The 140,931-nt window shown below is 45.2% G+C and overlaps 6 protein-coding genes across 25 annotated transcripts in view; 3 read left to right on the forward strand and 3 right to left on the reverse strand.

Annotated features, from left to right (window-relative positions):
• The first annotated feature begins 4,101 nt into the window (after window positions 1-4,101).
• Window positions 4,102-33,067, forward strand: NANOS3 (nanos C2HC-type zinc finger 3). Of its 4 annotated transcripts, XM_027851341.1 has the most exons (6): window positions 4,115-4,143; window positions 15,557-15,616; window positions 15,825-16,043; window positions 28,067-28,842; window positions 29,859-30,401; window positions 32,344-33,067. In XM_027851341.1, the coding sequence occupies exons 5-6, from the start codon at window positions 29,894-29,896 to the stop codon at window positions 32,385-32,387; spliced, it is 552 nt and encodes a 183-aa protein (XP_027707142.1). In that variant the 5' UTR covers window positions 4,115-4,143; window positions 15,557-15,616; window positions 15,825-16,043; window positions 28,067-28,842; window positions 29,859-29,893; the 3' UTR covers window positions 32,388-33,067. The 4 variants fall into 4 exon arrangements, with proteins under 4 accessions (XP_027707144.1, XP_027707142.1, XP_027707145.1 ...); XM_027851343.1 differs by lacking the exon at window positions 15,557-15,616 and having other exon boundaries at window positions 4,102-4,143; XM_027851344.1 differs by lacking the exon at window positions 28,067-28,842.
• Window positions 33,068-46,274: 13,207 nt separating this feature from the next.
• On the reverse strand, window positions 46,275-88,242 carry CUNH19orf57 (chromosome unknown C19orf57 homolog). Its single transcript, XM_027850789.1, is given in 11 exon segments — window positions 46,275-46,652; window positions 48,228-48,317; window positions 51,930-52,060; window positions 66,142-67,713; window positions 73,243-73,347; window positions 76,189-76,270; window positions 78,464-78,626; window positions 85,172-85,223; window positions 87,909-88,058; window positions 88,061-88,149; window positions 88,152-88,242. Coding segments are annotated over 11 exon segments (2,685 nt in total). The 3' UTR covers window positions 46,275-46,492.
• On the forward strand, window positions 88,216-100,758 carry CC2D1A (coiled-coil and C2 domain containing 1A). 3 transcript variants are annotated; one of them, XM_027850786.1, is made up of 29 exons: window positions 88,216-88,296; window positions 90,183-90,312; window positions 90,708-90,820; window positions 91,238-91,306; window positions 91,914-92,066; window positions 92,155-92,404; window positions 92,915-93,039; window positions 93,179-93,251; window positions 93,436-93,522; window positions 93,690-93,820; window positions 94,587-94,659; window positions 95,057-95,175; window positions 95,532-95,640; window positions 95,739-95,911; window positions 95,998-96,120; window positions 96,219-96,277; window positions 96,905-97,021; window positions 97,175-97,248; window positions 97,359-97,417; window positions 97,647-97,698; window positions 97,803-97,902; window positions 97,982-98,072; window positions 98,160-98,285; window positions 98,467-98,528; window positions 98,617-98,683; window positions 98,859-98,985; window positions 99,297-99,373; window positions 99,489-99,536; window positions 99,735-100,758. In XM_027850786.1, the coding sequence occupies exons 1-29, from the start codon at window positions 88,237-88,239 to the stop codon at window positions 99,753-99,755; spliced, it is 2,868 nt and encodes a 955-aa protein (XP_027706587.1). In that variant the 5' UTR covers window positions 88,216-88,236; the 3' UTR covers window positions 99,756-100,758. The 3 variants fall into 3 exon arrangements, with proteins under 3 accessions (XP_027706587.1, XP_027706588.1, XP_027706589.1); XM_027850787.1 differs by having other exon boundaries at window positions 98,620-98,683; XM_027850788.1 differs by lacking the exon at window positions 88,216-88,296 and adding an exon at window positions 88,913-89,135.
• Window positions 100,750-109,361, reverse strand: PODNL1 (podocan like 1). Of its 8 annotated transcripts, none has more exons than XM_027850792.1 (10): window positions 109,224-109,361; window positions 108,304-108,706; window positions 107,638-107,731; window positions 106,846-106,910; window positions 104,460-104,569; window positions 104,117-104,273; window positions 103,899-104,014; window positions 102,337-102,994; window positions 102,109-102,257; window positions 100,750-101,504 (listed from the first exon to the last, which is right to left on the reverse strand). In XM_027850792.1, exons 2-10 carry the CDS (start codon window positions 108,670-108,672, stop codon window positions 101,363-101,365), a joined length of 1,860 nt encoding a protein of 619 aa, XP_027706593.1. In that variant the 5' UTR covers window positions 108,673-108,706; window positions 109,224-109,361; the 3' UTR covers window positions 100,750-101,362. The 8 variants fall into 8 exon arrangements, with proteins under 8 accessions (XP_027706593.1, XP_027706591.1, XP_027706592.1 ...); XM_027850790.1 differs by having other exon boundaries at window positions 102,337-103,024; XM_027850791.1 differs by having other exon boundaries at window positions 102,337-103,024; window positions 108,304-108,751.
• A 17,741-nt stretch (window positions 109,362-127,102) lies between these two features.
• Window positions 127,103-135,974, forward strand: DCAF15 (DDB1 and CUL4 associated factor 15). Of its 2 annotated transcripts, XM_027851315.1 has the most exons (13): window positions 127,118-127,249; window positions 129,807-129,904; window positions 130,127-130,262; window positions 130,538-130,644; window positions 130,753-130,892; window positions 131,341-131,511; window positions 132,264-132,689; window positions 132,795-132,886; window positions 132,983-133,111; window positions 133,629-133,714; window positions 134,127-134,231; window positions 134,308-134,423; window positions 135,347-135,974. In XM_027851315.1, the coding sequence occupies exons 1-13, from the start codon at window positions 127,118-127,120 to the stop codon at window positions 135,400-135,402; spliced, it is 1,794 nt and encodes a 597-aa protein (XP_027707116.1). In that variant the 3' UTR covers window positions 135,403-135,974. The 2 variants fall into 2 exon arrangements, with proteins under 2 accessions (XP_027707115.1, XP_027707116.1); XM_027851314.1 differs by having other exon boundaries at window positions 127,103-127,249; window positions 134,308-135,974.
• A 206-nt stretch (window positions 135,975-136,180) lies between these two features.
• RFX1 (regulatory factor X1) overlaps window positions 136,181-140,931 on the reverse strand; it is a 38,375-nt gene continuing 33,624 nt past the window's right edge. For 6 of the 7 annotated variants that reach the window (XM_027851069.1, XM_027851064.1, XM_027851065.1 and 3 more), the window contains 7 exons: window positions 140,640-140,791; window positions 140,459-140,556; window positions 139,292-139,441; window positions 138,898-139,106; window positions 138,664-138,817; window positions 138,515-138,560; window positions 136,181-138,310 (listed from right to left, as the gene is read on the reverse strand). In XM_027851069.1, coding sequence (XP_027706870.1) covers window positions 138,144-138,310; window positions 138,515-138,560; window positions 138,664-138,817; window positions 138,898-139,106; window positions 139,292-139,441; window positions 140,459-140,556; window positions 140,640-140,791 — 976 coding nt within the window. In that variant the 3' untranslated portion in view covers window positions 136,181-138,143. Of the gene's footprint in view, window positions 138,311-138,514; window positions 138,561-138,663; window positions 138,818-138,897; window positions 139,107-139,291; window positions 139,442-140,458; window positions 140,557-140,639; window positions 140,792-140,931 lie in introns of those variants that run through there. The other variant, XR_003568190.1, reaches the window with a different exon arrangement.

The raw sequence follows: 140,931 nt of genomic DNA on the forward strand, positions 1-140,931 counted from the left end.
GACTGTGGGCAAGTCATTTAACCCTGTTTGCTTCAGTTTCCTCATCTGTAAAAAGATCTCTAGAAGGAAATGGCAAATTATTCCAGTATCTTTGCCAAGAAAACCCTAAATGGGGTCATGAAGAGTCAAACTCAACTGAAATGACTGAACAACAACCATAAGGAAACTAGGGAGGTCAGTAGGTAGAATGGAAGACGGAGGGTGTTCCAGGAATAGGGGACAGCCAGAGAAAATGCCCCAAGCAGAGAGATGGAGTGTCTTGTTCCCGGAATAGCAAGAAGTCCGTTGTCACTGGATTGAAGAGTACTTGGTTGGGAGTAAGGTGTAAGAAGACTGGAAAGGCAGGACAGGGTTTGGTTCTGAAGCGCTTTGAATACTAAACAAAACATTTTGTATTTGATGGAGTGACAGGGAGTCGCTGGAGCTTATTGAGTAGTGGGGTGACATGATCCAACATGCACTTTAGGAAAATCACTCTGGTAGATGCATGGAGGATGGACTGGAGTGGGGAAAGACCTGAGGCAGGTCATTTCTTGACCTTGTCCCACCTACCTCTTTAACTTCATTTCCCTTCTTTATTTTTATTTACTTGGCAGTTGGGGTTAAGTGACTTGCCCAGGGTCACACAGCTAGTAAGTGTCAAGTGATTAGTCTGATATTTGAACTCAGGTCCTCCTGACTTCAGGGGCGGTGCTCTATCTACTGCGCCTCCTAGCTGCCCCATTTCCCTTCTTTAGAATGTTAAGTTCTTTGAGGGCAGGGACTGTCTTTCTGTTTATTTTTGTGTTCCCAGTGTTTATCATAGTTCCTGGTATATAATAAGCATTTAATAAATGCTCTATCTATATTTATCCACCTCTCTGTCTCTGTCTGTCTCATTCTGTCTCTGTCTGTCTCTCTTTCTCTCTCTGTCTCTCTATCCCCCTAGTTTCTGCCAGACACTGTATAATACCCCATGTCTAGTGGTACTAAGACTAAAGTGAAGCAATTCCTGCTTTCAATGTGCCTATGTTCCAATGGAGTCTCCATTCAACCTGATAGTTCTTAAAATGTTTGAAGAAAGTCATCATGTTCTTAGATTCCTCTATTTTAATCTGCAAGAGAACCTTAGAAGCTCTCTAGTCATTTTGCAGTTGAGAAAGCCCAAGCCCAGAGAAGGTGAGTGGCTTGTCCAAGGTCACACAGGTAGTAAGGAGCAGAGCAGGCCTTCAAATGCAACTCTCCTGCTTCTGAGGCCTTTTCCCACCATGCCACTCTGACTTGAAGTCTTCTGCAAGGTAAATATCCTCTGATACTTCAGCTACTTCTCATGCTGCATGAACTTCAGCCCTTCTCCATCTTGGTCACCTTCCTCTGGACACTTTCCAGCTTACCAAGAGCTTTCCTAAAATGCAATGCACTTGACTACACATGTATAACCTGTATCGAGTTGCTTGCCATCTCAATGAGGGTGGGTGGGGAGGAAGGGAGAGAATTTGGAACTCAAAGCTTTAAAAACAAATGTTAAAAATTGTTTTCACCCGCAAATGGAGAATAAGATATACAGGCAATGGAGTATAGAAATCTATCCTGCCCTACAGGGAAATAGAAGGGGAATTGGATAAGAGAAGGGGGTGGTGATACTAGTAAGGACAGATTAGGGCATGCAGTCTTGGAGTGGGGGGAGGGGCAAGATGGGGAGAAAATCTGGAACTCAAAATCTTGTGGAAATGAATGTTGAAGATTAAAAATAAAGAAATTAATTAATTTTAAAAATAAAGTAAAATATATAAATATATACTTTTTAAAAAATTAATAAAATGCAATGCACCAAACAGAAGACACTATTCTAACTGTGGTAAGACCAAGGCAGAATACAGTGGGATTATTACCTCCTTATTGGTGGACAGGATGAGTCCCTTAATGCAGTTTTCAATTGTCTCCATTTTATCACTGAGGAATCTGAGGTGAGAAGGAAAGTGAGATGGAGTGCTTTTGCCAAGATTACACAGCTAGGCCATATTCAAACTGGGATTTGATGGGGTGGCCAAGAGCAGGGCACAACTGAAACAGCTGAACAACAATGACAAAAACCTCCCAATTGTAGATCCAGGGGTCTACTACACCCAGCTGCCTCTTAAAGGGCTGGAAGGGCTCTGGGGTTCTGTCTGCTCTGAGAATCTCTCCAGCTCTGGATTCCTCCCACCATCCACCTCCCCTTTTTAGGGAAGCTTTAAGGGTGTGGGCTACGGGTGAAGCAGTTCAAAGTGGTTGATGTCACAGCTGGGGAAAACTAATTAGTATTTATTCTAAGCCTCCTCCCCTTCCTCTCCATTCCCCCTCCCCAAAGCTGGTCATTAGGCAGGAAATAATTAGACACTTGGAAGAATTATGGACAGGTTCCCCTGGGCATGGAAGGGCAGGGCCTCATGGATCTTAGGAATTCTAACTCAAAGCTGGTCTCTCTGTCACACTGACTGGGAAGAGAGACTTGGGGTATGTCTTTGGGGGGGGGTATGATGATTCATTCAGGATTGTAGGGGAAAGTAAGGGTTGTAGAGAAGAAATCAGATGGGAAAGGAGGGAATGGAGACCCCTACACTTAATCCCCATAGTTTCATATCCCTTGTTCTGAAGAAAAAAATTGAGGCTGTCATTAAAAGCATCCTACCCAAAATGGGAACCCCCACCTCTGTTTTTTTTCCTTAATTGTAGCTTCGGCAGGAAGATTTGAGCATAGGGTGTATTTGGGGAGGGGAGAGGAGGGGAGGGGAGGGGAGGGGAGGGGAGGGAAAATGGAAGGAGATCAGATCAGAGTAGGGACAAATATGCATGTTGTTGAGGCTTGAGCCTCAACAGATTATCTCCGGTCTGCCCTCAGACATGCTGAGGAAGTGAGATAGATCATTTATAGATGAGTGGATAAGTAGATAGGTAGATAGGTAGGTAGGTAGATAGATAGATAGAACAAACCACAGAACAAGTAAAGGAAAACAATGAAACATCACATCTCTCGCTCCCAGTCTAGGACCAATGGGAAGAGCCCTCATCTTCTACCCAGCCAATCTGGCACCACTGTCCATCTTGGGATGACTACCCTTCCCCCAAACACTTTCCCCAACCCACAAACGGGAAGTATGCCGCTGTGTGTATCCCTGGGTGTGCTTATGTGAGTGTGTTTGGATGTCTGTGTTATTTCTTGGTGCCGCCTTAGCGGCAGTATGTCTGTTTCTACCAGTGTCAGTAAGCGTGGGGATGTCTGTGAGTTTGTCTGGGTGTCTGAGTGAGTTTGTATGAGTGCGTCAGTGAGTTTTTGTATGTTACTGTGCACACTGGTTACTGAATATGTCTTTGTGAATAGACATTCACGGACGTGTCTATAGGAGCAGCCTGTCATCATGCAAAGAGGTCTGGACCTGGAATCAGACAGACCTGAGTTCCTATCCTGCTACTGACATTAATTTTGGGACCCATTGGCAATTCACTTAACCTTGAAAAGCTTCACTATTCTCATGGGGAAAATGGGGATAACGCCTGCGGTGCCTCGCTCTCAGGGTGATTATGAGGAACAAGTGAGATGGTATTTGTAAAGTGCTTTAGAATCTTAAATCGCTGCATAAATGTCAGCTGTTACGCGTGCGTGCGTGCGTGTGTGTGTGTGTGTGTGTGTGTGTGTGAGCGCAGACAGACTGGGGATGGAGGATCCCCGGAGGGAAGGGGAGGGGAAGAAGAAGAGGGAGGGGGAGCGGGGGAGGGAGGGAGGAAAGGAGGGAGGAGGGGAGGGAGAGGGAACGTCACCGAGACAGACCCGGAGAGGGATCGGAGCGGCCGAAGGAGGCGGGAGGCGGGAGGCGGGATGGGGGGGGAGGCAGGGAGGAGGGAGGGAGGAGGGAAGCAGGGAGGGGGAGGGCGCTCCGTGGCCCCACATAACCTTCGCTGAAGCCCCACGGTCCCGCAGAGCCGCCGCCAGGGCCGGCCTCCGGCGCCGCCGCCGCCGCAGCAGCCTCGGAAATGCAATTGTCCGCCGAGGTGCCGAGAGTCGGGGCCCTGCGGGAGGTTTGGTGAAAGCAGCCGCTCGGGAGCCAGCGGCGCGGGGCCCGGGAGGGGCGCGGGGCCCGAAGAGGCAGCAGCTGGGCGGCCTGGAAGGGCACGCAGCGGGGAGAGGTGAGTGTCCGGGGCCGGTGGGCGGGCGGCCGAGTGAGCCCCCAGCCCCGGCCTGCCCCGGAGCCGGCGGGGTCGGGCCGGGCCGGGCCTCGGGGCTGCGGCCCCCTGTGCCTAGGGCGGGGCTGGCGAACGGGGGGGGGGGGCCCCGGCGGGGGGGGGGCGGCTGCCGCTGCCCCGGCACAAAGGGCGAGGGCCCGAGGTAGGGGGGCGGGGTGGGGGGCCCGGGATATCCGAAGCCTGGGGGAGCTGGGCTGGGGCAGGAGGAGGAGAGGACAGAGCGGCCGACGGGGCAGGGGAGCCCGGGGATGAGGAGCTGGGGCCGGAGCTCCGGCAGCACCAACACCCCAAAACCCCACACCTGCTTTCAGAGAGACCAGAAACTGGGGCCCCCCCGCAATCTCTCTTGGCCCTACTTGAGATTGTTGCTCTTGGGGAGAGAAGAGGCAAGGGAAAGGAGGGGGAGAAGGAGAAGGGGGGATGGGGGAGAAAGGAGAGAGAAAGGGGAGACAGAAAGATGGAGAGGAAATAGAGGGCTAAAGACGGGAGTGGGGGGAAAGAGGGAAGGGGGAGGGGACATAGATGGAGGGAAGGCAAGAGAGGGGCTTAGAGGGGAAAAGAGGGGAGGGAGAACAAGAGAGGGAAGGAAAGAGTTCCAAGCTAATCCTAAGCGTCTTGCCAGTTCAGTTTTCCCAACCTCTTTCCCCACTCCAGACCAGTATAAAGAGGTTTTCGAAGGCTCTTGGGAAGAGGATGGAGGCTAACTCCCAGAGTTAGCCCTAGGCCAGGTAGAGTAGACACCCTTCCCCCATACACACCTAATCAAAGTCTGGGCCAAAGGGAGAGGGGGGTGGAAGAACAGGTATCTGGAGGGTGCTGGAAGGGGGAATGAAGGAGGGTTGTACTCTGTCTTGCCTCCTGCAGGACTGCCCTTGGGGAGAAGGGGACCGGGAGGAAGATGGCACAATCTCATAGGGTGGAGCCTTTGAGATGAAACTGAACTGTGGGCACCAGCAGATATGTTGTGGGTGCTCCATGAGATCAGGTCACTTAGGCTAGGGTGAACGCATCAGATAGGGCTAGAGCAGAGATGGCTCAAGGCATAGGGATAGTGGGGAGTAGGCTAGGAATGAGGAGAAGGAAGGGGCCTGCATTTCCTCAGCTTCACCCCCATACTCTATTTTGGGACATTCCCTCCCCCAATAGGCACATGGGAACTATTTGAAGTCAGGTTTTGCTTTCTTTAAATTGGGTAGGGGATGTTGAGGATAGGAGGAGTTTTGAAATCTCCAGGAAAAAAAATTTTTGTTCCCTTCCTGCACCCAAACTAGGTTTCTTCTGAAATTTTCCTTTGATCATGATGAACTTGAATCAAAGTCACCCAAGCACTTGAAACCAGGGAAGCTGGGAACCGTAATATTTTGGTTCCCCTGTAAAGAAGCAGCTGGGCCCAAAGGGCTGTGTTTCCAGCCCAATACAGAAGTGGCTTCTTGGGTAATCTTCCTCAAAGAGGATGGGGGGAGGAGGTGTCAGGAAGCTCTAGGATGGGTAGTCCTTCAGGCAGGTCTCTAGCTGGCTGCTCTAAGAACCCACACCTGCTGGGGATCACAGAGTGCTAAGGACCATGGTGGGCAGCCGTTGCGGAGACAGGATCTAGGGAAATGGGGGCTGGTTGGGAAGGAGGATGAATTAGAAGAGAAGAAAGTTGGGTGGGGGAGGACTAGGGCTGGGGTGGCTGAAGTAGCTGGGCCCTCCTCTCTCCCCTGTCATTATGGCTCCTCTGCAGTGTATTTATAGTGCCCTGAGGTTTACTTAAAGGAACACGCCCTCCAAAATCGCTATAAAAAGGAAAAATGGCCCCTTATTCCAAAGCTCACGTAGCACTTTTAAAGAGACAGGGCCCTTTTTATAATCTACTCTGGTCAGGAAAAATCTTAAAGGGGGGGGGGAGGGCCAACTGTCTTATGGAGAAAGAAGGTTTTTATGTTGGGGGGGGGGGGGGGGGCCAGGAAATCTGTTCTGTCTCATTTCCCAAGTCCCACTCCTACTCCTTAGTTTTTCTGTCACAATTTTCTTAGCTTCCTCATTCTCCTAGCTCTGCTGTGACACACAGACACACTGATATATAGGTGCACAAAGTCCCACTGACATAGCTGGATGAACATGTACCCGACCTAGAGACATATACCAACATGGACACCCAGAATCACAGTGAGACACATGTAAGGACTAAGTTAGTTACTACAGCAACATAAGAATTGCACAGACTTAATATTCACATCTGCTCAACAAGCATTTATTAAGTATTTGTGCTGGACAGTGCCCTGGGTGCTAGGGAATGCAAAGATAAAATGAAAAAAGACTTCCTGCCCTCAAGGAGCTTCCATTCAATTTTGTGTGTACGGAAAAGGAAAGAAAGTAATTGAAGGAGAGAGGTCATTGGCCAAGGAGAGCAGTACCTCAGAGCTGAGACTTAAGGGGCATTTGGGAAGAGAGAATTCATTCTGGACTCTGAATGGAGGACAGATTTTGGGGAAGAGCTAGTAGGCTTGTTTGGCTGGAAGGTACAGTGGGTGGAGGTTCATAATATAGGATGAGGCTGGAAAGGTAAACTGAATCACATGATGAAATGTAAACATGTGAGTAACATGTATGTCATTTGTGGCAGTCACGTAGACATGGACACTCATACAGACACATCTGAATATAGTCACACAAAGTCATAAGAACGTACAGTCACCAGCATTCACATAAAGACACGGAGACATTGTCATTTAGTGATATACACACAGACCTCCACAATGACATGCAGACAGAGTCGTAAACACTTAAATGCTGACACATAGTTGTAAATAATGACATAGACAAACTGATGTACAGGCGCCCACCCAGAGTTCTATCTGTGAATGTTCCACCATGTGCAGACTGGACACACTGACTACTGACCATGCAAGGTTCTTGACTTAAATCCTCCTTACACTATTTGATGCCTTATCCTGCCTCAGCCTCTTCAAATCTGACCCTGGGGGTGGAGGATTGGGAGACCCCAGAGGCAGGCAGGGAAAGAGGAGTCAGCTATCTCCCCTCCCGGCTCCACAACTCCTTCCCCCATGCCTCAAGTAATATTTAAGGATACAGAAGAGGGACACCCCCCCCAACTGAACTTCCCTCAGGAGGAAAAGAAAAAAAGGAAGAAGAAATGGGGGGAGTTGAAAAAAAAAAAAGTACCTGGTGGGCTTTCTTCCTTTACCCCTCTAAACCCATGGCCTTCCCACTAGGGGAGTCCCAGTAACTTTAGCTAGCCTCAATTTCCCTCCTGTGTCGAGGAAAAATTCCCCCATCTCTCCAAGGCACTTTCCTCATTTCCATCTTAGGACATTTCCAAGAAAGATGAACCAAAGTCTGGTCTCTACTTTGGGATTGAATATGAGATCTTCCCTTCCCTTCCATACCCACTCCACCCCTCCTTTCTGAAATTCAGAGAGATGAAAGGCTGGAGGGGGAAGGCAGATAGTGGGAGTGGGGCTGGGGCCTGGCAGGGGCTGCTGGTAACCTGAGAGCCCAACGCAGGAGCAGGTGTCAAGGAAATGAGAAGCCGCCAGCTCTGTCTAGACAGCCACGGACCATTAACAGCTCTTCCCCACCATACCTCCCCCCGGAGCACACACATGGGGGCAACCCTGGAACTGGCTCTCCTCTGTCACTCCCCCCACAATGGGCTCTTTGTCTTCTTCCAGACTCTCTCACACACACTTAGGCTCACAGACATGCACAGGTACACACACACAGACACACACACACACACACACACACACACACACACACGATATACAAACATATAGACACAGGCACAAATACAATTCTTCACAGACACACACAGAATACTTCTGCTCTGTCTCACAGCAAGATGCCAGACCCCATCTATTGCCTGAATCTCTCAGTATGCCTCTGACCTCTGCCCTTTCTCCCAGGCCCTTCCCCCACCTTGCTCTTCAACTTGGTGGCTGAGCTGCCATCAGCCCTGTTCCATCTGTGGCCTCAGGCACAACCATGTTTCTTACTCTCACCTCTGACCCCTGAATCCCAAGCCCTTACCAGCTGCCCCCTTAGGCCTAAGAGCTCCTATGGCCCCCTCCCATTCCTCACACCAGGACCTAAAATTGGTCTTTGACTCCTTTAACTGGACTCCCTGGCCCTTGGAACCCTGAAATGAGAACACACATGGGCACTCCCCCTTCCTGCCCCAGGCCCATGATTGGGGGCCTTCTTTAACTAGGTCTCAGGATAGACAGATTTCAGAGCAGGCTGTGGTGGTGGTCGGGGGATGTTCCCAAGTAATTTCTGTAACCCACACTGGCCTCTACTCCCTTTCTCCTTCTCCTGTAATTGTCCCAGTCTGAGACCAAAGGGATTTTTTTGCTTGGGGGTGGAAGGGAGAACAGAGCCTCAGGAAGCTGGAGTAGGTAGGGGGGAGTAGTGGGGAGGGAGGAAAATTGCTGGGAAAGAGATTCAATTTTGGGCTTCAAAGCTGAACAGACAGAGACTGATGGACAGCCCCACACAGACATATACACATAGTCAGAGGCAAGCAGAAAACCAGGCAGCTGTAGGGGACAGATGGACCTATAACTTTTTTGCCATGTGGCACAGGAACAGACTTGGGAAAGGTAGGCCTTCCCCCACCCCCCCTGCCCCTCATTCCTCCTGCAGTGTAAATGGCATTCAGCCACCCACTCCAGCCTGCCCACACAGTGGTCCTCTCTGAGAATCCAAGACCACACAGTCTGGCCATAGGACTGTCAGAGTGGAGTAAGAGGAGGGAGTGGGACAGTTCCCCAGCCCAGTGGCCCCTTCCTCCCATATTGGGGATAGAATTCCCTCTATCTGCCTTCCTAGGAACCCCATGGCAGGTTCCTGAGTGGGGAACCTCAGACTCCAAACCTCTCAGAGTTGAAAAGAAGGAAAGAGGGAGATCTGAAAAGGCCCCTCATTCTCTAGCTCCTCAGTCCCCTTCTATTTTCTGTTTCTCCTTCCTCTTGGACTGCCACCCTCTCAGTCTTACCCAGCCTTCCTCTTCTCTCAGCCCCATCCCCCAGAGGGTCAAGGCAGTCTGGAGTTGAGTGGCAGAGCCAGGGTGTAGGGAGCCTGCACCTTGCTCAGGGCCTGCCTTGTTCATTCCAGCCCTTATCTTTCTTCTTCCCTGTTTCCCCATTCCTCCCCCAACCTTCCTTTATCTCTTTGCCATATCTTTATGGGACTCCCCCAGCTGTTCCCCTTGGCTCAGAGTGTCTGGAAGTTGGCCTTCTCCACCCAAGTCCGGATAAAGACATCTCTCCTTCGCTTTCAGCCCAAGAGATCCTGTCTGTGCCAGTATTAAGGACCACTCCTCCCTACCCTTAGCACTCTTGAGAAAGAATGCAGAATATGCCAAAGGCCAGTTTCCATGAATGTAGAGAGATCACAGGATCAGGGAAACCCTTCATTTTACAGATGACCAGTCCTTTAACTCCAGATCCAGAGTTCTTTCCACTACCTTCTGCTGGGTCCTTCAGGGAAGGGACGATTGCCATGGGATCCAAAAATCCTAAATTGGTGTGTTCTCTTAAGACCAGACAACAAAGGAGAAAAGAGGGAATGGGAAGGAGCCACGAAAGGGCCAGAACCATGAAGTGAACTGGAACTGGGTCCCACCCTGACTGGGAGACAGAATGGGGACCCATGCCATAAAAAGGGGCCCAGACAGTGCCAGCCTGGACACCCGAGTTCTTGTGCTCTGTGGAGGGAGCGGGTCCCTGTGCCATCTAGTATTCTAAACCAGAGTCTGCGATTGAGCTTGAAAGGCCTTGGGAGTAATGCACATGGACCCTCTGAGGAAAGAAGGAGGTGATTTGGGAAAAGAAATCAGACAGCAGGTCTCAAATCTGCCTGTCTGGCAGCCAAGGTTCAGTGTTTTCCTGAGCTCACCCTCTGGAGGAAAGCTGGGAGAAAATGGCTTCCAACTGGGATTGCATTTGTAGATTACAGGGTCAGTCCCTTTGGAACAACATTTGATTTCCCCTCTGAAATACATAACCTACATCACTGGGTTGTTGTGAGGTTCAAATGAGGACACAGTTGGGGAAGAAAGGGAAGACCTGTTAAAACCAGTGTCTTTCCTTCCTTGTGCACTTAGTACTTGCCCCAGACTGGTTCCAAGGTTTTTTAGAATACAAAGTGACTTTTCCATTCTCTGCCCCCAACCCACTCCCCACCCCCACTCTGTGCCTGAGGTCTGACCAGTCCCCTAAGGGGCTCATTAGAGGGCTGGTGTCCTGGGAGTATTCTTGGAGCTGTTTGGATAATACCCATGTCCAACTACTTCTCCCCACCCATACATGGGAGACAGTCTGTAGGCAGCACAGAATGGCAGCAGTGGATCTCACACCTACATGGTCTTCCCTTCTGACTGCCAGCTCTGCCCTTGCTCCCACTCACCAAGTCAGGCCACAGAAACACCCAGATGCCCCAACCACTTTGGATAATGTTTCTTACCACTTCTGTGAATTTACTTCATTTCTCTAGACCTTTTGTTTCCCACTATGTAAAATGAAAGGAGTAAACTAAAATACTTTATTCACATATTAAGTAGAGGCATGGTGCTGCCAGTATGAACTCCTATAGGATAGGGTGGTAAAAAGACAAGTGCAAAGAACACCAGGCTCAGATGATCCCCACCATCTACACACACCACACTCCTGGAGAGACACAGGTATAAATACAAATAAAGCCACACAAAACCCCCTGCCCCCTGCACATAAAAAGATACCCACCACGTAAACATAGAACACAACAGCTGTGCCGGCAGGAAACTGTAGTTCCAGAGAAAGTGGGCAGAATTCAGGGTTTGGCAGTGAGCAGGGGAAGCAAAGACTACCCAGGGAAAGATCCCATCAGGGCCAGAGGCGGTGAGAGATTAGGAGGGGGAGAGCTGCTGGAACAGGACCCAATTCCTTATTCTCTGAGGAAATGGAGAAGGGAAGGCATGGGAATGATCCTAAACCCAGTCCAGTACTAGGACTGTCCCAAGGATTTTCCCACCTATTATCTTATTCCATCTTCACAGAAAGGTCTGTGCTGCTAAATAGGGCAATTCTTTGAGCTAAACTTTTATCATTTAAAAAAAAATCCTCATCTGAGTGACTGTGTTTCCAGATTTAATACTGGAAAGTGGATTAGAAAGCCCACTGTGCAGTCAGGATGGTTTGGGCTTGAGGCCTGCCTCAGACCTATTAGCTGTGTGAAGATGGTTTGGAAAGTTATCCATCCTTTCAGGGCCCTAAGCAGCTAGCTCTAGACCAGAAGTTACTTCTCTGGAGAGAGCCTCCACGCTGGGAGTTTTACACACGGATGAAATGATTGGACCAAAAAAAAAAAAAAAAGCTTATTGTGATTGTTTCAAAAAAATGCTTTTGAAATGAATTATTGCTGCTCCAAGGATTCAGCTGAGCTGTCGTTGTTCTAATTTTACAGATCTGCACAAACTTTTACCTAGAGAGATCAAGTATTGGATGGAGGGGACACAATAAGTTATAACAGGTTAGACATTACCCTTTGTATTCTGTTATTCTACCCTAGGCCAGGCCAGTGATCATAACTGATTTTAGGGGGACCTTGAAGATTTTCATTGCTTTAAGGTCCATTAGAATGTAAGCTCCTTCAGGGCAGGAGCTCTTTCACTTTTGTTGTTGCTTCTTAGGTGCTTAGCACTTAGTAGTTAGATAATAAATGCTTGCTGGTTGATTGCTAAGTCTGCATTACTTCTTTTGAACCTCACCACGCTGTGAGGTAGGTATTACCCACATATTATTATCCCTATTTTGCAATAAGAAAACCAAGGCTAGAAATTACGGGACTTTCCCCTAGTCACACAGTCAGATTTAAACCCAAGGTCTCCCATACTTTCAAGTTCAGTTCCCTTCCCAGTACACAATCCTGCCTCCTGAAGGGGTGGGGCAGGTTCCCATAAGTCAGAGTTCTGGGGAACCTCCCAAAAGCTGGGAATCAGTGGGGAATGATTCCTTACTCTAAAGACACAGGAGTCCCTGATTACTCCAATCTGAAACTCTTTTCTCTAGACCCCAGGATAGGCCCTCCTTGACACCCTGAATCAGCAAGTATTTACTGTGTTTGCTAAGTGCCCCTAACTACGCCCTGTGGGGGAAGCTAAGAAAAATGTAAGTCGTGGTTTCTAATTTCGACCTTAGTCTAATTGGGAAGAAAAGTACAGAAAATGGCAGCCAATAAGACTACATGTAAGTTACAGAGGGGAAGGGGGAGGTGCTATAAGAGCTCACAGAAGGAGGGACAGCCTGGTACTGTAGGAAGAGCAGTGATTTGGATATCAAAGGAACAGGTAACATCATTTAAGATCCTTGAGCCTCAGTTTCCTCATCTGCAAAAGTAGAACTTTGGACCAGATGACCACTGAGGACCCTCAGGGCTCTGAATCTACAATCATGTGAACCAGGAGTGATCAGGGATGGTCAGACTCTTTCATGAAGGAGACTGAGGTTGGGTTAAGAAAGGAAGGAATTTGGAGAGAAGGAGGGAAGTCCCAAGTGGGTGAAAAGGGAGTATAGTGAGGATGAGTATAGAGAGGTGGGGCCACATTGTTCAGGGCCTTCTAAGTAATTTGTTGTCGTGGAACTATGAGAATTGCAAGGGACGGCAAGAGATAATTTTGTCCAACTCATTCATTTTAGAGATGAGAAAATGATCTACTGAGAGGTAAAATGACTGACAGAAGCAGGACCTTGCCCAAAGTTAATTGAAATAAGGTGGCCCCTTAAAGTGGGTCCTGGAATTTGTCTGTAGCAAGAGATGACTTGTCTCCTGGCCTGTGGCTGCAGAGAAGTAACCCAGCACCTGGCACAATGGGAACTAGTCATTCTCTTTTCCCCTCCAGTGCTGCCCAGGTTCCTGGGAATTGTAGTCCAGCAGCTAAACAAAGACTTCAGAAGATCAAATCTTGCTAGGCGTCAGCTGCCCCCTTATGGCAAGGGGTGATATATAGCCAACCTAGCTAGAGTTGAGACTTCAATTCAGTTTTACCGGTATTTATGAAGCATCTACTGAGTGCCCAGCACTTGGCTAGATGCTGAAGGGAATTCAGAGATCTATGTAACACGATCCTCAACCTCCAAGTTTGGGCAAACCTACAGTTTGGGCAGCTCACTCTTCAAGGTAGTATATGAATGTGTGCCAAAATGTGAGTGGTAGAATCAGTAAGTCCTGTAAAGAAATGGGGAAATTGGTGAGGTCTGATCAGGTAAAGCTTCTTAGAAGAGGTGTGTGCTGTGCACACTTTTTCTGCAACTTCCCACTTATTTCCCTCCTCTGGGGACAAATATAACAAATCTGACCCCTTTTTCACGTGGTAGACCTTCAGATACTGAAGAGAGCTATGATGTCTCCTCCAAATCTTCTCATTTCCTAGCTAAGCATCCTCAGCTGGCCTGCATGTGGCATAGTTCCTCTTACCATTTTGGTCCCTCTCTCCTGACCTCCCTCCTTTTTGATGCTGTCTTTTCTAAAGTATCATACCCAGACCTGATAAAGTACCCCAGATAGGGTCTGATCAAGGCTGTTGGGGCAGCTAGGTGGCACAGTAGATAGAGTGCTGGGCCTGAAGTCAAGAAGACCCATCTTCCTGAGTTCAAATCTGGCCTCAGACACTAGCTGTGTGACCCTGGGTAGGTCCCTTAACCCTGATTGCCTCAATTTCCTCATCTGTAAAATGAGCTGGAGAAAGAAATGGCAAACCATTCCAATATCTCTGCCAAGAAAACCTTAAATTGGGTCACAAAGAATCAGACATGACCTAAACAACTCAACAACAAAAAAGGCCAAGTACAAAAGGATTTCCTCCTCTATCATTTTGGACACATCGCTTCTGTTAATGCAGCACCAAATTTTATTATGTACTTACAAGATAGATAATAGATGAGCTGGTAGGGATTTGATTAGATTTTATGCAGTGCAAACCCTCGCCCCATTTTACAGATGAGGAAACTGAATTGTGGAGAAGTCACAGGTAGTGACAGAGGCATGATTTGATTTCGCTTCCTTTGACTCCAAAGCTTGCCACCTTTCCACAGCACCAGATTTCTTTGGCTTCCCTGGATTCCGAATTGGAAGGCCTGGATTCAGTTCTAAATTCTGTAGCTGACTCCACTTGACCATGGACAAAGCTCTTCCCCCATGAGGCTCAATGTCTTCATTTATAAAATAAGAAAAGTGAACTAAGTCAGGGATTTTTTTTTTTTTGGGTGAGGCAACCAGGGTAAGTGACACAGCTAGTGTCAAGTGTCTGAGGTCGGATTTGAACTCAGGTCCTCTTGACTCCAAGGCCAGAGCTCTATACCCTTCACCACCTAGCTGCCTCTAAGTCAGGGATTTTTAACCTGAACTCTGAACTTTTAAAAAATATTTTGATAATTCGTTCAATATCATTGGTTTCCTTTGTAATTCTGTGTTTTATTCATTTAAGTCCCTCTAGGTTTCATCGGCCTGACCGCCAAAGGGGCCTATGACACAAAAAATGATTAAGGACCCTTGGACCAAAGGATCTCTGGAGTCCCACACAACTCTCGAATTGATTTTGTGTGTGTGTGTGTGTGTGTGTGTGTGTGTGTGTGTGTGTGTGTGTATATCAGTAATCCTCCATTATGGCCATTATCTCAATTTTCATTCAGTTCTATGTCTTTACATTTTATCCACAAGGCTATCTTGACAAACTATAAAATGTTTTGTTGAAATTTAGTTATTCTATTTCTATGGCTCTCCTGATCTCCTTATTTGTGCAGTTAGATTGCACAAATGGATCTATGATCTCATCAGTTTGAGTGTCCCTCCAAAGCTGAAAATCACAGTGCAGTGCTTGCCTGCCTCTGTTAGTCCTCTCCAGGGCTTCCACCCAACCTGTTCCAGGCCTTTCTGTCTTCTAACATAGGAAGGATACCAGTTCCACACTTGAGCTCTCCATCTAGCATCCTTTGCCTTACCTATAGTGCTAGCCCATTTTTTTTCTTTTTCTTCCCCTATTTTTTTTTCAGTCATGGAGTTCCATCATGACATTTTTTACTCCTCTTCTTCAAAACTCTTCATTTGTTATCTATAACAGCTTGCTCAAACCCACAGGGTGTGGCCTCCATCGTCCTTTGTGATCATCATTTTCAATTTTTTTTTCCTTTTTGGTGAGGCGATCAGGGTTAAGTGACTTTCCCAGGTACACACGGCTAGTAAGTGTCAAGTGTCTGAGATCATATTTGAACTCAGGTCCTCCTGACTCCAAGGCTGGAGCTCTAGTCACTGTACCACTTAGCTGCCCCCAGTCATTTTCAATTTTTCAGAAACTGTTGTGTTCAATCTCTCATAGCCACAGAACAACACCACTGGAATACTGGGGTCATTAAAGGAACCTTGCAATTTCCTGAAGGTAATGCAGCCTACTCTCCCTCAGCTGTTTAATTCTAGGCCCGACTCCAGGGTCCATTTATGTTTTCTGTCCTGCATGAGTGTATGAACAGTGTGTACATATATGCATATATACTACATATAATAGCAACAAAATATGGATATGCATATATAGATATACACATGGTGGTGAGATATATACATACAATGATTATATATATGTTATATAGGTAAATTCACACACATTGTGATGAAAAGCTCCATCTAAACTGCACATTATAATCTGAGCAATAGACAATCTTTAATCACTTGATATTCCTGTGTGGATGGGGATGGTCAAGCCAGACTCTTCGGAGATCTCTACCAGGAGGCGCTGCAACATTCAAGGACATCAGTGCACAAAGTATCCACCAAACTACAGGGAATCTTCTTCAACCTGGACATCTTTGGTGAGCTACATTTTTCTGTTTTATTCTTCATGTAATGTTGATAATCAGGTCATTTAGTCATTACACATGACTATCTCTGTTGTTATATCTTTCAAGGAATCTTAATTGAATTTGATGTGTTAATGGGATTAGCCCCTTAGGTCCCTTAAGGTGGCATTTTACTCTACTTAAATCAGTGTTTTTATGGTCCACAAACAATTAATTACAATGGATGTTTTTATTATCTATATTTTTCAGTCAATTGTCTAATCAGGCTACTTTTCCCATCTTTGTTCTCTTTAGTGTTATTTCTCCCTCCTGTAGAAACAAATCTAGGACTGTGATGTTGGAATCCAAATAAGGTGGCTCCATTGGCCTTGATGGTGTTCGTTACAAAATGTTGTTATAGAAACCTTTGTGGGTCTTTTCCATTTTTCTTCTGTTTATTGCCCTTTCCATTTTAATCCTTAAACACTCTTGTGTTTAGTTGGATTAACTGGCTCTCTCACCAAGCTTTCTTTAAACTAGTGTTCCCCTCCACTGCTTTTCTCTGATTTATGGGGTGATAATGCTCATAACCATTCATCAAGTTTTGCAAACAAGTTTATATTGTAAACTGGTGTTGGCTTTGTTGTGGCCATCTCTCTCTCTCTCTCTCTCACTCCTTGGCGAATAAGCCAGGCATTTGCTCATTTAGGTACTTTTTAGAGTGTTCTGGCCTCATTATAGCAATTGATTTACAAGCAGCTAAACTTCTGTATAAAATCATTATATTGGTGTCTGATGACAAATTTATTGTTCATTGCTCATTTTTCATTACCAGCAGTTTTTAAAAATAGGTCAGGATTTTTAGATCTTTCAATTACATGCCATATCTTTTTCTCATTTTTCTTTCTTATAGTTTTCTACTAATTCTGATCATTGCTTTGAAAAGTTGGTAGTCTGACTTCAGATAACTGATTCAGGAAAGATTTCACATCAATACCAAGTCCTTTATTATCTGTTAAAATTTAATTAATTTCATTTTTTTTTAACTATGGGGTAGCTAGGTGGTACTGTGGATAGAACATTGGGCCCTGGAATCAGGAGGATCTGAGTTCAAATCCCACCTCAGATACTTACTAGCTATGTGACCCTGGGCAAGTCACTTAACCCCAATTGCCCCAAAAATAAATAAATGATGTTACTTGGTGCTCTCCATATGTAGTGCCTACCTACACTTTTTGTTGTGAAGTGTTCATGAAATAAAGGCGTGAGACTTCTATGTAGTCTACATGTGTCTTGGACTTCTCTCATTCCTTACTCTTGAACCATGTTTTCTAATATAAATCTCTCCATTCTCACCTATTCCTGTCATTGCATTGAAATCACCAAGTATTTTACTGATTTTAATTTGGAGGGTCTTGTTGAGTTATTATAAGATTTTTCTACTTTTTCATTCTCTGCAACCAAAGTTTACTGATAAGCTGAAGTTATCTTTGTACAAGAGTCTTTTTGCTGGTGCTTAACTGAAGGACTGAAATACAGGATGATTAAATATCCTGGAAAATGTTCAATTCAGTTGCCTTTGGGCATATGGTAAAACCAGCTCCCACAACTTCCTTTGTGTCCTCTCCAAGGGCTACCTATGAGCTATCCTTCCACTGAACTCAACTTCTTTTTTCTAGTTTTATTTCTAGCAAGAATGTCAAGATTGACATGATTTAGCTCTCCCAGCAGTCTGTCCACTCGCTGGGACAAGAATCTTATAGTTAGAATACCAGCCGCCAAGGTAAAGTTGATGGTCGGTCTAAAAAAGCTAGAGTCTTAGGACCCCCTCCTCTTCGGCCACTCTGCCACCATCACTTCGGAAGTAGAAGTGAGGGTAATTTTGTATTTTGTCCTTCAGTTCTCACTGGCACTGGCAGGTTGGCTCTCCAGAACTTGACTGATACCTCAGGGTCTAGGGGGGATGCCCTGCAGGTACCTGCTTTGAACACTGGAGCTAACAATCCCCATTGTTGTGTTTCCCCTTAACAGTTAGCCTGTAGACAAAATTAGCTCTTCAATCATCAGTCATTTATTTGTTCTCCCTCCCACCCCTCACCCTAGTGGAAAAAAACAAACAAACCAAAACCCTTGTAACAAATTCCCATATTGGCCACATGCTAAAATATGTATCTCATTCTGCCTATTATTCTATCACTTCTGTCATCAGGTGAGCAGCATTATTAATCAACAGTTCTCTATAATCATGATTGATCATTGCATTGATGAGAATTCTTAAGTTTTTCAAAATTGTTTGTCTTTACAATGTTGATGTTATAATATAAATTTTTTTTCCTGGTTCTACTCACTTCATTCTGCATCGATCTATATAAGTCTCCCCAGGTTTCCCTGAAACTCTCTTAATTAATTTCTTACAATCCAAGAGTATTCCTTTACATTCATATACCATAATTTGTTCAGCCATTTTCTCATCAATAGGTACCCCCTTAGTTTTTAGTTTTTGCCACCACAAAAAGAGCAGCTATAAATATTTTTGTGCTTACAGTATCTTTTCTTCTTTCTTTGATCTCTTTGGGATATATAGGTTTAGTAGTGTTTTTCAGAGGTCAAATGGTATGCATAGTTTGGTAACTTTGGGGGCTTTCCAGAATAGCCGGACCAATTCACAGTTTCCACACAACAGTGCATTAAAGCACCTGTTTGCCTTCCAACATTGACACACTTAACTCTTTAACAAAAGCTTTTACTAAGATGTCATAGTAAGGACAGGAACTAAAAAACATTCTTGCTCAAAAGCTGGGGTGCATCCCCCCTACTAATATACAGTGTGTCTATGGGGATGGGCACACCCTTCTAGTACAATGAAAGTGAGGTATGCCTGTAGGGAGCGTGTGTCCGAGACTCCCCCTCTCTACCTCTCAACCTGGGGTTTTCAGGGTTAGCTCACTCTTGAGTCTGTTCAGCTTTCCCCTCTGATGACTCCCTCCTAGAAGCCTCTTCTGAGTTCAAGTGACTGCCTCCAAAATTGAAGAGGGGCATGTGTGTCTCGGTTTTCTTATCTATAAAATAGGGACAATAATAGCACCTCCTTCACAAAGGTGAGAATCTAATGTGATAGTATATGTAAGGCATTTCACAAACCTTAAAACACTTGATAAATATTAACTATTATTATTATGATGATGATGGCACAAACAGTCAGAACTTGTAATTTACTGCATAGCCCTTGAAAATCCAGGGTCCCCTTCACATCAAAGTGAGGCACCACTATGGGATTTTGTGGAGCGACTAAAATCTAGGATAAATGAGGAGATGGTAGAATGAGTCGCCAGCTATTCTCAAGTCACCACCACTGGATGTCTTCTCCTGGTGTCTTCTCCTGACCCACTAGCTCTGCTGCTAGATGGGGAAAAGGGAGCAGAGAAAATCCTCCAGGTCAGCTCCATGCCAGGAGTGCCGGAGCAGGACTTTGTAAAGGACTACTCCATCCTGGCATGGCTTGCTCTTGGTGAATCTGTGATAGCTTACGATGATCAAGTGCTCACAAACCACCTTCTAACAAAACTTCTTTTTGAATTTTTTCAAGAATCAAAGCCGCCCTCTTCTTTTTGAAAACAGCTCTACCTTTGACCGTTTCCAGGCCTGGGACATCTCTTCCACTTTCTATGATTTTTTAAAGATCACTGAAAATGGCTCAGCAATTGTAATTGCCAGCTCTCTCAGCACCCAGTCACTCAGGCACTCTCAGTGACATCCAGTGGTGGTGACTTGAATACACTGAGAGCATCTGGGGACTCATTCTGCCGTCTCTTCGTTTATCCTAGATTTTAGTTGCTCCACAAACTGGTACCTCACTTTGATGTGAAAGGGACTCTGGATTTTCTTTCTTTCTTTTTTTTTTTCCTTAGGCAATTGGGGTTAAGTGACTTGCCCAGGGTCACACAGCTAGTTAAGTATCAAGTGTTTGGTCTGAGACCAGATTTGAACTCAGGTCCTCCTGACTTCAGGGCCAGTGCTCTATCCACTGCACCACCTAGCTGCCCCGGGACTCTGGATTTTCAAAGGCTATGCAGCAAACTGCAAGTTCTGTTTATGCCATAATAATAATAATAATAACCAATATTTATCTAGTGTTTTGAAGTTTATGAAATGTCTTACATATACTATCCATTAGATTCTCATCTTTGTGAAGGAGGTGCTATTATTTTCCCTACTTTACAGATAAGAAAACTGAGATTAAAAGGGTAAATGACTTGCCCAAAGTCATACAGTCAGTAAGTATTTGAGGCAAGATTCAAGTTCAGGTCTCCTTTACTCCCAACTTCAGCACTCTATTTACTGTATACCAGGCTGTCCACCATGTTGGAAAGCCTTCTAGTAGAGTCCCATTAATATACTATTTCTGCTTTGGGGGATCAGTCTAACTAAAGACGGATAGAAAGACTCATCACCAGCTCCTTTGGTTGAATCTTTGGCAATGCATGAAGCAAAGAGAAAGACAGAATGGCCAGAGTCCTGTGGGGGCACCCATCTCCTTCTGCAGTAATGGCATCAGAGTGGCAGCAAAGGGGGCAAGAAGTGTTAAGAATCACCGTCTTTAGATAGTCTGTAAACATGACCTTATAGATGGTATTGAAGCCTCATACCTATATATCAGGAATACTTTTGCTTTTTCTATTATTTTTAAATAAGTTTTATTAATTTTTTTTGCTTTTTTTACATCTCAGTCAATCCTGGATATTACTGTCCCCACCCCCAGTCAGCCTTCCTTTCTAATAAAGAAAATAGTTGAGCAAAATCAAAATATTCTCATAATACTATATGCAAAATTCTGTACTCATCCCTCATCCGTGTATTGTCAGGAGTACTTTATTCAAGAAAAGAGGGAGAGATTCCAGACATTGTTGTTTAGTCATTTCTGTCATGTCTGACTCTTCGTGACCCCATTTGGAGTTTTCTTGGCAGAGGTACTAGAATGGTTTGCCATTTCCTTCTCCAGCTCATTTGACAGATGAGGAAACTGAGGCAAACAGGGTTAAATGACTTGCCCAAAGTCATACGGCGAGTAAGTGTCTGAGGCCAGATTTGAATTCGGGTCTGACTTCAGGCCCAGCACCCTATCCACTGTGCCACCTAGCTGCCCATTTCTGGAAAGGGGAGCACCAAAGTCTATCACCAAAAATTTTGATTAAATCCTAACCCATATAATCTGTTACTGATGTGGGAGCCATTTCTGAATCAACTGATTATAGTGAGACCATCAGGCTCTTCGAGCAAATAATAAAATGATAAATTAGGTAAGCAAAAATGAGAAGACATGGCATATAATTGAAACAACTCTAACCTGACCTATTTTTTAAAAAACTGTTGAGGCTGATAAATTTGAAATAGACAAAAGAATAGACATCAACAGAGACTGTGACCATTTCCTTTGTTACTGATATGGATCAATCATCACAACAAAGTGACCACAAGAACTGGGACTGCCTCAGCTAACAATGCCTGTATCTCCATGCCAAACAGAAATGGCAGCCAAGGACAAACCCGTTGTAGAATTTTAAACTTGTTCATAATATATTACAAGGGAGAATGGTAGAAAATGATGAGTAGTATTATCTCTTAATGGTGAGAAGCAATGGAAGAGAAGATAGCTTTATAGAAACATAGCTAAGAGATCCAATTAAGCTACATCAGCTCCAAACTGGAAGAGCAGTCAATTGAGAGAGCTTTGGAGTCATAGGAACTGAGTTCAGATTTCACATCTGACTCTACCTACATGACCTTAGTCAAATCTCTTAGCCTCTCTGGTCCTGAGTTTCCTAATCTGTTGAGTTGTCTCCAGTTGTGTCCAATTCTTCATGACCCCCAACTCTTCATGACCCCTTTTGGGATTTTCTGGGCAAAGTTACTAGAGTAGTTTGCCATTTCCTTCTCTAGCTCATTTTATAGATGGAACTAAGGTAAACAGGGTTAAGTGACTTGCCCAGGGTCATAGGGCTAATAAGTACCTGAGGCCAGATTTGAACTCAGGAAGATGAGTCTTCCTGACTCCCAGCCCAGTGCTCTGTGCACTATGGCACCACCTAGCTGCACTCATTCTTCATTAGCAGTTTTTGATTCCATCTTCTGTATGTCTGTCTTCTTAAAATCTGAATTGTGGGTTCTTTTCGCAGCTGCATCAGTCCTTTTCCTCATTAGAATCCTTTGTGCTGTACAAGAAGCACAATTCCCCCTCCCTCCTTTTTTCCCCCAATTTCTCCCCTTACAAACTTTTTACAATTAAAGAATCCATTTTTTTCATCTTCCCTCATCCCCATTGCAGAAGAGGAAAAAAAAAAACAAAACAAAACTGTTGTCCCACTTCCCCTCTAGAGTCTTAGGTCACGGAATCTGTTCTAGCAGAATTTCCCAGAAGGCTACCACTGCATCATCAGCATTCAGAATATTTGTTGAATCAGCAAGCATTTATTAAGCTCTTGTTCCCTGCAAGGCACTAAGCCAGGTGCTGGTAAAACAAAGGCAAAGAACCCCAAAAGAGCCTGAGCCCTCAAGGAGCTTACATTCTGTACACACATAATTGGAGATTTGCTGGAACTGATTGTTAAATTTTCAATGTGAGCATTGACATCTCAGAAATGGGCAAATGCTAATAAACTAGGGCTCGATTTATCATTCTGTGATTATCTAGACTTAAGAGACTGATGGAGAAAATGTTAATAATGCAAAATTTTTAAGTGTGTCATTTTTTTTTTCAGAAAAGCCTGCTGTTAAACATTTACCTGCACATTCTGCATGTAATATATACTGAATGTACATGTAAAGTAATTTGGGGGGGGGCGCTATCAACTGGGAGCATCAGGAAAGGCTTCAAGTAAGAGGTGGTGTCTTGGAAGGAAACTAGAGATGCTAAGCAGCTGAGACGAGGCAGGAGTGAATTCCAGGCATGGGGGACATCCTGAGCCAAGCTTAGGAGATGGAACAGCATGTGTGGGGAGTGGCAGGAAGGCCAGAATGCATGCATGAATGCACCTGAGCTGAGCTTCACAAGATATGTAAAGGTGAAGAAGAGAAGAGGGGAAGGCCATTCCAGGAAGAAGGAACAGCAGAAACAGCATGGGGCAATTACCTCAATTCCACCTGGGTTCCCGTGCAGCCTGGTGTCCTGTCCTAGATGCTGCTTTCAACTCAGAGGAGTGATGGGGAAAGGGAGCAGAGTAGGGAGGGTGTTTGGGATTTCCACCCCTAGGCCCATCTTCCTACCTTCAAGGAGTCTGCCTCCCATGAGATGCCAAAGGTTTGGGGGAACATTCAACGCTGTCGGTGAGTTTGAGCAGCTGAAGGCAAACCATCGACCGTTGAGTGGACCCTGCAACCTTAAATTACCACCTGATGCCTGCCAGGGAGCCCAGGCCTGATGACTAGAGGGTCTAGAGTCACTGACAAGGTGCAGGGCTCTCCTCTTATACCACGAGCCATAGACTGCCTGGAATTTTCTGGGTCCCTTGTCTCTATTTTGACCTTCAGGCCATTTTTTTCCACTCCTCAAATGTCATCTGCCTATGGCAGTCTACAGTACTGTGTTAACTGGATGAATTCAGGCTAAATATCCAGCCTTTGAGCCATGCCTCTCAATCCTAGGTCGTTTTGTCCATCTAAACCAAAGGTCACAATCAACATTCATTGCTGTCGGTGGGTTGTGAGATGTGAGGAAAAACTCACCGATGGATGAATGTCACTGTGGCTGGGCCAGACTTGGACCTGGAGAGACAAGGGTTGGACAGCACAGGAAGAAGAAGGGGCTGCACCGATAGAGCTCCATGGGGTCAAGGAGACCACAAGGCAATCGGGAAGGTCCTGGGCCGGGAGTGAGTCGGACAGACTCCCAGCCTGGGGCCCACTCTTACCCTACAGTATTGTGACCTTGGACAGACAACTTCCCAATATTCCTCAACTCTTAAACGTAGAGAGAAATCCCCCCTTGTTCCACTTCTCTGGGTGGTTGTCAGTATTCTATGAGCCAATAGACATGTGCAGACTTTGAATGGTATAATGAAGGGATTGTACCCACAGAATGAAAGTGGAGGCAGCACCAGGTATGGAGAGAAGCCCGGGTTTATGGTCAAGAACCTGGATTCAGAGCATTCTATTGCTTTCTAGTCTGTTAGTCAGTCAACAAGCATTTATTAAGGGCACAGGGCTAAGCTAGGGCTGTGGAGGAAGGCAAAAATATGGTCTTACCCCTCTAGGAATGCAAATTGTAATGGGGGACATGCATCTATATAATGTAAATAGTGGGGAATTTCATGGGGATGGGGAGAGAGGGAGCTGAAAAGGTTCTTGTGGAAAGTGGGATTTGAAGAGTCATGAAGGAAGGCCAGACATGAGGATGGGGAGAATTCCAGGCATGGGGAATAAAGGCCCTGGAGAGGTAGATGGAGTCGTGTGGGAGGAACCTCATAGAGGACAGAGTCGAGTGTAAGAAGCCTGGAAAGGCAGGGAGGGGCCAGGATGTGAATGTTCTCCTCCACCTGGATCCTCTTCTGTCTAATGAGGGTTCCCCTCAGCTAGAAATCTCAAGGTTGTCATAATCAAACTACTAGGGAATCCCATCCGACTTCCAGCCCGTTTTGTGCCGTGAGGCACCAGGGCATCCGGTCCTCCCTCTCCAAAGTCCCTGGGCCTGGCATTTAGTTAATTCCTGCTGGGCAGAATTGTCTTCTACCTCTTTTTGCCTCCAGCTGTGTTTGCTGGTTTATTTGACACCCCTAAGAGGAGACACTTATCTTCAAACAAAGGGTAGTTCTGACAGCTTTGTTTTTCATTAACTGCTAATCTTTCAGATGAGGAAATTGGAAGTGCCTTACCCAAGTTCCCACGGTAAGGATGGAAGCTGTGATTAGAACCCAGGTCTTCTGCCTCCTAAGTTTAGAAGAAGGCAAGAAGAGGAGGAATGCACTGGGAAAGGCCTGAACCAGGACTTAGCTCCCCAGAGACACCTGGAGAAGGGCACAGGCAGGGACTTGTTAATTTGGGTCTTGCTTCCTGGCATTGGGCAATGCTGGGAAGGTCATGGGTGACCACCAGTACGCACAGCCCTGTTCCCTTAATGAGGTACCTAGCGAAGGGGAGAGATTTTCCTAGCCTGTGGGGGGGGCTTCCTTTCTTCCTCTGAGGCCTGTGCCCCGGAGGGGAGGAAGGGGAGAGGGTAGTTCCAATGCCTTCTCCTTCCCAGATCCGTAAAAGTGCTGCCCCAACAGCCCCTGCGGGCATGGGGTGGGAAGGAAGGGAGGCCTCTCTCTCCTCCTTCAATTAGGATTTAGTTCACTAAGGGGACCGGTGAATAGTCCAACCTCTCCGCAAAGCTAAGGACTTAGATTCAACTCCAGGAAGGAGGTGGGAGCTCATGTCAGATACAGTGTAGCCAAGCCAGGAGGTGGAAAGGTACTACCCACCCTCCTGCTATGGATAGGGGGGAGTGGGAGCGGAAACAGCTGGGAAATGGAGAGGGGAGGAGCCCGAGTGGGATGATTGCTTCAGTTCTCAGCAGGTCCCAGGAGTTTAGTTTTCTAGTTTCCTCCGCAGACCCCGAAAGCCCTAAACAGCGTCGGGTGGAAAGTGGGATGGGACGGAATGGTTTGGGCAGCAGCAACCACTAGGCTGAGGAAGAAGAGGGGCTGGTCGCCCTAGAGGACAAAACCATTGGAGGCCAATCGAGCTTAAGCCATTTCTCCCAAAGAAACAACTCTGAGGAGGAAATAGTGTTGGGGGTTCACTAAAAGGATTGCTATTGATGCACAGGGAACTCATGGGTTAATTTAGATTTTTAAAGGAGGGCAGGGTACTAGGCCTTAAGTCAGGGAAACCCGAGATTATTTTCAAATCCAGCCTCTGACACTGGCTGTATGACCCTGGGCAAGTCACTTAACCTGTTTGCCTCAGTGTCCTCATGTGTAAAATGGGGATAATAGCACTTACCTCCCAAAGTTGTTGTGAGAATCATCTGAGATGATATATGTAAAACGCCTAACACTGTGCCTGACACAGAGTAAGCACTATATTTTCTAAACACTAACATTTGTTAGCTATTATTACTGACAGTGGAGGATAATCATAAATGAACTGTAGGTCTTGTAAAAAGGGTCCAGAGCAAAGTATCACAGAGTGAATTCAGGAAAGCTAAGGAAGGATGGAAAAGGATTTTGTTATTTTTATTATTTATTATTATTATGCTGTGCTGGAAGAAGCGCACACAGTACCTGCACCTTCCCTCCCTCCCCCTCCCCAAACAAATTATTTTATATTGGCTTTGTTGGTATTTACTATTTGCTTATCTGTATACCTGTCTTCCTCCAGTCCACAGGCCAGGCCCATCCCCTCAGAAGGTTAGCTCCTGGAGGTGTGGGACTGTTACATTTCTGTTTTGGGCTTATGTGAGGGGCTGATTAAACTGCTTGTTTACAATATTGATTGATAAACTGGAAGAAAGATGGCAGCTTGGGGAGGATTGGATAACAATGTTGGAGAGAAGATGGTGCTGTGTTATTTTAATATACCCTTTTCCCCCTCCTCCAAGGACAATAATCTTTGTTCTGAAAAGAACTTGACAAAAATGTCCATTAGGGAGTGGAAACCCAAGATAAGTAGGTATATCCTAATACCTGGCTTCCCTTAGTAGCTTCAGGTCCAGAGGGGCTACACTCCAGGGGAGCTCCAGATTGGCTGATGGGATTACTGAGTCATCTTTGGAAGATCTTGTAGGATGGGAGAATTACTCCCGGACTGCAAAAGGGCTGTAAAAAAGTGAAGTGAAAATTAGGCCTGTGAGCTTGCTCTCTGTGTCTAGAAAGTTTTTTAGAATTATTTTTAAAGGAATGGTGAGTGACCATTTAAATTAGATGAAATATTTTACATTGACATAGTACTTTGAGGTTTGCAAAGCCCTCAATGGGCACTGAAATCATTTGAATCACCCAACAACCCTGGGAGGGTTATACAGGTAATACCTGTACTGTATAGGTATTATTGCCCCCATTTTATAGATGAGGAAACTGAGGCCCAGAGAAGTAGTCTTTGGCAGCCCTCTAGCTCCTAAGTGTCAGAGAGGTCAGATCATGCACTTTATTCACCAGCACCATTGTCAATCTAGAAAAGAAATCCTTGTTCCCAAAGAGCCAGCAAAGGTTTTATCAAAAACGTGTGCCTGAACACTCTGACTTCCTTTTCCTTTTTTTTTTTTTTCGTCAGGGTTACTAGGCTGGGAGGGTCATTTGGCAAAGTCTCTCCAGCTGTTCTTGAGGACAAACTGGAGAGATATGGACTGAGATGAGGAAACTGAGGTCCAGAGCTGGGAAGGGACATCCCCCAACGACACAGTGGCTAGAACCCAAGGGCTTAAGGTTGTCTTATTCTCACCTACAAATAGGACTCTCTAGAACACCCTGGTTGCATTGGTGCCAGCAAAACTGGCGAATGAGGCAGAGCCAGATTAAAATATAATTGGGAAATATTTAACAAAATAAAATTATGACAGGATAATGTCTGAGTCAGTATGCAGCCCTATTTCTGTTTGAGTTTGATCCCACTACCTTTTTAAAATTTATTTATTTTTAGTTTTCAACATTCACTTCCACAAGATTTTGAGTTCCACATTTTCACCCCATCTCGCCCCTCCCCCCACCCCAAGATGGCATGCATTCTGAATACCCCTTCCCCTAATCTGCCCTCCCTTCTATCACCATCTCCCTTCTCATATCCCCTTTTCCTTCTATTTTCCTGTAGGGCAGGATAGATTTCTGTACACCATTTCCTGTATTTCTTATTTCCCAGTTGCATGAAAAAACATTTTTTAAAACATGTGTTTTTAAAACTTTGGGTTCCAAATTTTCTCCCTTCCTCCCCTCCCTACCTACCGTCATTGATAAGGCAAGCAATTAAATATAGGTTATATATGTGCAGTTATGCAAAACACTTCCATAGTAGACATGCTGTGAAAAACTAAATATATTTCCCTTAATCCTATTCCGCCCCCCGTTTATTCTTTTCTTTCTTTTGACCAGGTCCCTCCTCAGAAGTGTTTGCTTCTGATTTTGATCCCACTGCCTTACAAGACTAGCCCAGTCCTGAGTGACTCACCTCTCTTTTCTTGGAGCTGTAGGAGCCCTTATTAAACTAAGTGGACTACTCATTGAGCCCTGGTCATATTCGTCAGTAAACAAGCATTTGCTTTTCCAGTGAGCCCCACAGGCATTGTGCAAGGCTGGAGATACAAAGACACCTGTGCCCTGTAGGGGAGACAATATGTATACATGTTGGAAAACACAAATTAGATACAAAATAATACAGGGGATTCTAACGGGGGAGGGCACTAGCAGTGCAGCGATCAGCCAAGGCTTTGCAGGGCTCTCAAGCTGAGTGTTGAAGGAGCTGAGAAATTCCAAGAAACAGGTGAAGAGAGGGAGTGCATTCCAACCATGGCAGACAGCCAGTGCAAAGGAGGTAGGAGAGAACCACTGGGAAGGGAAGTAATGTAGAATAAGGCTAGAGAAATAGGCCAGGGGTCCGAAGGGCTCCAAGTGCCAAACAGGAGCCTAGAGGTGATCCTGGAGGTCATAGAGAGCCTCTGGAGTTTGAGAATTCCCTGGTCCAGAAATCACTCAGAGAACTGTGTCAAAGACCAACTGGAGTGGGGGCAGGGAAAGCCGATAGACAGGCTATTGCAGTAGTCTACACCAAAGGAGAGCAAGCCAAGTGGTATTTCTACGTAGAAAGATCTTCCTTCGGCCTCTCCACTCCCAGGCCAGGGCTCATATGCTAGGCCCTCCAAACACATTTGGTAAGTGACGGTGAATTATTTACTAAATAAATTACTGGACTGCCTAGCAAGCAAAGGGCTGCCACTGAAGCCCTGCCTATTCCAGCCTTAGCCCGAGGCCCCAGAGAGAAGGGTTTAGATTAGATTCATCTAGTTGAGCCTTCAGCGTTTTACAGAAGAAGAGACAGAGGAAGTCACTTTGCAAGGAAGGCAAGTGACTTGCCCAAATTGTCTGACTCCTTGGTGACCCCATTTGGGGTTTTCTCAGCAAAGATGCTAGAGTGGTTTGCCATTTTCTTCACCATTGTGTCCCCATTCTACACATGATGAACTGAGACAAACAGGGCTAAATGACTTGCCCAGGGTCACACTGCTAGTAAGTGTCTGAGGCCCAATTTGAACTCAGGTCTTCTTGACTCCAGCCTGGTACGCTAACCACTGCACCACCTGGCTGCCCTTGCCCAAAGTCTGGAATACAAACCCAGGCCCTCATACCCCAGAGCCAGAGCCCCTCTGCTTGACCATCCTGGTTTTCAGAGCCTGGCAACCTGAGGCTGTGGCATGCCAATCCTGAGGGGTTGGGGGAGAAACTGGCCCACCAGAGTGTTGCAACCTAAGGCTAGGAAAGTCACACCCAGACCAGGAGGCACTGAGGCACAGAGTGTTCCTCTAACCCAGGGGAGAACTACACAGTAGCAGAGTGTGGGGGTGGGGTGGGGGTAGGGTGGGGGCCGGGTGGGTGGTTCCTTCCCTCCTTCCCTCCATTAAAATGCAAGTTGAAGATTTCTTAGTTCTCTAGCCCTGAGCTCTACCAGAGGCTATTTGAATGTGGAGCTAAAAGGAAGAGACCCCTCCCCCAAGTCCCTCTGGAGCGGAGGTAACCTGTAGACTTCTAGTCTGCAAGTGAGGTGGGAGCTGGGGGTGGGGGGCGGCTAGCGAGGGTTCTTTTGCTCCTTTCAGTTGTAATTGGCTGCTTGAGGATACTTAAGGCCCTAGCTTCCCTGCCTAGCCCTAATCCCATCATCTTTCCCCACCAGGGCTGGTGGCCTGCACTACAGGGTCCTCGATTTAGATGGAGGACTTCAATCTGTGGAGGGATTATCTGGGACTCGCCAGTGTGGTGGGGGCTCTCAGGGAAGAAAAGCTGGAGCCCCAGGGGGTAGGGACAGAGCCTGGCCCAGGCCCTGGCCCCAGCCTAAGGCAGGACCTCCTGCCCCCCAAGGATCCCCTTTGCACCTTTTGCAAGCACAATGGGGAGTCTCGAAACATCTACTTGTCCCACACACTGAAGGACGAGGAAGGCCGGGTGGTGTGCCCCATCCTGAGAAAATATGTGTGCCCACAGTGCAGAGCCACCCAAGACAATGCCCACACCAAGCGCTTCTGCCCGCTCACCAGCAAGGGCTACATGTCTGTGTACAGCTACACGGCCCGTAATTCGGCTGGCAAACGGGCTACGCTTCAGTGGCCATCAGAGGAAGCGAACCTGGCCAAGGCCAGGGCCAAGAGGCTTCCGGCAGTGCCAGAAGGAAAAACTTCCACCCAGCCTCAGGATGAAAGCAGCGCAGGCCGTGGCACAGGTAAGAGAAGGGTATGGGAGGGAGAGACTGGCAGGACTCCTGGGTTCTGAGGGACTCCAGCAAGCAAAATCAGGCATCTTGCAAGAGACTATTTCTACTAGATAGAAGGGAAAAAACTTCCTAACAGTCACAGCCATATAGTATGGAAGGGGACTGACTGCCTCCTTCCAGAGGAATGGTTCCCTTGGCCCTTACTGAGTCACTCCCTGTTCACTGTAACCCAGGATTTCCCAGCCTACTGCCCCGAACCAAAACTGCCTGCCACCTCTCCCCTCCCCTCTAGGGGAGTCACCGTATTCACTCATTCATTCAATAAACTTATTCCTGGAGGCTGGTGGTTGTAGATTGGATTCCAGCTCCTGGTACGGCCGAGATTAAAAATAGCTCAGATCTCTGTGGGAATTTAGGGTTTCCAGATAATTTGCCTTAGCACAACCAGTAGTGCTATCTCTATTTTATAGGTGAGCAAACTAAGTAAGGTTAACTAAGAAGTTAGATGATTTCCCAGGGTTATAGAACTAGTAAATTATCATTATCAGGTCACCAGTGACTGACTCCCAATTCTAAAGCCCTTTCCCCCACTGCAGGATGTTTCTGGATAGATAGGGTTGGCCTCTGACATAACCATGAGTGGTAGAGCCTGGGGACTAGTGCTGCGGCTGGAGGGAGGACCAGGAGAGTTGGGGTTGGGCACTCAGCCCCTGCTCTGGGAAATCTCCGACTGAATGGAAAATGTTAATAACCCAGTCTGGGTGGCTTACCCTGATTCTGAGGTGCACAGGATCTGAATTACTGAAATGTCAGAATGAGGACCTTATATTTTAAAGTCAAGAGCAAAAAAAAAAAAAAAAAAAAAAAAGGCCCGGGAGTCAGAGAACTCCTGGGTTCCAAGCCTGTTCCTGCTATTTTCTTGTTTGTGTGACCCTGGTCAAGTCCTGCTCTGGGACTCTTGTTTTTCTCACATGTAAAATGAGGGGGTTGTATAAGAGCCCTACAGTTCTTAACATGGTGAGATTCTGGGACCCTGGACCAGTCATTTAATTTCTTGGTATTAGGTTTCCTGATTGTTGTTGAAAAAAACCTGTGGGCTATAGACACTAAAAGGATTATTAAGTCTTTTGTTTGTGGTGGTGGTTTTTAAAAAAGGATTGTTTTTTATTATTTATATAGCAACACATTGTTAGCCAGGATTTCCATACAAATAATCCACTTCACAAAACAATATGCCAGCTACACCCTCTCCTTTTATTGTATGCATTCATTCAGTAAGCAAATTTGTTACCTGACTGTGTTTTGGCTATAATTACAAAGTGTAAATGCTCTTGGAAACCAGTCTAAATTTTATATAAACATATATGTAGGAATAGGTGTTCTCCTGCAGTCCTTGCTGTATACCCTGCAAAACTCGAGCCTTTCCAAAAATAGGCTATGTATGTAGCATGCTTTGCTTACTGCTTATGAATCAGCACGACTTCCTTGTCTATAAATCTAGGATAAAATAAGACTCAGGACAAACAATGAGGCTTTCCTCCCAAATTTGCGTCTAGCAGGAATTGCCTCTAGGAAAGGGATGGAAATCCAGGACAAATCCTGGTGAGAACCCTACTTTGTAAGTTATTGCTTGGTGCCACAAATGTAGCCGACAGGAGGGGCAGCGGAGGAGCAGCCCAGGATTGAGGTCTTCTGTTTCTGGATTCTGGAGTGATCCAGTGAGCAATGGGTTTTTTTTTTTTGTTTGTTTGTTTTTGTTTTTTTACATAAGCACCAGTCTTTGTTGGGAGTTTGTAGGGATCCCAGCTGCTCTGGAAGGACCTGTCTTCGTGGGAGGAGGATGAAAAGGAAGCTGGGAATTTGAACCTACTGCACTGTTCTAGACCCAAAGGAGTGGCTGAATTAAAATGTTTTTCTCTGTTGCCTTTTTCTTCCCCTTTTGAATCTCTAGGGTCAAAAGCCTCCAGGACTGCTTTTGTCACTCTGAAACCATGAATTTCAGCTTCTGCCTAAGAGGACTTTGGGGACCCAGAAACCTGCTTTGCCTAAGCCAAGTCGACTACTGACAGAAAGGATTAGTGTGAGAGAGGGGAAGGAAGAGCAACATTCCAGGACGCCTTGGGGTCTCTCTCTCCAGCACCCAGCCCAGCTACATCTTCCTGGACTCTGAGCAGCTCCTCACTGCCCCGTTCCTTCCTACCAGGTCTGGCTGCCATAAAATCGCCTGACCCACGGCCTGGCCTGTGTTGGGCCTCTTGACTCTCCTGGTCCCTGGCCTCATCCCCTAAAATGACTTGCCTTAGGACTCGCAGATCTTCATGGTACAGGGAGACAGAGCTAAGCCTGGGGAAGGAGAGGCGACAGGCTTGTGAGATGAAAGTCCTGCCTGGGAAGTGACCTCAACTAACTGGACTGGGGATTCTGTCATTTCCCTTTTCTAGTACCTAATGACTGGTATGCAGGTTTGGCTCGCTTGATTATACAGCTGACAAAACACAAGGAGACTTGTATGTTATCATGCTATAAAGGCGTACTGGGAAGCCTGCAGAATGGCTCTTCCATACACAATTCTTGGGTTTCTTTTCCACACCTTTGTCAGGGTTCAAGTCCTCCCACACTGTTACTGGTGAATTGCTTTCTAAATAAAGAAAAAAGCCATATTCCACCAGTTTGTCCCTATGAGGCCTTTTTCTTTATCTGGCCATTCATTATTTCCTATCATTCTTTCTTTCTTCCCCTCTGCCTGTAGGACCCTCGGTTTTCACTTGTTCTTTGCCCTCCCCGTGACCTGTAATCCCTTCACTTCTCAGTTTTTTCCCAGGCTCTTTCCCCCACACTGGCTATACTGTCCTCCCTTCCCTACCTTGACCCTGTGGTGAACTAGTCCGACCCCATCCTATTTTCTTCACTTGAGGCTCTTGTCCTGTCACTGACAATGCCCTGTCAAACCCTATCCTTGGATAACTCCCACCATCCACCACTATCACTTCTGTTCAGAGGGTGAGAAAAATTCAGAACCATCCTAACTGGGTCCACTACAAATTTGTTACATAAGCTCAGCAGGAACCCAACTGCAACACGGCAGTCCTTGCACACTGCCCTAATTCATCCAACTCGCCACCGCTGCTATTTTCATCTCTCCTCAAGCCTCCTATGGTATTCCTCCCCACACTGTCAGCTGAGGACTTTGCCTGAAACAAACAGAGCCCGTTCACTGAGAGCTCTCCTCTCCTTTCCTTATTTCAAGTTATTTGGGTGTCTTCCCACGCCATTAAGTGACCCTTCTTGCCAAGGCAAACCCCTCTAAGTATGCCATCTATCCTATGCCATCCTGGCCTCTCCAGTAGGCTGCCCCTTCTGCTGTCCCCACTCTCCCACTGATCTTAAACCTTCTGATCTATTGGCTGCTTTCTACTACCTACAACACATCCACGTCTCCTCCATGCTTAAAAAAGTCCTTACTCAAAAAAATTAAAAAAAAAGTAGTAAGCAAATTTCTAAAAAAGTCCTCACTCATCTGACCATTCCCACTTAGCTACCTTAAACTCTTCAAAAAAAGTCTAGGTGCCTCCAAAGTTACCAAGGGTCTTCTTCATTGCCAGATCTCGTGGTTTTTTCTTAATCTGCATCCTTGACCTCTCTACAACCTTTTAAACTGTTCATCACCCTCTTCTCCTCTCTAGTCTCCTCTCTAGGGTTTCCCTTCTGCTTCCTGCGTATTCTTCCTGACTGTTTCTCCTCAGTCCTATTTGCATGACCATTTATGGTGGGTGCTTCCAAGAGTCTATTCTGGGCCCTCTTTTCCCTCTATACCAGGGGTTCTTAACCGAGGGTCTGTGAACTTGTTTTTTGAAAATGATAACTATTTTAACATAATTGTTTTCTTTTGTAATCCTATGTTTTCTGTTTTATTTTATACATTTTAAGAATATTCTAAGAAGGGGTCCAGTCTGCCAAATAGGGCCATAACCCCACTGTCGTCGGTTCGATTGTCTCTACAAAGATGATTCTCTGATCTGCACACCTAGCCTAGCTCTCCTGAGCTCCAGGCCTGTGTAACCCAAAGCCTCTTAGACATCTTGAAATGGATGTCTTGCAGACATCTTTAATTTAATATGTCCAAAAGAAAACTCACTATCTTTTCCTCTTAATAGGGCAGCTAGGTGGCACAGTGGATAGAGTGCTGGGCCTGGACACAGGAAGACCTGAGTTAAAATTCGGCTTTAGGCACTTACTAGCTGTGTGACCTTGGCCAAGTCACTTAACCCTGTTTGCCTCAGTTTCCACATTTGTAAAATGAGCTGGAGAAAGAAATGGCTAATCACTCCTGTATCTTTGCAAAGAAAATCCCAAATGAGGTCACAAAGAGTCGGATACAACTGAGCAACAACAATCTTTTCCTCTAACCCTTCCCCTCTCAGACTTTCCTGCTTCTGTGTAGGACACCGTCATCCGATACACAGGCTGGCAACTTTGGCATCATTCTCTATTTGCTCACACTAACCCCACGTATAATCTGTTGTCAAATACTGTCTTTTCTGCTGTCAGAACATCTCTCATCATAGGTCCCCTTCTCTCCAATTGTACAGCCACCATCCTGATGCAGAGCCTCACTACCTCACACCTGGACTGTGCAGTAGCCTGCTCATTGGGCTTCTTATCCCTAGGCTATCCACACTCCAGTCCATCTTCTACTCAGCTGCTTCCTAAAGCATAGGTCTGACCATATCACCCCCTCCCACTCAACCTGTGGTGGCTCCTCCTTCCCCAGGACAACACATAAAATCCTCTGTTTAGTATTCAAAGCCCTTCCCTATCTGGCCCCTGCCTCCTTTTCCAGTGTTAAACTGCACACCCTCTGAGTTCTCTGTGATCCAGCTACACGGGCATGCTGGCCTCCTTGCTATTGCTTGCACACATGTGGATATCACCTGTGCCTAGAATACTGTTCTTCTTCAGCCTCTTAGAATCTTCCTTTCTTTGAGGCTTAGCTCAAGTGCCACCTGCAAGAGGCCTTTCCTGGCCCACCCAGCTGCTAGTGCTGCCTTTCCCTCTGAGATTGCCAGCCATCTACTTTGTGTCTTATATGTTCTTATTTATTTACAGGTCTCTCCCAGTAATATGTAAGCCCTTGGAGGGCAAGGACTGTTTTTGCTTTTATTTGTGCCCCCAGCACTTTTAGCACAGTGCCTATCATATAGCAAGGGCTTTTAAAAATGGTTATTGATTGAACATGGGGCTAATGGTCCATTTGGGAAAGTAAGACTGAGACCCATGGAACTGTCAGAACTTTATTATAACAGCATATTTATGTTAAAGAGGTGAGGTGGTATAGTTAGAGCTGGGCTGGAGACTTGGCTTCAGATTCTGAATGGCACTAGCTGCACAAGTCCCAACCTCTGTTCAGTTCAACATGCTAAATGCCTACCATGTGCTAGGTTCGGGGGTTAGGAAGAGAAATACTTTTTGCCCTCCAAGGGAAAAGGAACAATATGTACACATAAAAAGTAATGTGGTTGGGGCAAGTTCTTATGGGAGGTGGAATTGAGCTGAGCCCTAAGGGTAGCCACTGGTAGCAACACAGGGGTGAAGGGGAGGTGCCCACCCTGCTTTCAAAAAACAGGAAAATGGAAGGGGAACGCAGGATTAAGAAGAGTCATAAGAATATTTGGGAGAAGATACGTGATTTTGGACAAATATTTTTCCTGTTTGGGCCTCACTTTTCTGTCAAATGAGATTGGGCTGGCTGCTGTCTAAGGTCTTTTCTAGCTGTCAGACCCAGGCTTCCAAATGGGTTGGTGTTCAGAAGTGGTACAAAATAAGGGTAGTTTGTGATCAGATAATAGTGAATCTTGACAGATATTATTTTGGGAGCTAGATAGTTGGGATTTTTTTTTTCCTGCTGGGTCTGCCAAGGACCTGAGCAGAGAATACCTGAGGAAAGGCATGTGAATAGGAGGAAAATGTACATATGTATATATATGCATGCATCCATATACACAGCAAATACATAGCTAGGGAACAGGAGGAAGTGACCTGGGCAATTGGGGAATCTTCTGATGCTGCAGAACCACTGGTGTCCTGGTGATGTCATATGTAGTGCTGTTTCCTGCTACTCTCAAGCTGGGCAGCTTAGATGACACTGGCATTTATTGGTTGTCAGTTGGAGTGGGACTTCTCCAAGGATGAAGCAGTCTGGCAGTTCTCCAGCCACAGAAGCCTTTGGGTATTTTTAAAGTGTCTTTTTTTTTTTTTAAAAGGCAATTGGGGTTAAGTGACCTGCCCAAGGTCACACAGCTAGTAAGTGTCAAGTGTTTGGTTTGAGGCCAGATTTGAACTCAGGTCCTCCTGATTCCAAGGCCGGAGCTCTATTCACCACACCGCTTAGCTGCCCCTTAAAGTCTTGTCTTCTGATTAACTTCCACTTGGGGTATCTGGGTCTAAACTCTGACCTGAGTTAGGATCCGAGAGGAGTAGATTTGGAGGAAAGGGGTGGGCGGTGGGAATTGAGATCCTTGCTCTTCTTCCTATCAGTAACCAACATCATTCTACTCTCTATCTAGATCTGGTCACATTAGTCCTACTCAAAAACCCGGTGGCCCCTATTGTTTCCCAAGTCTAGTTCAAATCCAGCGTCACCTCCAAGGCTTTCCATGATATGACCCTGCCCCACCTTTCCTGCTGTGTTTCAATACTGCATTCCAGGCACCAGACTGCTCCCTGTCCCTTGAACATGCCATGCAATTTGCATCTGTTCCTCTGCCTGCAACATGTCCCCTTTCTTCACCTATTGAATTCCTACCCATTCTTAGAAGAAAAAATGGAAGAAACAACTTTTAAATAAATCCTGATACCTTAAAGAACTATGACAGTTTACATGTATATAATGCTTTCTATATTATAAAGGACTGTTACATTCCATTATCTCATTTGATCCTCACAACTCCATGAGGCTGGTCTCACAAATACTATTATAATCATTTTAAGAATGAGAAAACTGAGGCTTAAAGAAGTTAAAATGATTTGTTCAAGGGCACACAATTAGTAAGGCAGAAACTAGGACTCCAAAACAGAATTCCTTTCAACACTAGCACAGTTACTCCCCTAGGAAAATCAACAGTTTTGGATAAATTTATCCCCGGATTTAAAATTTCCTGATAAATTTTATAGGACACATTGAAAAGAAAGTTCTTGCCACTGAAGTACTTGGCATTATCAAGTGGTTTAGCACCAGACATTGATATGATTTTATTAGTAGGAATAACATGAAAGAGGCATGACCATATGCTTTGCAGCTGCACCCCAAGGACCATGCTAAAACCTGTATGTGTTATCTCCCCAGTGAGACTGTGAGCTCCTTGAACTCCTGATTTCCTTAGAATAGTCTTACTTTTCTATTTGATTCTTCAGTACTTAGAACAATAGTAAGTGCTCCATACATGCATTTTCGTTTTTCTTTGGAGGCAATCTAGGTTAAGGGACTTAGCCAAGGTCACACAGCTAGTGTTGAAGGTCATACTTGAACTCGGGTCTTCCTGACTCCAAGGCTGGAGCTCTATCCACTGTGCCACCTAGCTGCCCCACCCTGATTTTATCTTGCTAGCTATGCATCTTCCTCTCTTCAAGCGTCAGATTCGTTTTGGGTGGCCTGTCTCACCTGTTCTTGACTACCAGCACCGCACTCTTCCAAGAATGAGTTCATACCCTGGCAGGTCCCCTCTCCCCTCTCATTTCTTTTCCTTTGCTCTTCTCTTAAGTGAGATCAGAGCCCATTGCAAGGAAAAAAGCTGGTGAACAAGGAATCTGTTTGCCGCCTCTTCTCAGGCCAGAGGACTCTTAAAGGAATCAGTCAATAACACTCAAGTGTTAAGTGGGCAGCGCTGACACAAGAACAATGGAGGATGTGGAAGGAGATCCTCACTCTTGCCAGTCTTTGGGGCAAAGGCATAAAATACCCATACCCAGGGAAGGCCTAATTTAGAATACTTTAAAGAAACACACAAGTGAATGTGAATTCATATTAGTGTCAATAGAGGTAGATTTGAAGACCTTCAGAGAAAGAAGCTGTAGATGTCATCTAATCCAACCCCTCATTATACAGTAGGAAAACTGGGAATTCCAGAGATTAAGCGAACTGCCAAGAAAGGAAGAGGGGGCCTTATGGACACCTTACCATGACGTTTCTTATTCCTTCCCAAAGCAAAATCTGAGGCAATTGCAAGAGGTGAGGATAAGTCAGGGACTACTTCCAAGTGATGTTCTGTATGATACACAGAGTAACCTAGGGTAAGGGGTCCCCTTTTCCCTCTTCCAGGGCCTCTGAGGTTTGTGGGGCCACTGGGAAAAAGACCAATCTGCCTTGGTCCTACTAATGGGAGGCATCAGCATCGGGTAGCTGGGTGAATCTCAAATCTGAAAGAAACCAAATATTCTCTTCGCAGCCTTGGGGATGGTGACTTGTTTCATCCCGTTTTCATATGGTGTGTCTGAGTGAATAGAGCTAGCTTTGAGTGGGATGTCAAGACGCCAACTTTCTGTTTATTCAGGCAGTATGGGAGATGAGACACTCTACTAAATGTGAAATAACCCCTAGCCTTAACGTAGTTACTGTCTATGGAAGAGATGAATATGAATTCTTAATTTTACTTTTGTTTTCTCTGTCACCCTCTGTCTGAGAGTGGCTAAGAGGGATTTGATAACCCAAGATCAATAAGGGGATGGTAAGAGAGCACTGACTCGGCCTTAATAAATTCAAGTCACCTGGCTCAAATGAACAATATACTTAGGGATCGAAAAAACTAGCAGGTGTAAGTTCTGAACCACTGTCAAGCATATTCAAAATATCTGGGTGAATGGGTGAGGTACTTCAGGCCTTGAAAAGATCAAATGTTCTGATTTTTTTTTTTAAGAGGAAGAATGAAATCTAAAAAGTTTAAGTCAGTGATCTCGACTTCAATTCTTGGGAAAATTTGAAAACGCCACCATTAAAGAGATGATTAGTGAGTCAAAACAAGAAAGCAGTGATTGAAGAGAGCCAGCATGGCTTCATCAAGAACAGATCTTGCCAGACCTTTCTTGACTCTATGAAAATGTTTTTCATAGAGTTACAGTTACCTAGATTTTAGCAATGAATTTGACAAAATCTCCAAGCTCTTCTTGTGGAGAAGATGGAGAAATACGGGCTAGGTACTAGTGCAGTGAGGTGGATTTGGAATGACCAAACACAAAGGGCAGTCATTCTATTTGACTTAGAAAGTTTCTAATGAAGCATGCCAGGGATCTGTGCTTGGCCCTAAGCTATTGAACGTTTTTATTAATGACTTGGGTAAAGGTACGGATGGCATCTTTATCCAATTTGTAGATGACTTAAAGCTAGGAGAAATAGTTAACAACTTGAATGATAGACAAGATTTTAAAAGTTTTGATAAATTCAATCCAATCTTCTAGCCTAATAGAATAAAATTTGATAGGGATGAATGTGGGTGGTACAGTGGATAGAGCACTGGGCCTAGAGTCAGGAAGAACTGAGTTCCAATCCAGCCTCAGACACCCAGGGCAATTCATTTAACTTGTTTGCCTCATTTTTATCATCTACAAAATGAGATATTTGTAAAGCACTTAGCACAATGCCTGGCACATAGTAAGTGCTATGTAAATGTTAGCTGTTATTATTATTACTAGTACTATTATTATGTAAAGTCTTATACTTGGGTTCAAGAAATCAGCCACACAAGTGTAAGATGGTGAAGTCACGGTTAGAAAGCATGTAAAAGATCTGCAGCTTAGTGACTGCTTGCTCAATATAAGTCAACAGGGTAAATAGAGCAGCCAAAAAAGTTTACTGGTCTTGAGCTGTATGTTGACATACCTCCCAGGAATGAGTGGGTGAAAGGCATGCTCTACTTGGCCCCGATCAGACACTATTTAGAGTACTGTGTTCACTCCTGGGCAGCACATTTTATTAAGAGTGGTGATAAATAGGAGAGAATCTGAAGAGGGCCACCAGGCCAAATAAGAATAGGTTAAAGGAGCTGGGGATGGGAAAGTTCAGTGGGGACACTTCTATCTACAAGTCCTTGAAGGGCTGTCATGTCAAGAAGGGATCAGATTTGTTCTGTTTGGCACCAAGGAGAGGACTAGAAGCAATGGGCAGAAGCTGGAAAGAGGAGCAGCTCTCTTTGGGTCTGCTGGGCTCGATTCCAGGAACCACTGGTTCACAATCAGAGCAGAGCAGAGCAGGGTGGGCGGCCGCCTCAGAGCCAGCGGATTGCCCCGCACTCAAGGTCTCCCAGTAAAGAGTGGGCAGCCAGGGAGGGCTTGTACGCTAGGGCTGCTGAGGGGCCTTTCAGCTCTCCAAACCCTGGGTTCCTACTGGCTCCTTTCCTCAGCCCACTGGTTTTCTTGGCTTCCTACCTCCTTCTACAAGAAGCCTTTCCTTGACCCCTTAGGGCTAGTGCCTTCCTTCTATTGATTGTCAGCTTATCATGTGCATATCTTATTGGTACACAGCTGTTTGCATACTGTCTCCCCCTTTAGACTGTGAGCTCCTTGAGAGCAGGGACTGGCTTTTGTATCCCCAGCACTTAGCACTTGCCTGGCACAGCCTGAGAGCCTACCCTATAAACCTATTCTATCCCTAAAAGGACAAAAAAACCCTCCAACTCCAAAACTTGACCATGTCCCTTTGACCTCACCACTCCTTTAGCCTATCTGCCTAGTCCTCTTCTTTCCCTTTACTGCCAAATTTTTATACTTGCTGCCTCTACTTCCCCATCATTCACTGGCACCTTGCAATCTGGCTTCTATCCCTACTCTTAATAATATTTCCAGGGTCACTAATTATCTTTTTATCAGTATAACACCTCCCTTCTGGGCTACTTCCCCAGGGGCTAGCAGCTAGTTTTACACTTCTCAAACTACAGCTCAGGAGCTGCTCCCCCCCTGATGTGTCTCCTATTAACAACGAGCAATAAACAGAATTGGCTCAAATCTAGGCATTGTAAGAATAGAAACTACAAAATATTCTTCAAATAAGTCTGGCCAGCACTCTCCCACAAATACACACAGTGTCCATGGGAAACGTGGACACAATGGTACAAGGGGAGCAGGGAACACATGTGGGACACATGTGGCTAAGGCAACTTATGCCTCTGGAACTGTATGGATGGTGTTGGCACGCAGTGGTCTAAGGGTCACAAAGAGTAGGACAGGACTAAACAACAAGCCCTCTTCTCTTGTCTCTCTATGCATCCTCTTCCTTGGTTCTCTCATCTACTTCCATAGTTTTAATATCACCTGTATGCAAACAATTTCCAAATCTAGATCTCAACCTTTAACCTCATCCCAGAGCTTCAGGCCTCTATTTTCCAACTGCCCACTGGATTTCTCAACTTGAATCACAAAATTACAGAATCTCAGACTTGGAAAGGATTTCAGACTCATACCTGAACAAGTAGCCTCCTTAAAACATACTTGACCAATAATCATACAATCTTTGTTTAACACCTCTAGTGAAGGGGAACCCACGACCTCCCAAGGTAGCCGTTAGATTTTTAGACAGCTATCATTTGGCAAAAGTTTCTCCTTACGTTCTGCCTCTTTCTACTCACTGCTCCTAATTCTGTCCTTTTGGGCCGAGAACAAGCCTTATCCATTTTCCGGATTCTCCACTTAGCATCTCTTGCTCTGCCTGGTTTCAGTTCCACAGAATAAGAAGCCCGGTTGCTGTGCAGCTGATCCAGGTCTTGACCCACACTGCCTCCCTTCACCTCTTCTCTGACTGGAGGGCTGGAGGGAGAGTGCCAGACTCAACTGGACTCTCAGCTCCCTCCACTTGGCACCTGCTGCTCTACCTGGTTTCCACTCCATGAAACAAGATGTCCCTGAGTACTGTCCCCTTTCTCCCCTTCTTTTCTTGTACCCTTCTGTGTGGTGTTTCCCACCATTAGATTGTAAGCTCCTTCAAGGTAGGCACTGTCTTTTTATTAATTGTATCCATGGTGCTTAGCATATAATAGGTTCTTAATAAATGTTTACTGGATTTATTGGATTGGATTTTCTATATGATAGTCCTTAAAATACCTGAAGACATCTGTCAAGTCCACCCAAAGCCATATCTTCTCCAGGCTAATCATCCCCAGCACAGTGTCTTCAGCCTATCATGATATCTCTCATATGGCATGGGAAGCCCTTCCCCACCCTGATCACTTTCTAATTTATCAATTCAGTTCAACAAACATTTATTAAGGACTTACTAAGTAATGGCAGAAAAATGCAGAGAAAAAAGTACTAAATTTGAAGTCAGAGGATTTAGTCCCAGTTTGACTACTTATTAATCAATCAATAAACATTACGCACCTACTATGTGCAAGGCACTGTGCTAAGCATTAGAGAGCAAAAGACAGTCCCTATCCTCAAGGGGCTTACAATCCAATGGGGGAGACAACATGCAAACAAACATATCCAAAACAAGCTACATACAAGATAAATGAGAAATAATGGAGGAAAAGCACTGGATTAAGAGGGGTTGGGAAAGGCTTCCTGTAGAAGGTGGGATTTTAGTTGGAACTTAAAGGAAGCCAGGGAAGCCAGTAGTCAGAGTAGAAGAGGGAGAGGGTTTCAGGCATGGGGGACAGCCAGAGAAAATGCCCAGAGCTGAGAGATGGGAGTGTGTTGTTCATGGAACAATAGCTAGAAGGCCAGTATCACTGGATCAAAGGGTACCTCTTGGGGAGTAAGGTGTAAGAAGACTGGAAAGGGAGGAGGGGCTAGGTTATGAAGGGCTTTGAATGCCAAATAGGACATTTTGTATTTTATCCTGGAGGCAACAGGGACACACTGAAGTTTACTGAGTGGGGAGGGGGTGGTGGTGACATGACTGGACCTGTGATTTAGGAAAATCACTTTAGGGGCTGAATGGAGGATGGATTGGAGTGGGAAGACATTTGGGGCAGGCCCCACCAGCAGCTATTACAATAATCCATGTGAGGTGAAGAGGACCTGCACTTGAGTGGTAGCAGTGTCAGAGGACAGAAGGGGGCATATTCAAGAGATGTTGCAAAGGTGAAATTGACAGACTGAATATGGGGAGGGGGATGAGAGATAGTGAGGAATCCAGGCTGACTCTTAGGTTGTGAACCTGAGGGATTGGGAGGATAGTGTTGGCCTCTACAATAACAGGGAAAGTAAGGGGGCGGGGGTTAGGGCAAGAGTGGTGAATCTACAGCCCTGAGGCCACACGTGGCTTTCTAGGTCCTCAAGTGGCACCCTTTGACTGAACCCAAAATTCACAGAACAAATCCCCTTAATAAAAGGATCTGCTCTCTAAAAGTCGGACTCAGTCAAAAGGCTGCACCTAAGGACCCAGAAGGCCACATGTGGCCTCGAGGCCAGAGGATCCTCATCCCTGGTTTAGGGGAAAGCTAATGAGTTTCATTCTTGACATCCAATTCAAGATGTCTGAAAGGCAGTTGAAGATGCAAGATTGGAGGTCAGCAGAGTTTGGGGCAAGATTGATAGATTTGAGAGTCATCAGCATAGAAATGGTAGTTAAACCAATGGGAGATGAGGAGATCACCAAGAAAACTAGTAAAGAGGAAGAAGAGGAGAGGGCCTAGAACAGAACCCTGAGGAATACCTATGGTTAGAGAGTATGATCTGGAGAGGGATCCAGCAAAGGAGATGGAAAAGTGGTCAGAAAGATAGGAGGAGAAGCAAGAGTGGTGTCCTTAAAAACCTAGAGAGGACAGAGTATCAAGGAGGAGAGAATGATCAACACTGTCAAAGGCTGTAGAGAGGTGGAGGAGAATGAGGATTGAGAAATTATTGCTTGTACAATTTTGGGCAAGTCATTTAATTTCTCTTGGTCTCTGTTGTCTCATTTATAAAATGAGGGGGTTTGTCTAGATGACCTCAAACGTCTCTGCCAGCTCTAAATCTGTGGTCTTACAAGGTACTGTGCTAGGTTCAAGAGATTCAAAGATGAAAATGATCTCAAGGAACTTAAATTCTACTGTTCTTCCTAAAACATGGAGCCCAGAACAGAAAACAGTGCTCAGGAAATGGCATCATCAGGGCATGATACAGTTAAACACTTACATTCCTAGACCTGAACACTCGGATGTTGCTCTTTAATGCAGTCTAATCACATCACACTGTTGACTCACATTGAGCCTGCAGTCAGATTTCTTTTCAGATGAGGTACTGCCCAGTCATGCCTTCCCCATCCTGTACTTGTGAAGTTAATTTTCTGAATCCAAATCTAAGGCTTTACATTTATCCCTATTAAAATTTACATTTATTAGATTTAGTCAAATGTGCAAGCCTGTCCAAATTTTCTTGGATCCCGACTTTGTCATCCATCATGTTAGCTATCCTTCTTAGCTTTGTGTCAACTGCAAATTTAATAAGCATGTTATCTCTCCAAGTTTTTGACCAAAATGTTACAGCACAGGGCCAAGGACAGATCCCTTACAAATCATCCAAGCTGACATGGCACCATTAATGACTACTCTTAGGGTCTGGCCATTCAACAGATTCTACATTAATCTAACAAATTCCATATTAACCTAACTGTACTGTTGTCTAGCATATAGCACTCCATGTTGCCCCCCCAAAATCCATGAAGGACTTTGTTAAATGTTTTACTAAAATATAGGTAGACCATATTCCATAGCATTCCCCTGATTCTACAAATCTAATAACCCTGTCAGAAAAGGAGATGAGATTAGTCTACCATGACTTGTTCTGGATGAAGCTGAATACTGGCTCTTTGTGATATACATATATATACGTGTGTGTATATATATGTATATGTATATATGTGTGTGTATACATACATACACATATATACATATATATCTCTGTGAGATATATCTCTTTGTGATATATATGTATACATATGTACACACATCCACATACATACATACATACATACATACATACCTAGGATATTTCTTTGTATACTCAGTAGCTGAGCACAGTGCTTTGCTCACAGTACACATTTAATAAATGCTTGCATATAGTAGACATTTAATAAATGTCTGCTGAATTGAAGTGACTTGCTGGATGATGTATGGAATTCCCCATCCTCCTTTGTGCTCTGTGAGTTTTCCATTCTTTTCTTCATTTCCTGGGGATTTTGTGTGTAGTTCATACAAGAAATGAATTAATGTGCAGCCCAACAGGGTGAGAAAAACAGAGGTTATTACAGATAACATCATTTAGGTGAGATAATCCATCATTAGCAAACAGAAATATTTGCATTATAAGCCAAAGCTTACTTAAAGATTCTCATTTATCAATGTTGTTTTAAGGAAGAACTATCTGGAAATCAAGGGCTAGGCAAAGATGTAACAAACAAAGAGTGTCTTTTCCCCTTCCAGGAAAGACACAAATGCTGAACCTCCAATAACCTTAACCAAATGACCTGAAATTTGCAAATCAAGATAAACATCTTGTATTCCCACTGGCCCCTTGGGTTTATTCCCAGGACCACTGGGACTCCCTCCATCTGCAGAAAAGTAGAACAAGCCTTCCTATTAAGAGACATCAGTTGGACTTGAATGGCCTGGGCTTTCACTCCAGAAACTAACTAACAGTGTTTTTGGTTCAAGCCACAAATTACAACCAAAACTTCCTTTCTAAAGAAGAAAAGCTACAGAGAAGGACTCCTGGACGAGGCCAAGAATCTCTCATCTCTTTAAAATTTTAGTTTGTTTTCATCTTGTATGGCAATGATCACTTTTAGTTTCTCAAGAAAGCATGAAGGCCCCAGTGTTAGTTACTGAAGAGACCGATGCAGAGATATTCTTATGCCCCTACGGCCAGTTCTATAACCTAGATCTTGGAGAGGAAAATAATAATTGGGAATGGTCCCAGAAAACTATACTCAGGCTTTATTGTTTTTTACCAAAGGCTGTTAAGAGACCTTTTAAACATCTGTTTCAGAGAGAGAGAAAACAGTTGCTTCAGATGGTCAGAGTTAAACACTTCACTTTGAAGGACCTTCTAATACCTGGAAGGAAAGAAAAACACATAAACCTTGAAGAGGCTCTGAGGTCTGAGCCACCTGAACTGTTTTTTTCAAGTGTCCTGCAGCTTTACTTCTCTTTCCATTTTTTCACAGGATGGGAGCAATGTGTCACTCCCTTTGCGGGATAGGGAAACTGGTAAGGGGGCTGCTTCCCAGCTGCTTTTCCCTTTCGGTGCTTTAGGCGTCTGAAGGATTCCAGGTCCCTGTGGGTACTCATGATCAGTCGGCTAAAAAAGAATGGGGGAAACTGGATGTGAGTTATTATCATCTATATTGTCATCTTCATGGGCAGTTAGATGCTGCAGTGGATTGAATGCTGGACTTGGAATTAGGAAGAACTGAGTTCAAATCCTACCTGGGATACTTCCTAAGCTATGTGATCCTGGGCAAGTCACCTAGCCTCTCAGTATCAGTTTCCTCATCTGTAAAATGGGGACAATAATATCCCCTACCTCTTCCAGGTTTGATGTGAGGATCAAAATACTCCATAAATCTGAAAATATTAACATTAATGCTAGCTATTTTTTAAATAAGTTAGAACAATATAAACCTATTCGAGTAAAAAAAAAAACCTAACAAAACTCCTCTCTACAGCCCCAAAATTGTGACTTCTCTATCTTTCTAAGAACATGATGACCTGAAAAGGAATACAATACAAAATGGGAGATGAGTGATGAGGTCAAGGCAATCTCCCCCCAAACTGGACCTGACTGGGTAATCAAGAGGAAGCCATCAGACCACACAACAGAAGAACAGATAGCCATGATCCCCCTAGTCTCTAATCAAAATATTTCCGTCATAGTGGTTCAGTGGTAAGTAGCACTGGACCAAAAGTAGGAGAACTGTGCTCAAATCCCTGCTCTGAAACCTAAAGGAATTGTTATTTATTGTTCAGTTGTGTCCAACTCTTCATGATTTTCTTGGCAGAGATGCTGGAATGGTTTGCCATTTCTTTCTCCAGCTCATTTGATAAATGAGGAAACTGAGGCAAACAGAATTAAGTGACTTGCTCACAGATATATGGCTAGTATGTGGTAAGTGCCTGAGGCCAGATTTGAACTCAGGAAGATGAGTCTTCCTGATTTCAGGACCAACACTATATCCACTGTGCCACAGCTTAGTTGAATAATCCTGGGCAGATTGCTTAACCTTTCCTAGACTTAGTTTCGTCATCTGTAAAATTGACATAATTATGTTTGCCGCACTACCCACCTCCTAGGGTGGATGGGAGGAAATCAGGCTATAAAATTAAAGTGCCACAGAAATATGAGTTGCCATTATTATGGTAATCAAAAGAGCCTTGATCTTGGTTCCAAGAAGAGTTGGTTTCAAGTCTTGGCCCAAATGCTTGATGGCAATGTGCCTTGGCTAGTCTCATTACTTCTCTGAGTACTGGCTGTCTCGTCTGTTAAATGGAGATACAAAGAACTGCTCTCCCTCTCTCCGAGGGCTGCTGTGAGCAATGGTTAGCATTCTATGAATATGAGTCACTGTTATCATCATCATCATCATCATCATCGTTATGTTCATAGGAAACTTCAGGAGTTTACCAGAGCTATAACCTGCATGCCTGGACAGGTAGGACATAGGTTTGGTTGTCTGCAGGTGGATTTACCTTGGGATTTGTTTTCTTTGCCTTATTATTGTTAATTCACATCTTGCTGTAGTCCCTGACAGAAGTGTTTCTTTAATCCTGAACTCAGCCCTCTCTGTTCTTCCTTCCCTCAGCCTCTTGACCTCTCACATTCCCATATTTACAGAGTGCTACTGTCCCCTTCCCTGATGCAGAAGCAAGTCCTTACTTGAGGTTAGACAGCTCAACAGTCAGGCCACAGACAATAGCTGTGGCGTCTTCTCTTGGGGGGTCACAGATGCTTTCTGCCATCTCATCCCTTACAGCAAAAAAGAAAGAAAAGGGTTAGGAGAGACTCAGTTGTGTGGATTTACTCCAACTCATTCCTTGGTAAAACAGATTTGAAGGTCTTCAGGCAAACCAGACATTGGTTTCTATTATCCCCCAAGCCACCCATTAAGTACTGTTAAAATAGCTGTGATTTCAAAATGGAATCCCCTTAAAGATAGGAGTCACAAGGAAGGCAGAAGGGGTGGCTGCTAATGAGGGACTATCAAGTGGTCAGCTGATCCCTGCAGCAGGGACAGAGGGACTGCTGGAAGCACATACACCACCATGATGACACAGTGTGTGGATCAGAGCAAGAAGTAGGAACTGACAGAGACTGACAGCACAGGAGAAGAGGAGAGATGCTAAGCTGAGGAGCACAGGAGTTGGGGCTACTTAGTGCAGTGCAACTTGCCCTCAAGAATTCCTTAGGGAGCGCATGAAAGTATTATAAGACAATAAAATAAATGATGGTCACAATGGGGACCCAGAGGAATCAAGAAAAGTTTGGAATACTCATATATTTTAGAATCACAGTATTTTAGACTCTGAAGAAGGAACCTAAGAAGCCATCTGGTTCAACTCTTTCCTGAGTAGTATTCCTCACTAGAACCTCTGCATAGAAACCACCAGTGATGAGGAACTCATCATGTTCTGAGGAAGTTCATTCCACTTTTGGAGAGCTCCAATTGTTAAATTTTTTTCAAGCCAAAATTTTTCTCTCTGCAATTTTCTCCTATTGCCCCTACTTCTGGCCTCTGGGGTCAAATAAAATAAGTATAATTCCTCTCTGAGAGGTAGCATGGTTTAGTGCAGGGGTGGGGAACCTGTGGCCTTTAGGCCACATGTGGCCTTCTAGGTCCTTGGGTGTAGCCTTTGACTGAGTCCAAGTTTTAGAGAACAAATCCTTTTATTGAGGTGATTTGTTCTGTGAAGTTTGGATTCAGTCAAAGGGCCACACTTGAGGACCTAGAGGGCCACACATGGCCTTGAGGCTGCTGGTTCCCCACCCCTGGTTTAGTAGATAAAGTGTTGGATTTGATGTCAGGAAGATCTGAGTTCAAATTCTGCCCATAACACTTAGTAGCTGTGTGACCTTGGACAAGTCACATTACTTTCCTGCACCTCAGTTTCTTCATCTGTAAATGGCAATAATAATACCTGTAGTTTCTAATTCACAGGATTGTTATGAGGCTCAAATTAGTGAGTGGACCTAATTAATGTACTTTGTTAACCTTAAAGCATTATGTCAATGTTAGCCACTGGGTTCTTTTCTTTCATATAAAATAAATATATTTTTGGTTAAAAAAAAAGATATCTCTATACATTGAATACCTGTTACTAATCTGACAGCACTGCTTCCAAGGAATAGGTCCAGTTAGATGGAGGAGATGCATGAAGGTGATGGGAGGAGTGTGGTCACACTCAGTGTGACCCTCAGTTACAGAGAAGATGCTGACCTGTACTGGTATAGAGAGTTCCCTTGGTCTGGAGTTCTACATACAAGTGAAGTCACAGTCCAGGGCCTGTGCCATTTAGGACCCAAGTTACATACGTATAACAGCCCTTCAGATGCCTGGAGACAGAAACCATATCCCCCTCATGCATCTCTTCTCCAGGCTAAAGTATCCCCATTGCCTTCAATCCCTTCCTGTACAGTACAGCTTCCAAGCCTCTCAGCACCTTGATCACCTCCTCTGGAGATGCTCGAGCTGTTAATGTCCTTCCTAGCAGGTGGCACCAAGAACACAGTCCAGAAGTATGCTGACTAAAACAGACTAAAAGGCAAATGATTGCCTTTGTTCTGGACGTCATGTTTCTATTGATGAAGCATAGGATCACTTCAGCTCTTCTGACTGCCAAGTCACACCGCTGGCTTGTGCTGAACTTGCCCTGAGCCCTCACCATTTCTTTTTTATATGAACTTCTTTCTAGCTGGAATTTGCAATCCTGAATTTACAGAGCTGATTTTGTGAACCTAAGTGAAGGATTTTACATAATTTATTAATGTAGGGAGATACATGATACATTTTATAAAGATTTACATGCAAATAGTTTAAATAAAATTTATTTTTGATGCTTAAAGGGATAAATTTCAGTTATCTGAAAAATTTAGTCATTTACAACACCCAAAAAAGAGTTGATAAATGAGGGTGTCGTATTCACCTAAGCAGGCCAGGCTCACCATCACATGAACATGTCATACTATTCCAGCCTCCCTGCCTCTGTTCATGTTATTCTTTCTTCTCTCTACTCTGAACACTCTTCTCCCTACTTCTACAAATCCCATCGAGCATCCAGGGAGCGGCCCAAGTCCCACTGCTTCCAGGATGCTATCTATTAATCTCGTGGCTTACAGTTGAATTAAGGAGAGAATCTCACTTTTGCTACTTTATCACCTCCTTCACTTCCCCTCTGCAGGCCTGTGTAAAACAAGGTGCCTTGTTCTAAAATCCTATAATCTTATGACCACAACACACTCAAAGACAGAACAGCAAAACAAAGCAGTTGATAATCAAGTGACAAATGAATGGTACAGACCACAGTAAATATGAAAGGAATTCAGAAGAAGGTTGACCACTTCCTGTCTGGGAAGGCTTCACTTACTTAATAAGATAACAGATTTAGGGCTTGAAGGAATTATGTTGTTCTTCAGTCCTGTCTGACTTTTCATGATCCCATTTAGGGTTTTCTTGGCAAAGATACTGGAGTACTTTGCCATTTCCTTCTTCAGCTCATTTGATAGATGCAGAAACTGAGGCAAACAGGGTTAAGTGACTTATCCAGGGTCACATAGCTAGTCAGTGCCTGAGGCTGGATTTGAACTCATGAAAATGAGTGTTCCTCATTCCAAGTCCAGTGCTCTATCCACTGCACCACCTAGGTTCGCAAAAAGGGCTTTAGGAAACATCTAATCCAATTACCTCCTGGTTAGTTAGTTTGTTGTTTGTCCTTTCTTGAAGAGGACCACGACATTAGGAGAGAGATTATTTGAAAGTGAATTGGATTTGAGTGAAGGAGGGCTATGCAAAGTCAACAGCCTCACTGTCTCCTTGGGAGCCATCTGGGTTCAGTGGCAAGACATAATAGATCTAGACAACTGGAGATGGCCCCAGATGCAGTGGGAGACCTTGGCCTTTTTAAGTTAAGGTCTTTCCCAGGTCTCAGTTTGTGTGGGGCAACACCCATTCAGTGATTAAGGCTAGGTAAGAAATGAGGCAAAGAATGCCTCTTTTACCTAGTCAAAAGAAAGAAAGAAAGAAAAACAAAAAAAGCTGAGGAAATCAAGAAGAGGGAAGTGAAGTGACTTTTCTGAATCATCAAAGGTTAAAGGAGGGGCCTGAATTTGAGCCAATATCCTCTGACTCCAATAAAGTGCTCCCTCTACTATACCACACTGCCACTGTCCTCTAGAAGCAAAATGGGGATACTCATGATTGTGTAAGTAGAAAAGAAAGTCCAGAAAGTCTGTTTCCTATGTTAACAATCATTTATCTCCTACACAACAGCCCCTTTACGGAAGCAATCTCCTAGCCTGGACTGGCGGTCTCAAAGGGAAAGGGAGGCTGGAAGGACCAGGATGGCTTTTCATTCTACCACCTACCTACGCTGTAGCTTGCTGTGGGAAGAAGTGCTTTTCAGGGCCATTGGAGACTTTGAGGGAACTTGCTCTTCATCAGGATGAGGATTTTTTCCAGGCAAGGAGGGAACCAACCTGTTCTCCACAGGAGATGCCTGGAAAAGAGGACACATAAAAAGATCGCATGTGTGAACAGCAGCTCAAAGCCAAACACTGCAGGGGGTACTTGGAGAATAGTCATTCAAACAAGCCTTCAAGTAGCAGCAGCCAGGTGCCCATAGCCTCAACTCTTACCCAACCAAAAATTAGGCTTGGGTCAAATAGTAGTGACTATAAAAGAGCAGTGGGGGAAGGGAGGAGGACCAAAAGGAAAAGAGGCAACCTGGTGTAGTAGTTAGGGCACCAAACTGGAAGCAAAAGGACATGGATTTGAATCTCAGATTTGTTACTTACAACCTGGATAACCTTGGACAAGTTACTTGAAGTCTCTGGATCTCAGTTTCCTCATCTATAAAATGGATTTTCCCTACCCACATCACAGGACCACATAAAGGCAGTATGGGAGGCAGAGATAAGATGGCAGAGTAGCAGGAAGAAGTACAGTGAGCACTTCTCTCTCCCCTGCCAACTCCTCTAAATGGATCTAGAAAATGCACCAGAAAAAATCTTGATTAGAAAAAAAAAATCCTTCTAGTCCAGGTGGGCATAAGGAGACAGAGGGGCCTGTGTACCCTGGGATCATGGTCTGGTTCAGAACATACAATCAATTAAAGCAAATAGATCCTAGATCCAGCAGAGAGGGACCCACATTTGTGTAGGGAGCAGAAACAAGAGCCACCTAGCACTTCTGTCACTCATTACTGAGTTTCAGGTCATAGATCCAGTATAAACTATGAAGGGGACCCATGCTTAGAGGTAGCATTCCAGGATAAGAAGCTGTCTCAGGCTTTAGACCACGTACCAAACAAGGGGCAAATTCAGAAGCAAGTAACAGGCGTGGCTTGGACAGAAGAGCTGAGTAGGGTCTCAATTCTAGCCTCTAGATGTCTGAAACGTATAGGGCAACAACCAGGACAGGAATGCCAGACCAAGGGGAAACCTATTGTTCCATCACACTGAACTAGCAGAGCTTTGTAGATGGCTTAGAAGGCCTGGGTACAACAGCACACCATTGAAACTCCAAATGAGACTGTTGCTCAGATCCAAATCTAGGTTCAAAAGTCACAGAGCTCAGACCAGAGTGCAATAATCAGACTTTGCCCGATCACATCACATCACTTTGGGAACACTGAATACTTGTAGGTCCCCAGCCTGAGATACTCCTCTCAGAACGGCACAGAGTCAGACCCAAAGTCAAGAAATAGACTGGAAAAATGAATGAGCAAAATAAGAATCCCGCATAAAGAGTTATTATAGTGACAGGGATGCTCAAGATAAAAGGCCCAAAAGAAAAGAATGACTCTAAAACATCTACAAGCAGAACCTCAAAGAAAAACAGCTTGGGCTGGTCCTGCTGCTGCTTTCTTGGGGTATTGAGTGTTGCTTTATTTCAGGATCTTAGGGATAGCTCAAGCTGGGAACCCTACATATTCAGCTAGAATTTCCTGATGAGATGAAGTAAAAGTTTTTAAAAAAAAGTTTAAAAAGTTTTTATCAATAAAATGAGAGTTAAGAGGGGAAAATGGAAAAGAAATTAGAACTACGGAAGAAAGAATTGGAAAAGCAATTAACAGGTGGCACAAGAGGTACAAAACTTTGCCATGCAACAAACTTCCTGACAATTAGAATGGAGATAGAAGCTAATGACTCTACAAGAAAAGAGATATTAAAACACAAAAGATAAAAAAATAGAAGAAAATATAAGCTATCTCATAGCAAAAACAACTGACCTAGAAAAGTTAGAGGAGAGATAATTTAGGAATCATTGGGCTGAAAATCATCACCAAAAAAAGAGCTTAATCATCATATTTCAAGAAATCTTAAAAGAAAATTGCCCAGATCTCTTAGAACCAGAGGGTAAAGTAGAAATTGAAAGATTCTCCCAGTTCCCTCCTGAAAGAAACTCCCAAATGAAAACTCCTGGAAACATTATAGCCAAAATCCAGAGCTTCCAGGTCAGAGAAAAACACTGCCAGCTGCCAGAAAGAAAGTGCAACACAGTAGCTGCCAGGCCCTCTATTTTGGTGGGGCAGGAAGGAGGGGGGGCTCAGATCTCCACTCCTCCTTCAGGGGTTTGGGGGCCTAACTCTCTGCCATAGGCTCTAGCCCACACATGATGGTATTCCCCAAGTGTAATGAGGGTGGTCCCCAACACCCTAGTTCCATTTGGCCACTAACAATCAGGTCAGCTTTTACGCTTCAGAAGGTATGATCACAAATAAACAAACTTGATCCCCCATCTCAGGAAGGCTAATCCTGCTGCCCCTTATACCACCTCAGTCTCTGGGGAGAAAAGGCAGGGATCAGGTTAATAGTTTAGCTCAGCTCCCATAAAGCTCAGTCCTGGGTCCAAGTCTGGGACTTGAGTCCCAGGATTGCTGGCTTCTCCCAGCTTCCATGCCACCTGAAATCCTGGCTTCAAGGTTGTCATGGCTCCATTTCCTAGTCTGTAAGGATCACTTCTAGCACCTGAAACTGAGGCGGAGGAAAACAGAACAGAGACAAACAACCCCAGGCCCATAAGGAGCAGGGGAGAAAGCAAGTATGCTCAAAAGGTGTCTTCATGTTAGAACTGAGCATGCCCAGAGAAGCCTGGGTTACAAAAGAATTCAGGTACTGAGTAGTCACATTCAGAATCACACATGATTTAGCAGCTCCCATAAAGGAGAGCTCGGAATACCATATTCCAGAAAGCAATGGATAAAGACTTAGAATCAAGAACAACTTATCCATCGAAATTGAGTATAATCCAACAGAGAGAAAAGTGGATCTTGAATAAAATAGAGGACTTTCAAATAGTGCCAATAAAAGACCAAAGCTGCAGTAGATACTTTGCAAACACGTGAATTAAGAGAAACACAAAAAGGTAAACATGACTGAATAATTATAAAGGACTAAACAAGGAAAAACTGCTTTAAAAGTATGGGGGGAAAGGAGAGGAAGGTTAGGGAAAATTACCTTTCATAACCGAGGTGTGCAAGTAGATGCTATAAAAATGAGCAAGAGGTTGGGGAGCAGTTGACAGTTGAACCCCATTCTCATCTGAATTGGTCCAAAGAGGGAATACACATACACATACACACACAGACACACAGAGGTTTGTCCAACAAGAAAATATGAGAGAAAGGGGAGAAGTGAGAAAAGAGAATAAGAGAGAAGGTAAGTTAAGGGAGGGATTAGTCCTAAGCAAAACAAACTTTAAGTTTGCACAAAAATATTAATAACTATTTTTGCTGTGCCAAAGAGTTAGAAACCAAGGGGGTGCCCATGGACCGGGGAGTGGCTGAACAAGCTATGGTATCTAAACATGATGAAGTCCAATTGTTCTGTAAGAAGGAGGGAATGGGAAGGACTCATGATGAAAAATGCTATCTATCTCCAGAGAAAGAACTGATGGAATCTGAATGCAGATCAAAGCATACCTTTTTTTAACTTACTTTATTTTTCTTGTTTTTTTTTCTGTGTTTTCTTTCACAACATGACTAGTATGGAAATATACTTTGCACGAATGCACATGTAAAAAAAAGAAATAAGGAACAGATAGGCCAGTTTCAAAGAAACCTGGGAAGATTTTTATGAACTGATACCAAGTCAATTAAGCAGAACAAGAAGAACAATTTATATGATGACAACAATATTGTAAAGACAATCGACTCTGAAAAACTTAGGAACTCTGATCAACACAATGACCAGTCACAATTCCAGAGGACTTATGATGAAACATGCTACTTCCCGATAGTGAAGTGAAGGACTCAGAGGGTAGAATGAGACATGTTTTTGTTTTTGTTTTTTTGGACACTGCCAATGCATAAGTTTGTTTTCCTTGACTACATATATTTATAACAGGGGTTTTGGTTTTCTTTTTTTCTCAGTTGGGGTGGGGGGTGGAGGGAGAGAAGTTGGATTTCTGGTAATTAAAATACATATAAAAAAAACCTTTTAAAAAGGCAGTGTGGTATGGTGAAAAGAACACTAGATTCATGTACTATCTCCAACACTTATTGTGTGGCCATAGTTAAGTCATTAATACTCTCTGAGCCTCAGTTTTCTCATCTATAAAGTGGGAATAACAATACTTCTGTTACTTATCCAATAACCTCACAAGTTATTGTGATGAAAGCACTTAGTAAACCTTTAAGCACTACAGAATTTGAGTTATTATTGCTATTAATTAATATATACCCCTGTGTGCTCCACCAGACTAAAAATATTAGCCATGGCTGGTTCCCCAAAAGACAAGCTAAACTAAACACTTAGAAAACTACTAATCAAAGGGCAAATGTTGAATCTGATTTCAGATCCAGGAGCCTATGATAACTCCTAATTTACTTCAAGCCCTCTCAGTTTCTGAGTTACTGGACACAGAGGTGGCAGAGAGAGTATATTATTGTTATTTTATCTTTTTTATATCCTTCCAAAGAACCTAATATGACCCTTTGGTTTAGCTAGGCTTTAACTGTGTTCTTTAAACATGCAGGGAAATAGCTGTCATTTCTGTTAAAATCCAGTCAAGGAGAGGAACAGGTAGGTGGCGCAGTGGATAGAGCACCGGCCCTGGATTCAGGAGGATCTGAGTTCAAATCCAGCCTCAGATACTTAGTAGCTGTGTGACCCTGGGCAAGTCACTTAACCCCATTGCCCAGCCAAAAGAAAAATTAAATAAATAAATAAATAAATAAATAAATAAATAAACAATCCGGTCAAGGTGGTTGGAATGACTCAGAATGCAACATCTGTATCAACCATCTGATGATGACTACTGAGCTGTGTGCTCTCTGCCTGAACAACCCGGACTCTCCAACTTTCCACAAGCTGCATTGCACCCTCTGACCACTAGAGGGTAGTCAAGGCCTGAGTTTTCCTCCCCGCTCCCCTTTCCTGAAATGGCTGCCCGCCACTTCCAGCCTTTCCTGAAAAGTGCTTTCCCCCCCCACTCCACCTCTCTGCTGCTTCCTATGTTCACACCTGGGGGATAAAAATATTAAAATAGTAACTGCTACAATTATCATGGCTCTGTCCCTACCCCTCGAAAGAATTCACTGTCTCAGTTCTCTCTTTACTCTCTTCTGGATACTTTCTAAACTCCTGGTTTTGACACTGCACTCTCCTGGTTCTACTTGAACAACATTCCTTCTCCTTTCCTGTGGGCGTCCCCCAAGGCTCTCTCCTGGGCCCTCCTCTCTCTATACATTATCTCACTTGATGCTTGGTGATCTCATCCCATGGATTCAATTATCATCTACCTCTATGCAGATGATTCTTAGATCTATAATGTATCCAGCCCAGTCCTAACCTCTCCTAATTTTTAGTTTTGCATCTCCTATTAGACATTTTGAACTGGATGTCCTGTAGACATCTTAAACTCCACAGGTCCAAAACAGAATTCATTATTTTTTCTTCTTAACTTTCCCTCTTCCAGACTTTCCTATTTCTGTGGCAGGTACCACCATCCACTCAGTCAGCCAGGTTCACAGCTTTGGGATCTTCTTGACTCCACACTCTCATATACAATTTCCAATTGTCAAGTACTGTCATTTCTTCCTTCTTAACCTCTCTCCTATATGTCCTCTTCTCTCCACTCACACAGCCTCACATTTGTTAGTGCAGGCTTTCACTACCTCATACCTGCACTATTAAATAAACGCCGGTTGGTCTCCCTTTCTCAAGTTTCTCCAGTTCAGTCTATCCTCACTCAGCTGCCAAAATGATCTTCCTAAAACACAGGTCTTGTCATGTCACCCCACCCCCAACCTCTACCCACTCAATAGACTCCTTCTTACCTCCAAGTCAAATGTAAAAGCTTCTGGTTGGCTCTTAAAAACCCTTCACAGTCTGGCCTCCTAGTATCTTTTCAGTCTTCTTATAATTTCCTCTCCTCTGCTACTTGGTGACCCAGTGACACTGGCCTTCTAACTGTTCCTAGCACACTGCACTCCATAGCCCTACTCTGATATTCTCCTTTCTCATCTTGGCCTCCTGGATTACATGGTCTCCTTTTAAGACACTCAAATTCCACCTTCTCAAATAGTCCTTTCCCAATCCCTCTTCCCTAGTTTCTTGCCTCACAAATTCCCTTTCATTTCCCTGTATATATCTTATATGTACACAGTTTGCATACTGCCTCCTCATTAGATTGGGAGCTCCTTGAGGGTAAGAACTATGTTTTTACCTTTCTTTGTATCCCTAGTGCTTACTAGAGTGCCTAGCACGTTGGAAGTACTTAATATTAATGCCTGTTGACTGACTGACTCTCTTCTGCACACACTGGTTCAAACATACATCATATAGGTCATTAAAGTTTTAATATTTGTTAAATTGAAATTTAAGTAAAACTGAGACTCTCTCTCCCGTCACTCTTAGATGTCATGATTTCTTTCTTTTCTTTCCTATTCCTAACCCCCTCTTCTGTGCTTGGAAATACTCCACGTACAAACTCCTGTAGCTTATGGAGTAAGAACACTTGCTCACAGCATTTCTCAGTAATAAAACAAGGTGAGGCAGCAAAGATTCTCATTGGTTCATGATTGTTAAGTAGGATTCATCAGGATGCCCTGGGCAAAAGCTGATTATGGTGTTTTCTCCCACTCCTCTAATCCTCTAATAGGTACCTCTTCCCCTGACATGTTGGTGGTATCTTGACTCCCCTTAAAAGTTCCAAAAAAGGACAGTTAAATACAGCCATTCTTCTTTTATAGGTCCTCTGTCATAGGAGATTATTACTATTCCCAAGATAGTCCCTTTATAGTGAAAAAAGATTCTAGATCCTACAATCTATTCTACCTTCATCCCACTCAGAAGTTCAGAGGACAAGACCTGAGAGCTGAAGAGAAGGAAGAAACCTAGGATGGGAGGAATAAGACAGAGTAGTCAGTTTTTTAAATGTACAGGCCTTATAAAGCAAACACCTTTGATCATAAAGGTTTTCTGGGAACTAGTTCATGTACATACTAGTTGGAAAACACTGTTAGGTGACTCATACTTATCAAGTTACTGCTGGAATTGACAATAAAACCCAGGAATCCTAAATTCCCGATGATGTTACCATCATCAACTACTCAAACTGCACCCTCTTTCCTTATCATTCACCTTTACCAAAGCATGATGATTTAAAAAAAAAAAATGTACCATTTAACCATTCCAGGATGAAGTTAGGATTTAGGATACTACCAGGACAACCTTATCAAACTGAGTCAGGACTGTTTCACAGGCAACCCTCCTACCCGCCCACTCCCACTAGAGGGGGTGGGGAGGAAGGGTTTCTGTTTCCCTTTTCCAACTGAGTCTGCTCCCTTGTCGAATAAAACAAAGGAATACCCTGATTCACAATAGTAGAGGCAGTCAAATTAAACCCAGATCATTCATCCTCAATGAGGTGTGAATTCATATAGAGCAGCCCAGGAAATATGCTTTGCCTTTTCAATGAGATATTAATGGGAAGAGCCTTACCCTCTATAGGGCAAAGTTAGCCAAGTTCCCCAAAATGCTCACTGCCAATTAATTATCTTATAGAACTTCTCTGCCCTCTGAAGCCTCAGAAAGGTGAAGAGTAAGCCCACCATATTAAATACTCCCTTTTTAATAGGCTAAATGACACATGGAAAAATGTGCTTATTTTTTCAAGGTTGGACTCTGCTGTACTCTAGCCCTTCAGTAAGAAATATAAGCAGAAGATCCACTTACTCTCTACCTGAGCTAGCCCTGTTCCTTCCCTTTCGGCACTGAGCTGAGAGATTAGGCTGCCCTGACTTGTTCAAATACACACACACATAAATGTATCATTTTAAAACAATCACACCCAACCAACAGACTTTGTATTGGGTCAACAGACTTGCTATCCCCATGAAATGAGGGCCAGCTACTGTCTTATTCAGTTTGCTTAGGTTCATGGTCTAAAGCAGGCCTGCACAACCTGCAGCCCACCAAAAGATTTCGGACGGCCTGAGGGTTGAAGGTTGTGGAGGTCTGGTCTAAAGCAATAATCTCCTAAACTTTCTGATTGTGCAGCCATCATTGAAAAATTTTTGAGCACATCCTCCACTATAGATGCATGTTTACTTATTTATAAATTATATGTATGTACTGCTACACAAATAATTATATACATTGTAAAATTTATACAAAAATACAAAATTTAAAAGTATGAAAGATGAAATAATATTTGGTCCTAAAGTTAAGTTATTGAACAGGGAAGTGACTTGGTCAGAACTATACTTCAGAAAAATCTCTTTGGTATTTGTGAGGAATGGTTTGGGGGTAAAGACTTGAGGCAAGTAGGTTAATTAGGAGACTGTTACAAAAGTCTCAGTGGTGATGAGGGTCTGAACTAAAGTGGCTGCCTCCTGAGCAGAGAGGAGAGAGATGCTAGAAATATTGTGGAGGACGTGACAAGATGTGACAAGTGACTGGATATTTAGGATGAGGGAAAATAAAGAGTCAAAGATAACACTAAGGTCACAAACCTGAGTGCCCATAATGATGGTGGTACTTTCAATAAGGTAAAAATAGGCAAGTTCAGAAGAGAGGCATATTTGGGGAGAAAATAATATAACAGGGACACAGTGACACTGGCCTGCTTATTATTCCCTGTACACAACTCCATCTCCCAACTTAGTACATTTTCACTGGCTTTCCCTGCTGCCTGGAACTCTCTCCCTCTTCATCTCTCCGTCCCAAAGTTCCACCTTCTGCAAGAAGCTTTTCCTTGTCCTCCTCAATCCTTAGTGCCTTCCCTCTTATATTATCTAAAATTTATCCCGTATATATTTTGTTTGTACACAGTTGTTTGCACGTTGTCTCCTCCATAAGGCTGTGAGCTCAGTGAGAACAGGAAATGTTTTTTGCCTTTCTCTGTAACTTTAGTGTTTAGCACATTTCCCGGCATATAGTAGGCACTTAACAAATGCTTTTGATTTGACTTGACTGAGATGAAGACTGCAGCTCACCCATGCCTGTTCATTCTGTGGGACTCACCCTGTTCCACACAAAACAAAAAAGGGGGGGGGGGTGGTTATCTTACTCATTGGTTATAGTGCCTTCATATAGCCACTAGGGGCAGGAGGTGGGTGGACTGGGGAGAGGTCAGCAGGAATTTTCCCAATAACACCTGTACTGCTGCTACTAACCCAGGTGTGAGTAGATTATGACTACCTATGCTGAGAGGCCAACGCTGGACTCAGAAGTAAAGAGGGGGTTAGGATCTTACATAGCCGAGGGAAGGGTTGGAATAGGGAAGTACTGAGGAACAATGGTAGGTGCAGTTGCGCTAGAGATCAGCTATCATAGAGAGGTGGGATGCAACTTATCTTCCCACCCTCAAGACTGTTTAATCACACACCCCTTGGGATCATGCCATGGCCCTCATTTTAGAAACCAATGGTGTAGGGGATTGGTGCCTAAAGAGGAGAAGGGTGTCATCAAACATTGGGGTCTTTCAGAAGAGAAGACACTATTCATTTGTTCAGCAACTATCAAGACAAAGGGCTGGACCAGATCAAATAAAAGGTTCTTTTAGCCCCAATATTCTCTGAAAGTCTTTCAGTGTTCAGCAAGCTATGCTCTTAAGTAACTCTTGATTTATAATAAATAACAAGTACAGAAGTAGCTAAGGCAGGTAGAAGGCAGATTATACCTAAAGTTTTCTCTTATCCTTTTGTCCACTCCCAACTCTCTAACCTTTTAAAGGTACCTTCCAACTCTCTCCTCCAATCAGAATTCTTATGAATGCTTAAGAATGCTCTCTTATCCTGTGTTCCCACAACGCTGCAAGTAACTGTTAACAAAGTAAAGTGTTTACTACATCTTGGGTGTCTTTTCCTTTTTTTTTTTTTAACAGGATTCAAATTAAGATAAAACTAAAGAGATTTTAATATCAGAACTTTAGGTCTCAGTCAAACCGCTGAAATTACAAATAATATTACTAATAATGAGAGTTTGTCAGGGCAACCTGATCAACTTCATAGAAATTACAGGAAAGTGAACTTTGTGGGGGACATGGATTACATCTCCCTTTGGAAAGTATACACATGCTCCTTGATTGAGAAGCTCCTCATTAAGAAGCTTGAGGATATCTCTTGATTTCTTTCTAGTCCCAGATAAAATCCTGTCTTCCAGAGGTAGCCTTTGACAACCCCACTTCATTTTAGTGCCTTCCTTCTGGTGATTCTTTCCTATTTATCCTGTATAGAGATTTTTTGTACATAGTTCTTGGCATACTTTCTCTTCCATTAGATTGTAAGCTCCCTGAGGGCAGGGGGACTATCTTTTCCCTCTTTTTGTATCTCTAGTGCTTAGCACAGTGCCTGGCACATAGTAGGCCTTAAATAAATGTTTACTGACTACCTGACTAGATACCCATTCATGCTTCACTGATGATGAAGACGTAATGTCACGGAGGACCAAAAACCTAGACTCTACTCTTCGCTACTACTCTGAAGTATTTGGAAGGTGCAGGTCCAATGGGAAAGACGGTTATCTCTCTGGCAACTCTAAATTCATTTTCCATCAAAGAGGAGTCTTAGGGTCATACTACTAAGTCCCTAGGTTAAACATAAGACTTCCTAGACTGACAAGAGATTGCCCCTTTAGAGACTTAAGTTTGTTTTCCTTCCAGAAAAGGGAAGAGAATGGTATTAGCTATTTGTGACTGACCATGAGTCCTTTGTGATGTTGTGCATTTTCTGTGGGATGAAATGAAGGCTGCAATTTACCTGATGTTCATTGTTACCTTCAGTGCTTACATGGGAACTGGGGACCTTTTTACACCTATCTACAAAGACCTAGAGAAGAGTAATATTCTGAGCAAACACTGAGTGATAGAAAAACAAACCACAGAAAAATAATTTGGCAACAGCCAGTCCTAGGAATGAACCCAGTCCATGTAAGCCCAAAACTTTGGGTGGTGGACCACGGGTTACAGTAATGATACCACATTGTAGGAAGCCAGCAAAGTCAGACGAAAGAGATGAAGAGGGAGAACATTCCAGGTACAGGGGAAAGTCAGTGAAAATGCCTGGGGTCAGGAAATGGGAGTGACTTTTTTGAGGAATAGAAAGGAGGCTGTGTAGGGGAGTAAGGTATAAGAAGACTAGAAAGGTAGGAGGCGGACAGGTTAGAAAGGGCTTTAAACATAGAAGATTTTTATATTTGATCCTGGAAGTAACAGGGAACCACTGGTGTTTACTGAGTAAGGGTTGAACCTGCACTTTAGGAAAATCACTTTGGTGGCTAAAGGGAGAATAGATTAGAGTGAGGAGAGACTTGAGGCTGGTGAAACACACCAGCAGACTATTGTCCAGGCATGAGGTGACGAGAGCACCAGTGTGGTGGCAACGTGAGAGGAAAGATGAAGACATATAGGAAAGATGGTTAAGAAGGCAGAAATCACAAGTCTTGATTAGATATGGGGTAGGGGGAGAAAGACTGAGTAGTCAAGGATGACACCAAAATTGCAATCCTGTGTGACCAGGATAGTTGTACTCTCCATAGAAATAGGACAATTAGAAAGAAGAGATAGCTTGGCAGTAAAGATAATAAGTTCTGTTTTGGACCTTGTTGCAGTTTCCTGGTGTGTTGTGGGTGGATCATCTCAAAGAATTCAGAGTCAGACCACCTCTAATCCAAGTATAGGCATTTATTGAGGATTGACACCCCTCAAAGTGGGCTAGGTTCTAAGAGGAACCAGCAACTTAGTAAGACAAGACAGGCAATTTTATAGTGTAATGATGCTGATTATACAACAGAAATTATGAATATTAAAAATGCAGGAGGGGTTTGTTAAGGGATTAGGTAATGGGGAGGGGTCCCTTCTATGGTTCAGTGGTCAAACATCCTGGTCATACTGCTTTCTGATTGGCTAGCCATTGTGATCCTGTCTGGTCAAGATGGATAGTTAGGTATTGTGGTCCTGTCTTGGACTAGATGGATGATGTGATTGTGGTTGAGTACAACGACACACCTGTTCAAATATGTGAATTGGATCTGGGGGCAGGGGCTAGCTAGGGGCAGTGACTGTATTGAGTCTGGGGGCAGCTTTATTAGGATTTCATCAGACCTGATGAGTTTAAGATGTCTACAAGACATTCAGTATGAGATGTCTGGTAGGCAGCTGGAGATGCAAGAGTGGAGGTTAGGAGAAAGTCAGGGCTTGATAAGTAGATCAGAGAATCATCTGCATAGAAATGATAATTGAATCCACGGACACTGGTGAAATCACCAAATGAAATAGCACAGAAGGAGACGAGAAGAAGGCCTAACACAGAACCTTGGGGGACATTAACTATTAGTGGATGTGACCTGGATTTAGATCCAGCAAAGAAAGCTGAGAAGCAATGGTTGGACAGAAGAACCAGGAGAGAGTAATGGCTAGAAAACCTAGAGAGAAGAGAGTGTCAAGGAAAAGGGGAGGTTTGACAGTGTCAAAGTCTCCAGACAGCTTAAGAAGGATGAGGATTAAGAAGAGGCCATTAGATTTGACATTTAAAAGAGCACTGGTAACTTTGAGGGGGGCACAGCTTCAGTTGAATGATGAGATTAGAATCCAAGTTACAAAGAATTAAGAAGAAAGCAAGAGGGAAGGAAGTAGAGGCACTGGCTACATATGACCTTCTCAAGAAGTTTAGCCATTAAAAGGAGAGATATTGGATAACAGTTAGCTGGGATGAGTGGATCAAGTGAGAATTTTTTGAGGATGGGGCAGAGGTGGGCATGTTTTTACACCATTGGAAAGAAGTCAATAGACAGGGAGAAACTGAAGGTTAATAAGAGGAGGGATGATAGAGTAGACAATATTTAGAAGATGATGGCATGGAATGGGATCACTTGTGCATGTAGAGGGGTTCACACTGGTCAACCTGGTAAGATAAGCCTTGTTGCCACTATACAGACGAGGAAACTGAGGCTCAGATACATAAAGTACTTTGCCTATCACTGCAAAGTAAAGTAAATTACAGTGGCAGTATGTATAGCAGTTTATGACTGGTGAGTGGACATGAGGGAAAAGTGGGCCCTGAATGCAGTTCTAGTCCTAGCGTAGGTCACTATGCTGCCTTGGTCAGGTCTTGTTTTACTAATTCATACAGAGATGAATCAAGGAGATCCAGACAAGCATTTGTTGACTGCAAGACCCTGGAAACAGAAAAGATGAATTGTACTCCAGCACATCTTGATTTATCAAGTGACCAGGGATCCTTCACTCGTCCTACATGAGATTTACCAAACATAATGCTTCCACTTGTCCAGGCAAGTAAGCACAGATGACTGGCACTGAGTCAACAGCAATAAAAGCCAACATTTGTTTAGCTTTGTTCCTGTTCTGTCAGTGGCTGTTAGATCCTTAAAGGAAGTGAAGTCCCGAAAGAATCCCAACAGGACTCAAAAAACTACATGTTTTCCACATGTAACTATCATGCTGATGTCTCAGAGCAGTCAATCAAAAAGCAAAGGTCTAAGAAATTCTTCATTCTAGATTTAGCAGAAGCCCTGCTAGAATATGGTAGTAATGAAGGGTTCAGACCCAATTCTAGACACACAGTGAATGAGACAGTATTTAGTATGCCTTCTGATATGCTCCAGGGATGGCAAAAGAAATTATTTTTTGCTGCCCATGGGTTCTTCAAAGCCCTATGATTGATTAAGCATAGAAACAAGGAACATATATACACAATATGTCCCACTGGTGATATATACACATACATAGACATATACATACATACATACATATATATTTATATACGTATATGTATATGTGTGTGTGTATAAAACTAATGAGACACTCAAGCCTTGCAGAATGCCTACAGCTTGTACAAAATTATTTTTCACTTCACTCATTACCACAGAAGTTCACCATGTTCTGGATGATATCCAGAATTAACAAATTAGATACTAAACACTTAGACTTTTTTGCTATACAAATGACAAACATTAAGTTGTTATAAGAAAGGTTTAAAAATCTAGAGCCAGGTTAGAAGTAAATACCATATTGCAACTGCCTTAGAGAAAGGAAATCACAAACATTCAAATTTAATTGAATCAGTGTCACTGACACAATGACCGTGTGGATATAATATAGAGAATGCCTTACTTGCTCGGATGGAAATCCAAAGTTAGGGTCATCAAGAGCATCACGTATCTGGCTGTCTGGCAAAAAATCTAGTTCCAGAGCTAAGGATTCTCCCCAGTCAGTGTGATCTTCAGAATTACATCCGCTCTCAGACAAACCTATCTTTTCTGAAGGAACTTTTCCACTGTTGAGGTCGGACTCAGTTTCTTCGGCAGGATCAGCTGTCATCTTTTCCCCTATGAACAAACAAGCAGTGCTAACTGATAGATTGCTTTCTTTAGGGAGACCAAGATTTTGCTCGCTTCTCCCACCGATGATACCTAACCCCAGTTCATTTTCATCTACCAAATCCATCAGCCATGGAGATGTGACTCTTGTCTTTGGAAGGTGACTTACTTCCTTTTGGTCAGTGCTGGTAGTTACCTGTTTCTGTTCCATACCTGGATACAGATTCTCTTTTTCCAGGGCTAGAACTATGGTATCTTTGCGTTCAGTTTTGGGTATAAGATCCTCAGTTGCTGATACAATAGAAGCCAAATGGTCAGAGACCGCCCTGATGCCTTCAGATGGCTCACCTTCATGTCTTGCCTCTTTATCTTTCCTACCCTTTTCAGTATCAGGGGTTCCTTCCAGAAGGACCTCGACAGAGGAGTTTCTATTGGAAAATGAAGGCACTCCAGTGCTTCCATTGATAGACTGGCTAATCTTAGAAACCTGTACTCTCCCTTTGGATTCAGAAATATCTGTGATTACTTTCAAGTCAGTATCTGCGGGACATGAGTAGCTAAGACTTTCCTGCCTCAACATTCTGGACCCTTGGCTGTCATGGCTGAGTTTTGCTTTTTGGTTCATCTTGTTGGATTGTGGCATATTATCAGTGTACCCCTGTTCTGAAGCATTGTCCCAAGGGTTCTCTTTGCCAATACTTTGTTCTCTAGCAGTTGTTAAGCTAGAATCTGATGGACTCATGGGTGAGCTACTTTCTTCCCTCTTTCCTTGTCCCTCAGGAAAGGCATTACTACATAAACTTCCTATAAGCCCATATGTGGTTGAAGTTCCTACTTTCTCTTCAGCAATGTCACCTTCGTGGGTGGCTCTTATGTCTGGCAGAGGTCTGTTCTGTTGTGGTATTAAAGTATTACTGCATAACTGAGCTGCTTCTTTTTGGCTATGGCTGCCTACAGCCAAATTCTCATACACTGGTGTACTGTTCATTTCCATTTCAACAAGGGAGCCAGATTCCAAATTCTTGCTTTCTGGATTTTTGCCATTCAAAGTATTTGTCATTCCCCCTGAAAGATGCTCTTTGTTAGTTCTTTCTTGCATAGGGCTTATACTTCCCATCTCTTGAGGAGTATTGTTGAATGTACCAGCAGCACTATAATAGCTTCCATCTGTGGGCTTCAAGAGGCTTTGGCTGTCCTGCTCCTGAAAAAGTAGAACTTTCCCACCACCAACACTGTCCATTTCAGTAATCAAAAATCCCTTTTGCTTCTGATCTTCCAACTCCCTGTCTTTCCAGATAGTTGCCACCAATGGCTCATCAAACTGAATATTTTCTGCCTTCTGATGATTAGACTCTGGAAACATTATCTATGGAGAAAAAATTAGAAATTTTAGAGTCTTAAGTAGTTACTTGGCCTATTTTCTTTTTTAAAATATATTTTAAATTTATTTTGTTAAACACTTCCCAATAACAATTTAAAACATTTTAACATTCATTTAAAAATTTTTTTGAGTTTCAAATTCTCTTCCTCTTCCCCTACCCCTTGAGGAGGCAAGCAATATGATATTGATTATTTATGTGAAGTCATTGAAATATCCTTATCTAGAGGTATTCTACAGCTGAAATCAGGGGTGGGATTAGGAATGGGACAGATATAAGCAGAAGCTAACCAGAATGACCAAATATGTCAATCAACAATAATTTATTGAGTACCTACTATGTGCAAGACACTATGCTGGTATAGATAATATGACATAGTCCTGCCCTTAAAGAGCTTACAATCCAGCTGGGGGGGGGGGGTGGCGTATAAGAATCATACATATAAATAGTTGGTTAATTTTTTTAAAAAAAGATACCATATGATAAGTGAAAGGCAGTGTGGTTTGGCGGATAGAGGGCTGATTTTCACATCAATAATACCTAAATTAAGTCTTGCCTCTGTCAAATACTATTTTAGAGCTCATAGCCAAGCAAATGGACGCAGCATACCAGGAAACTCTTTATGTCATTAAGTTACAGAGGAGTTACCAATCTGCATTAGTAAAGGGAATTTCTACACAGGAGTTCCCTGTACAGAGGAAATCAATGTGGGAACCAAAGATAATGTTAAGCATCAAATGAGTGGTGCTAACCATAAAAGCCATCAGAGAACCAAGATGGCAGAGTATAGGCCAGGACCTGGCTGAACTCTCCCAATATACCCCCTCCAAACAACTTTACAATAATACCTCAAATCAAATTTTGGAGCAGCAGAGCCAACAAAAGGTCAAAGGGAGACATTTTTTCAGTCTAAGACAACTTAGAAGGTTTGAAGGAGAGGTCTATAAAATCAGGGTGGGTATAGGCTGGGGCACAGCAAGAACACCAGTGGTGAGTCTTGGAGGTAGCCACAATGGCGGCAGCAGCTTCTAGAGCCCTCAGCCCAGAGACAGTAAATGGTTCAGGCAAGTGATCAAAAAGAGATTACAGGGGATCTTTTGCTGGCACTGGGTGCAGCTGGCATTGATTTTTGGCATTGATTTAGTGTGATTTCCCACTCTATTACCCATACACAGTTCTGGATCACAGTTCCAGGGCAAAGAGGACCACTAGTGCTTGTGTCTGCAGTGGGGACAAGGGCCCTTCCTAGGTAAAAACCAGAGTACAAACCAGAAGGGCAGTGACCACACCTCTCCCAGGATAGCACTACCTTGGAGGCACTGAAAGCTTGCACACTCCCAGAACTAACTCTGAAAACAGCAGCACAAAAAAGTCTGAAGCTTGGCACAGTGCCTCCCTACCCCCAGGTGAGCAAAGCCCAACTTTAACATAAAGTTCACAGTAAAGAAACAGGCTGGGAAAATGAAAAGAAATGAGAGGGATGGCAGAAAATTATGAAAAGAGAATTAACAGCTTGGTAAAAGAGAAATACTGAAAATGAAGAAAATATTACCTTAAAAAGAGAATTGGCCTAATGGTAAAAGAGGCACAAAAATTCACTGAAGGAAAGAACTCCTTAAAAATTAGAACCAGACAAGTGGAAGCTAATGACTCCACGAGACTTCAAAAAACAATAAAACAAAGTCAAAAGAATGAAAAAAAATAGAAGAAAATGTGAAATATCTCATTGGAAAAACAATTGACCTAGAAAACAGATTGAAGAGAGATAATTTAAGAATTATTGTACTTACTGAAAGCCATGTTTGAAAAAAGAGCCTAGATATCATATATCAAGAAATTATCAAGGAAAACTGCCCTGATATCTTAGATCTTAGATACCTTAGAAGGTAATAATAGAAATGGAAAGAATCTACCAATTACCTCCTGAAAAAGATCCCAAAATGAAAACTCCTAGGAATATTAAAGCCAAATTTCTGAGCTCCTAGGTCAAGGAGAAAATATCACAAGCAAGAATATGCAAGCAAGAAACAATTCAGATATTATGGAGACACAGTCAGGATCACGTAAGATTTAGCAACTTCTACATTAAGGGAGCAGAGGGCTTGGAATATGATTCCAGAGGGCAAAGGAGCTAGGTAGGAATAACCTACCCTGCAAAACTGAGTATAATCCTTCAGGAGGGAAAAAAATGGGTATTTAATGAAATAGAGTATTTCTAAGCATTCCTGATGAAAAGACCAGACTGAATAGGAAATCTGACATTCAAACAGAAGACTCAAGAGAAATATAAAAAGGTACACATGAAAGAGTAATCATAAAATGCTCAATGGAGCTAAACTGTTTACATTCCTTTAGGGGGAAATGACACAAATAACTCCTAAGAATCTTATCATTATTTGAGCAGTTAGAAGGAGCCTGCATAGACAGAGGGAAGGAGTGTGAACTGATTATATTGGGATAAACTCCAAAAAAAGAATGTAGGGGTGAGAAAGGGAAAAGGAGAGGTAGAATCAGGCAAATTTTCTCACATAAAGGAGGTGCACAAGGAAAAGCTTTTATAATGTAGGGGGAAATGGTGGGGTGGGGTGGGCAGGCAATGATTGAACCTCACTCTCACTGGAATTGATTCAAGGAGGGAAGAGAATAGATGTACACACATACACCCACTCAATTGGGTATAGAAATCTATCTTATCCAATAGGGAGATATGAGGGGAAGGAGATAAGAGAAATGGAGTGGGGGGAGATTTTAAGGGAGAGGATAGATTGGGGGAGGCAATGGTCAGAAGCAAGACAGACTTTGGAGAAGGGACAGGATAAGAAGAAAAAGAAAAGGATAAACAGAGGAAAATGGGATGGAGGGGAATGCATAGTGAGTGATCACAACTATGAATGTGAATAGGATAAGCTAACCCAAAGAACAGAAGGGATAGCAGAATGGATTGGAAACTAGAATTCAACAACATGTTGTGTACAAGAGACACACTTGGGACAGAAAGTCACACAGAGTTAAAATGAAGGGCTGGAGCAGAGTCTGTCATGCTTCAGCTGAAGTGAAGAGAGCAAGAGTGGCAATCATGATCTCAGACAAAGCAAAAGCAAAAACAGATGTAATTGAAAGAGACAGGAAACTTATTGTTCAGTCATTCAGTTGTGTCTGATTCGTCGTGACTACATGGACTATATTATCCATGGGGTTTTCTTGGCAAAGATACTAGAGTGGTTTCTTCAGTGGATCCACTTCTCTAGTGGATTAAGGCGAACAGAGGTTAAGCAACTTGCCCAGGGTCATACAGCTAGTGTCTGAGGCCATATTTGAACTCGGGTCTTCCTGACTCCAGGCCCAGTGCTCTATGCACTGAGCCACCTAGCTTCCTCCAAATCAGGGAAACTATATTTTGCTAAATATGAAGTAACATCAAATGAATGTAATGAAGTAATGAAGTAGTAGACAATGAAGTAATATCAAAAAATTTTACAGCAAGTTTCTCTGATAAAGACTTCATTTCTCAAATATATAAGTAACTGAGTCAAATTTATAAAAAATAGTAGCTATTTCCCAATTGATAAATGATCAAAAGATATGAATAAGCAGTTTTCAGAAAAAGAAATCAAAGCTATCAATAGTCATATGAAAAAATGCTCTAAATCACTACTGATCCAAGAAAGGCAAATTAAAACAACTCTGAGGTACCACCTCACATCTACCAGAAATGACAAATGCTGAAGGGGATGAGGGAAAATAGGTACATTAATGGACTGTTGGCGGAACAGTGAACTAGTCTAACCATTCTGAAGAGCAATCTGGAAATAAGCCCAAATGGCTATAAAACTGTGCATACCCTTTGATCCAACAATACCACTATTAGGGCTATACCCCAAAGAGATCAAAGAAAAAGGAAAAGGACCTATATGTACAAAATATTTATAACAGTTCTTTTTATGGTAGCAAAGAATTAGAAATTGAAGGAATGCTCATCAATTAAGGAATGGCTGAACAAGTTGTCCATGATTGTGATGGAGTACTACTATACTATAAGAAATGATGAGGGGAGTGGCTTCAGAAAAAAACATGGTAAAATCAATATGAACTGATGCAAAATGAAGTGAGTAGAATCAGGAGATCATTGTGCACAGTAACAGCAATGTTGTAATGATGATCAACTGTGAAAGACATGACTACTCTGATCAATATAGTGATCCAAGACAATTCTAAAGGGCTCGTGATAAAAAAAAAATTGATATGCACCTCTAGAAAGAGAACTGATGAACTTAGTGCAAACTAAAGTATAACTTTCTTGCTTTTTTTGGAATATGATTAATATGGAAATATATTTTGCATTATTTTACATGTATAATTGATATATTGTTTGCCTTCTCAGTGGGTAAGGGAGGGGTGGGAGGCAGGGAGAGAATCTGGAACTCAAAATTTTAAAAGAATGTTAAAATAAATAATATTTTTAAAAAATTAAACAAAAATAAAGGTTATGGGAATTCAAATGAGGAAGAGATCACTGCAGGCTGGACTACTAAGGGAAGGTGTCACTGAAGAGGCAGGATACATATAATGTCTCTAAAGATGGCTAAGGTATAAACAGGCAGAGAGAAGGAAAAGAGGACATGTTTTCTACAGCTGTTTAAAGCAGCAGAAGTAAGAATTAAGCCAAGAATATCTGGATGACAACGAGTAGAACCACCTGGCTTAAGCAGAGGGGTCAGAATGTGAAGTTACGTCACAAAATGTACTTACCTGGAATGTGAAGACTGTACCTTGTGGGCATACTACAGAAAGAGCTAGCTGCCCTTTCTTCGTCTTCCACATAGTATTATTACTATCTCCAGGATCTAGATACTCACTTCTCCATCAGCTCTTTATAGCCACCAAAGTCCATAACACATTGATGACCCTGGTGATGCTCTGGGACATAACTGACCAACTACAGGGCAAGCAAAACATTTTAATCCAATATCATCAAAGTCACCAGGAACTACCTTTCTCAATTACTCTGTTCTGACAAAAGAGAGCCTCCCCTCCTTCTTTTTTTGTTGGGGTTACTAAATTCACATATTGAAAGTTGTGATGCAACATTCTATTCAGCTATATTTGCAGCTAGAGACATTAATACCATCTGCAACTATACTTCAAAGCACTAAAGGCAGGAATGGAGAGCATCATGTTCACGTGTGAGACCTTAGGTGTCCCACAAGCCCCAGAAAAACTTGAAAATAAAAGGTTGATTACAGGGATTCAAATTAGGCTGTCGTCATGGGTTTGAATACCTATTAAAAAAGTATATAACTCTAGTTTTGTCTTTTATAATTTCCATAGAGCCATCCTAAACTCCTTTATTAAAAAAGGCTTACATATTATACATTTGAAAATATACTTGCTTTCAGTGCCAAAGACTGACCCATGTAAAAACTCACATGATTCACATAAGGCAAAAAGGTTATTTTGCCAGTAAGTGTTAACCAAATACTAGGATGATTTCAACATAGCATATTTCACAGCTGTACCTGCTTAGTGTTGCTACTCCTAGCAGTTTTTTCCTTTCTCTCAGTTTTTTGTGTCAAAGATTTCTTGGATTGCGCAAACATTGGAACAAACTTCATTTCTGAGTTCTATAAACAATAATAAAAGAGCAAAGTCAAAGTAGAAAATTAAAAAGTCATTTAAAGCTTTCCCTTTTAAACTAAAAGATTAACCATATCAAATGTGTTCCCAGGTAAAAGCTTTCGATGCTACTGAAAAAGATACACAGAAGTAAATTTTTATAGTTGTCTAGAAAAATGTGGCTTTACAATCTACTTCACAGTTAGGCAGTGAGAAGTTATACTTTTGAATTGTTTTTAGCTTTTCATAGATTTTTTTTGTATCACTTTCATCTCTTAATATATCCCTCCACCAATCCCCTATCCAGAGAACTATTCCTTGTAATACAGAATAAAAAAAAAACCAAGAAGAAAAAAAGGCAATTCAACAAAACTAACACGTTAAACACATCACATCCCCCCACATCTGCAAAGAAGGGAGGGAATTGCACAATCTTTTTTCTCCTTGGGGACAAGTTTAGTCATCACAGTTACAGTGTTCAGTTTTGATTTCTTTTTTTTGTTGTTGTTGTTCTTTCTATTTTTATTGTTGTTGTACATGATCATACACACTCTTTTTCTAATTCTACTTATTTTTACTTTGCATTAATTCATAAGTCTGACCCATACTTCTCTGTATTCTTTGTATTTGTTTCTTATGATGCAATAATATTCCATGACATTTACATACCACAATTTTTTTGTCCATTTCCCAGTCAATAGGCATCTATTTTGTGTACAGTTCTTTGATACTACTTAAAAAATGCTTTTATAATTATTTTGGGCAAATAGGACATTTCTTTTCTATCTCTACTAGTAGGATCTCTGGGTCAAAGGATATGGACATTTAAATCATATTTTTAGCATAATTCTAAACTCCTTTCCATAAAGGACATTCCAAATCATAACTCTAGCAGTAGTGCACTGGTATATTTGTTTTTCTAACCCTTTAACAAAGACTACTAGCATCTTTTGTCATTTTTGAAAGTTTTCTGGTTTTGAGGTAAAATCTCAAAATTGTTTTGATTTGCATTTCTCCTAATACTAGAAAACTGCAGTAAACTTTCATATAGTTGTTAGCTTTCAATTCTCTTGAAAACTGCCTGTTCATATTCTTTCACCATTTATCCACTGGGGAATGGTTCTTGGTCTTACATATTTGTGATTGTTCTTTATATATCCTAGATATCACAGCCTTATCTTATTTCTGCATGTTTGATACAAAGGTTTTTTTCCCCAATCAATCACTTCCCTTCCTATCCTTGCTCCTTTCTTATCATTTATTTTGCAAAACTTTTCATATCATACAATCTATATAATCCATTTCATTTTTTGCGATCTCCTTTATCCCTCGTTTGGTTAAGAATCTGGTTAAGTCATAGCCATAAAAGTCATAGCCAACATTCTCTTCTAATTTTTTTTTTATGGTGTGACCTTTAAGGTCACATATTCATTTTGAACTTATTATGGTATATAGTGTAAGCTGTTGGTCTAAACCCAGTTTCTGCCAAACTGACCTCCACTTTTTCTAGTAGTTCTTATCAAAAAGAGAATTCTACCCTAACTAAATTAATTTATGTTCTTGAATTATGTTCTTGAACACAGAGTTACTGAGTTCACTGGTTTCTGATTCTTCCTCATAGCAGTTTCCACTGATCCATTGATTTCTGTTTTTAGCCAATCCCAAATACTTTATTACTTTATATAAAATTTGATGTCTAGAAGTACTACAGATCCTTCATTCCTCCTTTTTAAAATTATTTCCCTTGAGATTCTGAAACTTTTATTCTTCCAAATGAATTCTGTTATTGATTTGACTAGCTCTATAAAGTATCTCTTTGATAGTTAGATTGGCATAGCACTAACTCTGTCAATTAATTTAGGTAGTTTCACCTCATTTGTATTTTACTGGTGCTACCCAACCATTATCAATGACTCTTTAATTCAATAAACATTTAATAAGCACCTACTCTGTGTCAGGCACCATGCTAAGTGCTAGGGACACAAAAAGAGACAAAAGACAGTATCTGCCCTCAAGGAGCTTAAGGTCTAATATCCTTCCAATTATGTGTCATTTTTTTTTCTTCAAAGAGTGTTTTATAATTGTATCTATACAGTTTTTGGTGTGCCTTAGTAGGTTAACTAACATATATTACATGCAATTTGTATTTATTTTGAATGGGACTTCCCTGTTTTTTTCTCATCAATTTTGTTACTGCTGGACAGTAATGCTGTTGATTTTTGTGGGTTTATTTTGTATCCCACTACTTTACTGAAGCTATTGTTTCAACTAGTTTCTTTGCTGATTCTCTAGGATTTTCTAAGCAAATCATTGCGTCATCAGCAAAGAGGAATAGTTTTATCTCATCTTTGCCTATTTATGTCCTTAATTTCTTTCTTTTTTTATTATTATTATCACTAGCATTCCTAACACTACCCAAGAACAAAAGGGAAAGGGGTATCCTCTCTTTATTCCTGTATTTACTGGGAAAGCTTATAATGTCTTTCCACTAAATAGAGTGATAGTTTTGGGTTTTAGATGTATAGTTTTTCATATTAAAATGGTTCTAGCCTATGATTTGTAGGGTTTTTAGCATAAATGAAAGTTTTATGTTGCTAAGGGATTTTTCTGCATTGATCGATATATGCATGTGGGGTTTTTGTTTTTGTTTCTTTGGTGTGAGGGGGAAAGGAGTGTTACCTTTTTAACATGATTAATAATAACTGTTTTCCTAATGTGGAATCATATTTACATCCCTAGAGTTGGATTTATAATCCAACTTGATCTTGGTAAATAAGCAGGTTGAACTTTTGGGGACTAATGAGGTCTTATTAGCTGCAAAGTGCTGGAGGCTTTGAAAATAAGCTCACCTGGGAAAAAGAAAAGGGAACTGGGTCCTTTCTTGTTTGCCTCCATTCATTAGTAGGATCATCTGTTCTTTCATCGACTGTCCTGGTTGGAGAAAGAGATTAAATTAAAAAGCAACTATAACTCAACTGGAATGCCAATTGAAATATAAAAGAAACATAAAGAACTGTCCAACAAACAGTATTGACAATCCCTAAAAAGAAAAGCAAGAGCATTCGACACACCCACTCCCAAAATTAAACTGAGTGAAGTCTAGCTTCTTTCTGATAGACATATAGAACAAAGACTGGTTGGCATAGGCCCTCCAGATAAAATAATTTATGTCAGTAAAAAATTGAATAATAAAGTTAGATAATTATCCCCCTGTGATGGTTTAGATATAATCTTATTGGATGCCCCTGTAACTACTGACTGCCTCCTAAAAGTACTAGAAAGAACACTAGATTTGGAATGAAAAGACCTGGGCTTGAATATCTACTGCCACTTACTAGTTATATGACCTTTTACAAGTGCATTAATCTCTACCAGTCTAGGCTTCCTCATTTATAACACAGGGGGAGTTTTACTCTTTTGTCCTCATCAAGTGATCCTAGTTCAAGAAAAAAGAGGCAGACAGAATACAAAATAAGATTGCACTGGGAATTAGTATATATGCCTTCAGAGGGTCGAAAGAAAGATTTGGAACCATAGGAATCTTCAGAGATCATCCAGTCCAACTCCCTTATTTCACAGATGAGAGATCAGAGGTCCAGAGATATTAAGTGATCTGTTCAATATCACAAGATTTGAACCCAAAGCCCACCAAATAACCTTAAGCAACTCAATTTCTCACTTTTTGTAATTAAGGGCCATCAATGGATGGGAAAACTGTGAGAAGTAATGAGCATCTTCAGGTGCTTTGAGATCTATGAAGAGTGACGGTCAACAAAACTTTGCTGTAAAGCATTCCATACTATCTGGTCTCTGTAGTTCTATGCTCCTCTTCATAATGTATATAAGGAAATATCTATATTCAGTATTTTTAAAACTGAAAATATTACCCTAGTAAATGAAATTGCATTACTTGCTAGAAACATATAAAAGAAAAGCTATAACTCCTTAAAGCAAAAGCTTCAGCATTCTCCTCCAAAGAGCAAGTCTCAAGGCTATTCCTCTTGACAATGGAAAAACTAGTCAGAAAGAAAACAAAAATCCTTAGGATACTTTGTCTTCTGCCAGTCCACGCAATGTATTACAATTGCATTATTTTGCCTGATACTTCTAAATGGTTGGGAAGATTTCTCCCTGTTTCTAAAATTGTGATAATATTCATCTCCGCCCAAGTGATTTTTTGTAGCATCCTAGTTCCTTAGATAACAAATTTCTGCATCCTAAGTGGTGATAAGAAAGACAAGCTTTTTCAATCCTATGCTCATCATCCCATTCAGCCAGCCACTGCCCGAGAACCCCTGGGAAGTAAAAAATTTAAACATCCCTAATGTGCATCAGAAATATGAACATTTTTAATATAAAAAGAAAACTTGTGAGCCATCTTTGGGGTAAGCTACTACCTCTCTCCCCCAACTAGTTATCAATAGTGCCAACTCAAAGGTTACCTTCCCTATACTGACACCCCACCAACTATACTAGCTGATCTGAGACCACAAGCCTTTTCACTACCCAAATGGCTAACAGAAAACTACCTTTAGTGCTGCAACCCTCCTAAAAACCCAGAGAGTTGCCACCTAATTCCCACTGACCATTTAGGAAGTTGCCACTTTTCCCTCTTCCTCACTAGCTGATCTGAGACCACAGACTTTTATTCTATTCAGATAACTAACTGGAGGAGACCTAACTCAAAGCACAGACATGAGGAGCATCCCATCTCATTCCTGGCTTTGCCAAAACTTCTACTGTTTACAAGGTATATCCTTCAGTAAATTTTATTAGGATTCATAAGCTCTAGGCATGTGGTGTGCTTTTTTTTCTCTAAGCACAGTGCCTAGTTTGCCACAAAATCACTCAGTTAAAGGGTACTAAGTAATACGAACAGAAAAATCTGATCAATTCCCCTTTTCAATTATTTTTTGCAAACATCAAAAATAACCCTAGCTCATTCGGGAAAAGGAGCAGAGTACTAAAACAGAAGGGCACTACTAATGTGTATTATTATGGTTGATCTTGTTCTTTCAAAAGAATCCTCACTTCCTTATATTTATGCCCTGTCTACTGCTTACATGCTGCTGTTTTGATTTCTGTTGCTGAGAAAAGCTTGTATGACATTTTACTTTAGGTTACCTGATATCTGCTTGGCTACTCTCTTCTCCATCTTGTTTAGTGACTGTTGCTATTTCTGAATCTTCCAAATTAAAGTATCCTCCCATTCCAGAGTTCTCAGGCTTCATGTCAGTGTCTCCTATCCTTGGGATCTTTTTGGATTTAAGAACATGGCTTGCATCTCCTGATTTGGAGACAGAGGAGGAAAGATAAACAGGTATGTTATGCCTCACCTTGGACACAGTAGGTGGCACTATCATTCCAAATAATTCAAAAAGTTAGTTCACTGCTTGATTAGGAAATGAGAGGGTGCGGTTTATTTAATGAGTATGTGGCAAAATAAGTTGGTCCTGGAAGGTTATTGAATTGTAGAAATTCTTCTCAGCTATCAGCTAAATGGGAGTTTGGATTTAACTATTGTCCTACAAGTGTTACAACATTTAGGGACTGAGGACTTACGTATGCCTGATAGTCCTAATGACTTTTCTGTGCACTTAAGACATCACGAATTTTAAAGTACAAAGTATGCCTATGTCAGTTTAGTTGGAATGGAGAGCTAGGGAGGAAAGACAAGAGCAGAAAATCTTAATAACAATTCCCTTCAACCCCAATCCAAGCCAAGCTGATAACTCTAACCAATAAATCTTATGTCTCTTTTATTATTTCGCCTAGTCTGTTTTTAAGGTATTATTTTCTTCAGCATTTTTTTTTCCTCTTTACCAAGTTGTTGACTCTTTTCATGATTTTCTTGTATACTCTCATTTCTTTTCCCAATTTTTATTCTCTCATTTAATTTTAAAAATCCTTTTGGAGCTCTTCCAGGAACTCTTTTTGGGCCTATGACCAATTTATATTTTTCTTTGAGGCATATAATCTATTTTGGCTTTGTTGTCTTCTTCTGAATTTGTGTTTTCACCTTCATTGTCACCACAGTAACTTTCCATAGTCATATTCTGTTTTCGTTGTTTACTCATTTTTCCAGACTATTTCTTGACTTTTAACTTTATGTTAAAGTTGGGCTCTGCTCCTAGGGTGTATGGGGGCACTGTCCCAAGCTTCAGGCTTTTCATGCTGCTGTTTTCAGAGCTAGTTCTGGGGATCTGTAAGTTTTCAGTTCTTCTAAGGTGGTATGATCGGAGGAGAGATGTGGTCACTGCTCTTCTGGCCCATTGCTGTTCTGTGAGCCACTATAAACATTCTTTTCCACCCTGGAACTGTGACCAGGGTCCCTGCTTCCCTGCAGCCACACGGGCTAGTGTGCTAGTGTTCTTCCTTGCCCTGGAACTGTGATCCTGAATTATGTATGGGCAACGCAACATCCTGTGCCAGCAAAGACTTCCTGGTAATCTTCTGACTCCCATCTGTGGGCTGAGAACTCCAGAAGCCTCCACTGCTGATTCAATCACCCCCACTCATGGCCTACACTACCACACTCTCCACTCTCAGCCCAGGGAGACAGACCTTTCCTGCTGACCTTTTAAGTTATCTTGGGCTGGAAAATTGTTTCAACCTATCCTTTTATTGGTTTTGCTGGTCCAGAATTCATTTTAAGGCATTATTTTAAACTTGTTTGGAGAGGAATTTGGGAGAGCTCAGGCAAGTCCCTGCCTTTACTCTGCCATCTTGGCTCTGTTCCCCTCCCCACCCCATTCCATTCCAATAAGTCTTTGTTCAGGTTGCATCCCACACTTGGAGTGACCTCCCCTTTTGTCTGATATCCTGATCTTGCCCATTTCTTCAAGGACCAGCTCAAGTCCCACCTCCTCCAAAAATTAAATCTTACAGGTATTTATGTAACGATATTTGCAACGGATTTCATATCTGTGAAAGTTGAGGAGCTCAACAGTTGCTCATGGGGCTTAAGGGGAAACTGAGCCCTGAGCATGAACTCTGGACAAGAATGAAGCTATGTGAGAGGTAATTTAATGGGAGAGATTTTGCATATATACATACATCTCAGTCCTTCCCCCTTTTGCTGTTTCATGGGTTTTGTCTGGGAGAAAGACTGCCAGTCCACTATTCCATCGAGGTCTTCCCATATAGCTTATCTACCATTCTTTCCCATTCAGATGCCAGTTTGGGTGCCAGAAGGCTAAGAGAAGAGACAATGAACTGCCTGCAAGTTGGCCATGATGACCATAGCAAGCAGGTGGCCAGAGTAGCACTCAAGACCAATATTTTCAGGGGCAGCTAGGTGGTGCAGTAGATAGAGCACCAGCCCTGAAGTCAGGAGGACCTGAGTTCAAATCCAGCCTCAGACCAAACACTTGACACTTACTAGCTATGTGACCCCGGGCAAGTCACTTAACTCCACCTGCCTAAGCAAAAAAAAAAGACCAATATTTTCAGCATGCTATCACTAAAGCAGCTGCTAGAGTCCCTAACTTCTGTGATCAGGACCAGTCAGAACTAAGATACAGACCGGGAACAGAGATGCAAGCTATCTTCCTGGCCTATGCATGTCAGCACTAGTGTGGTAAGTTAGGTCTAGACAAGAGACAGAGTAGCAGACATCTGGCCTAGTAGCCTTTAAACATTTTTCTAATTATATGTATATATAATACACACACACACAACACACACACACATATATCTTTTGTTTTTGTTTTTACATCTTCTCCACTTCTTAGTATAACCCAAATGGACATGTCCAGACTAACCCTGGTGATACACTAGTATATCCCTCTTTTTCCTCTACTCATCAAGCCATTCCTTGTTATAATGACTAAAAGAGGATGAGGAATAAAAAACAGTTCAGCAATCTAACCAACAAATTAACTGTGTATATATTATGCCATAATCCCCACCTACAGTTCCTCAATTCTGCAAATAAGAGGACAGTAAGTTTTTCTGGGCCAACCCTGGTTATTACAATTACAGTGTTCATTTTCATTTTATTGTTTTTTCCACTTACATTGATAGAGTTATTATGTATGCTTTCTCCCTATTCCTATTTATTTCACTCAATAACATCTCCTAAGTCTTTCTAGGCTGCTCTAAATTCTTCATATACATTGTTTCTTTCTTATTACACAGTTCCATTCCGTTTATGTATCACAATTTAACTATTTCCCAAATTGATGGGCATCCACTTTTTTTAAAGGTCTTTGTTATGACAAAATGTGCTGCTATGAATATTTTGTGACCTTTCCTTCTCTCTTTACTATCCTTGAGGTATGTGCTTAGTAAGGGGATCTCTGGATCAAAGCAAAGGGATTTGCTAAATATTTTAGTCACTTTTCCACCATCATTCCAATTGCTTTAGAGAATGGTTGGTATTGGTGCTATTTTCCTATAACCCCTCCAATTTGATTGTTTTTATCTTTTACCATTTTTGTCAATTTTCTGCAGGTGAGGTAAAACCTCAAAATTATTTCAGTTTTTTAAATTGTTAATTATTAGGAGCAATGTTTACATGATTGCCAATAGGACACAAATTTTTCTTTTAAGAACTACTTATTACTTTGAAAATTTATCCTTGGAGAATGTCCCTGGCCTTATATATTTGTGTTAATTTCCAATATATCTTAGCTATAAGAACATTATATGAGATATTTGATGCAAAGATTTCCCCCCAATTTATTTCCCTTGTTATCATAGCTACATTTACTACTTATTCAAGATAGTTTTGATTTCATATAATTGAAATTATCTATTTTGTCTTTGGTGACTACTTCTATTCTTTATTTGGTTAAGAATTTTCCCCTGAACCAAGGCTGTGAAAGGTACCTGATAATTTTCTCCCAGGGTAGCTTTTTAAATTTAAGTTATGTTCATTTTGAGTGTATTATGGTATATGAATGAAAGAAAAAGCATTTATTAAATACCTGACATATGCCAGGCACTGACTGTGGTCTGAGACAATGGCCTAAACTCTGCCAAACTGTTTTTCACTTTTTATAGTAATTCTTGTCAAAAAGAGAATTCTTTCCAGAGTAATTTATATTCTAACACTTATTGAACTCTGGGTTATTAAATTCACTGACTTTAGTCTTCTTTTTCTAGCTTGTTCCATTGTAACTAATCTCTTTGCTAAATCCCTGGGATTTCCTAAGTGCCTAGTAGCTTTTTTGAGAGCTAAATCAGCCATTAAGTTGGAAAGAGGACAAACTCCTCCCTTACAACTTTTCCTTGCCCTCAGTTGATATAAGCTCCTGACCTCTGAAAGGGGGACTCAGACACAATTCCTTCCCCTAATCCTTCTGCCCAAAAGGTCAGCCATAGTAAGGGTGGTTGGAAGCATCAACATGGGTGAAAGGGCTAAGGTCTCTATAGACTATCTCTTAACATGTAGCTTAGTAATTTTATTTGTATAATGAAATGTGTATGGCTATAGTGTGTATCATCTGTGCTACATACAGAGAGAGTGTCAGATTAAAGAAAATCTCCTAGAGAATGGGATGGGAAGGATACAGCCAAATGAAGATTTCTATTATTTTAGAAATTTAGAGTGATAGTTCATATTTCATTTCCCCTAGATTAAAATTTTAATCTGGTTCTTGAGGAAGGCTATACCTGCCCAACTGTGCCTGGGGTAGGAACAAGAGTGATCTAAAAGCTGAAAGCAAGCACCCTCCATTGAGTACTGAGGATTCTGAAGGTTTAGGTTAACTTCCTAGTTAGTCAACACATCCCACACTGGACACAGGGGTGGTAGCCTCAGGGTGGTACTACCTGGTGGTTACACACTAAACTTCCTTGCTGAGAAATTAAATTCTTTTCTTTAGACTTTCATTAAGTGTCACCTAAGACATTCTGCCCCCCCGCCCGAGACACCCATGAAGTACAAAGGTAGCCCACAACACTATTTCATTTATTCAGTGGCTAACTATGTGTAAGGCACCATGCAAGTTTCTGTGGGAGATGAAGATGGGAATTGCTCTCAAGGAATTTATATAATTTATTTACATAAGGCATATCAACAGACATAATTCACATTAAAATAAAGTATATGAGAGATAAAAAATGGCATGAGGGATACTGGAATCAGCCCATAGTGATCTTCCCCTCCTTTGAATTCTGTACATCATTATTTCTATAAACATTTGGCTTGGTGGTGTAAAGGCAGAACAGTGTGGTAGAAAGAAAGAACCTGAAAAGAGGAGACCTGGGTTGGAATCCTGTTATACTAGATATGATAAAGTCAAATCAATTAAACTCTAAATCTATTTCCTATTTTGTAAAATGGGGGTTAATAATATTTGTTTTATTACCTCACAGGTGTGTTTGAAAGTGTTTTGTAAGACTTACAGTACTATGCAAATGTGAACTATTACATTTTCTAAGATAATGTTGGAAGGGACCATGGAGATCTAGTCTAACCACTTATTTTATAAAGGGGGAAGCTAAGGGGTTTTATGACTTGTCCAGGGTTACACAGGCAATAAGGAGCAGAGTCAAGATTATACAGGTAATAACTAACATAGCCAGAGAGGTAGTGAGGCAGAGTGGATAGTGAGCTGGTTCAAGTCCTAATCCTGAAACAGCCTGGCTGTGAGACTCTGGGCAAGTAACTTAACTACCTGGTGTTCCAGGCAATTCTGTGTCCAGGGAGACTACAAATTTCAGAGAAGGCACCCACATGCATTGGTAGGGGGAGTGTCCTAATCCATGAGTTCCCTATACTAACGAAATCACAGGTCTAGACTCTATCCTAGTTCTTAAGCAGCAAAGCCAGGATTTGAAGCCAGTCTTCTGATTTTCACATCCAGTATTCTGTGGTACTTGTTTTGCTGTTCAGATCATAGATCTATAGAGAGAGCTGGAAGGGCCAGATGAGAAATCAAAATTTCTGACACTTGGCCAAGGTCACATAGGCAATAATCATCAGAGGTAGGATTTGAACCCATGTCCTCTGACCTAAGCCAGTGTGCTTTCCACTGTCCTATGCTGACTTGAACTAAACTGTTGAATAAATACATGCAAGTAAAGCAAAGTGTCAGTTTTATTTATTTGGGGGTTTTCAGATTTAAACACACTGGCCCTTGATTAGTCCTTTAAAGACCTGTACCAAACAAAGCACAGCACAAACATGAAAATAGACTCTACCCTTCCTGTAATTCCCATAGGGTCATTTCAAGAAAAATCACATTTTAAAGAACTTTGTATTCAGTTCCGAAGGTCAACCAACTCCTTCCTGAAACAGGAAGGAAAGTCTATTTCTTCACATGCCATACTCTCCCCTCCCCCCTCCTCAAACAGGTACAGTTTAGGAACAAGCACAGTTAACTCAGGTATGCTGGGTCAGCTCAGCTCCCCTTCAGGTCAGCGTTCTGTTTCCCAGTGATGTGCAGTGATGTGCGCATCAGGGCATGCTTTTTTGTCCAGTCAGGTCTAACTTTTTGTGACCCCATGAACCATAGCATGCCAGGCCCTTCTATCCTCCACTAACTTTTGAAGTCTGTCCAAATTCACATTTGTTGTTTCCATGACACTATCTATCCATCTCATCCTGTCCCCTTTTCCTTTTGCCTTCAAACTTTCCCTTTCACGGTCTTTTCCAGTGAATCCCGCCTTCTCATTATGGGGACACGCTAGTCCTTACAATATCAAACTTAAAATGTGTGTATATGCACATATAATATATATATACATACAAATGTATATATATGTATACATTTTTTATTAGTAGGCATTTATTCTCAAATTTGTTCTAACACGAGTTTTTGTCATCCAGCAAAAGTATTTCTCTTAGTTACTTAAAAATGATTTGTTTGGAAACGAAAGTACCTGAAATCTGTGGCTTCCTCCTCTTGGGCATGTTGATCCTCCCTCTAGAAATCTGCAAACAAAAACTTCCATCACTAGTTATCACCATCAAAGACTGAAAGCCTGAGGCCCAGTATTCAGACTTCAGTTCATAACAGCATCTCTAGTGGAGAATTGGGACAGCTAGGTGGCACAATACTTAGTGGACAGACTCATCTTCCTGAGTTCAAATCTGGCCTCAGACACATAGCTAAGAGAGAACTCTTCCCAGAGTAATTTATATTCTAGGACTTATTGAACTCTGGGTTATTAAATTCACTAACTTTAGTTTTCTTTTTCTACCTTGTTCCATTGTAATTAATGTCTTCACTAACAGTTATGTGACCCCAGGCAAGTCACTTAACCCTGTTTGCCTTTGTCAAATGAATTGGAGAAGGAAATGGGAAATCACTCCAGTATCTTTGTCAAGAAAACCCCAAATGGAGTCAGTAAGAGTCAGATACCACTGAACAACAGAGATAACTGCCCCTCGGTTCTAGGAACTAGTGCCCAGATTTGAGTTGTGAAGCTGGTTGTCCTTCTAAGCCATGTATATTTTTCTCCTTAGGGTTCTGGTTACACAGGATCTTATGGGATGCCAAGTATGACCTTGGCCTCATCTAGTACCAGTATGAGTCGTTCTACACAAACCATCTGCAACCCTTTAGCAAAACTAAATTGATTTATAGTGTGATAGATTTGTTTTCTCGGGGCTTGGGAATGTACAAATTGAAACTGCCCCAAAGGAATCTGTCCAAACTTCTGTCCTAATAATAAGAACCATCCCTTAAATTTGTGTGTATTTTATACTTTCTGGGATATTATACAACACCCAGCAGTCTCCTGACTACAAGTACAATGTTGCCTTTAATGAACTAACTGAATTTTGGTCTTCTACATGGGGATACGGGCAGAAACTACGTTATGGCCACTTTAGGTTTAAGTGAACCCAGAGCCCCAGTAGAACTGTTCCCTGTCCTATTTAATCTGAACTTCTCCCCTGAGATTAGTTCTAATTTAGCCTATCTTCCCCATTATACTGTGGGCTTGAGAATAGGTTCTGTTTTTTGCCCTCCTTTATATTGGTATAGTTAGCATAGCACCTGGCATATAGATTGTCCTTATGGACTGGGTTGTGACCAAGTGTGAAGAACCCGCAGCCTCAAGGCCACCCGTGGCCCTCTGGGAGTCCACGTTTTACAAAACAAATCCTTTTCTTAAGGGGATTTGTTCTGTGAAGTTTGGATTCAGTCAGAGGGCCACACTTGAGGACCTGGATGCTGAAGGTTTCCCCACCCCTGGGTTGTGACCCTCTATTTGGCCCCAGTGAGCTACCTTACACTATAGACAGACAGTACCCAGATATCTGTGTTTTCGTTGAAATAATGTATTGCAGATTTATAAAGTGTTGTTGGAAAGCTATATGCTCCCAGTACCTGATAAAATGTACCAGGGCACTGTCTGCCTAGGGTGAAGGGGCAGCCCAATGGAGGGCTATACCCCCATCCACTGAGCCCGTGACTATAGCCCTGACTGAAAGACTGGGGTCCTCAGTCACCAAATCCAAAGATAAGGAAGCAATTTACAGCAGTTTTAATCCATTTTCCCCAAATTCAAAAGCAGCTAAATGGCAGTGGATGGAAAAATGGATTTGGAGACAGGAAAAATCTAAATTTAAATCCTGCCTCAGGCACTTACTGGCAGGGTAGCCATGGACAAGGCAGAACTTGTCTGCTTCAGTTTCCTTATCTGTAAAATGGGAATAACAATAGCACCCCCCCCCTCACATGGTAGTTGAGGATCAAATGTGATATCATGTCAAGCAAAACATTTATCAAACCTTAAAGTGCTATTAATTTGTTGCTGTTGTTCAGTTGTGTCCACCTCTTCCTAACCCCATTTGGGGTTTTCTTGGCAAAGATACTGGAGAGGTTTCCCATTTCCTTCTCTTCCCCATTTTACAGATGAGGAAATGGAAGCAAAGAAGATCTAGTGACTTGCTCAGGGTCACACACCTAGTAAATGTCTGAGGCCAGATTTGAACTGAGGAAGCCTCTAGGACCAGCACAACACCTGTCTATTAATTAGCCAACGAAGGTAGCTAAGTCGGGCAGTAAACACAGTTTAGGTCCTGAAGTCAGGAAGATGCTAGTTTAAACCTGACCTCAGGCACTTCCTAACTGTGTGACTAGTCCCGTCACTTACTCCTGTTTGCCTCAGTTTCCCCATGTGTATAATGAGCTGGAGAAGGAAATGGTAAACCACTCCAGTGGCTTTGCCAAGAAAGCCCCAAATAGAGTCAGGACTGAAATGACTGAACAATATCACTGAATTCTGTTAGGGCATTAAAAAGATTTCTGGGTTTGGAATCAATAGACCTGACTGGGTTTCCACACTTTCTGCTAGTCCTCAGAAAAGGCACCTCATTGGGCTTGTTTCCTAAGCTGGAAAAGGGCCCCACCGATGTGAAGTCCCCACCCCGGGCCTCATGACTGGGAGCAGGGCACGGGTTTGGGCTTTGGCTCGGCCTCAGGCTGAATTGGGCTGGGAGAAGAGGGCCGGGGCCCATTCGGGCCTGACCAGGCTCAAGCAGGGCCTTAGCAGGCGCCTTGCAGCCCGACCCCCGGCAGTCAATACTTGGGCCAGGGCCAGCTCGACCTGGTGGGGAGGGGTCACAAAGGCGTTCCCGGGATCTCAGGCGCCAACTCCCCTTCCTCACCTGGAAGGAAAACCGCCTCTGCCTTCGCGCGGGCCTAGCTTTCCCGCCCAATCTCAATAACACCCTGGTCCAACTCTGGCAAGCCGGGCCAGGCGCGCATGCGTGAATGTGCACACAGTTGGGGAGTTCCCGCGGGAGGAAGGCAGGACAGAGTGCTCGTCGGGAATTGTAGTCCCTCCTCGTTCTCTCGCGCCGGCGCGTCTAGTGCCCGCTGGCACGGCGAGGGGCGGGACGTGCATCTGGGACAAGGCCTAGCCGGAAGTGAACCGACGAGGGAGGGCGGTCCTCGGGTCCCCGCCCCCCTACCCTCTCTAGCCCCGACGGAAACATGCATAAGAAGAAGGCGCCCTCGGGACCCCCGGGACGCGGCGTGGCCGCAGCCAGACAGGTGAGGGCTTCCCTCCCCCAAGGGAAGCCTGGCCCCCTCTCTCTCTATCACTCTTGGCCCTCCCTTGCCTCCTCCCTCTGGCCCCCTCCCTCCGTCTTCTGCCCTCTCTGGCCCTACTTTCCTCTTCCTCGCCGGCCCCGCCCCCTTTGCCCCCGGCTAGTCCTGACCCCTTTGGCCCCGCCCCCTCCTGCGCTCTCCCCTCTGGGAGGCTTGGCCCTCTCCCCCTTCTCCCTCCCTCTCCCCACTGTCCTCTGCCCTCCCTGGCCCCGCCCCCTCTGGGAGGTCGGGCCCCCTGCCCTCTGACCTTCTTCCCTCTGGGAAGCTTGGCCCTCTCCCCCTTTCCTCACTTACCTGATCCCTCTGGCCCCCTCCTCCCTGTCCTCTGCGCTCTCGGGCCCCTGCCCTGTCACCCTCTGATCCCCTCCCCACTGGGAGGCCTCGACCCTTTCCCTCCTACCCCCTCCTTGCCTGCTCTCTCTGGCCCCCTCATCCCTGATCTCTGCCTTCCCTGGCCCCGCCCCCTCTAGCCCCCTCCCCTCTGGAAGGCCTGGCCCCTTCCCCCACCCCCCTGTCCCCTCCCAGGCCTCACCCACTTTGCTCTCCCTGGCTCTGGCCCCTTCTCTTCTGGGAGGCTTGGCTCCTTCCCCCCCTCCCCCTGCCTTGTCAGTGAAGTCCTTCATAGTCCTTCTGTTTCTACCCTGTGAGAATCAGTCACCCCAGTCTCTCCTCCTCCCTCACTGAGGCCACCCTGCCCCATCCTTCATCCTTTCCACGGTTCCAACCTTCGGCCTTGGTCCTAACGGCTGAGACACCTGCAGCTTTTTGGGGGGGAGGGTAAGGTAGGCCAGAGTTGATGAAGGAAAAACCAGGGGCGAGAATGGAAACCACCCTGAGATGTTTCTCTGGGCCCTTCTCTCCCTAATCTGCCCTAGCTCAGTTCCCAGGGTGCTGAGCGGTGTTAGGGATGAGGTTCAAAGCAGATAACAGGGAGGTGGCCTCAGTTTGCCATCTGGTGATGGGAGGTAAACAGGCCTGTTTTTCCTGTTGAGCTTGGCCTGGGAAATTTATGTAATGGTCTTCCTGGGAACTCAGACTCAGGCCCAAGTCCAGACTACTTAAGCCCTAGGGTGGAGTAGGCTTCAGGTGCTTACCCTTTGCCCCAAGTCTATTAGATCGGATTGGCTGCTGTCCAGGGTGCCAAGATTTCTCTGGGCCTCCAGTTCAGTGACATCCTCAGGTTCTTCAAGGTTCCATTCAGATGTGGATGTTTCCTGGGGTGCTTGAGTAGGGTATCCATTTGGGACCTACCTTGAAGACAAAGTGCTTCTCACCAATCCCTCTCATCCAAATTTTTGAATCCACCCATTTGGGGAGACTTTTTCCTTGGGATGGTATATCCTCTTTCAGGAATCCTTATATACACTTGTTATATACTCAGAGAAGATCTAAAAAGTATCTAGACTTAGCCTAGGCTACAGAGGAGTAGAGAGGTTTTAACATTCAATCATCTACTAGTCTACAAGACTTTAATGAGGGCAGAGGCTGTATCTTAACTAACCTTTGTGTTTCTCCCAGCATCCGTCGGGTACTTTGTACAAAGTTGGTACTTAATACGTGTTTTCCATATTTGTACCAAGGATAACGAACTTTTTCCTCCCAGCTTGACCCTTTATAAAATAGTCCTAATGTTCCTCCAAAGGAAAATCGGTGATTGGTTGTGTGAACGGAAGTGGAGAGAGTAGCTGTGGCCAGTAATAGTAGAGACTATGATAATCCCAAGCCGATTGGGAGGGACCTCTAACTTGGACTGGCGATGGCCACTGTGGTTTCGCTGGGTGTCACTTTGAGGCTTGCTCTTATTTGGGTCTTTTTCCCTTGCCCTGAAGCTGGGCCTTCTGGTAGACTTCTCCCCTGATGGGATGATGATTCCTGAAGATGGTGTCAATGATGCTGACCTTGAGGCAGAGTTCATGGCCTTGGTTGGGGCCCAGCCACCTCAGGAGCTCAAAAGCAAAGGTGAGGGGGTCCCCACTGCCTGTTGGGAGTTGTCTTCTTATGCACCCGAAGCCTAGGAGATCTTGCTTATGTTCATCCCTGACTGTCTGTCCTGAAGTTCTCCCTCTTCCCTGCTTGCCATTATATGCTGCAAATCCTGAGCACCACTGGAAAGCCTTATTCAGAGTAGGATGTGGGGGCAGCTAGGTGGCACAGTGGATAGAGCTCTGGCCTTGGAGTCAGGAGGATGTGAGTTCAAACCCAGTCTCAGACACATGACACTTACTAGCTGTGTGACCCTGGGCAAGTCACTTAACCCTGATTGCCTCACCAAAAAAAAGCAAAAAACAGAGTAGGATGTGTGATTGGGATGGCTAAGGGGTCCTGAACTACATCTATATTTGTTTTCTTTTTAGCTCCTTTGCCTATGGAGACCATTGAAAAGATGGCCTCCCTGTGTATGAAGGACCTAGATGAAGGAGAAGAGGAAGAGGATGATGATGATGTGGAAGACGATGATGAACTTCTGGTGAGGAAGAGGCTTGGACGGCTTCTCCAAGCACGAAGGGTCTTCCAAATAGATCTGTTCTGCCTGAGGGTGGGGTGGGCTGGGTATCTGGCCTCTGCAGAAGGAAGGAATTGGGGAGGGTGGGTAAGAGGAAATATGACAGCAATACTGTTAGCATGGAACTCTCATGGAGCCAGGAACCATAGCAGCAAGTTCTACCCAACCCCATCTTCCCCAGAGAGCTGCCTCTTGTCCCTACCGTGTGACCTTTTCACTCTGTCACAAATCATATGGTTCTGCCCACATTCTGGAGAAGGCTATACAAGGGGCTTCCCACTCCTTTTACTAACAGAACTGAGATTAGTTGTGTCTCTTGAGTGAGGACTGGATATTAACCAAGACTCACCAGCCCTTATTGTCTTCTATGTGTGTGTCTAGGCGGAGCTCAATGAAGTTCTCGGGGAAAGGGAGGAGCCCCAAGATACTCGGAGCCTCCCCCTGGCCAAGGTATGTTGCTATCTGTCTCTCTTTGGTTTGTTTTGCGTGTGACTCCCAGAGTTCCCTCCAGAGCAAGCAGTTTCCTTACCATCATCGTTATCATCTTGGCTAACGTTTATGTAGAGCCTACTATATGCTGTGCTAAGCGCTTTACAAGTATTATCATATTTGATTTTTACAATAACCCTTTGAGGTAGGTGCTGTCATTATCCCTGTTTCTACAGATGAGGAAACTGAAGCAAACAAAGATTAAGTGATTTGCCCAGGGTAACACAGCTAGGAATTGTCTAAGGCTGGATTCAAACTCAGGAAGATAAGTCTTCCTGACTAGGCTTAGCACTGTATCCATTATTCACCTAGTTGCCCCTGCATGCAGGACAGCCCCTCAAAGATCATCCCTAAAGGCCCCTTCTAGCTCTAACTCCTGTGATCTTATGGCCTGAGCCCTATCCCAAGATGAGCTAAAAGCTGAGATGTTGTTCCAGGGACCAGGTATGGGATCGATCCTGCAGCATGATGGGTGAACAGGTGGAATGTCTCTCAGAGGAACAATTCTTGGGCCTGGGGCACAATTTCCCCCTATCTCAGGGTCAGTGACTCTCATATTCTTCTGCAGTCACCCAGTCTTCCACAACCTAAGGTCAGCCCCAGCAGTGCTGGCATGGAAACCACCCTGGCTGAAAGACTGGCCATGTACCAGACTGCCATCACCAATGCCAAGCAGACCGGGGACAGCTCCAAGGTCCGGAGATATGAGCGAGGTGTCAAGGTGAGCAGGAAGGGTCCTTGTTCCATAGTTCTATCTCACCCTGGGCTGGCTCTGCCTTAGACTGAGCCAAGACTTGCCTTCTCTTCAGACATTAGAGAATATGCTAGTCTCAGTTAAGAAGGGACGTAGCATCAACGAAGAGGACATCCCGCCTCCTGTGGCTGTGGGGAAGAGCCTAACACCTCCTCCGGAGGTTCCACCCGCACAGAGTACCATACCCACCCAGCCCCCTGAACATCAACTGCCAGCTGTTCCCCCCAAAACACTGTCTGTGCCCACCAGTCATGGCTCTAGGGTGACTGAGAAGCCAGTCCCTGTAGCCTCACCTGTGAGCTGTGGTAAGTCTGGCATGACCTTTGGCTGGTTTGGGTGCTGGGAATAATCCTTAGGCCCCAAGACAAGGTGAAGGGGATTGCAAAGTTCCATTCTCTTTTCTGTGCTCCTACACCCCCACAATCCTTTGGACATTAACTTTTTCCCATACTTTCTTAGAAGTTCCCAGAACTAGTGATAAAAAATGCTGTCTGCATCCCGAGAAAGTACTAATGGAGTCTGAATGCAAATTAAAGCATACTTTTTAAATTTTTCTTTTATTTTTTTTGGTCTTTGTTTTCTTTCACAACGTGACTAATATGGAAATATGCTTTGCATGACTGAACATGTATAACCCATGTCAAATTGCTTACCTTCTCAATGAGGGGGGGAGGGGAGAGAATTTGGAACTCAATATTTAAAAAAAGAAATGTTAAAAATATTTTACATGTAATTGGAAAAAAAATTTTTTTTAAAAGAAGTTCCCTGAGCAGCTTGACTTGCCAACTCCTGTGGGCATCATTTTCTCTTCGTAGGTTCTGGCAGCCCTGAGTCCCTGGCCCTATTGCAGGAGCGGCAGCGAGAATACAAAAGGGCCGCATTGCGCTCCAAGCAGGAGGGCGACTCGGAAGCAGCCACTAAGTATTACCGAGTAGCCAAGGTAAGATGTGATAGAGGGCAGGGATCTTGGGCCTGACCTGGCCCAGTTGGTTTCCTTTAACACACTGTCTGGCCCATTTCTTCTCTGTCCTGTCCCTGAGATAACTACAGCTGTCTCCCCATCTCCGTTCTTCCCCTAGAGCTTTGATGCTGTCCTGGAAGCAATGACCAGGGGTGAGGCTGTGGACCTATCCCGGTTACCTCCACCACCTGGTGAGGACTGTTCTGTACGGCCTCTTGGTCCAGGGAGGGAGCGAACTGTTAGGGCATGAGTCTCTTCAAGGACATGTCAGGGGCAGTGTCTTACAACTCTGTATTTCTGCCACACCTGGCACAAGACTGGGGACTCAGTATAGGCTTGTTGGTTATTTGAATAACTGGTCCTCTTGGTTTACAGATCAGATGCTTAAGACCTTGCCATCCCCAGGGCTCCAGCCTCCTGCTTCTACCCCTGGTACTAGCACTGTCTCCCCTTCCATGCCTGGTAAGCACAGTACCTTCAAGGGAGGACTAACAGCCAACTGAGCTACTGAGAGTCACTGGTGGGAACTGAGGACTCAAGAATTCCAAGGCCAGGGGATCCCAGGGGGTGAGAAGGAAAGGAAAGACTTATCAACCACCTCGTCACTGAGCCTTTCTGCTTCTCTCTAGAGATGCCCCCACCTCCACGGACCCTGCTAGAGGCCTTGGAACAGCGGATGGAGCGTTATCGGGTGGCTGCAGGGCAGGCCAGAGACAAAGGGGACGATCGCAAGGCTCGGATGCATGACCGTATAGTCAAAGTGAGTGGATGCACAGGGTTGGGTCAGGGCCGAGCGTGGAACCAGGTTCAGGCTTAGTCGGTCTTTCTTTTTCTCCTCCCCCTCCCCCCGCCAAAGTGAACACTTTAAAAAACACTCATAACAGATCAGCAAAATGAATTCCCACATTCATTGGATGTGTCCAAAGATGTCTGTCTCATTCTGAATCTTATGTCCACCGGCTTTCTGACAAGAGGTGGGTATTGTGCTCCATCCTTGGCCCTCCAGAATTAAAGTTTATCATTGCTTTAATTAGAGTTCTAAAGTTTTTCAAAGTGGTTTGTCTTTGCAGTGTTGTTATCTTTATATCTAGTTCTCCTCACTTCAGTTTCTATCATTTCATAGAGATCTTCTGAACTGTTTGCTCTGAAATGGTTCATTTTGTCATTTCTTATGATACATTAATATTGTATCACATTCATATGCTGTCCTTTGTTTAGCCATTCCGTAATAGGTTTCCAACAGTCTTTAGTTTCCAGTTCTTTGCTCCCACAAAAAGAACTGCTATAAACATTTTTGTACATAGGAGTCCTTTTCCTCTTTGATCTCTCTGGAATATGGACCTACTATCAGGATTGCTGGGTCAAAGGGCACAAACAGTTTAATGATTTTGGTGGCAAAGGTCCAAACTGCTTTCCAGAATGGCTGACCCAACTGACAGCTTCACCAGCAGCTCACCATTTTGTCCCCTCTGTTTTTCATTTTCTTCTTCGTCAGCTTTGCTAATCAGCCAACCTTTTTCCTACAGCAATACCAGGATGCCATCCGGGCCCACAAGTCGGGCAGATCTGTGGATGTGGCTGAACTGCCTGTTCCACCAGGTAGGTTCCTGGCAAGGTTGGGCCTGTTGGGGTAGTCCCTGGGTGCAGGGTGCTAGCACCCAGGGTCTGCTCTGACCTTGGAACAAGAAGGAGCTAGGTCCCTCTGAGAGCTGTGAACTGGACCGAGGGATAGGGTACTTGTACTCCTTCCTCTGGGGAGCTGGGCAAGGGGGTTTGTCAGAATTATTTGTGAGCAGTTGGCTTTAGGTGTCTGTATAGGTCCATGCTCTGTGAGTGGAGAGCTTCAGGGGGCTTTTATAGTCTGTGAATTGACTGTAGATGTTTATGTCATCCAAGTATGCTGTTGACAATCTTTGTTGGGGTGGAAGGGATCCATGATACCTGGAACCTCTAAAGTATGATGCTGATTGGAGTCTCCTGCTCCTTATGGGGCCAGGTTTCCCCCCAATCCAGGGTCTGGAAGCAGCCACACCCACACAGCAAAGCCTAGTAGGGGTTCTGGAGACTGCCATGCGGTTGGCCAACCAGGATGAGGAGGAAGAAGAGACAAAGAAGGTATGAGAGAGAGAGAGAGAGATGGGGGTAGGGGAGAATGCTAAGTTTGGAACAGGGTCTCCACCCCCCAGAATGTTGTAGAAAGGCACTGGGATATGTGGCATCTGTCACCTGTGTCACCCTTCTGAGCCTGAGTCTCTTTATCTCATGATGTTTGTACCACTTGCTTCACAAGGTTGGTTGTGAGGAACGTGTTTTCTAAACCTTAAGAGAGTATAGAAGTGGAAGATATCGTTATGAGTCATTGCCCAGGATTGTTGGAGTTGGCATTTGGACCTTTGGGTGTTGGGCACCTTGAAGCTGCATAGGTTGGGCAGTGCCATGACTTGTTTTCTTTGTTGTTCCTTCCATACCAGCCCAGCACCCACTCCCTTCCTTCTCCACAACCCAAAGTCCAGGCCCCCCGGCCCTCCATGCCAGGCCCTGGCCCAGCTGGGAAAGTGGCTATAAAAGGCTCCACCAAAGGTAGGCTCCCTCTCCCCTAGAGGCAGGGCCTGGTGGGTGGTGTGCTTCCTGGCCATCCCTGGAGCTGGCTTCTCCCTACCTCCTCCCCTGCCCCACAGCCCAGCAGCAGCTGGCTTTCCTGGAAGGAAGGAAGAAGCAGCTGTTGCAGGCAGCCCTGCAAGCCAAGCAAAAGAATGACCTCGAAGGCGCAAAACTCTTTCTTCGCCAAGCCAAGGGACTGGAGCCTATGCTGGAGGCTTCAGTTAACGGGCTCCCTGTCGACATCACCAAGGTGAGGGGTTGGCATGACTCGGGACCCCTCGCTCTGTTCCCAACTCACAGCATCCCATGCCTTACCAGCATCACTGCCCTTTTCAGGTGCCACCAGCACCTGTCAATAAAGAAGATTTCACACTGGCCCAACGGCCTGGCGCAGCCATTTCTCTGGAGGAGGCTGGGCATTATGCAGAGCTCACCAAGTTGATGAGGCAGCAGCATGAGGTATAGAAGGGAGGGCTGAGGCCACTGGAGCAGTGATAGTCCTGGACCCCAAGGCACTGGCTCCCCTAATCCTCTCCTTGTCTCTTCCCCTCACCAAGATGTGCCTGAAGTACTCCAACCAGTTCACCCACCTGGGAAATGTTGTGGAAACCAGCAAGTGAGTTTCTTCTCCCTTCCTGTCTCCTCCCCTCAAATGGAATGTAGCATCTAGAGTTGGAAAGCATCTGTGAGTTCATCCAATCCACGTGTTCTTAACGTGGGCCATCTAGTGAAGCCTAGGGACCCCTTCTCAGAATCGTGTGCTTAAGTGCACCAAATAAAATACTAAAGCCCACATCTGCTTAGAAATAATAATAGTATTAGCAGGTAGCATTTGTATAGAAACCACTTTACATATATTCACTCATTTGGTCCTCACAGCAACTCTGTGAAATAGATACTGTTGTTATCATTCCCATTTTACAGATGGGAAACGGATGAGACAGAACAGAAGTTAAGTGATTTGCCCAGGGTCACCCAGCTAGTGTCTGAGGCAGGATTAGAACTCAGGTCTTCCTGACTCCAGGCCCAGCACTCTCTCCACCATGCCTCCAGTTACCTCTGCCAAATGTACAACCTGTATGTCTTCCTTCCTAGCTCTGAACTTGTCCATAGATAGGTGTACTCCCAAGGTATTTAGACTATGGCAGAGGTAGAGGAGACTTTCTTCTCTGAGATCAGATCTGGGAAGGGGCCCTGCCTCGCTGTCACCTCAATGTCTTTTTTTCCTCTTTACCTCCCCAAGGTTTGAGAAAATGGCTGAGGACTGTAAGAAGAGCATGGAGATTCTGAAGCAAGCCCACAGCCGAGGCTTCCCACTTCCCAAGTTCCACTATGAACAGAGGACCTTCAGTGTGGTCAAGTAAGACCTTTAAGGATTCTCTCATGTCCCCTCCTGCCCCAGGCCAGGCCTGGGACTATTGAACACGGGCAGCCACGGTCTGGGGGCGTTTGCCCATCTCCTCCGGGGCCAGTGTTTCTGCTGCCCTACCCCATTCTGTCCTGACCCTTCTAGGATCTTCCCAGAGCTCAGCAGTAGTGACATGGTTCTGTTCATCGTGAAGGGCATCAACCTTCCCACACCGCCAGGTAACAGGGCCCTGCAAATGAGAAGAGGAGGGAGCAGGGCTGGCTCTTAGGGCTGCTTTCTCCCTTCCCCCGCCTGGCTGAAGAAGCCTTGACCCAAGCCTTCATTACAGGGCTGTCCCCCAGTGATCTGGACACCTTCGTGCGATTTGACTTCCCCTATCCCAATGCAGTGAGTGAGGACTGTGGAGGGAAGTAGGGGAGGTGGTGAGTTCCAAGGGCCTTGGGAGGTTGTATACTTAAGATTGTTGAAGGCCTGGGCTTGAGCAGATCTGGGGGTGAGGGAGGACACCTCTCCTTCTCCTTCAGAGGGCTCAGGTCTCAGGGCAGGGTCCTGAGACTTCTTGGGGCTGGAAGTGGGACATCTTTTGGCCACCACCCAGCCTCGGCTCTCAATGTAGGAAGAAGCTCAGAAGGATAAGACCAACGTGATAAAGAATACAGCCTCCCCAGGTAAGTTGGAGATGAGGACAGGTTCCTTGGTACTTGGGAGATCCAGGGCAAAGGGGCCAGGGTCTGACGTCGGCCTGCCTCTTCTCCCCCTCCGTCCCGGGCAGAGTTCAAGGAGCAGTTCAAGCTTTTCATCCAGCGAGGACACCGGGGCTTCAAGCGTGCCGTCCAAACCAAAGGAATAAAATTTGAAGTGGTGCACAAGGGGTGAGTGAAGGAGTGGCCAGGACAGAGTGGTCCAAGGTGGTGTGAGGGCTCCTGTCCCACGGCTGCCTCTCCTCCGCAGGGGACTCTTCAAGCCAGACCGTGCCCTGGGCACCGCCCAGCTCAAGCTGGAGGGCTTGGAGTCGGCCTGTGAGATCCGAGAAATCCTCGAGGTATCTAGTTCTCTCCTGCCTCCTCTCTCTGATTCCCTGTCCCTTGTACCCTGTCTTGCCCAACAACTTGACTTCTCTCCTCCCCAGATCCTGGATGGCCGTCGCCCTACGGGAGGACGGCTTGAGGTGATGGTGCGCCTGCGGGAGCCACTGACTTCACAGCAGCTAGACACTGTCACGGAGAGATGGCTGGTCATTGACCCTCTGCCCCCGGTGAGGAACAGGGCCTGAGGACTCAGTGGACAAAGGGCCACAAGGGGCCAAGGACCTGGGAGAGGGAAGGGTATGAAACTGGAAGGGTTGGAATAGAACAAAAGGGACCCAGATATCTGAGGACAAAGGGGACCTGATGAGACATGTTCACTTTATCTTCTTCCTGTTCCACCCTGAGCAGATGGCAGTACCCAAGGCAAAGGCCCCACCCATCCCTGTCCAAGGACGGGACCAAGGGGGCAAGTAAGTGGCTGGGCCGGGACTGGTGGGGCTGTGTGAATTCTTACCCGTCCCTCAAACAGAGAGTTATTTGTTTCATTGAATTGAACAGCAGATCAGCCCGCAACTTACAGAGTCTCAGTGTCATGGCCTTTGACCGGGAACGGCTGGAGAGGAAGGTGTGTGATGGTACTGGGGCAGGGGCTGTCGGGGGCCTCTCTTCCCACTGTCTCCTGAGGTGGGGCTCCCCAGGGCAGTGGCCTCTACCTGCTCCCTCTTCATGGGAGTATTTCTAAAGCTCTATCCTGAAAGGAAGGGGTGTCTGGACCCTCACTCCCAGCTGGTGTTTGGCAGATTATGGCATGCAAGCAGGCCCGGCGGGCGGTGCCCGGGGAGCTGGCCCAGCAGTACCAGGACCTTGTGCAGCACAGCCAGTGGCAGAGAGCGCACCTAGAACAGGGAGGGTCAGGCATCAGGAGAGGTAAGAGTCCAGGAGGCAGGGCAGACTGCCTCTCCCACCCCACCCTGGGAATTGCCACTCCCCCTTGGGAGCTGGCTCTGGAACCCCGCCTCTGAGCCCTCCCAGGAGGCATTGGTGGGGAGGGCTGAGTACTTCCCTGGCCCCACTGGAGGTGGCTGGTGGGGAGAGAATGGGGCAAATGATGGAGGCAGAGCAGGATTTCTCCCTAAATCCAAGAAGCTGGGTCCTTTCCTAATTTTCCCCAGGTTTTGGTGGGGACAGAGCTGGGTGGCCACATCCAGGTTCTCATCGCTCTTTGTCTGGCCTTCCAGAGTACCACACTCAGCTGGAACGGTACCTGCAGTACTACACAGAGGCTGCCCGGCGCCTGGGCAGTGATGGCAATAGGGTAAGGCATGGGGAACATCAGGGGCCCCTTTAGAGGGCAGCAGGGTGCCCGCCATTTGTGGATGCTAGGCCACAGGCCAGGATGGGCAATTGATGGACAACTGTGTTCCCAACAGGACGCAGCTAAGGAAGCTCTGTACAAACGGAACCTAGTGGAGAGAGAGGTGAGAGCCTGGGGGTGGCGACCTTAGCTCTGAGGAGAGACCTCTCTCCCACACATTCATTCTCTCTCTGCTTCTGTCTTTCTCCTGCCCCATCTCCGATGAGGGCCTCCTGCAGCCCCTCCGCTCTGAGCGGGGACACTTCAGCCCTCTGTCACTCACAGCCCTAACACTCATGTCTGGGGTGGGCTTTCTTCTCAGCTGCAGCAGCTTCGGAGGTGAGGGGATCATCAGGACCGTACCCAGGTCGCTGGGCTTCCCCCAGTCCAAACAACAAAGGCAGCTGAACTCTGGGAGCAGGTGTAGGGGCCCAGAGTGCTAGGAAGGAGGTGATGGGAGATGGGTGAACGCAAGAGCCCCAGGCTCCCTCTGTGCGCTCCAGCCTACCCTGAGGATTCTGCTGAAGACCAAATCTTCTGACAATCACTTGACAATCATTAGGAGGGAGGGGATATCTCTGGCCTGGCCCGACACTCTAGGGGAAAAGAAAGTGGGGTGGCACCTGCTTCAAGATGGATCTTGGCTTCTCTCTGTCTCACTCTCTCCCTATCCTGGTGGAATTGGAATTGTGGAAACAAGCAAGTTTAAGTTGCCATGAAGGCATCTGTACCCACTATGCCATGCAGAGCTCCCTATTGGAAGGCCAGGCAAGCTGACAAAGGCTCTCAGCGCCCGAGCCCACAGAGATGGTGTCTCGTGCCTTGGGCATCATTTCCCCTTTCCCAGGTCCCCATTGTCCCCTCCATAGAATGTGGTTTGCACAGTTGAGCCGGCTTCTGTCCCCTGGCCTACCCAAGGAGGTGGGAGGGCATCAAGGAAGGGGTGAGGCCCTGGGGACCGGGTTCTGGCTGGGTCCCACCCCTTCCCTACCAGTTTCCCAAGCACTTTATTTTCTCATCTGCCAGTCTGGGGCTCCTAGGAAACCTAGAGGTCCCAGCCTCAGAAGCCTTAACTGGCCAGCACCCACCCCAAAGAACACTCTTGCCTGGGTATGAGACCTGTGAGCTAGGCTCTCCCCTGACCCATCTCCCTAATCCTCATCCTGCCTTGTCAGCTGCAGGAGGTGCAGACACACGGCCCTCCCAGGTTAGGCAGACTTCCCATTGCCATTGGGGGAGGACTGGGACCTTCAGCCTCCCTGGGTTGTGGTGCCCCTGGCAGGGGAAAGAGTGGGTTTGGGTCAGGGGGAGCAGGCACACACAATAAAAAGCAAGGGTTGCACACAGCACAGCTCTGTCCTTTGTTTCATCCTCTGAGGCTCTTTGCCATGACCTCTGACCTAACCAGGAAGCTTCCTGGTCCACTGGAGCTTCCCTGTGTGCTAAGCACCTAGGGGGAAGCTTAATTCGGACAGGGAGCACTGAGGAATAGCATGTTGGTTGTGACTTAGACATCCGAACAGAAGAAAGGGTCGTGTCACTGAGTGCTCGAGGGTTGGGATATCTGGTGACATGTATACCGCAAGGGGGTAGATGGTCTTTCAGTCAGGTGGATGAAATACTCCCGACCCTTATCAGTCACTACTAGGAGTTTGCTAGTCCTTATGTCTTCGCCCCTCAAGATCCCCAGGCAAAAGCCACAGGGTGCAGCTCCATTGGTAAAATCCCACCCATCCAGAAAGTGGAAGAGGGCCTTGTGTCCTCCAAAGCCAGCTTGGTGCCTGGCCCCCACTCCCACCCACTACGCTAACTGCCTGGCACAGAGATGGCAAGCATTGGCCACTGAGTGCCCTGAAAGTAGCCCTGGAGAGAAAGGCAGCTGAGTAATCAGAGAAGGTATGCACAGTAGCTCTGGGTGTCCCTGCTGGACGACAGGATGGTCAACTTGGCTCAGTGGGCCTGGGGCGGTCTGGGCCGTTGCGGCAGCCTGACAATGACTGGCTCGGGGTTTCCTGACGTGTCCACCACGTCTAAATGGAGCAGGTTCAGAAAGGCCTCTGGGGAGATGCTGGTCATCAGCAGCTGGTTGGATCTGCAGGAAGCAGTGGGTTTCTGTGTATGTTTAAAGATAGGGTGCAACAAAGATGGAAAAGAACTTGGCCCCAACCAAGGAACCCAGGCATCCTAGTATCTAGCCCAGTGGCCTCTCTGCTTAAAGGAAGGGTGTTGGGGGAGGGGGCGGGCAGCTCAGAACCTCAGAAAGTATCTAGCCTGACCTGTATCGAAGCACTTCTGTCACCTTCACCCACCTTCTATCATTGGATTACAGATTTAGAGCTGGAGAGGACTTTCAACAGTCCTAGAGAGGTTAAGTAACTTGTGCAAGGTCACACAGTAAGTAGCCAAACCCAGGTCCTCTGATGTCCCTAACAAGTGAAGACAGGTAGCACGACATAGAGGGAAGAACTGCATTTTAGATAGATTCAAATGGAAAAGATTCAGAATCAAATCTCAACTCTGGGGAATTGGTTCCCCTCTGGGCTTCAGGTTCCCCACTTGTAAAAGAAGAACATTAGACTAAGTTATTTCTAAATGCCCTGCTAGCTCTTAATTACTGCGGTCCTTTGGCCATTCATCTTCTATCTTGAGACTGCCTCCCTCCCAAGAACCAAGGGACTCAGCTAGAGTGGGGATACCTGAGGACAAGGGCCCGTAGGCGGGGTGTTGTAAGAAAGGCTTGGGCACCCACAGTACTGATGCGGTTCCCTTGAAGGTATAGGAATTCCAGAGCCTCGGGAAGATCAGGCGGCACAAAAGACAGCTCATTGTGGCTGAGATCCAGGAGCTGCAGGGAAGAAGGGGTCAGATGGGGGGATACCTCTGATCACAAGCACCCCCACCTTCAAGCCTTTGCTTCCCCTCACCTTGAGGCTGGGCACTTCCTGCCAGGTCCCAGGCATGATGGCACCCACACGGAGCCTGTTGTGTCCTAGGTGTAGCTCCTGGAGCATGCTCAAGTTGCTCATGGGCTCGGGGTCCAGGCTGTTGACCTGATTCCTGGGCAGCCTGAGCACCTGGAGGCTGCCCGGCAGACCCTGAGGCAGTAGTGTGAGGCGGTTTCCTGCCAGGTCGAGGGTCCGAAGATGCCCCAGGCGGCAGAATGCCAGGTGGTGGAGGTGTGCGCTGGTGAGTCGATTGTGGGCCAGGTTGAGGTCAACCAGAGAGGGTGTGGCCACCAAGGCACGAGGGCCCAGCTCACTGATGCGGTTGTGGGGCAACATGAGGGCATGGAGGCGGCGGGGCAGTCCCAGCGGCACCTGTTCCAACCCATTGGCATAAAGGTGCAGCGTATGCAGGCCCCGGAGACCTTGGAAGGCAGCTGGGTCCAGTCCTCCAGGCCCCAGAGGGTTGTGCTGCAGTAAGAGATACTGCAGCCCCCGGACCCCGCTCAGCCGTCCTGCTGGCACATGGCAGATCTGGTTCCTGCCCAGGTGCAGGATGACCAGGCTTGGCGGTAGCCCCTCCGGCACCTCACCCAGCCTGTTGTTGGACAGGTCTAGATACTCCAAGCTCTTGAGTTTGCTGAGGGCCAAGAAGATCCTGGATTGGAGACTGGAAAGAACCTTAGACATCACTGAATCCACCCCTCTTACCCAAGATCACACTTGTTCAGACTCCAAATCCAGTGTCTTCTCTCATCTACCACAGAAGGCAGGTGCATCCCTGCCACACCTCACAGTGCTATTCAGAATAGGCTTCCTCTCTCTGCCCTGATTTGTGGCTCCTCTCCAGGAATCTTTCCCAGACCATCCCAGCCCCCAGGGAGGGTCCCTTTCTCCTCCCAGGAGCAGTCATTTGGCCTTTCTGAACCACACTTGGATCATATGATTTAGAGCTATCAGAGGCTGTACAGATCACCTGCTCCAACCCCTTCTTAAATAGATGAGGAAATTGAAACCCAGAGAGGGGGATGACTCACCCATCTTAAAAGTCACCCAGCTAGTAAGCAGCAGATTTGAATCCAATCCCTCTGATTCCATATCCAGTGCTCTTTCTACCACACAGGAGGGTGGGTGGCACAGTGAGAAGGGCTGGATTTAGAGCTCAGACATTTGGGTTCAAATCTTGGCTCTGCTCTTTGCTACCTATGGCACCCTGGGGAAATCGCTTGACCTCTCTCTGTTGGAGTTTCCTCATCTCCAAAGTGAAGCAGTAGGGCTAAGTGACCTCTACAGTCCCTCCAGCTTTAGATCTCTGACCCTATGACTTTGAGTGGTTTTCAAATGGAAAAGTCATACAGTTCTGCTCGTCTGCCCCTAACTAGCCTATGCCCCAAACCCCTCTGGCTCCCCATTGCCTGCGGACAATGCCCAACATGCAGCAGGCACTCAGAATTCCTAGAGCAGGAAACAGCCTCCTCCAAGCCACCCTCTTCACAAATGCTCCCACCAGGGGTGAAGGGATCCCAGTTTCTTGGAAGCCCTACCTGAAGGTGGTAGCATCAAGGCCAGCATTAGATAGCCAATTGTGCTGTAGATAGAGCTCCCGCAGCTGGAAGTGTCGACCCAGGGCCCCCCGGGGCACCTTGGCAATTTGGTTGTTCTGTGGGAGGAGGGCAGGGTCAGGGGCACTGGACACCCCCAGGGAAGGGGTTGGAATAATAGCATAGCACCGACCAGGCTCCTTCCTCCCACCCCACAGCACCTGCAAGTGGAGTCGAACTAGTGAAGAGGGCAAGCTGGGCGGGAGGTAGCTCAGCCGGTTGTTGGAGAGGATGAGGGTGGTGATGGCCTCAGAGCCGTGGAAGGCATCAAAGGGGAGACCCGTGTTGGTCAGCTGGTTGTCATGAAGATACACCGACCTGAGGGGGATAGAGCAGCCGGCGCAAGCCCATCTAGTTCTCTGTAGGCAGAGGCTGTGTCTCACCCCTCGGGCCGGGGGATCCCCATCCGTACGAGGGGCTCCTCGGGCCCTTCCCAGAGCCAGGTCTCCTTCCTCTCCCCACCCCGCCACCCATGCCAGCCTAACAGGACTGGGGCTTACTTACCTGAGGTCAGGCTTCTCCCCAAAGGTAAGTGGGTAGATCTCCATCAGCCGGTTAGCAGCAAGGTCAGCAATGCGGAGGGAGCGGGGCAGAAACTGGGGGGCCACAGTGAGCTGACAGCACAACCAAGCTGCCACTCAGGCTCACGGATCAAGAGTTGGAAGGAACCTCAGAGCTAATAATCTAACCCAGCCTCCTCATTTAGAGATTAAACCAAAAAACCCCCAACTACAACCAGGTAGCCAAAGAGGTTGTGATTCGCCTAAGGTCACACGGGGATAGCAGGTGGCAGAGCCAGAGTCCTGACCAAGATTATTTATTTGGCCCCACTCTTCACGGTGAGCCTAAGCAGCCCCAGACTCCCTGGTCTCCCCTTTCCCTAAACTTGTTCACAGGTTTAAGACACAGAATAGAGCACTGGGCCTGGAGTCAGGAAGACATCAATCCAGCCAGGCAAGTCACTTAACCGCTGCCTCAGTTTCCCCACCTGTAAAATGGGGATCATAATAGCACCTACCTTCCAGGATTGTTGTGAGGATCAAACGAGATAATCTTTGTAAAGCACTTAGCACAATGCCTGGCACATAGTAGGTGCTATATAACCCTTTCCCCTCTCTTCCCTTGTTCCCACAGAACCACCAAACCCCAGGGCTGGAAGAAACTGCAGGTGTCAGTTAGTCCAAACTGTATCTAATCAAGAAACCTCTCCATAGAATATTCTCAACCACTATTAGGAAGCTGGGTGGTGCAGTGGATAGCATACTGGGCCTGGAGTCAGAAAGGCTTGAGTTCTAATATGGCCTTAGAAATTTATTAGCTGTGTGACCCTGGGCAAGTAATTTTACCTCAGTCTCATTTCCTCATCTGTAAAATGGGGATAATAACAGTACCTCCCTTCCAAAGTTGTTGTGAGGATCAAATGGCATGTCTGTAAGGTGCATCATAAGAGCTACATAAATGTTAGCTATTCTTATTGTTATCATCTGGGCTTTGCTTAAAAGACTCTCGTGACAGGGAGCTCACTACCTCTTGGGGCAGTCCATTCCACTTTTGGACAATTCTAATGGATAAGAGAATCCTCAATCTGCCTGCAGGCTACTTGCACCTACTGCTCCTCATTCTGCCCTCGGTGATTAATAATAATCATGATGGTAATGAGCATTTTTGTAGCACTTTACATGTATTATCTCATTTGATCTTTACAACGACCCCAGGACGTAGATGCTATTACTATCTCCCATTGCAGATGAGGAAACTCAACAAAGGTTAAGTGACTTGTCCAGGGTCACACAGCTAGTGTCTGAGGTGGGATTTGAACTCAGGTCTTCCTGACTCCAGATCCGGGGCTGCCAAGAACATGACAGCTTCAGATACGATGCCAGTATGAGCAGGACACAGACCACACATAGATTAGTATGATTGTTGTGATGCCCTGGCATCAGTCCACATCAGTGTGTGTCCTCCCTACACGTGAGGCTGAACTGCAGGTTGCTCGTGTAATAATTAATAATAATAACCATTTTCTGGCACTTCTGGGTTTACTAAGCACTTTCCTTACAAAGACACCCCTAGGAGGCAGTTAGTGCAGATGTGATCATTCCCATTTTGCAGGTGCAATGCCGAGGTTCAGTGAAATCAAATGACCAGTTCATAATCACACAGTGAGTTGCTGTGGCTGCTCAGCCTTCATTTTTGAAGACGACCAATGACATCATGGGGTGATGTCTTGACTTGTAAGTAAGCATTCCAGGAAGCCCTTCCTCTTTCCACAGCACCATTTGGGCTTGGGGAGGCAGAAGGTTGCATCCCAACCCCTCCCCTTCCCCCACTGCCTGAGTAACCTGCGGCCTAGCCTTCTGTCACATGGGGAGCACTGTAGGTCCTTCTGGGCTCTTGGCTGTACTAGACTGGAAACAGGAGGAGCCCAGTCATAAAATTTAGAGCCAGCAGGCCCTTTAAAGATCACCTAGATCAGGGGTGGGAAACCTGCGGCCTCAAGGCCATATGTGGCCTTCTAGGTCCTCAGGTGTAGCCTTTTGACTGAGTCCAAGTTTTACAGAACAAATCCTTTTATTAAGGGGATTTGCTCTGTGAAGTTTGGATTCAGTCAAAGGCCGAACTTGCGGACCTCCAGGGCCACGTGTGGCCTAGAGGCCGAAGGTTCCCCACCCCTGACCTAGACTGTCCTCATTTAATAGAGGAGGAAACCAAGTCCTGGAGAGGGGACAGGGCTTTCTCAAAGTCACATGGGTGCCAAGTGGCGATTCCAGGTCTTCGGGCTCCAAATCCATGGCGGCTTCCACTCACTGCCTCTGGCCTCATGAGCAGGGGGGTCTTGCCCTGCCTGGCTCCTCTCCCCTGCCCTCCCCTCCCCAGGCCCTGCTCTAACCTGGTTGTTGGCCAGATAAATGTACTGAAGATCAGGCAGGGACTCGAAGGCTTCATCGGGGAGGCCTAGTCAAAGGAGGAGAGGATAGCAAGGCAGGGAGGGCAGGTTCCCACCCCCCTGGCCCTCAGCTCCCCATTAACCTGAACCCTGTTTCCATTCCTCTCTCTCAGAAATAAGGGCTTCCACCCCTCCCTTGGGAGACAGCTTCACAGGGCTCCAGCCATGTCTTTCACACCTGTGTTCCCTGGGGTGAGGGGAAAACAGAATCACAAGACACAGCTGGAAAGGGCCTTAGAGATTGTCTTGCCCTCATCCAAGCCCCTCGTTTTATGGATGGGGACCTCACGCCTGGGGGGTGGGGGTGGGGCACGGAGGCGGGTCAGGAACTTATCCCAAGCTCCGGAAATTGTAAGTAAGTGGCCAAGGCCAGAATCAAACCAAAGTCTTGTGACCCCGAATCCAAGGGCTCTTCTCGGTATCCAATATGAACATGCAGGACCCAGGAATGCCTGGCCTCCCCCTACAGAGGCTCCTCTGTGTAGCCAGCCCCTTGCCCTGGGCTCAGCTCCAAAGCCACAGGCTGCTCCCCTCCCCCTTTTCCGTTTTGTACTGCAAACAGGAGTTTCTGGGAAGCTAGTAGTGGATTCCCCCAGCAGCCCCCCCCCCCCCCCCGCCATGGCCTCAGGCGCCTGGCCCCTCCCCCACCCCCTGCTGTCTGGTGGGGAGGGGGGCAGCAGGAGCAGCAGTGAAGGGGGCAGAGGGGGAGATAAAAGGGTCCCGGTTGTCACTCACCGTCCGAGGACAGTTGGTTATTGTGAAGGTTAAGAGTCCGCAGGTAGCAAAGGCGGGAGAGCTCATTGTAAGGAATCTCCAGGAGCTGGTTATTCTGAGGGAGACCCGGCCCTGCCACGTCATCACTGCCTCCTCACCTGAGACATGCCCCTGCCCTCAGGGAGCCCCCAGTTGGATGAGAGAAAAATGACTCGGTCCAAGAGCCCTCGAGGCTAAGACTGTAGTTTAGTTTCCAAAAGGCTGAAATTTCCAAAGCTTCACAATCAAGGTTTTGGGGTGCTCCTATTCACAGCAACTAGGCAAACCAATGGGGTATTGTCCAACCGCTTAGCCAGTCAATAAGCATTTATTAAACACTTACTATGTGCCATGCAAATGTGTGGATAAACATTTAGAAACTACTTCATGGGGGCGATTTTTTTGGAGGGGTCTCTGCCTTTTACTAAAAAAAAAAAAAAGCTGCAGTCATAAAATAGCCCTGCCTTCATGCTTCCCCATATGGATGGAGGAAATACGGTCCTGCTCTCAGGGAGCATCCAGTTTGAGAGAAAGAAAGACCTTGTCTTCTGCGATCCCCTAGTTTGGGGGACACAGGACCCATTGCCCTGAGCGGTGGTCTTAAGACCCAGGAACAAAAGGATGGACAAGAGAGCTGAGACATGGTACCTGTAGGGAGAGATGCTGGGCACCCTTGGTGATATTACTGGGGAAGAGCCGAAGGTCAAGGCCATCACAGGACACGGTGTCATCCCGGGGACAGGAGCATCGAGGGGGGCAGACTCTGGGGGGTGGCTGCAAACTCTCCCCAAGGTGGGGGAAATTCTGGTCCTCCGTCATGATGGGGAGGGCTGTAGCAGCATCCTGGCTGTGGCTGGGCAGGCATCCCAGCAGCAGGAATAGTAGTAGGCTCATTGGCTGGCAGGGGACATGGAGTTGGGAGAGGATCTCTCCTGGGAGAGGGGGACCCTGGGGGCAGGGTCCCACACCACCTGGCTCAGGAACAGGATCATCACCATGGGAACAGCAGCATCCCATGCTGAGCTCTGCACCTGGGAACACCCTGGGAAGGCTAGGGTAGGAATGAAGAGACAAAAGCCTATCCCACAGCACTCTCCTAGAGCATAGGATCATAGGGCTTAGAGCCAGAAGAGATCTTAGGTGTCATCTAATCCAATCTCTCATTTTACAAGAGGAGGGAAGAGGCTTATCCCAAGAGCTTATATCTAATAAGAACAGAAAAGCCTATAGGACCTAGAGCTGGTTATTAGACGGAAGTAACCTACTCCAATCACCTCATTTTAGAGTTGGGGAAACTGAGGCATCTGTCACTTTTTCCAGGAAAACAAACAAACAAACAGGTATCCTGGTGCTGGATAACCGTACAGGTTCCATTCTCCACACCCCAACCCAACTCCACCCTAGGCCAGGCTTTTCCCTAGGGGCTGCCCCTCTGAGAGTCAACAGCCAGGAGGCTTGACTGCTGCCACCCCCATCCCCCTCACTGCACTGGCCCCCTGTCATACCAGCGGGTGGTCCCACCCCAGGGGGCACTACAGCTCCTGCCCTCCCCCCTACTCCCTCCTTACCATAGCCAGATTCCAGCTCTGCCTCTGCTTAGCTTCTGCGTAACTTGGCTTCCTAATTGAATCCAGCCGTCAGCACACACGGGCTTCCTCCTCCTGCTCCCCCTCCTGTCCCCCTTCCCTCTGCCTGTACAAACACCATCAACATCCCCCACCTCTCACAGCCATCCCCCTGCCTCCAGCCCCCAGAGACTGTCCAGGGGAAGAAACCGGGGGCTGGGCTAGCCTCCCCCCACTCCCAGCTGGGGGAGGGGGAGTTAGAGGGATGGATTTCCCCCTCTGGACTTAGCTTGCGTAATTGGGGCTGGGAGGAATGCTTGGGAAAAGGCCCAGCCTCACCAGTCTGGTATTTCAACCACAGCAGCCCATCGGGTGAAGGCTTGGGGAGAGGTGGCAGCGGAGGGACAGCTGTTTGGGTTTGTTCTATTTTGAGGGGTTCCACAAACTCCCCTCAGCTCTGCGGCTGTTTCTGAGAGGCAACAGATTTAGGGGAGATGTGATAGCTATCTTCAAGCATTTGAAGGGCTGTCATGGGGAGTTTTGCTGACCTCAGAGGGCAGAACTGGGAACCATGGGTAGAGACTTTGAAGAAAGGCTGATTTAAGCAGGGTAGGAAGAAAGATTAATTTCTCAATGTTTCCATTAGTTAAACCAGGAATCTCCAGATGATCCCAGGTTACATAAAAGAGGAAGGGTAATCTTGTGAGGTAATGAGCTCCCCATCATTGGAGATCTTCCAGTAGAGGCTAGATGACCATTTCTTGGCAAGATTGTAAAGGAGATTCCTGATCAGGTATATTTGAACTAAAAGTCCTATCTATTTTGAGTCTAAGATAGGTGCAAGGCATTGTATTGAGCCCTACGGATGCAAAGATGAAAAATGATGGGGAGGGAAGGGGAGAAAAATGTAAAACTCAAAAGTGTGTGGAAGTGATTGTTGAAAACTAAAAATAAATTAGAAAAAAAATGATGAAAAATGACACAAGTCCTGCCTTCAAGGAGCTTACAATCTAAAAGGGAGAATACTCAAATAATACAGGAGAGGACTAATAGGAATGAATGTATTAAGTGCTTACTATGGGCTGGGTTACTGTGTTAAGCACTGTGTATACAAATACAAGCAAACAACATGTTACCTGCCCTCACAGAACTTGTATTCTAAAGGGGGAAGATGACCCATAAAGGTAAGCTAAAAAGGGAAGAGGGAGTGAGCCACAGAATCATGATTTGGAAATGACTAGGAAGTGACAGGGTGCCCTTGATTCTGGCCAAGATAAGCGCCCAGAGTGCTGGTGCTGGTGGGGGGTGAGGAGTATGGACAGATAGAGAGAGGACCGGGTTCTAGGAGAGCCAAGCAGAGTGTGAAGAGAAATCCAAGGTGGGAGAGATCATTTTCACCTGAGGAGCAGTGGTTAGGCAACTTCACAGATGAGGTGGTCCCTCAGCCAAGCTTTGCAGGGGCGGCCCAAGGTGTTGATGAGTGGGAGTTTATTCCAAGTGCAGGAGATGGTGTGAGCAGAGGCAGGGAGAAAGGGTGGATGAGGAAAGCATACAGCTAGAGGAAGTAATTGGGGAAGTGAGGAAGGCACTTGGGTCTGAGGCTTCCCTACTCCCTCCTGCTTTTTGTAGCTCCCCCCTTCCCTATCCCCCTAATTTCAGCAGAGAAACCTCCTTTCTCGATGGGGGCTGGTACTTGGGTGCTATCTTGCCCCCTGTTCGTAGACTGCTGAGGTCTGGTGGATAATTCTCAGGTCTAGGATACTAGTCCAGGGACTAACTGGGGATACTTCTCAGCCAAGTGATGCATATGTCCTGAATCTCAGTCCTGTTTCTGTCCAGACAAGAATGCATGGTCCAGAAGAAGGCCAGGGTTCAAATCCCTGATACTATCTGTGGACCTTGGGCTATTTTCTTGGAGTCTTATTTTCCTTATCTGCAAAATGGGGATAATTGTTTTCCTTACACAGAAGGAAAGCGCTTTGTAAAAAACTAAAAAGGTTTTGCAAACCTTAGAGAGAAGTACTTTCAGAATATGTCAATATCCTAAAGTTTGCCTAGTGCTAGAGGGATGTTTGATGCCTGTCTCTTCTGGGTACTGCTTTCCTCAACAATTCACTCTAGTTAGGCTTAGAGTCAGTCTGGGAATATGATTTTTAGCAACTAAAGGCATAGGAAAATCTAACTTTAAAAACAAGTGTGGTCACAGAATCTCTGACCAAAAGGCTCATCCTAAAATAATAAATGGGAAAACCAAGGTCCCTCAAAAAAGGGACACCACAGGTGGTATGTATTGAATCAATTAACAAACATTTGTAATGTGTCTACTATGTGGCAGGAATTATACCAAGTGTGGGGATACAAAGGCAAAAGGGAAAACCATTCTTGCCCTCAGGAAGCTTACATTCTAGCTGGGGAGACACATGCACATACATGAGTTTAATGGGCCACTAGCCAATGAGAGTCTAGTCCTTATGAGTATATACAGCTTACAAGGTACCATCTAATCAGCTCTTTCTCTAATACTCCTTTCACCTAAGAGCAGAAAATTACAAACGTAAAGAGCCAAAGAACAGAGATGGCACATTCATGGTGGCAACAGGAGGGAGGTATCATTATTGCCTTTTCCCCCACCTGGAAGCTTATAGCAGTCTTTGCCTTGATCACTGCCAGGAAAAAGAGAGAGTGGGTTGCTCATCTCTCTCTTTATTTCTTTTGCAAGCTCTGTTCCAGCTCGGGAGTCAGAGGCCCTTTCCTTCACCAGTCAGGAAGCATACAAGAAACAGTCACAGAATACTTGTGTACTCTCCATAGTCTGCACTGGGGATTTCATTTGGTAAAGCCTGCTGTTCATATGCTCATATGACTGGGCTCTCCTTGGCCTGTCCCTGGTTACATAAGTATAAACAGAATATATACAAAAAGAATACGAGGTAATTTGGGGCTGGAGGGCACTAGAAATTGGAGCCAGGAGAGGCTTCATTTAGTTGGTGGGGCTTGAGCTGAATCATAAAGGAAACCAGAGATTCCAAGAGGTAGAAATGAGGCAGGAGAACCATGTTAGGCATGGTTTGGGGGTGGGGACAACCAGGGCCAAGGCACAAAAATAGGATAAGGAGTGTTTTGTGTAAGGACAAGTAAGTGGGCCAGTATGGCTGAACCATAGACTGTGTGGAAGGGCGTGACCTTAAAAAATACTGGAAAGGTAGTAAAATAGCACTGGAAAGCGCTATTTTACTATTAATTGAAAGGTATGGATACATGGAACTGTTCTAGGGCTCTTTATCTTTCCTGACAATGAGACAGATTATAGATGCTAGAATTTTACTGTAAGCATTAAGATAAACTGCCATAGGGTCAGCTAGGTGGCATAGTGGATAGAGCTCCAGCCTTGGAGTCAGGAGGACCTGAGTTCAAATCCAGCCTCAGACCAGACACTTGATACTTACTAGCTGTGTGACCCTGGGCAGGTCACTTAACACCAATTGCCTCATCAAAAAAAAAAAAATAAACTTGCATTAAGTTATCTAACTGGGGCAGAAGATTTGGAATTTTGGGGTTTTGAGCCTTATAATGTAAGCTATATGGGCTAAAAGGAGAATTCCCTTCCCTAAGTATGGGAAGAGCTTTAAATTCCAGGAAGAGAATTTATATTTGATTCCAGGAGAAATAGGGAGCCACTGTAGTTTATTGAGGAAGGGGACAACATGATAAGACCTGTGCTTTAAGAAAATCATTTTGGCAGTAGTGTGGAGGAAAAGGAGAGGGATTTGAAGCATGGAGGCCAGACTTCAATAGTCCAGGAGATAAATGATTATTGGTCATTGGACTAGAGTGGTGAGTGTGAACAAGAAGACATATGTGAGAGATGTGAGTTAGAAATGAGATTTGGCAAATGATTTAGGTATGGGCAGTGAGTGGGAGTGGGAAATAGAGGACACTCAGGTCACAAATCTGGGTGACTAGGAGAACGGTGGGACCTTCTGCAGAAACAGGGAAGAGAAGTGGGGAGGGGCGTAAGGGGAAGATCATGAATTCTGTTTTGGGTGCTTTGAGTTGCAGATGCTTATAGGACTTCCAATTTGAGATGTTCAGTGGGCAGTTTGTGATTTGTTACTTGAGCTCAGGAGACAGTCCAGAGCTGGATATGTAGATCTGGGAGTCTTTTACACTGAGATGACCATTGAACCCATGGGGACTGATGAAGTCACTAAGTGAGAGAGTATAGAAAGAGAAAAAGATGGGCCACCCAGGACAGAGCCTTGGGGGTACACCCACAGTTAGTGGGCATGAAATCTATGACAGTCAAATAAAAGAGACTGAGGAAGAGCGGGACAGACAGGTAAAAGGAGAATTAGGAGAGAACAGTAAATCAACAAATATTTATTATTAATCTACAATGTGTCAGGCCCCATGTTAGGTGCCTGGGATAAAAGTATAGAGAATAAAATAATCCCTACCTGCAATGATCTTACACAAATGACAAGTACGTATAAAAATATGCAGCATAAATATAAAACAAATACATACAATAGTTAAATTCAAGGTAGTTAGGGAGGGGAGCACTAGCAGGTGGGGGAGATCAGAAAAGGCTTTGAATGCAGAAGATGATGCCTGAGATACATCTTGAAGGAAAAGAGAGACTTCATGAGACAGAAGTAAGGAGGTAATGAATTCCAAGCATGGGAAATAGCCAATACAAAAAGCATAGGGACGGAAATGATGTGTCCTGTGTGAGAAGCAGAGAGGCCAGTTTGGCTAGCTCACAGAGTGTGGGAGGGGGAGTAATAATGTCCAATAAAGTTGGAAAAATATGTTGGGGCAAGGTTATGTAGCGCTTTAAAAACTAAACAAAAGAGATTCTATTTTATCCTGGAGGTAATAGGAAACTACTGGAGTTGGTCGAGTAGGGGAGACACATGGTCAGATATCTGCTTAAGGAAAATTACTTTGGCAGCAGTGATGGACTGGAATGGTGAGCATCGAGGAAGACAGGCCAAATGAGGAGGATGTTATAATAACCCAGGTGAGAGATGATGAGGGCCTGAATTCAACAAGTAACCATTGAGTAAAGAGGAGTCAGATTCAAGTGATGTGGTAAAGAATTGGCAAGATTTGACAAATGATTGGATGAGGAAAAGGATGATGCTAAGATTATGATCTAAGACATTGGAAGGAGGGTGATGCCTTCACTCAAAATAGGAAAGTTAGAAAGAGGAAAGGATTTAGGGGGAGATACTGATTTCTATTTTAAACATGTTGAATTTAAGATGTCTCTGTGGCATTCATTTTGAAATGTCCAATTAGCAATTGGTGATCTGGGACTGAAGCTTGGAGGAGGCTGGACATATAGACTTGGGAGTCATCTGCATTAATCCATGAGAGCTGATGAGGGTACCAAGATGGGGGATAGGAGAAATTAAGAGCATAAAAGAGGACCTATGAAAGAACTTTGGGGAAGATCCACAATTAGGGAAATGGAATTGATGATAAGCCAGCAAAAGACTAAGAAGGAGTGGTCAGACAGATTGGATGATTGAGAATGCAAGGTGCTAGAGAAGAAAGGAGGGGATTAGGGGGCAGCTAGGTGGCGCCATGGATAGAGCACCAGCCCTGGAGACAGAAGGACCTGAGTGCAAATCCAGCCTCAGACCAAACACTTCCTAGCTGTGTGACTCTGGGCAAGTCACTTAACCCCAATTGCCTCACAAAAAAAAAAAAGGAAAGGAGGGGATTGGATCAAGTGCACATGTAGAGGGGCTGGCCTTGGCAAGGAGAAGAGCTACCTCTTTGTCAAAGACCAGGGAAAAGGAGAAGAGAGCAGGAGATTTTGTCAAGAGGCCTTGAGAGGAAAAGGACAAACTCATGTAGGAGTATCTCAAGTTTTTCAGTAAAAGGAGAGTCAAGGTCTTCAGCTGAGAGAGTGGAAAGAGAAGATATGAAGGGGTTTGACAAGAGAAGAGGTCTGGGATAGCTTTTATAAGGAGTGAGAGAGGGAATCAACAAGGGAGGAATAAAAAGACTGCTTTGTTGCACATTATTAGGGCCCATTTGATGATGGATAACATAAATTTGTAATATATCCAGTCAGCACAACTGTGAGACTTCCTCCAGTTGCATTCAGCAACTTTGTGGGAGTGGAGGAATAGGATGATGGGAGTAACCCAGGACTGAGGTATTGAAAACTGAGTAGTGATAGGACAAAAGGACAAGGGATTCAGTGGCATAGGACAATGTAGTATTGAAATGGCTAATTATTGAACTGAAGCTAGAGGGAAGCAAGTCAGGTCAGAGTTGGGGTACTATCTTGAGAAAACACTGAGGGGTGGAGGTAACAGGGCTCTAGAGGCAAACCAACAGGTTTAGGAGGAAGAGAAGAGAGTGCCTAGGAGGAAAGGATGGTCAATAGTATCAAATAATGCAGAGAAGTCAGGAAGGATGAGAATGAAAAAGGGGCCACTGGACTTGTCAATGAAGAGATCATTGGTAACATTAGAGAGAACAGTTCAGTTGAGTTATGAGGTTGAAAGCGCCAGACTGCAAATGGTTTTGAAGAAATTTAAAGAAGAGATTGGGAGCACTGTGTGTAAATAGTTTTTTCACAGAATTTAGCCAAGAGAGTAGAGATACAGGACAATACCTGGTAGGGAAAAGTAGGATCTAGTGAGATTTTTTTTTCAGGATGGGAGAGATTTGAACATGTTTGTAGGCACACAGGAAAGGAGCCAGATATGGAAAGATGGAAGATTGGGGGAGGGGGAATGATTGTGGCAGCAACATGCTGTCCAAAACAGAAAAGCATGAGATCAAAGTACTATTTGTCAAATGGGAACTCTCTGGGAGTGGGAGGGGGAAGTATACATGGGATACTATTGTGATATAAGAAAGAGAAAACATCAATAAAAACTTTAAAAAAAGAAGAGCATGGAATTAAGGGTACATATAGAGGAGCTTATTATGGCATAGACAAGGGCTACTTCATCAGAGGCCAGAGTAAAGAAGGAAACAGTGGAGGATGTTGCCAAAGGGCTTTGAGATAAGAAGGAGGGAAGAAGAGGAAGCTCACAGAGAATGGCTTTGATGTGAGGTGAAGTCCTTGGCTTAAGAGGATGGGGAAAGTAGTGCCATAGTAGGCTGGAGGAGCAAAGGGAAGGTCTTGAATAGATATCGTGATGAATGGGCAAAAGAATCAGTCAGGGAGTAGTAAAAAGATTGCTTTGCTACAAGGAGGGCTGAGTTGAGATTAGATAAAACTGGAAAGAATTACAAACTATTAACACCCATATTTAAGAATGTTCCAAATCACTAATATAAGAAATAAAAATCAAAACAACCCTGAAGTTTCACCTCATGTCAAGCAAATCATCAAAGACTTCAAAAGATGGCAATTTCTAATGGTTGTGGGAAAGGCAGGTATACTAAGGCATTGTTGGTGGAGTTGTGAATTGATACAAAAATTCTGAAAAGCAATTTGGAATTATACAAATAAAGTGACTAAAATGTCCATACCCTTTAACCTAGAGGTTCCACTGCTAAGTCTTCCTTAGACCCCAAGGAAATAATTGACAAAAAAAGGAAGGCTCCATAAATATCTGAAAGTTTATAACAGTAATTCTTGTGGTAGCAAAAAACTGAATTAAAGTAGATGCCTATCAATTAGGTAATGGCTAAACAAATTGTGGTATGTGAGTGTAGTGGAATGTATTATAGTAATATAGTTACTATGCTGTAAGAAATTACAAACATTATGAATACAGAGAACCATAGAAAAAATTGTAGGAACTGATGTAGAGTTAAGTAAGCATAGCCAGGAAAACACCATCCACAATGACTATAACAATGTAAATGGAAACAACAATAGCAAAATCAAATAAAATGAATGTTGTGAAATTATAAAGAGCAAGCTATGGGCCCAAGGAAAACATATAAGTCACCTTCCCCATTCTCCTCATTTGCAGACGTGAAGATCCAAGGACAGTCAGTCAACAAACATTAGGCACTTACTATGTGCCAAGCACTGTGCTGAACACTAGGGATACAAGGAAAGGGATACAAATACAGTCCCTGTCCTCAAGGAGCTCACATTCTATGGATATATAAGATATATACAATGTAGATGACAGATAATCTCAGAGGAAAGGGGGAACAGAGAAAGGTCTCTTGAAGAAGGTGGTATTTGAGATGAGTCCTTGAAGGAAGCCAAGAAGTGGAAATGAGCAGGGAGAAAATTCAAGGCATGGGGACATCCAGTAAAAAGGCATGGATCACCAAAACATAAAGCACAGGGAGGACAGTAAAGGAGGGGGCAGCTAGATGGAGAAGTGGATAGAGAACAGGCCCTGGAGTCAGGAGGACCTGAGTTCAAATCTGGCCTCAGACACTTGACACTTACTAGCTGTGTGACCCTAGGCAAGTCACTTAACCCCATCGCCTAGCAAAAAAACAAACAAAAAAATAAGAAGACTGTAAAGATAGGAAGTGGGCAGGTTAAAGGAGGCTTTAAAAGCCAAATAGAGGGTTTTATATTTGATCTTAGTTGTGATTGAGAGCCACTGAATTTTATTGAGTTTAGGGGTGACAAGGTCAGACCATGTTCAGATCTCTTGGACAGCTGAGTAGGGGATAGCCTGCAGTGGAGTGAAGAGTATGTCTGTGTGTGTGTGTGTGTGTGTGTGTGTGTGTATAATGTATATATACATCCATATACATACATACATGGAGTGAAGAGAAGAGTGTATATATACACACACATATATATATACATATACATTATATATGTATGAAAGATGTTATAAAGGTAGAAATGACAAACTTTGACCACAGATTAAATATGGGAGGTGAGTATGAGGAGTTGAGGATGAAACTGAGGATGTGAGTCTAGATGACTGGGAGTATGATAGTGCCCTTGACAGAAATAGGAGAGTTTGGAAAAAGATGCCATTTTGGGAGAAAGATAATGACTTCTGTTTTGGACATGTTGAATATCAGATATCTACAGGACCATGCAGTTTAGTCATACAAGAGTCATACAAGGTCATAAGAGAGGTTAGGACTAGATTTGAGAATTATCTACATAGAGATGATAATTGGACTCATCAGGGCAATGAGATCATCAGAGGTATAGAACATTGCATGGAGTATCAGATCTTTTTGATGTGTTAATTGGTTTTGATGAATTTTTTTCTCTTATTCCTCTTTTTTTTAAAAAAAGGTATTTGTTTTAAAGGTTGGCTCTCAGGGAGAGGGATACAAGGGAAAATGTAAGCAATGTAAAAAAAAAAAAGCTACCAATAAAAAATTTATTTTAAAAATCCATAGAGTTGTAATGGACCCTGTCAGCACAGTTGAGTGACTCCTCTCGCTCTGTTCAGTAGTATGTAAGGGGGATCAGTGGAGGCAGATGATGGGAGCAACCCAGGGTTTGGAGTTTGTCAAAGCCTGGTGGAGATAGGCCAAGGGTGTGGGGGATTCAAGGGTAGAGGCCAGTGCAGAATTGAAGTGATTCGGCAAGAGGTCAAGATAGGGAAGCTAGGAGAACGTGAAAAAGGACAGGAGTGATGGCCTAGGTTAGTACTGAATGGATTGTAGGTCATGGTGAGAGTGAGGGATCGGTTTAAGAGGAGTGAAACTTAGGGAGAAATGGAATGACAGGGGAATATGTTCAGAGAAAGGAATTTTAGAATTCTTGATTATGGAAGTGGAACACCTTATGAGTGATAGAAAGATTAAAAGTGTAACGATCCAGACCCTCCCCTATTAACCCCTGAAAGCCCAGAAAATATCGCCCCAGGAAAAACCCTGGAATAGCTGAACCAGGAGAAAGATGGGGTGCAGCAGTCCAGTAGCCCAGGTAGTTTGAGGGATTAATGGGAAAGGCCCCTCTTGCCCTGGGGGAAGGGAAGCAGTACAGAAAGGGAAGTGTCCCAGCAAGCTAGCAGAAAGCCCCACCTCAGCATACCAGGAGGAGATACTGAAACCCAGGTGGTGGAGCAGGCAAACACCAACACTTGGACCCCCAAGTGCCTCAGTGAGGGTGGGGAACTGGTGGAAATCAGCTCAGAAAACCACCAGGTACCTCGGCATTCTACATCAACTGGGTCTCCCAGTGTCTCAGCAAAACTAAGGGAAGCAGTGCTCCAAGGGGCCCCAGGCAGAGAAACATTCTGCAATATCTATCTGAAAGGAACTGAAGAAGGCAAAAGTAAGAAAAGGCCCAGGTGAGCAGGAAATCTCCAGGAGCCACACTACCCAGTCCTACCCCTAGAGTTCCAGCCAAACACCAGGTAAGCTGCCAGAACCCTACAGCCTCCAACTGCCAGCATTGGAGGCTCCAGCACACAAAGCCAGTGACCAGGCCCTAGGCTCCCAACACAAGAAGCTTGGGTCAGTGCCCTCTGCTCCCCTGCAGAAGAGCTCAATCTCTTTAAACGCCAGGAAATAAGTAAACGCCATGAGCAAAAAGAAATGTACAATAGATTCTTATTATGAGAAGAGTAAAGATCAAGGCAAAAATTCTGAAGAGGACAACATTGTCAACAAACCCACAACTGGAACCTCAAAAGGGAATATGAATTGGGCTGAAGCCCAAAAAGTCTTCTTAGAAGAGCTCAAGAAGAATTTTAAAAGTCAAATGAGAGAGGTAGAAGAAAAAATGGGAAAAGAAATGAGAGGTATGCAAGAGAGAGTCAATAGTTTGGAAAAGGAAGGACAAAAATTAACTGTAGAAAACAAATCCCTAAAAAATACAATTGGTCAACTAGAAAAAAAGTACACTGAAGAAAACAAGTCCCTAAAAAATATAATTGGCAATGGGGAAGGAGGTACAAAATCTAATAGAAGAAAACAATTTGTTAAAAATTAGAATTGGGCAAATGGAAGCTAATGACTCTATGAGAGAGCAAGAATCAGTCAAAGAGAAACAAAAGAATGAAAAAATAGATGAAAATGTAAAATACGTCATTGGTAAAACAACTGACCTGGAAAATTGATCCAGGAGAGACAATTTTAAAATTATTAGTCTACCTGAAAATCATGATGAAAAAAATAGCCTGGACAGTATCTTTAAGAAAATCATAAAGGAAAACTGCCCTGAGGTCCTAGAACCAGAAGGGTAAAATAGCCATAGAAAGAATTCACCAATCACCTCCTGAAAGAGATCCCAAATTGAAAATGCCAAGGAATATAGTAGCCAAATTCCAAAATTACCAGGTCAAAGAGAAAATACTGCAAGCAGTCAGAAAGAAACAATTTAAATATCATGGAACCACAGTCAGGATTATACAGGACCTTGCAGCTTCTACATGAAAAGACCGTAGGGCGTGGAATATGCTATTCTGTAAGGCAAAAAGAGCTTGGATTACAACAAACTCGTTCATTCTGAAGATGACAACATTGTCAAACAAACAAAATGCAAACAAAATGAGCATGATCTTTCAGGGGAGGAGATAGATATTCAACGAAATAGGGGACTTCCAAACCTTCCTAATAAAAAGACCAGAGCTCAACAGAAAATTTGATCTTCAAATACAAGACTCAAAGAGACATAAAAAGGTAAATAGGACAGAAAGAAAGAACATGTTATTAATGAGGGCTAACTGTTTACATCCCTACAAGAGAAGATGACACTTGTAACCCTTAAGAACTGTATTGTTATTACACCATATTAAAGGGGTATACATAAAGGGGGTGGGTTTAAGATGACTGATGTAATGATAAAAAAAATCTAATCAAGTGGGTTAAATGGATCCAAGTAAGTGGATTAATCTGATCTAACTAAGAAAATATATTGAGAGAAAAGGAAAGAAGGAGGCAGACAAGGGTAAATTATATTATAAGAAAAGGCACAAAAACCTATTCCAGCAGAGAGAAAGAAGGGAGGGAAATGAACATTGTTTCAACCTTACTCTCATCAGATTTGGCTCAAGAAAGGAATAACATAATCATTTAGGTACTAATGTTGCGAGACTTAACCCTTCTCAGCAATACAAGGATCTAAGACATCTCTAAAGGCCTCATGATGGAAAATGCTATCCATATCCAAAGAAAGAACTATGGAATTTGAATGCAGATGGAAGCATACTATTTGCTATTTTTTTTCTTCTGTTGTGTTTTGTTTCTTCTTTCTGGTGGTTCCTCCTATTGGTTCTAATTCTTACTTACAACATCACTAATGTGAAAATATGTTTAATAGGAATGTATATGTATAGACTTTATCATATTGCAAGCCGTCTTGGGGAGGGAATGGGGAGGGAGGAGGAGAAAAATTTAAAACTCACAAGCTTATGGAAGTGATTATTGATAAATCAAAATAAATTAAAAAAATAAAAAACAAACAAAACAAACAAACATCTTCTCCTTCCTGGTCCTCAGTGTTCAGTTTCTGCTATGTGGTGTGCCTCCAAAAGTGAGGTACACCTACATTTTCATTTATAGTAAAACTCAAGCAGAAAAAAATAACCTAAAGGTGATATCAAATTTCTTAAAATGAAACTTATTCACTTATATAACTGGGTCTGGAAGTAATCTGTGTGCCACGGGAATGGAGCTACTCTTGTTTTATTTATTTATTTTTGGTTTTTATTTATTTATTTTAGGCAATTGGGGTTAAGTGACTTGCCCAGGGTCACACAGGTAGTAAGTGTCAAGTGTTTGGTCTGAGGCCTGATTTGGACTCAGGTCCTCCTGACTTCAGGGCCAGTACTCTATCCACTGCACCACCTAGCTGCCTCAGAGCTACTCTTGATGTTCACGATTGACGATAGAAGATTGGGGCAACTAGGTGGTGCAGTAGATAAAAGTGTCGGGCTTGGAGTCAGGAAGACCTGAGTGCAAATCCAGCCTCAGATACTAACTGTGTGACTTTGGGCAAGTCACTTAACCTCCATTTGCCTCAGTTTCCTCAACTGTAAAATGGGGATAGTAATAGTACCTACTTTCTAGAATTGTTGTGGGGATGAAATGAGATTTGTAAAGTGCTGGTATAGTACCTGGCACATAGGAGGTGCCATATAAATGTTAGCTATTATATTCCTGCCTACACTGTGGAAATCTAGGCCACCTCTATCAGCTTCTTCGACTCCCTTCCTCAAAAGTACATAGGCTTAGATTTGGAAAGGACCTTAGAGACTATGAGGAGACTAAGGCTCAGAGAAGTTAAGTAAGTGACTTGACCAAGGTTTAAAAGGTCCCAGAGCTAATTTGAACTCAGGTCCTCTGACTCTATGGGCTCTTCTTTTCTTCTCCTAACTACCTCAGAGAAGGGGATCCTTCTCTTCTCTAGGCTTTCACCTGTATTATCCACAAACTCTAAAGTCTTACCTGATCTTGTCCTGCCACCTCCTACCTTGGTGTATTAGCACACGCTACACCCATGGCTGAAATGTACTACCTTCTCATCATAACTCATTGAAATCTTTTTCATCCTTCAAGGATCAACTTACGGGTCACCTACAAGGAGCTACGTGGTACAGTGGATAGAGCTCTGGGTCTGGACTCAAGACCATATGAGTTAAAATCCATGGACTAAGGAAAGATCTCCTCTTGACCAAACCCCATGCAGCCATGATAGCTCCCAATTGCCAGGGAGCTCTCATTAGTCTATGTAAGCTTGTGAAAAGGGCCATATTCACATGTCATATTCTCCCTGTCCTCACTTCCAGTTATGCTTCTAGAGAGTAAGACCTGGGTCACAACTCATCTTTTTATGTTAAAGGCCTATAAGATTTCCTTGAGCTAGAAGATGCATAGTAAATCTATTAATTGAATTGAATTTTGCTATTATTATTCCAACCCATCTTCTTTGGGGCCTTGCTTACTCCTTCTATTTTCAGTCTTTTCCTTACTGCTATCTCTTTCCATGAAACCTAAAATTACACTTGAATATCCCCATCCTAAAAAAATGCCTTTTCCTCAACTCTACAACCTTCTGGAGCATCTCCTTCCCCCTTTTCATCACCAGACTTCTAGGAATCATTCATACTCACTGCCTCATCTTTCTCCCACCTAGTCAATTAATCCTTAACCCCATCACTCAACTGAAGTTTCACTCTCAAGGGTCACCAGTAATCTTCTTATCAGTAACTTTTCTCAGTCTTCATCCTTCTTGACTTTTTTGGTTTGTTTCTTTACAGCATTTGACATTGGTGGCCATCTCCTCTCCTATATACTTTTCTCCTCTCTTGATTTGTTATACTGACCTCTTATAGTTCTATATTCTACCTCTCTGACTGTTTTTTTGTCTCTTTCACTGGCTCTTATTCTTTCTCCTACCCCATAAATGTAGGTGTCCCCTAGACTCTTCTCTTCTCCTAGGATTCCTCTCCTTTCCTGGGACTTCTCTTATCTTCTTTCCTGGGACTCTTCTCCTCTGCATACTCATTTCATTGTCTGTGGCTTCAATTATCACCTCAATGTACTTGGTATCTAAATCTGTGTCTTTATCCCCAAAATTCCCGTCGCACATGTACTGCCTAATGAACATTTTCACCTAGATATACTGCCCAACACTTTGAACCCAGGATGTCATAAACTAAATTCATCCTAGAATTCAACCCTAGAAATGGGCTGGAATCCTGCTTCTTGACACTTACTGACTGCGTGATTCTGGGCAACAGCCTCTCAAAGCTTCAGTTTCCTTAATGGGCATAATAATATTTATAAAATATTCTATTCTACAGTGTTGTTCTAAGAATCAAGTGATAAAATATTTGTTTAATACCCGCCCCCTTTTGAAAACTGCAAGTGCCCTTTGTTTTCTCTTTCCTTTTTTATTAGGTATAGAAGGAATTGTACCTACCAGGGTCTCTTACCATGTGGATTGGGCTAATTTTCCTAAGGCCCTGTTACATGCAGTTAGGCTAGTTTTTCTGAAAAAGGCATTTAAACTGTCTTTGAAACTTGGTTGGCACAGGGGAATAAGGTTTGGGCTGTTAACATAGCTTCCTCTTGCCTGAATAGAAAATCCAGGGCACTAGGAGTCATGGCCTCCTTCCTGAAACTCCTTGGAATAGATTGGCAAACCAGCAACATCATGAACCCTGGGAAGCTGTGCATAATTAACTCAATGCTTTATTCTTGATGAATATCCTTTCTCTGTTCTGAATGTCTTTCCCTCTTAGACTAAATAAACCTTCCATAACTGTCATTTTATTCCAATCTCGGACCTGAGCTACCAGCCTGGCCTAATAAGCCCTGGCCTACTATAGCACCAAAGAGATATGCTCAACATAGCAAATGTTACAATACTTAAATATTGTAAAGAGCAACTTCCAGGGCCTTGACTGTATCAAATCACAGCAAAACTCTACTTTTCCCCCACAAACATTTTTTAAATTAATTTTTTAAAAAATGAACTAAAATGTAATTTCCCCCCTCCCCCTCCTCCTTCAATAGAGGAAAGAAAAGACAAACAAAACCATTGCAACAAACATATATATATATTCAAGCCAAACAAATTCCTATATTGGTTATGTTTAATAACTCTAAGCTTCAATCTGTACCCTAGCCCATCATCTCTTTGCGGGGAGGTGGGTAACATGCTTCAATATGGGTCCTCTAGAAACATGGTTAGTCATTGCATTGGTCAGAGTTCTTAAGTTTTCAAAATTGTTTTTTTTTTTCAATGTTGTTATTGTGTAAATTGTTCTCCTGGATCTGTTTACTTCAGTCCTGCAGCAACACTCTTAAAAGGAACGTTGCAGTTTGAAACACTTTCTCATTCTTTTTATGGGATGTCTTTGACTGCTGGGTGTCTGCGGGTCAGAGCTAGTAGCATATGAATTGCATTTGGTTCTGACTGATTGGTAAGGATGCCAGAGCAACATCCTAGAGAACTGTGGGAGGAGATGCCATACGGTGCTAGACTAGCTCTCGGGTACTTGCTTGAGCAAACCTAGTTGTGGCTAAGAGTTGAGAGCAATCACCATGAGGTGGTAGCAATCACTATGAGGAGAGCTTTTTCTTAGCTTGCCAGCCAACAACATTTTGTTAAGGAGACTATTTACTCCTTTCCCTCTGATGATTTGAAAGTGGAGTGTGGATGAGTGCTTCCCTAAAGAATTATGTGCATATGTGAGAACCAGGTGCAGAATATAGGCTGAGACTTGACTGGAATGGGAGGGATTGAAGATATAGACCTTAGTAATAGTGACTAGCTTAGAATTTCCAAGCTGTACCTTTCACTCAATTCAGCCTAACAGTGGATTGATCCAGCTGGCTGAGATAGAGCTTCAGCCTACCATCAGAATGCTGGAGTGACTTGTTTATCACCAACCTGATACCCTTAAGTAAATTTTATGAGGCTCTTCAAGAGAAGGAAAGTACATCTAGACCATGAAGTTCCAGAGCTGTGAGTTGTCATGGCTATGTGTATTCTGTTCATGCGTGCCTACCTCATTACCATTGTACTATAACCTAGTACTTTCTCTTACTCCCCCTCCTTCCAGTAGATTCTTAGTGTCTTTGTATGAGAGTGTGCTTCAAGATGTTTTGGGGAAATACTGTATTACTACCATTCTTGCTGTTTAAGTAAATGTTTTTGCTAAAGAATTGAATTTACTGACTGTTAAGGGGAAATACGTTAGTGGGGGCTTGTAAAATGCTAGTGTTAAGAGGCGTTAATGACAACCCAGAAGGTTGCCCTCTAAAACCAAAAGAATAGTAGCAGATACCTCTCTGGTGATTGATTATTCAATTCAATGAGTGTTTATTTAGTGCTTACTATATGTTATATCTATATACAAAGACAAAAGTAAACAATCCCTGCTCTCAGGGATCTTACATTTTATTTGGCTCCTAACCTTTGAGTCATCTTTGATTCCTTCCTTAACCTCCTGCCTGCCACCCCAGTCAATCAGTTGCCAGGTGCTGCTAGCCTTTATGGTTACAATATCTCTCATATGTGTCTCTCCCTCTCAGTGCCATCACCCTGGCCACCCATTGCCTCTTACCTGGACTGTCGTCATCGCCTCCTAACCCTGATTTCAGTTTCTTCTAAAACCAATCTTTCCTGCACAAGTCAACAGACCCATCGTCATAATGTTATGTCCCTCCTCTTCTCAGTAACCTCACTGCCCATAGGAATAAATTCAAAATGTGATATCAGCATTCAAGGTTCTCCATTCAATGGCCCCTCCAGACTGGCCCACTCACTATACCACTCTATGTGCCTCCAAGTTTTCCCATTTCTATGTTTTGAGACTGCAGTAGCCTAAACCTGGGAGCCCTCCCCATTCTTTAAAGCCCAGCTCAGGACTCCGGAAGCTTTCCCTGATACTTAGATGGGGAATACTTTCCTTGCTCTGAATCTCGTTATGATGTTATCCAGACTCCACTGAAGGCAGGCTCTCATCTCTCCCTCCCCAGCCCATAGTAGGTACTTGGGGGGAAGGGGGTATGAATGAAAGGCTCCAGGTGGTTGCCAGGGTAACAGGACTTGAGTGTAGTCTGTCAGGCACTATCCACAGACACCCCAAAGAAGAGGCCACTAGGCCCCTTCTGGACCACAGAGAGCCCTGGGTGCCAGGGCCTCTTATGGTCTCTATGGAAACCTAGCGGCCTCACGGGGGCGTTTCGATAATGAGATTGACAAGTCCCACTGCCCATAGGCTAAGAGTTGTCTGCATGGGATCTGAGCACATTCTGCTTATTTATTGGTTAATATCAAGGGGAAGGCGGGGTCAATGGAACTGGCAGCGCATGCGGCCTACCGAAATGCGACTGCGGCGCCAGGTTTACCAATCACCATCCGGGATGGCTTTGATGGACAAGTCGAGCGGGAAGAAGCTCCGAGGTCCGACTCCCCTCCAACCGGCTAGCCGCATCCCTCAGATAGGGCCAATGAAGAGGCGGAGGGGGTGGGGCGACGGGGCCGGTTGCTCCGGAAGTGGAGGGAGGGGGTGAAAATGGCGCCCAGCTCGAAATCGGAGCGGAACAGCGGGGCCGGGAGCGGCGGCGGAGGCGGCGGAGGCCTTGGAGGGAAGCGGGCCGGAGGGCGGCGGCGGGAACATGTCCTCAAGCAGCTGGAACGTGTCAGGGTGAGAGCTCGGCCGAGGCCCGGAGGATCGGGCGGGGGAGGGGGCTCCCGAGGGGAGAACCAGAGAGGGGAGGGCGTCCGGGGGGGAGGGGCACCGGGGGGGGCGGTGCATTCTGGGGGGAAGGGCATTAGAGGGGCGGGCGCGGGGGGGGGGGGGGGGGGGGGGGGCTGGGCTCGGGAGGGGGAGGGGGGACGAAGGCCTTATGGGGGTCGGTGAGGTGAGTCGTGAGGGGCGAGAGCATCGGAGGTGGAGGAGAAGGGGATGGAGGAAAGCGCTGAATAGAGGAGGAAAGCCTTAGCAGATGGGAGGAGTGACAGAGAAGGGTGTGATGGAGACCTGGTAGTGGAGAAGGGGTACCAAGGAATGGGGGTGGTGATGGGAGTGGGTATTGTGAGAGTGGGCTCTCCAGGGGTGGGAGAAGAAAAGAGTGCTTCAGTGAGGAGCGCTTCTGGAAGGGGGGGAGACCTTTCTAGCAAGAGTATTGGAGAAGGAAAGAAGTGATGGAGAAGAACATGTTACAGAGCAGACTGGGGCATAAAAGGGTAATGTGGATGATAGGTGTTATAGGAAGAGAATGTATTCTAGAGAATAGTAAGACCTGATAGTTGGTGTTAGAGGGGGTGGGTGTGTAAGGAGATAGGCTGTTAAGAGTAAAAGAACTCTGAAGGGGATGGAGGTTGAGGGCAGTGGGGGGAGGCAGGTTTATGGCAAAGCCTTGGGTTCGATATGCACATATCTGTCTCCCCTGTGGGCTTGAGCTTCAGGGTTCGACTCAGTCACGTGCCCACTTACATTGTCTCTGTCCCATCAGTACCTAATAAGAAAATGAAAGCCGAAGAAACTTGGCAGTTCTAGTAGTGTGTTCAGGGTCCAAGCAGTCCATTCCTAGACGCTTACAAAATCCCACTGTGAGTCCAGCTCGGAGCCAGGGAAGGATCATAGGTTTAGAGCTGGACAGGCCTTAGAGATTATCTAAACCAACCCTTCCTTTTTCAAATGAGAAAACTGAGGCCTAGTTGTTGTTCAGTTATTTTTTTTTTCAGTTGTGTTTGACCCCTCATGACTCCATTTGGGGTTTTCTTGGCAAAAATACTGGAGTAGCTTGCCATTTCCTTCTCCAGCTCATTTGACAGATGAGGAAACTGAAGCAAACTGGGTTAAGTGACTTGCCCCGGGTCACACAGTTACTAAATGTCACTGCTAGTAAGATTTGAATTCAGGAAGATTAGTCTTTTTGACTCCAGGCCTGGCGCTCTATCCACTTCTTCACCCTAGGCTCAGAGGGGTTAAATGACTTTCCAGAAAGAGTCTAATCTTCAGGGGTTTACTTTTATTGAGGAGACTAGGGTGTGTGTGTGTGTGTGTACAATGTATCTATATATATCACTGAAATTTTCATTCGGTGAGTGTTTCTTGAGCTTAGCCTTGAAAGATAGGAAAGCAGTGGTATTGAACACTGTATTTGAGGAGTAGAATGGGTTCATGGTATTGTTTTTGTCATTGACTTGGATTAAAGTATAGATGGCATGCTTGTCAGTATTACCTATTTTCTGAGCTGGGAGGGATAATTGACACAAATGAAATGATTCCAAAAAGTTTCCAGGAGGCTAGAATAGTGGGCCAAATATAATTAGATTAAATTTATTAGGGACAAATGTAAATTACTTCATGCTGGTTCAAAAAATCAACTTCACTAGGCTAGTATTGAAGGATGTGTGGTTGGACAATAGCTTATTTGAAAGACTTCTGGAGGATTTGGTGACTGTAAGCTCCATATGAGTCAGTGGTATGAAATGGCAGCCAAAAAAGCCAATTCTGGAGATCTTGACTTTTGACAATCACATGTAGGAATTGGAGATGCTTAACCCAGAAAAGAGACTGTAGGAAAGGATTTGATAGGCAAATGTTTGAAGATGATATTGTGGGGAAGAAGGCATAGGTTTATTACACATGGTCCCAGAGGACAGAAGTAGGAGCAGTGGGTAAGAGTTGCAAAGAGGCAAACTTAGGTTTAATGTAAGAAAACATTTCCTCACAAAGAGACCTTTCCCAAATGGAAATGGGCTGTCTTAGGAGAAAGTAGCTTCCCTTTTCCTGAGGGTCTTTAAGAAATGGTTCAATGACGTCTTGTTAGAGATGGTGTCAAGAGCTTTCCAGTTCTCTCCTAGATTGGACTAGATGACTGATTTCTGAGCTTTCATGATTCTCTCTATTTGGAAAGTGGGGATGGAGATTCTGTTTAGGAAGGGAGACATGAAAGCAACAAGATACGGATAAAGGGGAATGGCAGGAGCAAAGGCATGGGGGGAGGAGAGGCTAACTAATGTTCAAAGGGCAGGTAAATTAGGCTCAAGACAAGAAGACTGAGGTAATTTGAATTATACATTGAAAGCTACTTCTCTGAGAGAAGAAAGTTGGGAAATGGGGTGACAAAGTGATCGGGAGTCAGAGGCAGTTGATTGAAGAGAAGAGGAGAGCGGGCAGCCTTGGATGGACTCTGCCTCTGGAGGAGAGAGAAGCAGTTTGATGCTTGGCCTCCCCCTCTTCCCTTCCCCAGATTAGCGGGCAGCTCTCCCCTCGGCTCTTCCGTAAGCTACCACCCCGTGTCTGTGTATCGTTAAAGAGCATTGTGGATGAAGATTTCCTTTGTGCAGGGTGAGGTTGGAACAAGGCTGTGTGTCTATATGCTAGTATGGGGTGGGTGGGGGGTGGGTATCAGAATTAGGGGTGAGGTTGGGACAAGGCTGTGTGTCTATATGCTAGGATGGGGCAGTATGGGGTGGGTGTCAGAATTAGGGGTGAGGTCAGGGGCAGGGGTAAAGGGAGGAAGAATAAGGCTGGTGCTTGTCAGATGCCAGAAAAGTACCCCCTCCACAGGCACATCTTCCTGGGCTTTTCCAAGTGCGGCCGCTATGTCCTCTCCTATACAAGCAACAGTGGCGATGATGACTTCTCCTTCTATATCTACCACCTGTATTGGTGGGAATTCAACGTCCACAGCAAGCTGAAGCTGGTAGGAAGGCGGGGCTGGAGTAACCCCTCCGTGGGCCTCCTCGCCACTTGCTCGTCCCTTCTCTTCCCTGGGCGAGGGGCAATCCCACCCAGCTCTCAATCTGTATCCTGGGCGGAGAGGAAAGAGGCCTGGGTTTGAGTCTCCACTCTTCGAGTCCCTCCCCTCCTTGGGACTTGGTTTCCTTTTCTGTGAGATGAGAGGGTTGGATGAGGTGATCATAAAGGGCCTTCTATTACTAAACACTGTTCATGGTTCCTGTGCAATCCTGCCCACAGGTGAGGCAGGTGCGGCTCTTCCAGGATGAAGAGATTTATAGTGACCTGTATCTGACTGTTTGCGAGTGGCCCAGTGACTCTTCCAAAGTCATCGTCTTTGGCTTCAAGTGAGGGCTTGTGGGGCGGAGGACAGGGGAGGCTGGGGATTGACATTGGGGAGGAAGGAGGAGGGGGTTGGGATTGATGTGGGCTCAGCCTGCCCCCTGCCCCCTTAGCACCCGGTCAGCCAATGGGATTCTAATGAACATGATGATGATGAGTGATGAGAACCACCGGGACATCTACATTAGCACTGTGGCTATGCCACCCAGAGACCGCTGCCCTAGCTGCCGAGATGCCAGCCTTGCCCATCCTGGTGAGTGGACCTGCGTGTGGCCCAGGCTAGGGACAGGGGAAGGATTCTTATCTTTAGTCTACCAAGAATACCAGGGTATTTGTGTCATAAAAGTGCAGTATAGCCACGAAGTGTCCCAGGCATGTACTGTAAGCATGTTTATGTTACATGTATGTGGTGGGTGTATCATGGATATCATAGGCTATGTGTTCTATGTACTGCCCGTGCATTTGCAGATGCTTGTTGCATGGGTGCACTATTTTGTCTTGGGAGAGGCATGTGTACTGCAGGCAGGTCTTGGGAGAAGCATGTCTTGGAGTGGGTATGTTACAGGTCTCTTCAGGTGTGTTTCGTTCATGTTTGCTGCATGGGGTACATGTGGAAATGTGTCACCAGCATGTACCATAGGCATTTGTAATACCCTGCGTGTGTGTGTGTGTGTGTGTGTGTCTGTGTGTGTGTGTTTCAGGAGACCCTAGCGCCCATTGCCTGAGACATGGGTTCATGCTGCATACCAAGTACCAGGTGGTCTATCCCTTCCCCACCTTCCAGCCAGCCTTCCAGCTCAAAAAGGACCAGGTGGTGTTGCTCAACACCAGTTACTCCCTGGTGGCCTGTGCAGTCTCTGTCTGCTCAGCAGGTAGGCTTGTGGCCCCAGGCCATGGCTTCAGCCCAGCTGCCTGGCCCTCCGTCAGCCACTTGTAGAGCTGGGGCACTGTGGTCAGTCCTGATGGCTTATAGGATTGCAGGGTTGGAAGGACTTTAGAAATCATGTAGTCCAACCTCTTTGTTTTATAAATGGGGAAACTGAGGTTCAGAGAGGTTGTGACTTATCCAAGGTCCGATTACGTGTAAGTAACAGAAGGATTTGATTTCTGACCCAGTGTCTCTTTAGAATGATAGTTGCTAGACACCAACTCCATTCTGTACTGGGTAGAAAATGTCCTTCCTTTCTTTGTAGTCCCAGCTTTCTTTCCCCTACCCGATGACTAAGTTAAAGGGTTAGGCATCAGAGGGAATTTTTCTTCAGTGTATCTGTTTCTTGACGCTACCTTGGAACACTGGATCTTAAGATTTCTAGCCAGGAGGTACTTTACAGGTTATCTAATTGGATCCCCTATAGGAGAGAGAATTGAGGTCTAGACAGGGGAAGAGATTGACCTGCTCTCATAAGAGTTATAGAATGTAGAGGTGGAAGGAGCCTTAGCTGCTATCTGGTCAGTGTTGCCTTAGTCTCTTGTCTCCCATTTTACATCTAAAGAAACAGATACCAAGAGAGAAATGACTTGCCCAGGTTCTAACCCAGAGTTCTCTGGTTTGCCTTTGTAAGTTATGAGCCCTCATGTTCTTTCCCTCCAACCTGCTTCTCTCCACTCCATCCCCCTATTCCAGGTGACAGCAGTTTCTGCCAAATCCTCTATGACCGAACCACCCATCCGCCAGCCCCACCTGACCCTCCTGGGCCCCCGAGCCGAGAGGATCCCCCTGTGTCCAGAGGACCCTGCCCAGAGGCCACCCCTGCTCGCCCTCCAGAGCCCTCGCCAGCTGTTGCCAAAGCCAAGGAGTTTGTGGCTGACATTTTCCGGAGGGCCAAGGAGGCAAAGGGTGGTGCTGTGGAGGAGGCCCGACAGCCCCTCTGCCTGGGGGCCTCGGGCAGCCGCTGTCGTCTGCCCTGTGAGGCCCCACCCCTGGACAGGGAGTCAGGACCCCGGGACAGTCCTCCTGACACAGTGCCCCCCATTGCAGAGCCAGGTTATGTCAACTACACCAAGCTGCATTATGTCCTGGAGCCTGGGGACTGGGCCGAACCAGAGGATGGTGAGGAGAGGGTGCAGGTGAGAGGAGGGCAGAGCAGAGGCCTGCTTCAGATCCCAAAGTCTCACCCCTATCTATCATCCTGTTCCCCTCTTCCACCACTTCCAGGGTTTGAAGATGACAAAATCTCCCTTCCGTTTGTGGTGACTGATCTCCGGGGCAGGAATCTACGGCCTATGAGAGAGCGGGCAGTTTTCCAGGTATGCAGCAGGGGTCAGGGACAGAGGAAAGCCAACCTGGGGCAAAGAGGAGCGAGCATATGTGTATGTATATCTCTGGCCCTTTGTCCATTAAAGGGCCAGTACCTGACAGTGGAACAGCTGACGCTTGACTTTGAGTATGTCATTAATGAAGTCATCCGAAATGATGCCACTTGGAGCCACCAGTTCTGCTCGTTCAGTGACTATGACATCGTCATTTTGGAGGTGTGTGCCCTCTGGGGTGGGAGTGGGCATAGGAGACATAAATGGCATAGAAGGTCTTCTCACCTGAGACCACCTTGAGTCTACTTTGTATAGGTCTTGTAAATATACATGTTGTCTTCTTAATGGAATGTAAGCTTCTTGAGGGCAGGGACTGATACATTTTTGTCTTTGTGTTCCCCAGCACCTAGTAGAGCAGTTTCCACAGAGCAGGTGATGAATACATGCCGATTTAGAGAGGAAGGAGCGCTAGACTGAGACAAAAGGACCTGGGTTTGAGTCCTGGCTCTCATACTTTTTTAGCTGCATGATTAGGGAAATCATTTCCCCTCTAAGTCTCAGTTTCCTCATCTCTAAAATGGGAATAGTATTTGCTCACAACTGAGAGTTGTGAATTAAGTACTTTGTAAATCTTAAATTGCCATAGAAATGTAAGCTGTTATTATTGGGTTCCAGCCTGTGATGCTGCAGGGCTCTGGGGCCTCTCCTCATTGTCCTCCCCTACTCTCTCCCCTACCAGGTCTGTCCTGAAACCAACCAGGTCCTCATCAACATTGGCCTGCTGCTCCTGGCCTTCCCCTCCCCCAATGAGGAGGCCCAGCTCCGGTGAGGGAGGGGGGAGGGAAATGCTTGCCCCTGTGTCCCCAAGGCCTGCCACTGACCAAGCACAGGATAATGCTGCTGCCCCCTCGGCCTTCACTACAGGCCTCTTAGCTCTCCACTTGATACCTCTTGTGGTTTGGTCGAAAAAGCAATAGATTTGGAGTCAAGAGAACCTGGGTTTGGACCCTTTCTCTGCCGTTTGGTAGCTGGGTGATCCCGAGCGTAGTGCTTCCCTTCTCGAGGTGGTAGTTTTCCCCATCTATGAAAAGAGGGGTTGGATGAGGTAACCTTTAAGGTTCCTTGCAGCTCAGAATCCTATGATCCTCTCATTTCCACTCTTCTCCACTGCACCCCTTCCCCAGTGGTCTAGACCACTTCCCCTGGGCCTCAGTTTATCCTCTGTCCTGCCCTCTAGACCAAAGACCTATCATACCAGCTTGAAGGTGGCCTGGGACCTGAACACAGGCATCTTCGTTACGGTCAGCGTGGGTGATCTCACTGAGGTCAAAGGGCAGACCAGGTGAGGCCAAGGCTGATTTAGAAAGGAGGGGTCTGTGCCACACAGGATCCTGTGTAAGCTTCCCTTTTCCTTCTAGCGGTAGCGTCTGGAGCTCCTATCGCAAGAGTTGCGTGGACATGGTGATGAAGTGGCTTGTGCCCGAGAACAGTGGCCGTTATGTCAACAGGATGACCAATGAGGCACTACACAAAGGTGGGGCTCAGGCAGTCTCAACCACCCAGCGTTCTCTTCCTCTGCTTGCTTGGCCTGTCGGTCTTCTTATCTGGCTTTGACTTCTGAGGGCGCAGAGGCCCCCACCTAAAAACCTGCCCTTCCCCTCATATAAAGGCCCTGTTCATTCAAGTATCAATCATTGATCTGTAACTGCAACACTAGGACTGTGCCTAGGACTCGTTGTCCCAACTCCAGATAGAATGGAACTAGAGAAGGACCCCAAGCTAACGGCAGCAGAGATAGAAGGGGGCCGCTGGAGGAGTAGGGAATGGGCAGAGAGGGACAGACTAAAGAGGACTCCAGTCTGGAAGGGGAAGACTGAGGGGGAAAAGAGATTTTGGAGGACATGGACAGAGTGACCTTCAATGAATCTGGTCACCAGATCCCAAAATTAATAGGGTAAGGAGCCTTTATGTTTTTACACTCTGAGATGATTTTAGGACAAAGGGCTGCCCTACTCCTGTGGTAGGAATTCACTTTATGGGGACTTGGGACCTCCCAGAGGTGTCTGTCAGTGACACAAAGCAGAGATGGGTTCATAAAGGTTTGGCTACATTGATAGTGTGCATCATATCCTTTATCCTAGAAGTAGCACTGGATTTAAATGCTGGCTCTTTTGTTTACTGTCTGACCTCGAGCACGTCATTTAACCTCTGGGCCTCAGTAGAACGGCCCCTCCACCTCCTAAAAGTCTGTGATCTTTCCTGTGTGATTTTGGCCAAGTGTTTTCTCTCTGTGCTTTAGTTTCCTGTCAAGTAAGGGGGTTGGATTGGATGTTCTGAGGGCCATTCCAGCTTAACTCCTTTGAGCCTATAAACAAGCGGCAGAAAGGGTGCCCAAAAGAAGTTGGGATGTACTTGTCTTGTGTGTGTGTGTATGTGTGTGTGTCCCACCCCCTCCAGGCTGCTCCCTGAAGGTCCTGGCTGACAACGAGCGGTACACATGGATTGTGCTGTGAGGAGCCCGGGGGCTATGGCACCCACTGCTCTGGACACTGACTCGATACTACCTCCTCGTTTTGGGTTGGATTTTGTTGTTACTTGGGGGCTTTTTGTTTCTCCCATCCTGTCCCCTAGTATTAGGTTGGGAGGTGGGGGGGTGGGGGGGAGGGAAGGCTCTGGCTCTGGAAGGCCTCTCCCCCTCCCCCCTTGGAAGGTGGGATAGGCTGGGGGAAGGTAAGGCCCCCCAGGAGCCCTAGAGCCCAGATCCCTTTTATTTATGCCTATTTAAGTTGGGGCAGGGGAGGGACCCCTGGGGATTAAGTGGCCAGGGCTACCTAGGTTGCTGAGTTCCTTGGCAGAGAGAGCCCTGTCAGCCGTGGGCACAGGGAAGAGGGCCAAGAGAAGCTTCAAGAGACTCAGCTTCTCCCCACCCCGTTCTCCCTTCCAGGCCAGGGCCTTTGGTTTCATGTATATTCTAAGTTTTCTTGGCTGCCAGTTGTGGATGCCAGTTCCTTGAGGAGGTCGAGTTAGCTGACCCCTCTCCCTGCCCTCTCCCCCCAATTCATGTAATAAATGTTTTAATTTCTGAGACTGTGTGAACTCCCTTCAGGGTCATATCCTCACCCCTCCCCCCCAATCAATCTGTGAGACAGTTGGCTCTGCATCTCTTCTGTACCCTAAAGTTGGAAATCACTTGTGCTCTGGGTCAGAGATAGAGTGAGCAGTCAGGAATCAGAGCCCTGACCTGCACCAGAGCAGAAGAGGCTTCAGGACAAAGCTGGGGGAGTCAGCTGGTAGCCAAAGAACACAGCAGAATTTATTGTGTTTTAAGAAAGACTACAAAAAGGTAGAAAACAGCTTGGGCTCTCTAGACTACCACACGCTTTGACACTTTCACCACCACGGGGAAGAGGGCCTGGCTGCCCGGGCCCAGGGTGGCACCAGCCACCAGCAGAGTGGGGGGCCAGTCCCCTCAGCTGCTGCACTTGGAGCACACAAAATAGTGATTTTTTTTTTATACAATAAGGTCAGGTTTTTTTTTGTTTTTGTTTTTTGTTTTGCCATAAACATCTATCTCACATGTTGAAAACACTGAAAAAATTGGAACAAATAAGGCCATGATGGTTGGAAAAACCCCAACAGCTACCAACTCTGGAGTGGGTATCGCTCACAAATCGCACAATAGTTATGTGGTTTAGAGAGAGGGTTAGATCATTACATTACAAAAGCACAGATCTCTGGAAAACTAGAATAGCTAAGAAGGTTCCATGACAAACCAGCATCGTAGAGGGCAGCTGTTGAGGGGGTAAGGGGGGTGGGGGTGATCTTTATGAGTGAGGGCTACCCAGGCCCCTGCTGGCCCACCTGCTCCAGGGGAGGCTGGCCACACTTGGGAGGAGGCACCTTGGCCTTAGCTCCCTGAGCTGGGGTAGGCTGGCAGCTCTTGGGGCAGTGTCAATCTAGCACTGGTCTTTGGAAGCTGGGAGGGAACAAGGAAGCCTCTCCCGCTCATTCCGCCGCATCAACTGTCTCTCCCCTGCCCCTGGGGAGGGAGAGGGTCCTGTCACAGCTCCAGGCCTAGGTGGGATGAGGCAGAGGAAGGGTACTGAGGTGGAGGTACAGCCTGTGAAGGAGAGGGCCTTTCCCAAGGCTTGATGGAGGCCTGCAATGCTCCCTCACAGCAGAGGGTGCCAAATGGGGGGGGGGGGGTCAGGGAAGGAGATTGATGGGCAGGGCCCTGACCCACAAGCCCTCACCTAAAGCAGTGCCCGGAACTGCTTTAATTGCACTTAAACCAAGAAGGGAAGCAAGGAGGACTGGGGGGGTAGGGGGGGATTCTGGGGGGGTGACAGGGACCTCTGCACTTTAGCAAGTGCTCTTATAGAGAGCAGCGACCCCTCCCCCTACCCATACTACCTGTGTCCGAGGTGGCAGCTCAACATCCCCTAAGCCCCAGACAGCCTGGGGTGAGGGTGGGGGGCAAGCCACTGTGCAAAGCCAGAGCTTGGAATCAGTTCCAGGGAGTAGGAGAGGGCGAGAGAAACCTGGGAGCCACCATGCCCATTGTAGGGAGCTGCCAAGGGCAGACAGCCCCTTGGGCCAGGCTTGGCACAGCTCTGGACCTGTGCAGGTACCCAGGGAAGAGAAGATGGTCCACTCTCCCTCTTGCTCCAGGCCATGCCTATGGCCCCAGGGAGCCTGCTGCCAGCCAAGACACTCAGTTTGTTCCTTAAGGCACGTCTTGTCTTTTGTGTCAGTGTTTGCAGTATTGAGGAGCCAGCTCCCCTGCTCTGCCCCCAAATCCTTCCAGTGCAGCCAAGTGGTTCTTGCCCTGGGATTGTGCTGCCACCCACCCCCCGTACCCCGCAGGGGCAAACAAAGGCCACAGGAAGGGGTGGGTTTGCAGGGGCAAGGGGTGCAGGGCCAATGCCTTCCCTGCTTGGAGCTCTCCTGCTCCCCCCACTCAGTAGCTAGGGGTGCATCCTGCCCCACAATGAGGGCCAGAGCAAAAACACGCCAAGTCCCATGAGCTACAGGGAAGCCTGGAGTCTGGTTGGGACTTTGGTGTCTCTTGAGGGAAGGAGAGTAGGGATGGAGGGTAGAAGGCTGGTGAGGCCAGGCTTCTCCTTTGGAAGCCCGGGCTCATGGGATTCCCACAGCTACAAGGTGGGTTTGGGGTAGGTGGCCCCTGAAACAGCCCTTGCCCTGCCCTCTGAGGGCCAGAGTCCTGGGAAGCCCCAGCAAATAGCCAGGGCTTTTAGCTCGAGGGCAGGGCCTGCACGAAGATGCCCCGTCCGTCAGTCCTTGCCAGCTTGGCTGGAGGCTCCAGGGGCTCTGAGCTGAGGGCAGTCGACTCACTGGAGTTGAGAGAGATCTCTTGGGGCAGTTCGTCTTCACTCTCTTCCTCCTCTTCTTCCTCCTCATCTGGGTTCACGGAGGGATCTGGGTTCAGGGCTTGCTCTGGACTGGAGCTCCTCCCCCCTCCCACTTCATTCCAATGGAGCTGGGATACTCAGGCCCCTTTGCCCACCCTGCCCTACAGCTGGTGCCCAAACGAGGTGGGGACCCAGGTATCCCAAGGTCCTCACCAGCTCCAGGTGGAGCCTAAGTGGTAGAGGCCCTTCCTACCTTTGTCAGGATCCAGGGGGTTCAGGGAACTGGCCAGGTTGGCAAACTGTACAGGGGAGAGTGGGCCCGAGGAACAGTTAGGGTGGGTAGGCTGCCTCTTTTTTTTGCCTACCCCCCCCAATCTTCCCCAGTCTACCTACTGTACCCACCTCGCCCATGACAGCGATGGGTGTCTCTCCCTTGGCCTGGGCCACTCGGTGCTCAATCAGGTAGTACATGTACTCGTCATACAAGAGGCGGATCAAGTGGAATGAGCCAAAGCTGGCCGCACTGCGCAGGGTCAGGTCTCGGATGACCATGGAGCTAGAGGAAGAGGAAGCAGGCCTGGGGTTGGTGGGCTGAGCCAGGCTGCCCCCAGTCCCCATTCATCAGGCACCACCCACCTGTAGAAAGACCACTTGAGAAGGAAGAGTTTGGCAGCCTTGGGGAAGCTGGCACTGCCCTGGTAGGGCTTGAGCACCTGGCTCACCACGCCATCCAGCCAGCCTGCCCACTGCTCCAGCGAGTTCTGCTGCTGAAGAGTCACCTTGAAATCCTGCTCCAGCCGCTGCACAACACGGTCTTCACAGCGGCATACCCAAGAGGCCTGCTCCTGGGGAAACAGAGCCAGAGAGATGTGGCTTGGGATGTAGGCTCTGAGCCCACACCCAAGTGGTTGCCTCCTCACACCATCTCATGCCATTCCCAGAAACCGTTGTGGTTTCTGAGCAAGATAGGGCTGCCCATGACCCTCCCCTCCCGGGGTTAGCTCCAGCTATCCTTAGGGGCTACTGGTACCTGCACATTGGCAAAGTCAACGCGGTTGAGGTCGCTGAGCATCTGGTTGATTTGGGCCGTATTCTGAAGCACAGCCCGGGCCGCCTGGGCCAAGTGATTGAGGGAGGTGTAGCGCCGAAGTGTTTGGGCAAAAGCACTGGCTGCGGCCACCTGTAGACAGAGCCCTTTCATGCCCTTGGTTCTGTGATCCCCTCCCCACCCGCAGCCAGGCCCTGGAATAGCCCAACATTAGCACTGCAGAGGACCTTCAAGACCATTAAGGCCAGCCTCCTTTTAGAGGTGCAAACTATGGACCAGAGTGTAGTGGTGACTTCAAGGGATCATAGGATTTAGTGCTAAGTTATCTGGTACAACCAACTCATTTTATAGAAGAGTAAATTGAAGCCCTGTGGGGCACCTGAGTGGCACAATGGATAGAAGTGCTGGGCCTGGAGTCAGGAAGACTCATCTTCCTAGGTTCAAATCCGGCCTCAGACACTTCCTAGCTGTGTGACCCTGGTCAAGTCACTTAACCTTGTTTGCCTCAGTTCCTCATCTGTAAAATGAGCTGGAGAAAGAAGTGACAAAATCCTTCAGTATCTTTGCCAAGAAAACTCCAAATGGGGTCACGAAGAGTCGGACATGACTGAAAGGACTGAACAATAAAAACTGAGGCCTACCAAAGGAAAGAATTATTACGCAGGTAGTGAGCATGTAGCAGAGCTTGGGTCTGAATCCGGGTCTCTGGCTCCACATCAATTCAGTCCTCTCATTGGACCATATTCCTCTTCCCTCCCTCTCACCTTGGACCACTGCAATAACCTGACCAGCCCGTCCCCTCTCATTTTGCCTGCACGGCTGCCAGTTCCCTTCCTACAGCCCAGCTCTAACTAGGCTGGGCTTCCTATTGTTTCTAGGATGAAGTCTAATTTCCTCAGCCTGGCATTTATGGCTCTTCACGGTTGGGAAAAAGAGCACTGGGTCTGGAAATGGGAGGACATGAGTTCAAATTACAATTCTAGTTGCTATCTGTGTGACCTTTCTTTAGGACTCGGTTTCCTCTTCTGTAAAATAAAGATGCCAAGATACCCTCTAATTCTAAATCCTACCTAAACTACAGGGGCCTTTGGTTTGGTGTTCTAGGATGGGGATGAGCTAATGCAGGTCAGGAAGCTCCATCCCCCTCACCTTCACCCGAACCATCTCTTCAGGGATGTTCATCATGGCATTGGTGAGCCAGCTCTCTAGGCTCTTGGCAAAATTCCGAATTGCTTGTGTCAAGGCACCTGTGGAGGACAGACAGAATGGCTGGAGAGGTGAGCAGAGTGCTCCTGCCTCAGCTGGCTACCCGCAACCAAGCCCTACTCACTGGGGATGGGCCGCAGCACATCAGGGATAAGGATCTCCACCAGGCCCTGGTACAGCAAGTTGTCACAGTCCTTGGTCCACTTGAGCACAGGCTCATACTTAGAGAGGAGCACCAGGCTGCTCTTGGGCAGCCGCTTCTCTGCTTCATCGTGGCTGTAAGGAGACACACAAACAGGGACACAGACACGGACATATAATCAGGAATAGACATATGTAGATAGGATATGACGACACAGGGACAGTGACATGTATGCAGGGATATACATACAGGAACAGAGACAGACCCACACAGA

The sequence above is a fragment of the Vombatus ursinus genome, unplaced genomic scaffold (assembly GCF_900497805.2).
Source record: "Vombatus ursinus unplaced genomic scaffold, bare-nosed wombat genome assembly UNPS02009173.1, whole genome shotgun sequence".
Classification (NCBI taxonomy): Eukaryota; Metazoa; Chordata; class Mammalia; order Diprotodontia; family Vombatidae; genus Vombatus; species Vombatus ursinus.

Excerpts from the sequence above, each read along its gene's own strand:
- NANOS3 (XM_027851343.1), top strand. The coding sequence starts at position 29,894 with ATGGAGGACTTCAATCTGTGGAGGGATTATCTGGGACTCGCCAGTGTG. Across the intron at positions 30,402-32,343 it reads CAGCGCAGGCCGTGGCACAG|GGTCAAAAGCCTCCAGGACT; the intron begins GTAAGAGAAGGG and ends TTGAATCTCTAG.
- DCAF15 (XM_027851314.1), top strand. The coding sequence starts at position 127,118 with ATGGCGCCCAGCTCGAAATCGGAGCGGAACAGCGGGGCCGGGAGCGGC. Across the intron at positions 129,905-130,126 it reads GAAGATTTCCTTTGTGCAGG|GCACATCTTCCTGGGCTTTT; the intron begins GTGAGGTTGGAA and ends CCCCCTCCACAG. Across the intron at positions 130,263-130,537 it reads TCCACAGCAAGCTGAAGCTG|GTGAGGCAGGTGCGGCTCTT; the intron begins GTAGGAAGGCGG and ends TCCTGCCCACAG.
- PODNL1 (XM_027850790.1), bottom strand. The coding sequence starts at position 108,672 with ATGGGATGCTGCTGTTCCCATGGTGATGATCCTGTTCCTGAGCCAGGT. Across the intron at positions 106,911-107,637 it reads TAACCAACTGTCCTCGGACG|GCCTCCCCGATGAAGCCTTC; the intron begins GTGAGTGACAAC and ends TCCTTTGACTAG. Across the intron at positions 104,274-104,459 it reads GGGGAGAAGCCTGACCTCAG|GTCGGTGTATCTTCATGACA; the intron begins GTAAGTAAGCCC and ends TATCCCCCTCAG.
- CC2D1A (XM_027850786.1), top strand. The coding sequence starts at position 88,237 with ATGCATAAGAAGAAGGCGCCCTCGGGACCCCCGGGACGCGGCGTGGCC. Across the intron at positions 93,821-94,586 it reads TGCATGACCGTATAGTCAAA|CAATACCAGGATGCCATCCG; the intron begins GTGAGTGGATGC and ends TTTTTCCTACAG. Across the intron at positions 97,903-97,981 it reads TTTGAAGTGGTGCACAAGGG|GGGACTCTTCAAGCCAGACC; the intron begins GTGAGTGAAGGA and ends TCTCCTCCGCAG.